This window comes from Felis catus, chromosome C2 (assembly GCF_018350175.1).
Source record: "Felis catus isolate Fca126 chromosome C2, F.catus_Fca126_mat1.0, whole genome shotgun sequence".
Classification (NCBI taxonomy): domain Eukaryota; kingdom Metazoa; phylum Chordata; class Mammalia; order Carnivora; family Felidae; genus Felis; species Felis catus.
Window position 1 is genome coordinate 95286666 of NC_058376.1, and position 122804 is coordinate 95409469.

Genomic DNA, 122804 nt, shown 5'->3' on the forward strand with positions numbered 1-122804 from the left:
GACTAGAATTCTTGGTGGGTCTTCAAAACTCAAACCCACAGTCTTTCCACTCATAAGATGTTGAGAACCCAAAGATAAATTTGACCTACTTGAGCTTTGGAGAAGGAGGGTCTGCCTTTTTTTAAGAAGAGAGATGAAATCAGTCTCTCCCATCCTTTCTTTCCAACAATGCTGAGGGAAGTGGAAGAAATTTAAGAGCAGCAAGGGTTCAGCAAAGGAGGAGGGAAGCTTTCAGAGGGTAGGAAGCAGGTCTGGAGAGCCAGCTTTGTTCAGTGCCAAGTCCAGCAAAGGTGGAGCTGTTGGCGGATGCCTTCTCAACCCACCGACACCGCAGACATCTGCTTAGTCCTGCTTTTCCAGGGGCAGAGAACTGCGCCCTTATCAGGCCCAGTAAGCCTCGGGACAGCCTGAGATACTGGAAGCAGCACCCGGAGGCTCAGCAAGCCAGAGAGAAGTTGAGAGTGGCATATAGCTGAGTGAGTGTGTGTGTGTGTGTGTGTGTGTGTCTGTGTCTGTGTCTCTGTGTGTGTGTGCTGTGTGTGTGTGCTGGGAGGCGGGGGCGTCTGGTGAGAGGCCTCTGCTCAATAATGTAAGGGGTTGGGCCGCCCACGTGACTCCAGAAAGGCGGAGACAGGCGAGCTGGAGGGAGGACTGACAGGCCGCCCGGAGGGAGGTGAGGAGGGGGGCGAACTGAATAATTGAGGAGCTGTTCAGCAGCAGTGGCTGCCTCCTGCCTTCCTTTGCCTCCACCGCTCCGCATCATAGTGGGAGAGACAGAATCTGGCGCTGTAAGTGCAGACGGCTAGCCACCAGTCCCTGCAGCTAGTTCATCGCCTCCAGCTCTCCGGTGAGTGAACGTCCCCCTTCGCCGCAGTCTGTTCCCCTCCGCACCCCCTGCACCCCAACTGGACCCCCGCGAGTAGGATGGTCGCCTCTTGTTGAATGAACCAGGGAGCCGGAGCCACAGGAGGAGGGGAAACAGGAACATGGCGCGGAGGCTGAGGGCGCCCGCCGGGAAGGGGTCCCTTGGAAGAAGGAAGGAGCTGGGTTGGGGTCTTTCCGTATCTGGCCTGGGATGGGGCCTGGACAGGGTCTAGGGTCGGGGGACGCCGGGCTCCGACTCACAGGAGCTGCCAGGCTGGGCTGGGGCAAACGCAGCTCCGGCGCGGCCAGAGTGAGAGGCAGAGGAGGGAGCCGCAAGCAGTGTCCGGGCCGCCTGGGTCTCCACAGATGCCGGGCCTGTCCTTTCCTCCCTGCCTTGTCACACACCCGGCTCCCGCAGCTAGGTTCTCGGCCTCGGACTGAGCCCACGGAAAGGAAGAGAGGCTTTTCCGGCTGTAGCCCGAGGGGAGGGCGGGGACAACGTCTGCCCTTTTACCTGAGAGCAAACTCTTCAAAGGGGCTCCAGCTGAGCCCGATACCCACACAGGGCCGGTGCGCTCCTGTCCCCAGAGAGCGGTGATACGCGACGGGGCAGCGAGAAGGACGTGATGGGAAAAGTGTCCAAGGAAGCTCTCTTGCCAGAGCGCGCAGCCCCGGGGGAGAGGAGTCTCGCCCGCACTTATTCACCCCATCGGAGCTTTCTCTCTTCCCTCATCCCAAACACGTCAGTTTCCTACAAATCAAGAGGGCCAGAGTAAGGCAGCGTGGCCTCGCGGGTACAGCCCCAAACCCCCTCCTCCATCCAGAGTCATCTTCCCCCCCCCCCGCCCCCCCACACACATACACACACAACGTTTATTTTATATCGTGATCGAAAAGTAAGGTAGAAATCGCCAAGTGACCAGAAGCAAAGGGAAGGCAGGGAAAGATGGAAGGAAAACTAGAACAGCAGTGATCTCATCTGCTCCTGGTATTCCTCACCCCACTACCTGTGCGAGGCTTCATTCACTGAGTCCTGAACCGAGAGTCTTGAACTGAATTCAAATTCAGAGGAAAACCTTGGGGTGGGGTGGGGTGGGGGGAGCAGGTGGGATTCTCGTCGAAGTGGCGGGGCCAGTCACTGGCCGGAGTTGACAAGCACCACAGAGTGATAACCCGCCTGTCGCCCGGCGTAAGGGGTCCTGAAGAACATCCCAGGCAGGATAGCACCAGGCAGGAGCCTGGGCCGCAGAGCTGACAGCAGGGAAGGGCGCTGTCCGCGGTGCTGAAAGTTCTGCGAGGCCGGGAGCTAAATACCGCGGGCAACTGGCGGCTCACTGCTCGCCGGCGGTTCCCGCAAGCTGAAACTGCGTTAGAGCCACGTAAAGACGGTCAGGTGGAACAAGCGTCCTGGAGAAAGGGGTTTAGGAGCTCTGCGTTCCCCGATTCTCTGCCTTCCCCTGGTCTCCTCTTGGAAAGAGGTTTTTCCGACTCCTGGGTAGAGGAGCAAGTAGCGGATGTCACTCCAGGATCCAGTTTTGCTAACTTCAGGTGGAAATAAGTCGTGCGGTTCCCCTTTCAATGTCCTGGGCCTGTGCGGTTAATCTTCCTATTGGTAAAGTGTTGGAAAAGCAGTTAGGGTTGTTATTCTGATAAGCACTTCTGTGGCTTTCAGGAACCAGAGAATTGTGAGGCTACCAAAAGAAGAGGTTTCATTAACGAAGAGGCTGGGTTTTCTATTCCTGGCTATGGCTTTTACTCTCTTCAGCACCCTTCTCTCCCCACCACAGATTGTTTACATCCTCTAGATATAGACCTCTAAGCAGCCCTACATGATTGTTTCTTCGACTAATCTTTTACATTATGGGTAAAATGGGGAAAGAATTAAGCCAGTTTCGGGGGGGGAGCAATTAAGAAAATATTTACTGAGCACCTGCTATCTACTAGGTAACATTATCTCATTTAAGCTTCATAATAGCTGCTGACTACAAATATCACAAGGATAAGAAAACTGAAGTTAGAATCCAGAGCTTGGATTCAAATTCAGGTCTGCTTAACTCCAAACCCCAAGCTATTTTCATGCCCTCATTTTGGCATTTGGCTTTTGATAGCTTTATTGGAGAACGTAGCAAAAGAATGTCAAAAAAGGAAGGTCTACTTTCTTTTGCACACACACAACTCTCTCTCCCAACCCTTTCCTCTTTAATCTGTTCACCCACCCACTGTCACTAACTCCCACCATACCAACTGCTTTTGTGCATGCTGATTGAGATATCACTGTTCACACAAGTTGAGATTCAGAATTACAGAAACAAGTTAGAGGACTAAAACAGCAGGCTCTCCCGAAAGAGCAGTGGGGCTTCACAGGATCTGGAGAACCAGAGCCCACATGTGCTTTCATATTTAGAACTATACTCTTGAGCTTTAGGGCTGGAATAGGGCTTAAAGATCCTTGAGCACCATTCAGATCATTGTTTTACAAGAAGAATTTGGGGACCAAAAGATGATGATAAGTCTAAGTCACATGATTGAAAAGTTAGGATTGGAACCCAGTTAACTCAGTTCCAGGGTCAGTGGCCTTTCAAGTACCCTCATCGTGCTTCAGATACGATACTTCTTCCTTCTGTGGTTATACTGCTTCCTTCTGTGGTTATCTTTGATAAGAACATCAGCATCAGTAAACTATATGCAATAATATACCACAAATACCTAAAATCCAAGTGCTCATCTTAAATTTTCTTCCTTTTCTTTTTCACTCTGGTCTCACTATTCCAGTGTAGTCTGACCCAACATACCTGACCCCCCTTCCTCAACAACAGTTCTCCCTATGGGAGCAACTTGCAAATGGAGATGGGGGCATGGCATTTCTCTACACAAAGGCATTGCCTTTGTGTTGTCCATATTTCCTCTTCTGTGGTCTATTTCCAACAAAATAAGCTTTCCAAAATAAATACCCCTAAGCATCTTTCTATGTTCTCACAGGTACTTGGAATAGGCCTTTAAAAGATCTAGGCAGAAACAAATTATCATTATAAATGCTAATATCAGTCAAATGTGAGGCACTTTCCTAGTTCCTTTTTGTAAATAATTTCATTGTATCTTCACAGTTCTGTCAAGTAGATAATTTCATTAGAGGTGATCCTAGAGTTCTAGGCCACTGTAACTAACATGCAGCAGATCTGATGTTCTGTGTATTTCTTCTTGCTTCTCTTTCAGCCCCTAGTAAAATCCCAACTTTATTGCATTGGCAAGGAGGAGAAAATTTTTATCTTGAATTGAATTGTTCTATCCTCTTCCAGTGTGTAAAGTTTAGAAATTCAAATTCACTTCAAATGGTAATGTTCTGTTCTTTTATCTCAATATTTACCACAACATATTCTTCCTTCATTTGTTATCCTTTACTTAAAGATCCTTATATACCTTCTTAATTCTAATATTAACGTTCTGCTTCAAACCCCATCTAGAATGAATTAAGGCACAACTCATAATTAAATATATAACTTCTATTGTACCCTCACAGGGTGATCCTGCAAGGATGCTGTTCCTGAGGTGCTCTGGGCCCTGTGAACCATAATCTTTAACTGTCTAGAACTGCTCTTCAATATGGTGTCACTGGCCACATATAGCTATTTAAATTTTAATTAATTAACATTTAATTAACATTAAAATTTTCAATTTTTAATCACACTAGCCATATTTCAAGTGCTCAATAACCATATGTGGCTAATAACTACCTTATTGAACCGTGCAAATATGGCACATTTCCAGCATTGTAGAAAGTCCTATTGCACGATGCTGTTTTGGAAAGTGCTAAAAACATCCTCACAACAACAACTGAGAACTTGGAATTGGGAAGAACTTGGGATTCTGCTTTAAAACTTCTGCCAAGAAAGGAGGAAAAGCCACTTGTGGCCTAGGACACCCCTAGAAGCCCAGATATGCTCAAGATAATAAGGCTAGCAAAGAGAGTACATGTCCCACTGAAGGAGCTGGTGACCTCTGGCATTTGCTTCACATGAATTCTGTTTTACCATGAAGTAAAATATTCCATGAATGGGTCTTGCTGGTTTCCCATCTTAGAAATAACCTGGAAGTTTTTATTCAAAATTCAAGTTTTATACACATATATATCACATATACATGTAACAACCTGTGTGTGTGTGTGTGTGTGTGTGTGTGTGTGTGTGTGTTTACACGTATATGTATGTATATCTTGTCTTAGTAAGTATAGTATGATAAATATGGAAAGAATATGGGACTTGGAGTTAGTAGTAAATCTGCCACTTACTACTTGGTGACATTTTAAGGCCCTCTAGATTGCCATTACTTCATTTGTAAAATGTTGACAAGAATAGCCTATCTCAACAGGCTATTGTGAGATTCAAAATGTAGATAAATGAAAGTACTTTGCAGGGAGCATGATTGCTATGTAATGGTTGATAATCTCACGTAGATATTATATAGTATATAAACAAATAGGATAGCTTAAACCAACGGCATTTTTGAATGCTTTTAGTCCCATATAAATATATTTTGCTTTTGTTGTCATTTTTCACTGTAAAGGAGAATGCTGAAGAAAAAAATCTTTTTGGTTGTTGAGATTTCTTGTTGGTTAAGTTCTATGAATTGAAATACTGTTTACTGTTTGTGGTTTACTTCCTTTGGCCCTGAACATTTCCTCCAGGATAAAAAAAAAATACCTAGGAAGTCTCATTGGTTCTGAAATAGCTTTTACCTGTTAACTAATAGCTTTAAATCAATTGTCAATAACTATCCTGTCATTACAATAGTGTTTCAGATAACAGAAAAAGTATTATTGATATTCTTGAGCATGGGTGGATAAAAGGGATGATTTAAAATGACTATTTTTACTATTTATTCATTGAAATGAACTACCCATCTCATTAATCAATGAAGACTTCTATTGTATCCATTGATTAACCCAAGAATAAAAGTAAAGGCTATCCATTTGACTGAATTCTTAAAGTTGCATTAGGGATTCTGACCTTAAATAAAGGGTCTTTATCTATTCTCTAAGGTAAAATTTGTTGGGGTCATAAGTAGAAACTTAACTTGCTAACAGGTGGGACTGGGAGGCCAGAAGTACCAGGGCACTAGGCAGCTATTCTCCACCCCCTCCAAACATTAATCCGTACCTTTTATAGAACAAGGGGCATCGTGGTGAGGTCAAAGGGTAGTCACCTAAAATGGCAACACCTGTACACCAGTGGTCTCTACTAGTCATCTAACGTGGAGCCTTCTGTGTGCAACTGTAGGGAAGATCAGAACAAGCCTTCCCACATTCTGGTTAAGGCACACATTAACTTCCAAGGAACCTGGAACACTTAGCCCCAAGTAAGGTCACTTCATGGGCATGAACAAGATAGAGGTCACACATGGAGTCAGTGTTGTCTGCACTTCTACAACTTAGCTAATATTTACTCCCAAACCTGGCATCTATTGCCTGTGCCTGAACTTTAATCTACAGCGTTTATAACTCAAGTAGGAGTGCTTTTTTTATATATGCCTGACTGGGTCAGAAAGTGACACAAATACAGTCATGCCTTCTCTAATAGATCACCATTTTGATACTTAAATATTTTTCTCCTACAACACAAAAGTTAATACAATGCTCAAGTATTATAGAAAATAAGTCTGCAAAGGAAACTATTCCATCAGACGATTCTTAATTGTATTATGTTTGCTATTAATCCTGAAAACCCAATGAAGTAATATATTTTTTTATTGGGAAGGGGTAGGTAAACCTCCTGAAAAATCAAGCTGAGTGTAGCTAAGAGCTCTAGATTCTATCTCTGGTTCTCTGGCAGGTTATTTCCTTTCTTGGAACCCGAGATTACCTTTGTTCAGACTTTGTTAAGGCACGCATGGTAATTTACAATATGCTCTACCAGAGAAAGAGCTGAAACATACTCTCAGCTCCAAATGCTGGTCAAGCATACGATTCTCAGGTCTTTGTTGCATATAAAATTATATTACTAAAGGGAAAATTAGTGAGATTATCAACTCTGGTCTCTGGTAGCTCATGCTAGCTTTAATAACAGATACCCTTGGGGCGCCTGGGTGGCGCAGTCGGTTAAGCGTCCGACTTCAGCCAGGTCACGATCTCGCGGTCCGTGAGTTTGAGCCCCGCATCAGGCTCTGGGCTGATGGCTCAGAGCCTGGAGCCTGTTTCTGATTCTGTGTCTCCCTCTCTCTCTGCCCCTCCCCCGTTCATGCTCTGTCTCTCTCTGTCCCAAAATAAATAAACGTTGAAAAAAAAAAATAACAGATACCCTTTGTTAAGAATCATGGTTATTAATTTCACTGGAATTATTTGTCTCTTGGAAGGGCTTGGATTTTGGAAGGGGGAAAATACATTACCTTGGAGCTGAAAAGAGCTTACTTTTCACTGTCTTTAGCTTGAGGGATATCAATAATTTTATATCACAGGAAAGAAAATTAACAATGTAGCTTTGAAACTCATGCTGGTAGCATGCAATCATTCACTTAAAGTAACTGAGGTAGGGGAACCTCAGTGGCTCAGTCGGTTAAGCGTCGACTTTGGCTCGGGTCATGATCTCGTGGCTCATGAGTTTGAGCCCTGCAGAGCCTGCTGGGATTCTCTCACTCTCCCTGTCTCTCTGCTCTCTTTCTCTCTCTCTCTCTCTCTCTCTCTCTCTCTCTCAAAATAAATAAAATTTAAAAAATAAGGTAACTGAGGTAGCCCTATATTGGTAGCCATGGGTGTTTGGAACCCCTATAGCCTGGCATGTGAGTGCTGAATACATATTTGTTGAATTCAGGCCATTGTTTCAGGTCGGTTCATGCCATGCACTCATCTAGCCAAGAAATAAGTATACCCTGTGGCATTTTCCTTTAGCAAATGAAATAGGAGGCAAGCACCGAACATCAAATCTTACCCTGACCACCACACCTGTAACCATAAGTAGGAGTGGCCTGGACAGACTGCTCCTGAGAATTGGGTCTTGCCGCCTTCCTCCAGGAAGTAAGGGATACATTAGCTCGAGGGTCTTGAATCTCACTGTGATGAGGCAACTCCATGAAGCCAAAGCTTAAAATAGAGTTGTATGTTATTTTTGACTTTAGAGATATTTCTTTATTTCCTTGAGAAAATATTTGACTGGCAAGATTGTTACAGGCAATTACTATTGTTCCTAAATTCAGAAGGAATTAGAACAAAAGCTTAGAAGGAAAGCACATACATTAATTAGAGAGCTGATGACATCACAGTCTGGAAGGTCACAGAATATTTTCCTTTTCCAGGAATAATTGGGCCTTCTTTCAAGAGTTTTGACTGGTCATTACTGACAAAAATGGAAGAAAAATAGATCATTCTATTCTAGCAAGTCAATAAGCAAATACCTAGAATTAACTGATTCTCATTTGCCAAAGGCAAAATATTCCAACCCAATAAACTGTCCTACAAATGAGCAAGCTGATTTCCATGGCCTGTTCATTTATTAGGTTGTTTTTTTCTCTGTTTGTTTTTTAAATAATTAGCAAATTTTAAAAATTACATCCAGGTGTTTGAACATTCTGATGACAAATTGTCTTCATAATTATAAATACTTTGTTGTTCATTAGAGATTATATTTATACAATATATTATTGTGCCAATGTTTTGGAATGATCACATAACCCAACTCTCTCATCTGACAGAGAAATTGAGGCTGAGAACACTCACCCAAATCAATAGCAAAGGCAGAAATAAGATTTGAGCCTCCTCTCTCTCAATCCACTGCTCTTTGTATATTTCAACCTCAGACATCTTTTCATTAGTCATGAAAACCTATTTAGTCAATGAGTTTAGCCACCAAACTTTTGCCAGGGCTACTAGGAGTAGGAAAGTATATGTATTTGGATTTCATATTATTTCCATTTGCACCTCCAAATGAAAGAACTGCAAAATCAAGGATGGTCAACAAGTAGAAATTTCATGGGTGGAACTATGAGCCAGAAGAAAAGCATCAAAACCCCAGAATCCTTGTGAGAACCTGGGCAAGGATTTAACTCCTCTTACCTTCATCATCTTCATCTCTAAAAACAAGAAATTTGAATTAAATAGTTTCAGATCCTATATGCTCTAACATTCTATAGTTTTATGAAATGAGGCCAAGGATTTAAATTATCCATGTTCTGCCTCACTCGGACCACATCATAAAAAACAAATCCGGATTCTTATTTTTACATCACTACTTATTGGAGGCTCCGTTTCATGCTAGTACTTCATTCAGTAACAATATTCGTAATAACAGCACTTATGACGATAGCTAATAATTATTGACTTATTTACATTTACTGTGACCCTGTCATGTTGGTAATGCTAGTATCCCCATTTTGCAGGTGAGAAAACTGGGTCCCAAAGTAATTAAATAACCTGCCCAAATTGATATAGCTTTATGCTCTTAACCACCATGCACACTGCCTCCTTTGTAAAGCACTGGTCTCTCAGGTAACTGATGTGCGTCATTTACAGGCCACTTAACACACAAGCCCCTTTTCTGGGGGATTTTCCATCTTACCTACATTTTCTGACTAGAAGAGCAATCAAGAGAGTAAATAGAACTTCAGGTCTCTGGGTCTGATGAGGCTTGTAGACTGATCTTCATTGTCTTTCTGCAAGATGGCTCTTGTCCTTTTGCATTTGATACCATTGATCAATTATTTCAATGGTTCAGCACTGAAAGTTGGTGCTTTGCAAGCTGCTGCATGCAATGAGAACCATTCTGCTGTGTTTTCCCCAGCATGTGTGGACAGCCTGCATTGCCAGAAATGGATGGATGCTGGCATAGGATTCAGCACCTTCTGAAACTACAGAAGTCACCCTCCCACATCTTCATTGTTCAGTGGCATCTTCTGGCTTCTGTCTCCAAGTTTTTGACTCAGAGTAACCATCTAGACAGCTTTTAAGGCAGAGAGAGAGAGAGAGAGTTTCAAAGCGTCATTTTCTGGTGGTGGGATTCAGTTATTAATCGTTAAATACATATACCACAGTACCCATCTATTCTACTGCGGATTTCAACATGTGCTTAATCTGTTCACGGACATCCTGTACTTAATATGTCATGTCTAATAAATAGAATGCTCTGACAGCAGCCTAGCATGTACATACATTTTTATTGTGTAAATATATGATTATGTAGGGGCGCCTGGGTGGCGCAGTCGGTTAAGCGTCCGACTTCAGCCAGGTCACGATCTCACGGTCCGTGAGTTCGAGCCCCGCGTCAGGCTCTGGGCTGATGGCTCAGAGCCTGGAGCCTGTTTCCGATTCTGTGTCTCCCTCTCTCTCTGCCCCTCCCCCGTTCATGCTCTGTCTCTCTCTGTCCCAAAAATAAATAAACGTTGAAAAAAAATTAAAAAAAAATATATATGATTATGTAAAAACTTATATAATGTAATAAATAAATATTATTTGTATACATGCTTTTATTTTTTAATTTTAAAAGGTTTTACTTAAATTCCAATTGGTTTGCATACAAAGCAATAGTAGTTTCAGGCGTACAATATAGTGATCCAACACTATATAACACCTGTTCCATATAACACCTGGTGCTTATCACAACATGTACACTCCTTAATCCCCACCACCTGTTTAACCCATTACCCCACTGACATCCCCTCCAGTAACCATCAGGTTTTTCTCTATAGGTAAGAGTCTGTTTCTTGGTTTACCTCTCTCTCCTTTTTTCCCCTTTGCTCATTTGTTTTGTTTCTTAAACTCTACATATAAGTAAATCCTTTGTCTTTCTCTGACTTATTTCACTTAGCATAATACTCTCTAGCTCCACCTGTGTCATTGCAAATGGCAAGGTTTCATTCTTTTTCACGGCTGAATAATATTCTTCTTTACCCATTCGTTGGTTGATGGACACTTGGGCTGTTTCCATAGTTTGGCTATTGTAGATAATGCTGCTATGAACATCCCGGTGCATGTAACCCTTTGAATTATTATTTTTGTATTCTTTGAGCAAATACCTAGCAGTGCAATTGCTGGATTGTAGGAGAGTTCTCTTTTTAACTTTTTGTATAAATTCCATACTGTTTTCCGGAGTGGCTGCACCCGTTTGCATTTCCACCAACAGTGCAAGAAGGTTCCCCTTCTTCTGCATCCTCACCGACATCAGTTGTGCTCCTGTGTTGTTGAGTTTAGCCATTCCAACAGCTGTGTGATTATATAATAATAACTTATATAAGATAATAAATATATGTGATATATTTAATATATTATTTTGCACATTTCATATACATCCTTTTATTCTCTAGCTCTAGTGTCTGGCTTGCTAAACTAGTCACCTACCCCACCAATACCAAAGTCAATTATAGGAGGCGTAAGTCTACTTCTGCCTCTGCGGCAGGCAGATGGATGTAAACTCCACTAATCGTGTATGCAACATATCAATATATGCTGTAACATGTTACGAGGGAGCCTCAAGGAGAGACCAGGGAATGATTTACATCTATATAGGAAGTACAATGAAATTATACTTTGAATGATATGCGATATTTTCTCATGTGGATAAATAAGAGGGAAGGCTCTTGTAGAAATGGGAACAGCATAAACAGTGTGAATGTAAATGGCATAGGCTGATGTGGTTAGTTAGAGACCTGGCTGGAAAGGTGGAAGGTCATATTGAAAAAGACTCTGAAGAAACTTGAATACAGCTGGGTGGATGTATTTATTCAGCCTGAAGTTTATCTTTGAAGACAGTTTTTATGAATATTTTAGAAATGCCACTGATTTCAGTGTTGGTTCATGGCCAGAATCATGAAGTCTAATTTCCTGGCTAGAAGGAACCTCAGAAATCATATCGGCCTTCCCCTTTGCCTATATTTTACAGTTGAAGTAATTAAAACCCAGAGACATTAAGTGACTTGCCCAAGGTCAGCAGCAAATTAGTGACAGGACAAAGACTAGAGCCTGGTCCATCCTCTTAGTTCATAGCATTTTGTCCTGCTCTGTGCTGCCTTCGGGGATTTTATTCATCATCTGAGCATAACCCAATGTAACACAAATGGTGATTATTAAGTATTTATGAAGCTCCGAGTTTTCCATTGCTCACTATGAAGGTATAGTTTCTTCATTACAGCCAGATGATAGATCAGATCCTGGGCTGCTTCTATCTACATGAGAGAGCATTCTCTTCAGAAACACAAACACAAACAGCATTCCGAACACATGGGCATGACATTCTTCCCCTGCCTCATTTCAAACCGCCAGAGATTATAGAGGCACAGCCTGAACAGAAGGTATCTTAATCTCTGGTGGTTCTGTAAATAATATGCTGTTCATGCCTGCATAGAAATGATCACAGCCTCTCTATTTTCTAGATGAGGGATCCTTCAGAAAAATGAAGCTGCTAGCACACACAGCACATCAGATAGGATTTCAGACCCCAGAGCACCAGACCTCTTTGTAACAAGTTTGAATATTTCACCCATTTGCACACTCTTAATTTATCCAGACTTGCGGTCTTAAATTTTATGTCACAGTCTAGTTAGTCTGTGCATATTTAGGTTCGATTGGTTATCCCCCACTCTTTTCCTCTGGCCACTCTTCCTTCACCTCAGCCAAAAGCAGCACTGTAACTAGATTCTCTGACTCCCAGTCTCATGCTTGTCCCTCCAAACTGCTTTTCAAGGGTAGAGAATACAGCGTTTCCGCACTCTTCACCACCCCTGCCCGCCGTTCACATCATAACCTTGTAAGAATGGATGGAAATGACTACTTGCACTGCTTGGAAGTTCATTCCAAGCCCTTGATTAGAATACCCACCATGCTATACTGTCCACCTATCATTTTAAGAAGCCGATTATGGAGAAGTTTAACACACTTTCTACTCTGGAGGTTATATACAGTCATTGCCATTGCTCAAGGAGGTATCACCACAGAGAACAGTGTGTTCAAGAAGAAAGAGGACAGGGTCTGCTGCTCCCATCACTTGACAATGGAGCAAAGTTCATCCAACATTCACTATAAGTTATAGGTCATTAGATTCATAATCCCAGAGACCAGACAATTGGGTAATTAGATGGAGTTAAGCAATATTGGTAGCAGCCAAGGAAGTGAAAAAAGACAACTCCCACACCATTCCTTCTTTAGGGGTGAGGTGTTTTGCCTGAATTGATCAGCATGGTACACTTAATTTAGTGTACATAAAGTTTACAATGATAGGGTTTTTGTTTTTAGAAAATCAATGGAATTCACACTTTCTGTTTAAACTCCTTCTGATGAATCATTTTAAGACAAAAAAACAGGTGGTGTTTGAGTAAAGAGTATGTGGAAAATAGAAGCAGGGAAGAGGGCAGAGAAATTCAAGAACTGGCTTCCCACCCAAGTCTTCATAGGCTCATGATTATCTCATAGTCTGACCAGGCTTATTTATTAGGTATAGAAACTCAATTTTATCAGTCTATCAAAAGTCATCTAGCTCTGAAGAATCAAGCCATGCCCCCCAAATCCCAAGAGGCTGATTTGTAAACTAGATGCAGTATAGTCACATGCAATGGGGAGATACTGTAGACTATTGCCCAGGTCATTCCCTTCCTGGTGTTAGGTTAACAAGAAAACCAAAGGAATGATCAAAGATAAGCTGTAAGCACAAGATAAGGATCAATGACGTTAGACAGAGAGTCTCATAGAACGTGCTATGAAGGCTGCAAGAGAGACAGAGAATTCTTTCAGATTCTACCCAAGAGCACCTTTTAGATTTCTGAAACAGTCGTGCCCTTCAATTTGACGCTCACAAGAGGGTCTTGTTTCCACTTTCTCTAATGTTGTAGAAACTTTGGCAAACACTTCCAGTAGAAGATAGAGACATTATCTAGTCTCTATGGAGTCCTCATCTTCCGTTCGGATATTACTTCAGACATGTTATAACTTCTTAATTCATAGCCTATCTCATATTAGTTCCATGCTAGTCTCCTTCAAGGAGTTCTGGTAGATGCCCCAGTTTAAGCACCAATCATGAATAAATTGCCTTAAGTTTTCTCTGGAAGGTTAGGTTAGGTTATTTCTGTAAGGGGCAAATCTCTTGTACTTTGTGTTAGTTCTGTTTATTCTGCTTCAGAGGGTACCATGATCTGACATTGCTCTGAGAGCTCTGGGGTCTGGTTTATCCTTGTCAGTAATCTACGTGTATGGACCCTGACATTTGAAACTGTATCCATTCATCACTCTCAATACAGAAGACATTCATGGGGTGACTATGACTCATCCACAAAACGCTGAAGGCATCAACTCTCAAAAGGTTTTTTAAAAATCAGACAATTACCTCTGAAAGAGGCCAAACAACCATTTTAACTATTTTTATTCTCCCCTTGACCTGACTGGTTACCCTGGTTCCAAGCAGGCACAAACTACACAGACAGTTTGGGATTCATTTTAAATTCTTTCCTAATCACATAGACTTTTGACACACTTTCGATTCCACCATCAGAATACAGAGGAAAAAAAATCTGAATGAGTATAGACTGTTGTGCCAGAAATAAATCCCTAATATAGACAACTAAAATATGCCTCTATAGAACTTAGCTGTCAAAATAGAAACAAAACTACTGTTTCAATACTATCTTAGTATCTTGTCTGTGTTCTTCCTTTCTGCCCCCAAGTTATAGTTGTAAATAAATACTATGGTGCCATCACAGTGCATTAAGAGATTGAGGAGAACTTGTCCATCGAGCATTGTGATGTTATCTCTTTACGTATGTAATTCCAGTATGGCAAATTATAAAACGTTCTTCTTAAAGTCAAGGATAACTAAATAGCTACATCATAATACTTGTGATCAGAATAGCTCACATTTACTCATGAAGTCTTATGAAGGAGATATGATTATCCCAATTCTACATATAATGATTGGCAAATTTAAATGACTTGTCCAAGGTTTTCTAGACAAAGGTTTTACAGGGTTGAGATTCAAATGCTGTGCCACCTGACATCAAAATCTTCCCCACTCATACTACCCGTCCACAATTTAAAACTTCTCTCTGAAAGAGGTCAGTCTTAATGTATCTCATATGAGTGCATGGATAATAAGAATGATTTTTCAGGTTTACCTTCATGGTCTTTCAGAGGATCAGACTCAGGACTCAAAGACTTGGCATAGGACTTAGGGCAACACATCTCTTTCCTAGGCCTCAGTCATTCCATCTAGGAAAGAGAAAACTAGTGGCTCTTCATTTGGTTAGTTATTCACTCATTCCACAAATATGCTAAACACTGAAATGACAATGGGAAAAAACACAGACCGGAAGCTGTTAGTAAAAATAGGAACCACTATTCAGAATATTGTTACTAAAATAAAAACAATATCAACTCCCTATTGTTCATGATATGTACAGGATTGAATCCAAGATTTGCTGTTTTGGAAAAAAAAAAAGATTGATTGTTTTGCTTAAGTTTTCGTAATCAGTGAAATAATTTTAATTCTTCTCATATAATTGTCAAATAAACAAAATTACAGGCCCAACTAACCAATGTAATGCAAGTTATTACTTAAAAGAGCAGAAGTCTAGATCCTCAAGGTTCCTGTGGTTGGTTTCTGGAAGACAGATTTGCTCCAAACTATCAGTGATATACACTTAATAAATTCATATTCTAAAAATTCAAAGTACATTTTCATTCCCTACAGGAACTCATTTCTTTCAGCGAAGGCTGAGATCGTTTGAATACCCCAAAGCAAGAACATAGTACAGGAAGACTAATAAGCTGTAATGGGAGACTGATAGCAGAAGGGATATTTATTAAGCAAAACAGAACAGGAGACTTGAAAGGAAGAAAAGTAATTTGAAAGGCAATTTTCAGTTTAAGACAATTCTAAAGTTTAATATTGTTGATGGGCTAGAGCATATTAAAAAAAAAACGTTGAATGAGAGAGTAAAAAAGAAAATTAAGGCAACAAAAAAAAGAGGGAAAGAAATTACATTTATTCTAAGACACTATTCTTTAAAATTGTATTCTTCCTAAGTACTTTTCCTTTAAAGGTCAGGGGCAGGAGGCATTTGCTGGGCAGTGAGAAGGGAAGATACAATTCATTCCCCTGAGTCAAAACCTTTGCCAGTATCCCAGGCTTGAAAGTAAAAGGTACCTCTCACACATAAACACACAGTTGTCTTTTTCTCAGTTGTCTCTTTCTGCGTTCTTCAATTTGTCACCAATTTTCAGAAGCCACTTGCAAGAGGCATCATCACAAAACCATTATCTAATGACCCCCAACTGTGCCCAGCTGAGAGACCCAATTTATATATAGGAAACTATTTGGACTTTCAAGGTGATTTTCTTCTCTTAAAACATGGGACATCAAGTCTTTCCTAGCATGAGACCAAAACAAAGAAATAAATAAATAAAATAGAGCCCCCCCCCCACCCAAAAAAAAATCAAGGGGAAACCACTGTCGTTAGGAAATGAAGTAAATTTGCCTGCCAGCCTAATCTCATCGCTCAGCTTGTATGCAGGGCCAATTTCTAATCAAAAGGATTACACCAGTTGTAGGATAATATCAGTTGTAAATGGAATATTTATGACCGCATGACATCACTCAGGGTGATCCATTTTAACTTTGCTTTTAATATTAAAGCAAAGGTTTCAGGGTTAGCTTTTTTAGATTTTTTAAAATAAACTATAAGGTGATCCTCACCAAAATTTGTTTATCATTCAGCTTCTTGGGGTTTTTAGAGAAGCATTACAAATTCTGTGGCTACAAGGTGAGTAAAACTCATCTGTCCTGGATCTTGAATGTTGAGCTCGAGAAATTGGGCTTCAAGCCACGATCAGTGGAAGCCCCAAAGGTTTTGGTGCAGAGTTGTGACCCGAAGAGTCATGGAAGTGTCCGACAACAGTGAGTGGGATATATCAGGGAAACACAGAGAAAGGGAGGAAGTAGAAAAGTAAGTCAGGAGAGTAAACTGTGGGAAAAGGTGCAAGAAAAAAAAAAAACATTTCATAGCTACAGAATCAGGGTCCATTGTTGCTATTTCTTGGCTGGTGCTGAAGCCTGGAACGCAAATCTTGTTGGAGGTGAGCACAGCTCTGAGCACTGGGGAGATGGCGCCCCTCTCTCCTTGGCTTCACACCTAACATCGGTGGGATGTTTCAGCTGACAGGAGCCCCTCTCTGCTGATGGTGAAAGAGTTGGTAGGGATGGGCAGAGTTGCAGAGAAGGGGGAAAACAGATGAGCTTTGCACACTTGGAACCAAAACAAAGCCAAGGAAGCACCATGGAGAGGTGGAGCTGAGTGGGTAGTGGTTTCATACCCTCTCCAGCTGTGTGCACCTCAGTTCACACAGGTCCTTTTGCTTCGTGTGGCCTGAGACACCTCATCTACAAGGCAGAAAGGCTGCCACAGATGACTGCCATGGTTCTTACCAGCTGGACCATTTATAACATCAGCAGTGTATTATTAATTTAAAGATGCATTTCATGGATCATACTCAATTCACTTCAATTCCAGGGTGGATCATTGCACAAAATGCCGAAGCTCCTAAGGGCTCGATTTCCTTGCTTTATTTTTCTGCCCTCCATTTCTTGTTTTTTTCCATTACTTTTCTGAAGCAGTATTTTTCCCCTCTTCCACTTTTTTCTTCATTTTCTAGTGACAGCAGGGAAGGGACTGTTTCGGTAAGACAGGAAGCTGAGGTCATCTGCTTATCCACAGGACAAGGAGAACCCAGGGCCTAGGCAGCCAGCTCTTTTCCACACCATTCTGCTGCTAGACCTCAGTCCTTACCAGCAAGCAGAAAAAATCTTACTCAGCCTGTCTTCTGACTTATTTTTTTTTTATCACTGCTTTCTCTGCCAGACTGCAGGCTCCCAGATGTTCTAGGCAACTCTATCTGTCTCATTGCCTGCAGGCCAAGCTAGGTGATTGTTGTCACCCCCTTCTTCTGGGAAAAGTATTACAGAGGGAGGTGATTTGCACAAGTCTTAGCATAGTTGAACTTGATGATAACCATGTGAGGTGCCATGCACGTATACATACCCAGTGCCAGTCTTCTATCCACAACTGCCTCTATTTAAACTTGTCTCCTCAAATCTAGCAGGTCAGCAGAGCCATGGAGATCACACTTCCCAAGGAAAAGCTGGACCTTGAATTAGCCAGTCTTCTTCTAGTCCCCGGAATTACAGTCGCATTTGAGAACCAGCACTTCCTTGCCTTGCTCATCTCAGTGGAGGCTGAGCTGAGGTAGGATCTCTACCTTGTTATCTTGCCTCACCCCCACCACCAGCCCAGAACTTCTGACCCACTGCTTGGGTGACTCACTTCCTGTACTAGCCCGGTTCTCTCCCTTTGGAGACAACTGATGTTGCCCTTGAAATAAAGCAAAGAACACAGAATCTCTTTCTGCTGGTCCTCAGAGCTGAAGGAGGCTTGAGATTTCCTCGTAACAACACGTGAATCAGATCGTTGGGCTGCTCGAATCCTTTAAAAAATGAAACATTTGATTCCCAACAGAGTCAACACTCCTACAAGGTGGGCATTATCAGCCCCATTTTTTAGATGAAGAGACCAAGGCTCACAAAGACTTGTAATAGGCAGGGTGGGGACTCTTAACACAGATCCATCTGACTTCAGAGGCTATAGCCTATTACTTCTGTGAAACAGTAAACTACTAAGACTTATGAAAATAAAGCCAAACCCAGAGAAATAAAGACAAGTGGAACTTAGGTAGTGGAACTACTACCTCTAACTAGCAGCTTGACCCTGGGCACATCTTTCGAGTTTCACTCTCTTTGTTCAGGAAATGAGAGTGCTGGATCCAATGATTTCTTCCAGCTCCTGCACCCGGAAGTGTGCTTTCTAGTTAGTCCCTGTGTCTCTTCCACAGGAGCCAGCAGCTAAAATCTTACCTCAGCACAATAGACTTCTAACAACAGGAAGTGCCACTTCTCTAGAGGCTCTGGAAATGACTCAGGAAATAGACTTCTGACTTCGATTGCCCAGTGGTCAGGGCTGGCTTAGGTAACATTCACAGCTGTTTATTCTGCCAGCGGGAGGTCTCCATGGCGTTCTCTGCCGACATTGGAGGGAGAATCTGGGCTCAATACTTGTTATCCCTGGATTTAAAGAGGTAGTGATTCAAAAGTGCAACAGAGAGAAAAGATAAATATTACACACCCACTCATACTTCTTAAGTGAAAACCCATTACAAGAACGTGTTAAAGGTAGATAGAATTATTTACCAGCAAGGATTTTTCATGTAATAAAAGGAACCATCAGGATTCCTAAATGGTGTATATTTAGTCTTCTAGAGACTGAATTTGGTGGAGAAATAGATATTAAATCCAATGCTGACTGAATGCAGATCATAATCAAAGGGGGGGACATGTTGTTTAATGGGAGAATATGATATGCTGTTTGCAAAAGTTTGCTTTACACACAACCCTTAGGAACCGATGTTTGTTGAACTGATATGAGTGTATCTTTTGTGTGGCAGGATGCCCACTGGTATAAATCGACACAGGGGAGCTGGATGTACATTGGTAAGGCAGGGGAAAGGGAAGTGGAGACTAGGTGTGAGTGAACACCATTTTTGCTTAGAAAAGCATCATGGTGGCAAATATTGTATTGACTTAAAAAAAAAAACTGGAATGATGTTGTCAAAAGGGGTGATGACATTTGATGCAATTATTTGCATGAAACAGCCAAAAAAGAAGCTTTGTCTAAGCCATCCAGAATAACAATAAGACTCCTTTGGTCAGCGTATTAACCATTAAAGAGAGTTTGACAAGTGAAAATAATATTTCTGCAGCACGGCCAGAAACAAGACAATGCCAGAACAAGCAATATTTCCCAGGAGGAATCAGGAAATCTTATTACTGCCTCTGTGGTTTACCATGTCCTGACCCACAAACAACAACACAATATCCACAACACCCAATGGATAGACTTTAAAAGTTTAAACCAGTTTTGCACCTGGCATTTCTCGTTTAATCCTCATCCCAACCCTGTGGGATAAGCAAAGCAGATACACTGTCTTCATTTCATAGACATAAAAACAAAACAAAACAAAACAAAATAAAACTGAGGTCCAGAAAGGTAGAATTATTTGTCTGAAGACACACAATTTTTCTAGAATGGATTCATCTAAAACCCTGGACTTCTGACTCCTTGTCCAGTGACCCCTCCACAATACCCAATGAGATCTGAGGCTTAGGACACCCCCAACTCTATCAGTTTAATTGGAAAACAGCTTTTATATTATATGAAGATACACACACAGTAATTGCCCAGATTGGTGAGTTTGTGGATCAGCGAACAAATATTTGTTACAAGAAGCTTGCAAGCTGACATCTGCAAGGTCTAGACTGTGAAGGGACTGAAGGGCAGAAGATGTATTATCGGAAATAGTATTAGCACAAATTAAGGCTCAGAGAATAAAGAGAAGAGTCAGAAGAAAGAAATGAGAGCATGTTCTCGCAGGTAAGGATGAGAGGAGGAAGAGTTATAATACCCAGGAAAGGGTACTAATGCTTCAGGGCTTGGATTTGAAGGCCCATGCAGGAAAGACAACAGATACAGGCCCACTGGAGGAGGAGAGTTGAAACTGAGACCCCCTACCTGGAGCTAGGACCCTCAAAGGACCCCATTGTCAGTGAAAGAGGGACTAGAGAAATACCCACTGCATCAGTGATCATCAAGGAAGTGTGTCCCTGCCCAATATTTGGAGTAGAGGATAAATGTCTTGCATGAGAAATCAAAACCTTAAGCCTTTCCATGTAAGGGCTGGGGATCCAGGTTCACACTACTCACATGATATAAGAGCCCCAAGCCTGAGAATTTAACAAAAAAATCAGGCCTGGATACCCATGCTCAACTATGCTCAGGATTTCCTCTCATCCATGAAGCACCTGGCAGAAGAAAAACAAAAAAACAACTCTGGGAGGATACCTCCACAACCCAGGCTAGATGAGATACCCGAGAGAAAACAAATCCCATTAAGTTAGCTCATAAAAAAAAATAAATCAAAAAACAGATAAAGAAATACTCTCCCGTGAATCAGAATGAGTAAAAACAAAAAAACTAGAGGTTAGCATTCCAAGAACCTGATATAACAGAAAATCTGAAGGAAACTACGAAATAAATGAGTTTGAAATCATTAAAGAGATAAAAGAAAGCAGGGAGGGAGCCACGAAGAAAAAACAAGATGTCATGAGAAAAAAAAAAACAAACTGATTTGAAAAAGAACCAATTGAATAATTAGAAATAAAAAGTATGGTATTGAAATGTAAAGCTTAAGCAGATTACACATAATTAGAAAGAGACTTGGTGAACTGATAAATTTAAGGCAACTGTACAGGATGCATCAGGGAAAGATTAAAAAGCTAAATATACGGGGCGCCTGGGTGGCGCAGTCGGTTAAGCGTCCGACTTCAGCCAGGTCACGATCTCGCGGTCCGTGAGGTCGAGCCCCGCGTCAGGCTCTGGGCTGATGGCTCGGAGCCTAGAGCTTGTTTTCGATTCTGTGTCTCCCTCTCTCTCTGCCCCTCCCCCGTTCATGCTCTGTCTCTCTCTGTCCCAAAAATAAATAAAAAACGTTGAAAAAAAAATTTTAAAAAAAAAGCTAAATATATAAAAATACCATTAAGAGACAAGAAGAATGAAATGAGAAGTCCAAGCATCTATCAAATAGGCATTTCAGAAAAATAGATCATAGAAAATATAAAGGCAGCAGTGTTTGAAAACAGTGTTTGAGAATTTTCCAGAATTTCATAAAACTATGAATTTTCAGGTGTAAAGATAACCACTAGTTCTTAGCAGAATAAATAAAAATAAATCTGTACCTAGATACATGTAACAAACTTCAAAATCCCAAAGACAAGAGGGAAAAAAACTCTAAATATTCACAGTAAATATAAAAAGACTGCCTAGGAAGGAACAACAGCAGAATCTCAGCACATTTTCCAAAAGCAACAATAGAGGTCAAAAGACAATAGAATAGTATGTTCAAAGTGCTCGGGGAAAATAACTGTCAATTAGTATTCCACACACACTAAGAGAACGGATGAAATAAAGACATTTTCCAACGAATGCTAGGATAATCACTCAAAGACCCTAATGAAAGTATATTTAAAGAATATTCTTGTGGAAGAAGGAGACTGAACCCAAAGGAATAATGGGCAAAGAAAGAAATTAGGAAACTTGTGCATAAACCTGAAGAAGCATCTACCTGTTGCAAATAAATAAATGAATGAGTGAATAATTAAGGATGATTACCAAGGCAGTGAAGACTTAAAAACAAGGTGGGAATAAAATTGTAGGCAACAATAACATTGAAGTAGAGGGGAAATCAGTAAGAGTGAAAAGAGTTAAAGCACTTTTTTATGCAGAAGGTCGACAAAGATATTGACCGGATTCAGATTTTTTTGTCAATATTTAAGGGTAACTTAGAAAAATAATATGTTCTATAACAATAAAATGAGCAGAGGGAAAAACTTATTCAGTCCTATAGAAAAAATAAAGGGAAAGAGGTGAAGGATGAGGAAAAGAAGAGGCACAGTAAATACACAACACAATATAATGGATATAAATCTAAATATTCCAGCAATCCAATAAATGTAAACAGATTAAATTGGTAACTTCAAGATTCTAAGAGTAGGTTTAAGGTTTAAGGTTCTAAGAGTAGATTTTTAATATTTTATTTATGGGATATACTTGGAAAACATGAAGACACAGAAAGTTTAATTTTATATTATAAAGGGATAGAAAAATATAATCAATATTTTTCAAATACTGATTAAAAGAGGCTATCATAGGGCTCCTGGGTGGCTCAGTCGGTTAAGCATCTGACTTTGGCTCAGGTCACGATCTCACAGTTTGTGAGCATTAGCCCCACTTAAGGTAAACATGAGCCCTGCTTTGGGTGAGCCCCACTGCTCTTTCTCTCTCTCTCTCTCCCTGCTTCTCATGAGATTCTCTCTCTCTCTCCCTCTCTCTCTGCCCTCACTCACTTGTGCCTTCTCTCTAAAAAAAACAAAGGTCTATTATAAATAATTACACACAATAATTACAGGATGAAAACATGATTATTATAAATATAAATGGTAATAGCATAATAATAAAAGGAAAAACTTGCCAGGAACATATCATAATTCTGAACCTCTATAGCCATAACAACATAGCCTCAGAATAGGAAGTAAAAATTGCCAAATGGATAAAATTCCCAAATGTGAAAACTAAATTTTAAAACTTTTAGGTCAATATATAAGATAAAATCTTTATGACATCAGAATAAAAAGGCTTTTTTAAATCACAGACACACACATACAAAGAAAACAGTAAGTCATAATTTAAAATATTTAATGACTACATTAAGGCGTCTACGTGGCTCAGTCAGTTAAGCTTCCAACTTCCACTCAACTCATGATCTCATGGTTTGTGGGTTCAAGCCCCACATCAATCAGTGCAGAGCCTTCTTAGGATTCTCTCTCTCTCTGCTCCTCCCCTACTTGTCCATGCTCTCTCTCTCTATCTCAAAATAAATAAAACCTTTAAAAAATAAAAAATATTTAATGACTACAGTAAAATCAAAGAATTCTGTATAAGACTATTTTTTAAACAGAGCTAAGCCACAGACTCATTATAGCAATGCATTATGAGCCACATATAAAATATTAGAATGCAGAGTAAATTTTAAAATAGATAACAAGACTAGCTCCCCTAGCTCATTTCTTCCTTATATATGTTAGAATTTTTAAAATGGGGGCAACTGGCTGGTACTGGTTTTTGCAGGTCAACACTGCAGTTAAATATGCGTGTGTGTGTGTGTGTGTGTGTGTGTGTGTGTGTTTTCTGCTATGCATTGCTCCTGACACATAGTGATGGTGATTATATATGTGACTGAGGCAATTTCAGTGTATAAGCTAAAATAAAATAAGTCAAGCAGATTACCTGAATATAAGTTTTATTGGAAATTAAAAACAATGTCCAACTATGCTCAGGATTGCCTTGAAAAAACTTGATATTTTTGAGAAGAATTATTGTTATTGAGAAGAGCTGCCAAAGCACTTTCAGATCGTGCTATTGTTTTCCATGAACCAAAACGTTGGTGCATTATGTGCAGATTATGAGGGGCTCTGTAGAGAGGCAGTACTTGCTTTGTCCGTCAAGGAAGAGGCTCATCTCCCAATTAAATGATTTCTTTTGGTTTTAGAACAGAGGTGTCATTTTAACCAAAAAAAAAAAATGTTTGAAGGACGCAGGCTATGTTGAATAAAGGAAATCCAATCCCCGTAGCTCCTTTTTTTTTTTTTTTTTTTTTTTGGTAAAATTTCTCACCTCAGTGAGTTGCATTATCCCAACTAAATTCTCTTTTATTTTTTTTTATAAGCTTATTTATTTATTTTGAGAGAGTGTGTGCACGGGGGACGGGCAGAGAGAGATGGAGAAGTGGAGAGAGAGAACCCTAAGCACATTCACCCTATGCAAGGCTCTGGGCTCAAACTCACGAACTATAAGATCATGACCCGAGCCAAAATCAAGAGTCAAATGCTTAACCCACTGAACCACCCACGGTCCCCTAAATTATCTTTTAAAGCAAACTTTTATATTAGCTATCAGAAATGGTAGGAAACAGCCCGGGAGCTCTACATTTCTTATATAATTTTAGCATCTTTTTTTTAAATTTTTTTTTCAATGTTTTTATTTATTTTTGGGACAGAGAGAGACAGAGCATGAACGGGGGAGGGGCAGAGAGAGAGGGAGACACAGAATCGGAAACAGGCTCCAGGCTCCGAGCCATCAGCCCAGAGCCTGACGCGGGGCTCGACCTCACGGACCGCGAGATCCTGACCTGGCTGAAGTCGGACGCTTAACCGACTGCGCCACCCAGGCGCCCCTTAGCATCTTTTATTATAGGTTCCGAAAACCAAGCTTCATCAGAAATAAAAATCCCTTTTTAATTTTTTAGGATTCTGCCAGCAAAATAAGTGCATTAGATGTAAGACTCTTTGATGTCATAATAAAAATAAACTTAAAAGAAAAAAAGAAACCACAAACATAGAGAAGGTATATTCGATGCCTAAAACTAAGAAAAAATTAGTAGAAATCATATGTATTTTAAAATTCCTACACGTAGATAAGAAACAACATAGTAGAAAATGGATAATGATATGAACAAGCAGTTCGCAGAAAAGGAAACTCATACAGTCAAAAACACATGAAAAGACTTACTTAACTAAATGGATAGTTAGAGAAATACAAATTTGACCCATTGAAGCCATTTCAAATCTATCACATAAGCAACAATTTTAAAGTCCAATAACACTAGGTGTTGGTGAGGATGTGCAGAAACAAGAAGTCATACATGTAGCTGGTGGAAATACAATCTCTGCTACCACTTTAGAGAGCAATTTGGCAATATCTAGTCAAGTTAAAGGTCCCCCCACCTTATACTCCAGCAACTCCAACCACATATGTGTAAGGAGACGTACACCGTGAATTTATTCACGGCAGCATTGTTCGTATTAGTGCTAAAAAGAGAAGCAACCAAACTGCCAGCATCAAGAGAATGAATACGCAAACTAGTATATTCAAACAGGTGAGATATTGTACCTAAGTTAAAATAGATTAGCTAGACCAAGGGACAGATAAATCTCAAAAATAAAAATTGGACACTACTTTAAATAAATAGTTGACACTATTTTTAAATATTTTGGACAATTACAAAACAATAATCTGTGTGGGTATAACCTAAGTGATTGTTTAAAGTTTTAAACATCCACAGGAATGATGCATGTGGACTCTAGGATAGTCGGTCCCTCTATGGAAAAAGAGGGAAGAGAGGTAATAGGGGGCCTTAGCTATTAACAGCTACCTTTTATTTCTTTTCAGAAAGAGACATCTAAAGCAAAAATGTTAAATAGGAGTGCCTGTGATAACGCTGTCTACACTTTTATATATGGGTGAAATATTTCAAAACTATAGTAATCTTTTCATTTACTTATTTTCAAAATTTTGTTTCTCAAGGAGAGGCACCATGTCTGGCCACCACATCAGAGCAAGATGGTGTCAGTGAGGTTGAGGGGATCATAGAAAAGCCTTCCTAACAATTCATATGAGAGTGGAGTTTGGGAAGGCACAGTCTCATGGTCATGGTCATGGAGAGAGATGGGGATGGGAAGGCCCTCGGCACCGGAGGCAGGGTCCTCGCACACCTTGACCGGCCCAGTCCTAATTGTGCTTGCTTGTTTGGAGACTTAAGATCCTGTCAGCGTCAGCCACAGATGCTTCCTAATGGGAGGACATTCTTCCTCCCAGTTACTACTAATCCCAATGAATGACTCAGCCAGGCCAAAAGCGTGGCAAAGACTGACGGGTCTTTCTTGCCTCTGAAATGGCAGTGGACCGAAAGGGTGTGGTTCCGTCTGTTGTTAATTACACATTGTGTGAGACGGGAATCCCACTTAATAATAAAACCAACCACAGTGTGGCCTCCGAAATTCAAGAGAGAGCCAAAGAGGGAGAAGAAGAGAGATGTATGGTGTCCTTTTGATCCATTTGTTTGTTTTTTAACTCAGGTATTAGAATTTGTAATTTTTCAAAATCGATGGCATTTACTTAGAACATGGATTAATCAATGTTAATCAATGGTTTAATCCCTTTCTTGAATAATGCAAACTAGTGTGTGTTCAGGGATTAAAAATATATATATATTTGCCAGAGAAAATGAAAGGAACAAAAAATTACTCTGGGAATACTGCATGTCTTACATAAAAATAATTTTAAAACTTGTAATAGTAGGCATGTTAAAGTGACAGATTACAGGTCTTTTTCCTACTTTGTAAATTTTCTATAATGATAGCTAATTATTACTTTAAAAAAAAATTTTTTTTTCAACGTTTATTTATTTTTGGGACAGAGAGAGACAGAGCATGAACGGGGGAGGGGCAGAGAGAGAGGGAGACACAGAATTGGAAACAGGCTCCAGGCTCTGAGCCATCAGCCCAGAGCCCGACGCGGGGCTCGAACTCACAGACCGAGAGATCGTAACCTGGCTGAAGTCGGACGCTCAACCGACTGCGCCACCCAGGCGCCCCTAATTATTACTTTTATAGTAACAAATTTTTTAAGACAAAGGGGTAGCTTTGCATTTCTGAAACCAATTAGTTCTACTGATTAAAAGAAATAGATCTTTTCTGCTATCCAGGAGATAATTTTAAACAATTGGTTAAGGAATGGGTTTTAGTAACAATCCACCTTTCCAAAATCGCATCCTCTATTCTCTGCCTGAACAAATTTAAAATTTGAAACAAACCTTTGAAACTAATAATGTGCCATTTAAATGGGTCCTTTATCAGCATTAATACTGATTGGCAATTGGTAAGAGATATTAATTCGTAATTTTGTGAGGTGCAAGTTTAGAAAGCCCTGTCTCGTGTCATTCGTGAGTTTTGTGAACCGGACTTTCATGCAGTTGAATTCCTGTATAAACCATCCAAGACAGTCACTTGGCCTGGCAGCTACTAACAAGAAAATCAACAGTTCACATCCTTCAGCTCAGCAGGGCCACACACAGGGGAAACTATTTATAACAAGAAGGAATTGCCACCCCTTCTGTTTAAGGTGTAAGGAGAAGCTTAAACCAGCCATTCTTATACCATAACCTTATACTTATAGCCAACGAAAAAACCCAGTCATTGAAATCCAACTTTGTAATTCTCCATTCAGAATGACACTGTAGGAAAAACATCATGTTTAACTCTGTCATTTGACATTTTTCATACGAAGTGGGTGTGTTTCCTATTTGATTTTCAGCCACACAGTCTTATTACTGAGCTACTCACATCTACCATGGTGATCTGAAAATAAAAACTGGCTGTTTGCCCAGATGCCTTCAAGTACAAAACACAGCAAGTTACAAGTAGACTGGGGATTTGGAGCTTGAGAATTGTAAATTTGAAAGGGAATTTAAGTAGTTAATCCCTCCCACTACCCTTTTCTCTAAATTCAGAATACCAAGGCTCGGAGAACTCCTGCCTGAATTAGGTTGTTGTAGTTTCCCGTTGCCACTAATCATAGGACAGAGGGTACTGAAGTGCCCTGGGGGAGCTCCTGTATTCCAGATACATCCTTCTTACCTCCAGTGTGTGGCACAGCCCAATTGCTCCTTGACAGTCAGGACAAATCAGCCCAGCCAAGACACTAACCCCCTTCTTTCCTGTTTGCTTCAGAGGCATGAGTCTTGCCCAAGATTACAAAATTATTCAATGGGAAAGAGAGGATTCAAATTCAACGCTCTTGCCTCCCAGTAGTTGGTAATAAACATTTACTGGTGCTTACAATCAGCTCTACATTTTCTAAGCAAGTCCCGTGGAGCATCTTGTTTAATCCTTACAATAATTCTTTTAGGGAAGATGCTATTCTTACCCCCATCTTACAAAAGGCAGAAATCAAACCGAGATGTGGAGAGTTAAAGTTACAAGGTCACACAGCTGGTCAGTGACAGAGTCGGGATTTGAATGGAGGTAGTTGGAGGCCAGATCTATGCTCTTACACATTAGTTCATAGACTCTCTTTCTGGCCACGTCTGCTAATCCAATGACATTTCCACTACGCAGGCCAGAAGCAACTATGAGAAGCCCGAGGACAGGGGCCTCGTCCCCTTCATCTCCTGCCCCATCACCCAGCATTGCACCTGACACAGAATCAGTGCTTGTTAAGAGTTTGATAAATGGGATTGAACTCCAGGTAACAAACAAAATTAGGCAACTCCAGACACCTGTTCTTAAAATCAATATGAAATTACATAACTCAGTTACAAATGAAGGCTGATTGCAAACTTCCTGCCCTAAAGCCTGGATATTTTAAATAATAAAAAGGTTGGTTTGTGGGTTTGTGGTTTGTTTGGATTTGTTTCTCTAGCACTTTTAAGCACTTCGCAAACCTTGTTTCATATTAATTGTTCTCCCATCCAAGTACTAACCAGGCCCGACCCTGCTTAGCTTCCGAGATCAGACGAGATCGGGCGCGTTCAGGGCGGTATGGCCGTAGACTCATATTAATTGTTCACAACTCTGCAAGACAGGTGCTGCTTTCCCCTTCGATTTACACATGAGAAAACTCACGTTTGGGGGGCTGGTGTAAATTGCCCAAGACCACACGGCTAGTTAAGTGGCAAAGACAGGCTTTTAACACAGGACTGTCTTCTTCCAATGTGCGTACTTTACTCCTATGAATATAAGATCTGTGTAAGTCCAACCATTTTGAGTTTTTTTCCAAAAATCTCTTTATCAGTTTGTGAATATAAAGGTTCACACTGGGCACTCCCACCCCCACTCCAGCTGCTCAGAGTGGTCCTTGGGGCCCAGCTGGAAGGAGGAAGCAACAAGGACAGTGCCAAGCTCCCTCTACAGAGCATGGTTCTGTCCTTTCCTCTGATACACAAACCGTATGGATGTAGGCAATGCCCAGGCTGCAAGCACTTGCATTACTTATAACTGGCCCCAGCCCTCCTTAGCCACGCTTTCTTCCTTTACTGGGCCCAGCTCAGCCGGTCTCTGTTGATAGGGTGCCTGCACCTCCCCACCCTGCTCCCTTGTGGTCTCGGGCAGTTCTACTGCCCATGATTGCGTGGCCTCTGCAAAAGTGGGCTCCACGTTCCAGAAGATAAGCTTACCAGTGAACCCCCATAATACATCCCATTAGAAAGTCCAGGGTGGCCTATACTTAGTAAGGGGAAACACCAATTCATCCCCAAAAAACACTTAACAGAATTGTGCTCCATAATCTACCTGGAGGTCACTGGAAAGAATAGGCAATATGAACTCACAGGAAGCCTGACCCACCTCTCCAAGTGATCAGGACTGAGACACAGGGGAAAAGACAGGATTCCATGAGGGACCAGAAAGGCCTCATGAACACTATGTTTTTAAACGAGACTCTCATTTATCCATTTATTCCTCTGGGCACTTGTTTTTCCTCTCAGTGCCTTAATGGCTTTAATTTTACTTTTGTTACAAAGGTTGGGATGGGAAGGGGAGAGAGCCTGGTAGGCCATATTTCAGCAAGGATAATATAGATCTTCGAATTATTTACCTGAAATATCAATGATTTGGCTTCCTTTGGTGTGTCTGTGTCTGTCTATGGGGGGCAAAATCAATACCCAGTTCCTCTGCATTTCCTGGGGAGTGCCCAAATAGGCCGTGTGTCCAGATTCTTCTATTAAAAACACACACGTACAAAACAGGCTTAGGTGGTGACTCACCATTTACTGTGCTGTTATTGAAAAAGAGGATTAATGCCTTCCCTGAAGAATAACTCTGGTAGATCAAACTTTTGTGTCACCATCCAGAGCACATGATGCCCACGTGATTTATCGAAATGTATATTACAGTAATAGCTGTGATAATTAAAACCCACTATTACCGGGTTCCTGGTGGCTCAGCCAGTTAAGCGTCCAGCTCTTGATTTTGGCTTAGGTCATGTTCTCACAGTTCATAGGATCAAGCCCCACTTTGGGCTCTGTGCTGACAGCACAGAGCCTGCTTAGGATTCTCTCTCTCCCTCTCTCTCTGCCCCTCCCCTGCTTGCTCCCTCTCTCTCTCTCAAAAAAAAATAAGTACTAAAAATAAAACAAAGCAAAAAAACCCACTAATGTATGTAGGAGTCCTACATACATTATCCCATTTAGTTTTCCTATCAACCCTGCAAAACAGGCATGATAAATAGCATTTACAGAAGAAGACCTGTAATCCAAAGAGGCTAAACTACTTTGCCCAAGGTCACAAAGAAGAAATTGAAGCCAGGGCTGATGGAACACAAACACCATATACTTCCCAGCTTGCCATATTGCCTCCCAACAGCTAGACCCAGTCTTTATACAGGCTATAGGCCATCCCGAGCCCCATGGGAAATTAATGAGCCATACAAGAAATGAGCTGTGATCACAACTATTTGTGAATATGATATCTTAGATATATGTTATTAGCTCAAATCTGAAGGTCAGAATTGCTCAAAAATGACAGGCTGTCATTGGTAAAAGGTAACATAATGCAATGCCTTCATTTTAGAAACAAAGGAAACCACTGAAGGAAACTGAGACCCAGGGAGGTGAACTGCCTTTTACTTCAACCAACATTTGTAGTGAAACTTCTCTGGACGGAACTTTGTGCCAGTTTACACAGGATAGACACACATTTAGTAGGACAGATAAAAAAATATGCTAATTATTAAAATAATAGAAGAAATACAAAGAGTCAGCTTTTAGGAATATCTTCCAAACAAACATCAACAATGTAATCAAAGACATATATGCAACCAAATCCACTATAGCGCTATTTATAATGATGATAAAATTTTATAGATATCTAAATGTCTAAAAATACCAATAATAGATGGATGATTAAATCATAGCACAGCTATATAATGGGTCCTTGAACAATGATTCAAATAATATTTTATAAGAATGTTTGAATAATCTGAGCAAATGTCCATGACATAATAAGTGAAAATACAGGAATATGATATCCTATATACAGTTTAAGCATAATTTTGGACCATTTTGCACCAAAATGTAACAGTGGCTAACTCTAGGCAGTGGAATATGGGTGATTATTTGCTTCTTTACACTCTCTGCATTTTCCAAATTGTCTGCAATGAGCATTATGAAAGCATAACTTTCACTATTAGCTAAACAAGCAATATAGATTTCAAAGGGCTTGGCAACCTCTTCAGACATTACTTTCCAACTGGAGCCATCTGAGAGTAATAGAATGTAAGACTGGAAAGGCAGACGAGGGCAAATAACCTACTAAGGGCAGGCAGCTCATTCTTTTTGTGTTAGAGAACTGTTGAAGGTTTCTGAGAAGACAGGTGATAACCAGGGCTGGCCTTTGGGAGCAGTGGCTGTGCTGGGGCAGAGGATGGGGAGGGGCGAACTGAAAACAGAGGCCCATCAGGCTATCATACGTGGTCAGAATAGCGTGGCTCACAAAGGCTGACATGAGTGAGGACTGTGGGAAGAAACGGGGGGGCGGGGGGTGGGCTGTGCCAGAGACAATCCACAGTTCTTCCTAGTAGAACTGAAGGAAGCAAGGAGAAGGAAATGCTGAATATAAGTTAAGGTGCATTTTCAACATGGCGCCTTGGACTTCATACTGAATGAATGAAACAGAGACACAGAGGAGAATATGTTGAATTAAGGAACCCTTGCAAAAATCATCTCTCCTTAGTTAGAAATCCAGGAGCTGCCATCTGACTCATGGTTAATTTTGTTCTGGTCATTCTGAATTGCATTACTGACGTCAAGCCTGTGCAATGCAAGATGTAATCAAATCAATATTCTAATCAATCCTAGCCATGCCCGGCACAGTCCCAGACTGAGAATAGCTGACAAACCCATCAACATTTCTTTGTTTACACTTTCCTTGATTGTACCTTTTTTTCTTTTTTAGCTTTGAAATTTGCAGTTTTCCCCAATGACTGACTGTAAGAATCACACCGCGGAGAAGTTAAAAATGCTAGAGGGAGAAAACAGAATTGCCTACACCAGAATATGCACAGTGCCATCTGTAGGCAATGGCATTCGTGATGATAGATGTTGCTTCTTTTTATTTAGCCATATTATTAAAGATTTTTCCAATTAATGCGTATTAACTGTGGAAAGAAAAAAAAGAATGATTCGAAAATGCCAAATCATGCAAAAAAAAAAAAATTGTTAACAGTGGCTTAGGCATCAGAGCTGGAGCGGGAAGATTGGTGTCCAAGGTTGATTCCAGTGCCAATGTTTGCAAACGGGTCACTTAAACACAGCAGCTGCCACTTCAGACAAACTTATCCTTCCAACTGTTTCTTTGTGGGGACCCCTGCACTATGGCTCCTCTTAGATCCCTAGGGCCTCCTCATCTGTCCATAGCCTCTGTTCATCTTCCATCAGACATTTCCACTGTCCTTGAATATTTTACATGGGGCACTTGGGTTTTAAACTGCCTCTTTAGTGTATAAAACAAAAAGGCTTTGCCCTGTTAGAGAATTTCTAGTATTTAAAAGACTTGCTGTTGTTGCTGCTGATGATGATAAGGAGGAGGGAGAAAAGGAAAATGTTGATGTTTTGAACAAAGTTCTTCCCTACACCATGAGATTACACGTACAGACCCCTACCTATGTTCTCAAATAAAGGCATGTACATTATATAAATAAATGGTCATAAATCTTTATGAGCTTCAAGGCTAATCAATGTCTCAGGAGAACTGGAGTAGTAGGAACTTATGGTAGTACTGAGGATTCATTCTTTCAATCAAACTTCACTGACCCCAACAGTACGTCAGGCAACGCGCTTGGCATTGAGGTGGAGACAGAGATGCCAAGATGAACAAGGTAGGACACTTACAGCCAGTGGCAGAAAGAGAACCCAGCTCTTGCATTTCAGAGTGATAAATGTCAGAATGGAAGTTTCCCAAAGGCACTTTGGGAGCTCAAGGCAGGGAAGCACCAGCTGGAGTAAAGACCCACAGGCTTCCAGAGGAGCTGAGGAAGCTGGTCCCAAAGGATTAATGTGATTTCCAAAGAGCTGTTGGTTTGCTCAATGGAGGGGCAATGTGTAGTGGCCAGGTCAGATCCATAGGCCAGGTGGCATGCAGGATGAGGTTATGAGGGTAATGGAGCTGACAGGCCCTGTTGAAAAGCTTGAACTTCGTCTCACAGGGCATAAGAGTCATTGAAAGTTTTTAAGCAAGGAATAACCTGGGAAGATTGTATTTTAGGCATGTGGGAGATGGGCTGAAGAGGCAGAGGAGGAGATAGGCTGAAGGGTGCAGAAGATAACGTTAGAGAAATGGTTCTCAAAGGTGACGTTACCTTCTGAGGGTTGTTCTAGATATTTACAAGACATTTTAATTGTCAAAAAGGTTGGGGGCGCACTGACATTTTGTGGATAGAGGCTAGTAATGTTAGATGTACTGCAATGGGCAGCATAGTCCCACACGAGGAAGAATTGCTTTGCCTCCCACATGACTTTGAAATATTCCACAAGAAAATCATACGGGTAAAAACCTGTTAATAATTGTCTGAATCCAGGTGCACCTGGATGGCTCAGTCAGTTGAGCATCTGACTCTTGATTTCAGCTCAGCTCATGATCCCAGTGTAGTGGATCAAGCCCCACATCAGGCTCCACACTGAGAGTGTGGAGATTAAGATTCTCTCTGCTTAAGATTCTCTCTCTCTCCCTCTGCCCCTCTCCCCTCCTCGCTCACTCTCCCTCTCTCCCTAAAATAATTTTTTTAATTGTCTGAATCCAGAACATAATTCCATTTTACATGTAAATGTTGTGTGCAAATTTTATATATGCTGTAGACACATAGATCAATGGAATAGAATTGAGAGTTCAGAAATAATAAACCTTTACATTTATGGGCAGTTGGTTTTGTTAAGGGCACCAAGGCAATTTAATGGGATAAAAATAGTCTTTTCAACAAATGGTGCTGGAGCAATTAGATACCCATATGCAAAAGAATGAAATTGGACTCATCTCAGAAGATATACAATAATTAATACAGGATGGATCAAAGACCTAACTGTAGGAGTTAACTGTAAGAGTTAAAACTATAAAACTCCTAGAAGAAAACACAAAACATAAGCATAAATCTTTATGACCTTGGATTAAACAGTAGTTTCTTAGATATGACACCAAAAGCATAAGCAATAAAAGAAAAAATAGGTAAATTAGACTATATCAAAACCAAAAACCTTTTGAAATGCCAATGATATCATCAACAAAACGAAAAGACAGCCCACAGAATAAGAGAAAATATTTGCAAATCCGATACCTCATAGGGGTCTAATATCCAGAATATATAAAGAACTCTTATGATTCAATAGTAAAAAGACAAATAACCCAATTTTTAAAATGGGCAAAGGATTTGAATAGACATTTCTCTAAAGGAGGTAGACATATCGCCAACAATGTGGCGAAGATTCTAAGTAATTCTAAACAATGTGAGAAGATTCTAAGTAATTATTAAGGAAATGAAAATCTAAACCACGGGGCACCTGGGTGGCTCAGTTGGTTAAGCGTCCGACTTCAGCTCAGGTCACGATCTCGCGGTCCGTGAGTTTAAGCCCCACGTCGGGCTCTGGGCTGATGGCTCAGAGCCTGGAGCCTGCTTCCGATTCTGTGTCTCCCTCTCTCTCTGCCCCTCCCCTGTTCATGCTCTGTCTCTCTCTGTCTGAAAAATAAATAAAAACATTAAAAAAAAAAAGAAAAGAAAATCTAAACCACAATGACATATCACTTCACGCTCACTAGGATGGTTATAGTAAAAAAAGAAAAAAAGATGGACATTAACAAGTGTTGATGAAGATGGAGAGAAATTGAAACCTTCAAATAGTGCTGAAGAGAACAGAAAATGTTGTTGCTGCCTTGGAACATTATCTGGAAGTTCCTCAAAATGTTAAACATAGAGTTGCCAAATGACCTGGAAATCCCACTCCTAGTATATACCCAACACTTGAAAACATACGTCCATACAAAAATCTGTGCACAAATGCTCATAGCTGCATTATTCATAATAGCCAAAAAATGTAGATGACCCAAAAGGCATCAACTAATGAATGGATACACAAAATATGGTATATCAATGCCCTGGAATTTTATCCAGCCATAAAAAGAAATGAAGTTCTGATACATGATACAATGTGGATGAGCTTTGCAAACCTTATAAGCGAAAGAAGCCAGACACAAAAAGCCACATATTATAATATTGCATTTGCATGAAATGTTCAAAATAGGTAAATCCATTGAAACAGAAAGTAGATTCGTGTTTTCCAGGAGTTGGAGGAAGGGGAAATAGAGAGCAACTGCTAATGTACATGGGTTTCCTTTGGTGTGGGTGATAAAAATGTTCTGAAATTAGGTCATTGTGATGGTTGTATAATGCTAAAAAATGCTGAATTATTCCCTTTAAAAGGGATGGATTTTATGGTATGTGAATTATACCCCAATTTAAAAAATTCATATGTGCTGAATTTCTCAGAACGGCAACTCACATACAAATCAAGGAAAGATGGGATTCGGTTTCATTTGGAATTTTGCAAGAGCTGTTCACCATTTCACAAAATCACTGCGCGCATAAGTGCTCATCACCAGCATTTGAATCACCAACACTGCACAACTTTATCATGTGTGGCTGTTGAGCTCACAGTGACTCTAATGCATGGATGCAAGTTTGAGTCCTTCATTATATTGTGCTGGGGCATTTACAGTGTGAAGAGCATTTTTATTATGAATTAATTGCCTTTTAGTTCTTCATATTATGAGTGCCCTGTATTGATTTTTCTTATGTAATATCTGTGGGTTGACAATATTATCTATGAATCTCTTGTCAAGATACACAAATGTGTAATGCTCCATCACATTCGTAATGCAATATGGGCTATAATAAATGGTGGCAGTGAGCCTGAAAGAATTGAGAGGTCCATTGACCTATTTTCAGATCCACCCCTCATTAAATATGTTAGTCACAAATATGTACTTGTAGCCCCAGGTTTTCCTCTTTTCGTCTCTGCACATAAAATCGTGACAGGTAAAACCACAGCGAGCCCGTCTTTGGCATTTCCCTAGACAGTAGCATTCACCCATTTGGCCTCTGCCCCCACAATTATAAAGATGTCCTTGTAAAGAGCTTAAATTCCCTTACTGTCTTCACTCTCATTCAGACTCCCCGTGCCTTCGTGGGTTTGAGGGAGAAGCTGACTTTTGCTGATTGGTCTACATGTGTTTTATCCACCTGCTCATGTTTTAAAAAGTATAACGTGGAAGTGACCCGGGTAACCACTGTCTGTTCTCAAAAGATGCGATCCTCGTGTCACTGTTCAAACTAACTGCCTCTCCCTACGGTGTCAGGTGGGGATCACTCTTAGCATTTTTAATTTCTGAAATTATAAAAAGTGTCACACTGGTGACACTTAAACAAATGTCCTCCACATGGGCTGAGTGTAAAGACTGCAAAGGAACAGCCTGGATAGGCAAAGATGGGCTGGCCTGGTGTTCAGAACGCCATTGGCCAGGTCTAACCCAAGCTGTGTCAACACTGAATGAGTCACCCTCTCCCTCCAAACTTTTGTCTTTTCATTTGTGAGATGGAGACATGCCTACACTTCCTGCCTCACAGACTTATGACAATTGAATGTGAAAATATTTACAAAGTCTCTTATAAAGTATGTCTACTCATTTATTCATTCCTGTGTCCTGGGTGCCACATACTTGCCAGCAGACCCTGAGCACCCAAGACAGACATAGCTCTGCCTTCATGGACCTCGGAGACTAAAAGGGACACAGACTCTAATAAATAATGACACAATCCGTGTATTATATGGAGTGCTCCAACAGAGAAGTGCAGAGTACTATAAAAGTTTATAGTGGGGAGGGGCGCCTGGGTGGCTCGGTCGGTTAAGCATCCGACTTAGGCTCAGGTCATTATCTCATGGTCCGTGAGTTTGAGCCCCGCCTCGGGCTCTGTGCTGACAGCTCAGAGCCTGGAGCCTGTTTCAGATTCTGTGTCTCCCTCTCTCTCTGCCCTTCCCCTGTTCATGCTCCGTCTCTCTCTGTCTCATAAATAAACATTAAAAAAAAATTTTTAAGTTTATAGTGGGGAGATGGATAGATCAGAAGTGACATGCAGGGTGAGGCCTGGGGATCAGAAGAATGACCTAACCAGCAGTTAAATGATTTTGTTTAAAACACTGATTCTTGGACCCTACTCCCAGAGATGTGGATTCAGCGGCTCCATGGAAAAGGCCGAGGATCTCTGTTTCTGCTTTTGTTTTGTTTTTTTTAAGTTTCCTACATGATTCTCTTTACAGCCAGGTAGGGGAACAACTGAGCTAGGCAAAGAAGGGGAAGAGCAAAATAGGCAAAGGGAACAGCTATTGCAAAGGCCCAGAGGTAGGACTGAGCCTTGCTGCTAGATGTAGACCAACTACACAGGCACAGACATCTTCTGGAAGCTTCTTAGAAGTGCAGAATCTCAGGCCCCATCTCAGACTCACAGAGGCAGAAGCTGTATTTTAACAAGATGGCCAGGTGATATTTACATACATTAAAGTACCCAGAAGCACTAGGTAAAGGAAGGGCGGAACTCTGGCTTATGCATTGGTATTCTAATGCACCCAGCACATATTAGGCACTCTGTAAATGTGGCTCGAATCAAGTTTTACAGACGCAAATTTTTATTTCATGGGATCTACCCATTTCAGAGACTGTTAAGACTGATGGGAAATGGACACAGGCATGCTATCCTGAGGAGCACGTAAAATGGCACAATCTTTTGAGAGGACAATTTGGCAAAGGCACCAGAACATAAAAGATGCATACCTATTAACTTGGTAACTTCACTCCTAGGAACTTAGAGTAAGGGTTTATATGAAAATGTCTGCAAAATGTATGTCCACTGAGGCATTGTTTATGAGAGCAACATAATGAAAAGAGCTTCAATTTCCATTTTAAAAAGTATCTCAATTGTAAAAGTGTGTGCGTGTGTGTGTGTGTGTGTGTATTGAAAAGAAAAATACATCTAGAAAACTTTCTAGAAAGTAATAGAGTTCTTATCTCTAGTAGGAGGTATGAGCGGTTTTGGATTTCTTTTTTAGACCCCTCCAAATTGTCTGAAATTATTTACAATAGGTATAGATTGTTTTGTTTATAAAGGATGGAAAATATTTTCATGGGCATAAAAGGAAACAAAATCCCCAACTTCAAAAAGTGTAAGCTACTCTATTTGGCTCCTTGAGTCACTACTGGAGATAGCTAGGAGGAGAAGGAGAGGGGAACGGAGGAGGGGAGGGGGGTCCTGACAACCTGAGGCTGCTGGTTACTCTATCTGGTGGTCTCAGCTCAGGCTGCACACTGGGGATCACCTGGGGAGTCTTCCAACATCACCAATGCCAGGTGCTCTCCTCAGACCAACTCAACATAAATCTCTTGGAAGTGAGACTGGACGCTGTTATTTTTAGAAGCTCCCCAAGTGACTCAAATGGTTCTAAATGATTCTAAAGAGCTGGGAAATCTTGGAAGTCTAGCTTCAAAGACCAAGGAAACATGTGCATCATCTACCTGCATGTGTTATTATGCATGATACTCTGGCTCTCGCCAATCATCCTAGTTCAAGTCCAGCCTTTAGGGTGAAAAAAATGATTGGATGAGTGAAAGCTGATCCAAATTACCTTCTGGAGTCAGCTGTCCATCTGTGCGAGGGGCCTCCGTCTGATTGCTTTCTAGCTGGATGCACCAGGGAATGGCACAGTTTGACAATGGGATTTTCTCCAAGAAATGGCTTGCAGGTCTGATTGCGAGTAGAAACAGCTCCTGGTTAAAATCACGGTGCTGGATGTCATATCTTGAAAAATTATAAAATGCCTTCTTATTTCTTGCTCTTCTGTCACACCACCATATGAACTCGCTCCCTCTACGTGAGTCAGTGGAAACGAGAACGCTCATTTACATTAATGCTCTGGATTCTTAAGTACCATCAGGCTGGCTGTACTGGCATAGCGCAATCATCATTTGAGATCCACCGTGTCCGGGGCACGTCACATGGGAATTAGAATCATCGAGGAGACCCAAACACAGATGCCCTTTCCCCCCCACTTTTATTATGTTCTAAAGGAGTCTTCCTCCCTCCCCTGTCTCTTCTCAAGCTGCTTTCCAACGGACTCCTACTTTCCAGGTCATTGGAAATACTGGTGTGCTCTTCTCCATCAGAAAACATTAGATTCTGCCTCCTCCTGTCTGAATCCTCGTCTCCAGATAAAACAGTGATCGCGTCTTGTGATCAGATTGGCAGGCTGCTATCTGACAAGTGACAGCATTTCTTCTCTTCTGAGGCCAAAACGGATTGCCTGAATGCTTTAAGCCTGGACGCACCAGTATTTAAATTTGGTTTTTCTTTGTTGAACAGAGCTCTGTTTTCTCTTTTCTTGCCCGATGGTTAAAGTGAGGTTTCCTACTCAGATAATTCCAAACTCACTAATGGAAGGTAGAAAAAGGCAAATCAGTGAAATGTTAATAGTTGTACAAGACAATACGCTTGGCTCACCATGGGTCAACATAAGGTTGGCTTATTCAAAACTACCCTTAAGAGAAAGTGACAGTCTTCTAAACCATAATGATTGTATTTTTTTCTTTAATGATATTAGCCAACATGAACCTAATTGGAAGAAGCTTGTTTGGGGAATTGGGGGGGGGGTGGAATTTCAAATTAAATAGTAAAGCTTGAGGTAGACAAAACTTTAGTACTTTTAAGCAGAGTCTGTTTGATTATGTAGCATATATTTTGTTACCAATGATGGAAGAATTGAACTAGGGTAAGCTGGAGAGAAGAACAACCGAGAAGAAAGAGACAACAAAAGAACAGTGCGGGATAGGCCTTTAAGAATGTTAAGAAGGAGTGCACCGCTTACTCTTAGGTTCAGCTATTCCGATTTGGCCAGTTAAACTCTCCAGGGCCGTGCCACATCCCCCACACATGTCGCATGGCATTCTGCCACCACGTGCTACTGTTCTACCATTACTGCATTCATAATAGAGGAAGGGAAAAAGAGACTTTGATAAGGGTGGAGGAAGAAAGGTACGCTTTCAGATCCTGTTTGGAAAGAGATGCAGAACTGGAGGGGGAGGTGCATCTCTGACGACCCGAGCCTGGGGCGGGGCCTTAGAGGCTGGCATCCTGGCTTTTCCCCGTTCTAGCTTCGGAGCCTTGGATAAATCCCCTAACCTTTTTGACACTCAGTGTCCTCTTCTGTAAAGGATATCGTCACCTTTCTGGTGATATTTTAGAAGTTATTAAAGTGTAGACCCTACAGCTATGTGTCTAGTATAGTAGCCTCTAGCCACGTGGGGCCATTTAAATTTAGATTAATCCAAATTGAGTAAAATTTACACTTCGTTCCTCCAGCTGCACTAGCCTCATTCCAAGTGCCTGGTAGACACATGTGCCTAGTGGCTGCTGTACCAGACAGCACAGGGACCGTGTTCAGCATCCCAGAGCTCTGCTGGGCGGTGCTGCTCCAGGTGGCCCGCTGCTCCAGAGCTGCACGGCCGGCATTTGAAGCTCAGCTCTGCCACTTAGTAGCGGCATTCATTGCTCTGTACCTCAGGTCCCTGGTCTTTAACTTGGAAGTGGTTAAAAATAGTAGTGAAAGTAGTGTTGTCAAAATAATATGTATGTACAAGTCAATTAAAATCATGCCCGGTACAGGGACGCCTACGTGGCTCCGTGGGTTGGGCATCCAACTTCGGCTCAGGTCATGATCTCATGGTTCATGGGTTCGAGCCCCTCATCAGGCTCTGCTGACAGCTCGGAGCCTGGAGTCTGCCTGGAATTCTGCCCCTCCCCTGCTTGTTCTCTTTCTCTCTCTCTCTCTCTCTCTCTCTCTCTGTCTCAAGAATAAATAAATAAACATTTTTAAAAAATGCCTGGTACATAGTAAACATCATATAAGTGATGCTATTATTTAAGTACAGTCACCCAAGAAAAGGCATGGGAAGTATCTGGCACATAGGAGGGGCTGGCAAATATTTCTTTTTTTTTTTTTTATTTTTATTCATTTTTTAGATGGGGGGTGGGGGGAGGCAGGCATAGAGGATCTGAAGCGGGCTCTGCACTATAACAACAGAAAGCCTGATGTGGGGCTCGAACTTGCAAATTGTGAGTTCGTGACCTGAGCCAAAGTTGGACGCTTAACCAACTGAGCCACGCAGGTGCCCCAATGGGCAAATGTTCCTATCTCTGGTGTACAAACATAGAAGGCAGAGAAGGAAGACACTCTTATTTGAGTACTATGATTTGTTTTTTATATATATAAGACCATTTAACCTCTTTTTAGCTTCAAAATAAGAGACTCTTTTTAGTCTATTTCACCTTTTATCTATTCAATACAGAATGAGACCCAGAATTCAAAATAACAAGAGAGCTGTTTCAAACCTTTTATGTGCCTGAGGGTGGTTCACCCCTTTCTACTTGTAAATTCCTCACTAACTGAATGGATGGGGGTTCTGGTCAGACCCAAACTGCAAACAGGAAGGACTTACATGCTCAGCACTTGCCTATGGCAGGTAGAACCAATTAAGCATTCTAGACACCAGGCTCTGAATGCAGAGGCTCATTTGTTGGGATTTTCCTCTATTGTCAAAGTACGAACCACAACTTGGCACATCTCTTTTCCCACCTCTCTTGATTCTAGAGAGATAGTGCTTCTTACAGATAGAGGACCACGGGCTCATGGACCTCACTGATGCAAAACATAGTGAAATGAGCTATTCTTGGGCTGATTCTAAACAGCAAGCACCTCTCTACCAAAGAAGAAGGAATAAAAGTATCAATCAGATCTGGGCCAGTGCCTTCTGGGGGAAGGAAAGAAGTCAAAGACACCAGGGAAGCAAGTCCACCAGCCTAGTTTGGCAAGAGGACTTTACACTTTCAACCTGAGCTTCAATCTCAGAGAGGGCGACAGCCTCACACAGGTCAGCTCCAAGCATGGGTCAAGGTGCAGAGATGGCCAAATAGTCCAGATGGACCTGAAAGTTTGTAAACCATCTAATACTCTACCTCAAGGAATATTTTAATTCTTGTCAACATTAATCAAGCAAATTCTCCCATTTCTTTTTCATGTTGAATTAAAAGACATTTGCATTGTCTCTTTCCCCTTCAGGACCACTCTTTCAGCAAAGGCATTCCAGGCATCAAGGCACAATGACTTCTTGACATTGACTCACACTGACCAATACATGGTCACATCAGAATCTCATTCTGTAATTCCATGTAATAATAGACACTGTATTAATAACTAAAAATGTACCAGCAGTAAAGGATCGTCTGGAGGATATGTTCTTCCTTTTAAAATCTCATTGCACTGAAGAAGAAAAAAATCACAATAGCTTATTCCTAAAAGAATGATAGGAGGTCACAGTCCAGCTTGCATGTGACACACACACACACACACACACACACACACACCTCATGCCTCTCACTGCTAGAAGATGAAATCCAAATCTCTTAGTGAAGAATTAAGAGTGTTTTTTGAGAAGGAAGACTTAACTGTGTTGCATGCCTCTAACAGGTCAAGTGAAAGAGATGAGGGCTAAAATACGTTCATCGGATTTAGCATCATGGAAGCCACTGATGACCTCAACAAAAGCAGTTTTGGTGGCAAGAAAGATGCATATGGGAGAATGGAGAGGGTCCGTGACTGACAAGATATAAAGAAGTGGAGATTGCTCCTAGGACGATAGTCTAAGTGTGGCAATAGTTAAAGAGGGCATAGTGTTTGGGGGAAGAGGAGAGTTTTTACTTGTTTGTTTTACAAGATGAACCTACTGGAAATAATTAGAATTCTTACAATAGTCCATGAAATTATTAGAATTAGTTGCCTGTGGGTGGTGATCAACATGGAAAGAAAGAAAACCAAACTATGAGAAACCAAAGTCATAGGGCTGTGGTATTTGCTTTAGGGGCAGAGTCTATCTTCCCAGCAGGGAGGTTAGCCTGAGCTTTGTGTAGAAACCGGGAGAATCCCACCTTCAGGCCCCTGGTGACTCAAACCTGCTATATGAAGCTGATTCTGTAACCAAGTCCGAGCTTTCCCTGGGCCTTAAAATTCTATTTCCAATGTGAAAAGAATGGTAATGATACTGACTAATCTAATTCTATGGAGGAAACAGATCCTAAAACAGTTCTTCATAAAAGATGCATAGACACGTAACTACAAAAATCAAAGATATCTCTTCATGGCCAGAGATAAGAGCATGCTCATTATTCTGGGATCTTCCGTGTTCTGTTTTGGTTTTTAATTAAATAGTTCTCCTCTGATTTTAAAGAGATACACGCTCCCCACAACAAAAATGGAGTAGAAATCACTCCTATAGAAATCGTTCTTCCACCACCCTAGTTCCATATTTTTAACATTCTAGCACACTGCCTTCAGAAAGAGAGAAAGAAATTGGATTGCACTCAATACACAGTTCTACATCCTTTCTTTGTAGTAGCTTTGATTTAATATAGCCTGAGTGATTTTTGTGTCATTAAATATTATCTTAAAATAATATTTTAATGTTTGTTTACTATTTATTCTTTGAATAGCTTATAATTGATTTGACTCCATCCATAGTTAGGGGCATTTAGATTGTCTCCAGTTTTTACTACTATAAATAATATTGCAATAGGGGCGCCTGGGTGGCTCAGTCAGTTGGATGTCCGACTTCAGCTCAGGTCATGATCTCACAGTCTGTGAATTCGAGTCCCACGTCAGGCTCTGTGCTGACAGCTCAGAGCCGGGAGCCTGCTTCGGATTCTGTGTCTCCCTCTCTCTCTGCCCCTCCCCTGCTCATGCTCTGTCTCTCTGTCTCAAAAATAAATAAAAACATTACAAAAATTTTAAATAATATTACAATAGATGCCCTTGAAAAAAATTGTACCTGATTATTTCCACATGATCAATTTACTTTCCAAAACATTTAAGACAGATTGCATTCCCATCACCAGTGAATGGAAGTATTGTTTCTTTGACCACCACCCACCACCCCACCACCATCAGCAATGAGTGGTTCTTTTAACCTTTGCCATGTTAATAAGTGAAAATGACCCCTTTGTGGCATTTATTTGAATACTTGTGATAACGGACATGTTGTCTCATATTATTGAACATTGATATTTGCATTAACGGTTGCTCTTTACTGGGCTCTACGAGGAATACATTCAAACTAAAGACCTTGAAGAATGGAAAATTTAACTCAACAGTTTGGAAGTAAGCACTTTTCAGTTGTATAGCTTGTAGGTTGGAAATTCATTTTATTTTTTTAATGTTTATTTATTTAAAGGAAATAAAGAGTGCATGTGCACATGCATGTTCACACACACACACACACACATACGCACACACACACGAGCACACACAAGCAGGAGAGGACCAGAGAGAGAGAATCCCAAGCAAGCTCCGCTGGCAGCATGGAACTGGAGGTGGGGCTCAAACTCAGGAACTATGAGATCATGACCTGAGGCTAAATCAAGAGTCAGCAGCTTAACCGACTGAGCCACCCAGGCACCCCTGGAAATACATTTTAAACTCCCATAATGAAACCTGGCATTTTTCTGTGATTTCGTGCTGTTAACATTGAAAGATGCACTCAGAGCTTTCAGATTTCTTGAGGAAATGACAGATAATAGGAAAGGAATCTGCCTCCAAAGAATTCTCTGGGCTGTGGATCCAGAATGTACCCTGAGGGCCTGCAGACTAACCAACCCTGCATGCAGGTGCCATTCTCAAAAGAGACTCAGAACTTACAAATGAATAGTGCACCCATAGGACAAAGCACGTCTCCATTTTTCAACAACATGCTAAACTCCCAGGCTATTAAAGTCTCGACTATTTTCCTCCTAGATAGAAAACAAAACAAAAAAGCAATGAAGCAAACTGAAAAATATACCTTCCCTTCTATGGTTCATACTCTATGACTTAGGAGGTTTCTCTGACTCTCTGGTTGGAGCCTACAAATTGCCGCATGGAACATCTACATCAAAAAGTACAACTCTAACCTTAACTAGATTTTAATATTTTAATACTGTATAGTTTTCATCCAGTCTTCTCTTGATTTAATGAATATAAAAGAATCAAAAATAGATAGCGATAACTTATTTATAATCAGACATACTTATTTTTAGATAATTTAGGTTCCCAAAGGGATTTGTGAAGGCATTCAACAAAAATAATTTTCTCATTTGTAAAATCTGAGACTTGGACCAGTTGATTTCTAAATTTTGTGTTCTGTGATTTTATGCGCAAAGAGTAATTAACAAAGAAAATCATCTCGTATTCCAATAGATAATCGCAAGATAGCAAGGGTTGTTACAAACTGCTATTGTAAACTATATCTTTTATAAAGAAATGCTTTGTTCCCAACAGTCTTTTAAGCACTGTGGAGGAATTTTATTCTACAAATATTTATTGATTACCTGCTTTGTGCCAGTCCCCGCTGTGGTCCTTAGGTATTCAGCAAAAAAACAAGATGGACAAAATCCTTACCTTCAAGGAGTTTACAGTCTAGAGGGAGAATACACACAATGAAATCATAAACAAATAAATATCCAATAGGGATAAATTACTCAAAAGTAAATAAATAAATAAATAGTAGATAAACGGATAGATGGATGGATAGATAGAAGAACATGAGGGAAAGAGTACAAAGACCAGGCCATTGTTTTTTTTTTTTTTTATTTCCAGATCATTTTTTTAATCTATTTAATTCATACATTACAGCAAAGTATAGAATAAAATAAAAAAATCTTTCTCTTTTAATCCCCCCTTCCTAATTCAGTTTGGTTTCTTTTTTTGGTTTTTGTTGTTGTTATTGTTGTTTTTAATTTAAATCCAAGTTAGTTAACAAATAGTGTAATAATGATTTCAGGAATAGAATTGAGTGATTCATCACTTACATATAACACCCAGTGCTCATCCCAGCAAGGGCCCTTCTTCATGCCCGTCACCCATTTAGCCCATCCAGCAGTTTGTTCTCTATATATAAGTCTCTTATGGTTTGTCTCAAGATATGGCTACTTTCAACTCAAGTAGTTCAGCAGGGCCTCTCCTGCAGAGTGACATTCCAGCTGAGACCAGAATCATGAGAAGGACAGAGCCATGCAAAGACTTGGAGCAAGGGATCCCAGGTAGAGGAAACAAATGCAACCCTTGAAATAACAGGCATATTTTCTGTGTTTCAAAAACAGAAAGCAGGACAGAATGGCTGCACCAAGAAAGAGGCTGGCAGGAGATGTATTCAGGGGTGAAAGAGACACCAGACAGCATAAGGCTCTGTAGACCAGTGTAAGGAGTTTGTATTTCATTTCCTTTCCAAAAAAAAATGGAGGGTTTTAAGGATACTCTAGCCCTCAAGTGTGTAACAATCTGTGCAAGGCAATTGAAAAATACATGCTGACTTGGGGGGTCCGTAGGAAATCAGAGAAGGGGAGGCCCAAGTGGTTAACACACATTTAATGGCAGATGGAGTATGAGGTGAGTTTCAAAAGAACATGAAAAGGTGGATGGCTGCAGGGGAAAGGCCAGAAAAGCAGCAAATAGAAAGGCTAAGAAGTAAAATCACTATGATCAGTGGGGAGACATACTGTTACGATAGATGGTCACTTCATTGGCAGGCTTATCTTTCTGGCCAAATCGGGAGCTCCTGGAGGAACGGGGCCATCTTCTTCCTCCTTCTGTCCCTGCATCTTGCACACATGGTGCCCGACATTTACTACGTGCTCTGAACCCATTAAAGCAGATGGTGTGTATTGAGAGCCGTACTAAGAGAAGAGTGGAGCTGGGTGTGAGGAGTCAGTCTTTGTTAAGAGCTAGAAGTTCACAGAGCATGTAAAGTGACCTACATCAATTAAAATGAAGATTCTGTCCACTTGTCTGTTTATAGCTGTATTGCATGTAAATGGCCATTATCAAAACTTGAAGAGTCCACTTGAAATTACCTGACTTAAAATCCAGACTCTTTAGAGTAGTAGAAATTTCCTTTGGGGGAGAGGAAGGAATCTCAAAGAGACAGGTGAATGGCTTCAGGATAACTGAATCCACAGTACAAAAAAGAGTCCTGGGTATCAGTTAAGACACAGTGAATAGAAAAACAAAACTGTTTCATATATTAGCTCCACACCCAAGGGCACGAAGTCAGTTATCCAATTATTGATTTGTGTTTAGCCTCTCCGGGGAGAGTAGCTGTAGGGATGTACCTACTGAAGGATTTTCCTCAGTAACGCTGGGGATGCCAGCTGGTTAATCATGTGAATAACAGCATTTGGAAGAGTCCTACAAGAGCCATGCTTCTCCAAACAGGCATGACGAAATGCCCACTGAGGCCAAGTCACCAGGAAGAGTTTTGAGATACATTAAACACCTTTGTCCATTCCCTTAGCTCCTAAGAAAGAGCTTTTCTTTTGGGCCATATCTAAGTTCATTGTAGGTTGTTAAGTACATTTACAGAACATATTGAAACCCATCAACCCAGTCAACACAATAATTTAGGGAGGGCACTGGTTCTCATATTTTAGATAATGTCAGCTGAAATAATATGAACAACCACTAGTGCTCACTATGAATTACAATTATATATTTTCCCTACTTATCCCTAGTATTCATTCCTGTTTTTTTCCATTTTATTTTATTATTATTTTTTATTATTTTTTTCAATTTTTTGTTTTTATTTTCTTAATATTTATTTTCAAGTTAGCTAACATATAGCATATACCGTGCATTCTTGGTTTCAGGGGGAGATTCCCATGATTCATCACTTACATACAATGCCCAGTGCTCATCCCAAGAAGTGCCCTCCTTAATGCCCATCGCCCATTTTTCCCTCTCCCCCACAACCAAGAAAAATATATTTTAAAGGAACATTACCACATAGGACATTACCACAAATGCCTTTTTTTCCTTTGGGGATCATCCCAAGCCTGACATGAGAGTGATATCATTCAAAGAAAATCGAGGCAGCTCCGTTCACTTTCTTAAATATGGAGCAGTAGGGAGGGCCCCAGGGTGGAGGAAAGGAGACCCATATTATCCCATTACCTTGAGGTGTGGCCTTGGATAAGTCATTCCAGTGCTCAGGCCCGGGATCCATCTATCTGAAAGTAGCTGAATGAATTACTCTGCTAAGGGTATTCTTTCAGAACAATGGGCAAATGTAGTTTGGGTTAAGTTTTCGTTGTAATTAGGGACCGAACTTTGGAGAGAGGGTATGAAGAAAAGCTGAGCCAAGTATTTCCAGAAAAAGAGAGAGGTGGAAGTTTGCTATAGAGTGTGGGACTATGAAGAGATATGTCCTTAAAGAGTATGAAAAGGCATTCAGGCTGAAGAATAACTCCTCCAAAGATGCCCAAAACCTAATCTCTAAAACCTGTCACTAAGTTCCTTTACATGATAAAGGGGAAACTTGTGGGTGATTAAATTAAGGGTCTTGAGATGGGGATATTAATCCTGGATTAAATCAATGGGCTGATGCTATCACAGGGAGGGAGTCTGGAGGACAGAGAGGAGAGAAGACGCCATGCTGCTGACTTTAAAGATGGATCCTGGGACCCCAGTTCCTGATATTCTGTGTCTTGTAGTAATTTATGGCCACAACAGCTACCGTTGAGTTCAGCACATAGTAGAAACTCATTAAATACTTTTAGCAATGATTAATTTAATGCAATTTCTTAAATCTTTTCTATTGGCATGGGAAAATGAACTAATTTTCTTGTGTAATTTTTCCCTTCTGAAAGAAGTGTTCCCCCAAGAAAATCTGGTTAGTACAGAGTTTTTCATTTCCTCTGGTTTTGCTCATGTTGCCATATGCACAATGAATAACACAAGACACTGCACAGAGACCTGAGACCCTGGACCTACTCTTTCCTAGAAGAAAGAGTAGAAGGGTGACATCAGGCTGTGATATCCTCCCTGACTGGGTTGTTGGAGGAGAAACGTGGTATCTCAGTGCTGAATAATCAGATCTCTGAACAAGCTTCTCCTCAATTCTCCTGCTTAGTAGATGCCAGGCATTCCCTTGAGACTATTTTCACAACAGTTGCTGCCAAATACATACACAGATAATATTCTCAACCCCTGAAGGGTTGACAAATAGGGAAGCAGAATGGGAAATGTTTTTAAACAGAAATATTGTCCCAGACCAGGCAAAGATCAAATATTCTCATAAGGTTAAATATATATATATATATATGTATACATATATATATTTTAACATACATACGTATGTGTGTATATCCACTCATATATGTATTTGTTTATTTCTAGCAAATAAGGTTAGAATGACTTCTCATTGTTTTGTTGTGCTTGGTGTCAGAAGCAGATGAATTTTGGATTCATACTGGTATTCAAAGGAAATGAATATTCATACCTCTACAGCATTAATCGTGCAAGTACAGGAATGAGTATCAGAGTCTCTTTAAGTTTATATATCAGTTGCCCAGACTTCTGCCCATTCCAGAAAAGCAGCCTCAAAATACAAATCATAATACAATTGTTTTGCCTAGTACATAGAAGAGGTTCCGTAAGATAAGTTATGTGATTGTCACAGCTTTTCATATCCTCCTTCATAAGAGAAGTATGCAACCTCATGCATACTTACCTGTCTTCAATGAAAGAAATATACATCCCACCCCTCTAACTTTGAGCTTGGCCATTTGCTTCACCTTAATCCATGGAAACCTGTTGAATTCCAGTCCCAACCAGAAGCAGAAGGGGCATTGCATGTTTCCACCAGTTGCCTGTTCTTGGCCTGTGCCACAAGAGAACAGCACATGTCAGGTAGGGATTGTTCCTTAGCCTGACTCTCAGAATGAGAAGACCTGTGGGGACTCACAGTCCACCCTGGGGAGAAAACTTGAAGCCAATGTGCAGCCTGGAGTAGAGTCATAGCAAGAGATAAACGTCATTGTTGTAACATATTGAAATTTGATATTGTTTGTTACTGCAGCAAAAGCTGATTAATGCACTCAATAACATTTTAGAAACAGAAAAAGAAACAACAAGCTGAATTGGAACAACCTCTTTTGCTTAGCTACTCAATTGTCAGAGATCCAAACTCTCCTTTAAAAGCATTCCAAGCAAAACAAAGCCAGCTGTGCCTGAGTGTCTGCATGTAATGTAAATGGGGTAGCACGTTGTTAAGTAATATGGGAAGTGATCAAAAATACTTAAAGTGGGTTCCATCAATCAAACATTTAGAAAATATATAACTGGGAAAATCAGCAGTCTCAAAGTCAGGAATCCTAGTTTTGAACTCAAGGGTACCTCTGAGTCAATTTGTCAGGCACCAGTATTGCATGATTTAGGACACCCATGTGCATACACACACACACACACACACACACACACACACGCAAAGCTAGACTGATCAAAAACATCTTCCTTACTGCCTTGTCATGGTCCCAAAATGTCAACAATGATAAACTGCAGCCTGCCCAAGAAGTATAAATCAAAATGTGATTGATCTAGAAGCTGTACTATGTGAGACAGTACTGCTCACTGAAGAAATTGAGGATGTTCGGTCTGGGGAAGATAAAACTCCAAGAGTTATGTTAGTTGCCTTCAAAAACATGAAGCCTGTTCCTGTAAGGAGATTAACCCTAATCTGCATAGATACAGGGAGCAAAACTGAGGATAACAGGAGAAAATTACCAGGACACAGATCTCAATTCCATTCACTAGGATGTTCTTTTAGAATGGGGCAGACCCTGGGACTCAGACACGTCTGTATCTTGCCACCCAGAATCAAGTTACAGTGACTGGCAGGCAAGCCCATCCACAGTCAGGGTGCAAACACAGAGCCGTATCCGGCAAGCGTGGGAAGAATAGAAGAGCAACAGAAGCAAGTACCTCAGCAGAAAATCCGCCACCAGAGACTGGCTGAGCGAGCCGCAGTGAGCAACAGGCATAGAGGTCAGAAGTGGAGCATGTTTTCAGGGATACGGTGATGACTGTAAATGAACCCACCATGTCCTAGGCCCCTCACAGCGTATGTACATCTTGGGGAGAAAAGTCAAGGGCGTAAAAGAATGAGTAACACCCAGAGCCCCAAGCAAATCTGCTAAGAAGCCCATTTCGATAATGAAACATAAGAAAGGAGGAAGCCATTCTCTGCAAGCACGAGAAAGAGAAGAACAAATCCCTTGGAGGAAAAATATCAGGGCACGGTGTGCAGCCAGAAGATACCCAAGGAAGTTTCAGCAGAGAAAAGCCCCTGGGTGAGGACTGGGCAGCAGGCCAAGGGTCTTCTGAGAACTGCCTAGGGAGGTGGAGGCAGTGAGAGGGGATGTCAGCAGTAGGGGACACTCAGACCTGGTCAGGGAGCAGGGTGATGCGAGCCAGTGCTCCCATGGCACCCACAGTGTGCCAGGCACTGTGCTAAAAGCTTCACACATATTAACTCCTTTGCCCCTCACCACAACCCTGTGAGCTAGGTACCGTTATGATCCCATTTTATAGATGGCAAAACTGAAGCACAGAAAGGCTTCATTCAAGGTCACTTAGCTAGTAAGGGCAGAGCCAGAATTTGAACCCAGAGAACTCTACTACTGAATTATGTTCTATTTTATTTTATTTTATTTTATTTTATTTTATTTTATTTTTAAGAGAGAGAGCATGTGAGCAGAGGAGAGGAGCAGAGAGAGAGAGAGAGAGAGAGAGTGAAAGAATCTTAAGCAGCCTCCATGCTCAGCTCAAAGCCCCATGCAGGGCTCAATCCCATAACCCTGAGATCATGACCTAAGCCAAAATCAAAAGTCAGATGCTCAACTTACTGAGCCACCCGGGTGCCCCCTGAATTATGTTCTTAACCAGGCACCAGAGGCTCATCCCAGAGGAGGAGAAACAGCAGACTGGCGAGGAGGAGGGGTAGTGCAGGACCCCACGATATGGGACAGGGGAGGGCCTCAGAAGGCCCCTCGAGATCCTGAAGTCACCAGGTAGGATTCATCAAACCAGGCACCTTTTACTCTAACCGAAACCTCATTTTGCCAGGGGACATTGATTAGAAGAATTCTGTAGCAGTCATAACTGTCCAACTCTATGAAGGGGCCGCTTCGATCAGCCCATGTTTCCCACTGCTCCAGATGTTCGGGCAAAGGCTGGACAACTGTTTCTAGGGGACGCGAGGGAGGGATTGTTGTAATCCCTCGGTGTTTTCGCAAAGTCAAGCTAGAATGATTTTTGGCCGTTTGCTGTTTTGTTAGTCTTCATTTCCTTCCTCTCCTCACCTCCGAAGGCAAGCTCCAACCTAATTCGATAATCCTACCTCTTCAGTGAACTTCTGAGCCACGATTGTTTTCACCCTGACACAAGCCTGCTTTTACCATCATTATTCTTGGAGTCCACTGAACCCTCAACCACCCTGGCAAACACCACAATGAGGACTCTCTCCTCCCAGAGGCCCTGTAAGCCTTTCTTAGTTATAGCTGTGAAGTATTTTGAGAAACTTGAATTAAAGTGCTAGAGAAAGCACAACACACATTTATTGCTCATCTTGGAAAGACAACAGCAATGAGCTTCCAAAACTATCTTTGATTAACATAATCTAAGGGTAATGAATATGGATATTGTCAATAGTCACTTCGAAGCATGTTTTCTCGTACATTTTGTTCTCTCCAGTAAATTTCCAACCAAGAAAGAAAATGCCCCCAAGTTCCTGTTTGCATCAACAAAGCAAACACTCAGAGGAATTACGCAGAGGGAATAGAGCCAGGAAGGAATGCTCACCACCCTCAACCTTTGTTCCAGTTGGTTCTCTATGTTTTCACCACACTTCTAATTATCTATCAAATAAAAGCCCTCGCCTCCCTAACAAGCCTGGCTATTTCTCTGTGTCCTTGTGACAGCTTCTGAGGAAGGCTGATCAGAACTAGTGTCCCAGAGGGTGTCTCTAGACCGCACAGCATCCGTAGTCACTGCTTGCAGAAGGCAGATGCCAAAAAGCCCAGCTTCCTGCCCAAAAAGAGAAATAGAAAGTACCTGTCAGACTTGTGGCCCCATGTGGGAAATGACAATGTATTTCATGGTCCTCCAGAGAGACAGAACCAAGAGGGCATATACAGATACATACGAGGGGATTTATGATGGGAATTGGGTCCCATGTTACGGAGGCCAAGAAGCCCCAGAACCTGCTATCTTCAAGCTGGAGACCCAGGACGGCCGGTGGTATGATTCAGTCTGAGTCTGAAGGCCTGAGAATCAAGGTGGAGGGGCCAGTGGTAGAGAGCCCTGTCTGCGTCCAGAAACTCAAGAACCAGGAGCACCAATGTCCAAGAACAGAAGATGGAGGTCAGTTCCAGCAAAGACTGTGAATTTGCCCTTCCTCGGCCTCTCTGTTCTATTCCGGCCCTCAACGGATCAGAAGATGCCCACCCACACCAGGGGAGAGGATCTTCTTCACTCAGTCTACAGATTCAGATGCTAATCTCTTCCAGGAACACCCTCACGGACCCAGCCAGAAATCATGTTTCACCAGCTATCTGGGCATCCCTTTGCCCAGTCAAGCTGACACAAACTTAATCATCACAGGAACTATCTGGTTTTCCACACCTAAAGCTTTAGTCTTCCCTGGTGCCATAGGGCAGTGGACCCGACTGTGCCTTGCTAGGACGACCTGGGGAGCCTTAAAGAATCCTTACACCTAGGCCACACCTCAGACCGATTAAACTGGAATTTCTGGGGTGGAAGCCAGGCAGCAGTGTTTCTGGGAGAACCCTGGACAATTCCAGCACGCAGCCAAGATGGAGAACCACTGCAAAGGCATCAGGAGATCAGAAAACCCTTTTACCCTCCCTCAAAAAGCCGACATTAAGGCCACCTGCATTTACCACTGGCCTTCCCTGCCATGGGGCCACTCTCCTCATTTCTAACACAAGTGACCTAGGAGGCTCTCCCTGGCCTTCCTGACAGTTTGTCCCCACACCTCCGTGTCCCCTGTCCTCGTGCACAGGTCCTGACACAGGCTGCTGTGGAACTGCACTGGTGATGGTTCTCTGTTTGCTTGTCTGTCTCCTCAGCAGCAGGGCCACACCTCTCGCACCTTTCTACTCCATCCTGGAGCTAACTTATCATCAGGATGTGATTGTTCAGTTAGCTGCACAGCAGCTATAATGAGCTTTTAAAAACATAAGTATAGGGGTTCCTGGGTGGCTCAGTCGGTTAAGCGTCCCACTTCAGCTCAGGTCACGATCTGGCAGTTCATGAGTTCGAGCCCCACGTGGGGCTCTGTGCTGACAGCTCAGAGCCTGGAGCTTGCTTTGGAGTCTGTGTCCCCCTCTCTCTCTGCCCCCTCCCCTGCTCACACGCTGTCTCTCTCTCGAAAATAAATAAACCATTAAAAAAATAAAAACATAAATATCATCATATCACTCACCTGAATAAAACCCTCTGGTGGCTTCTCACTGTGCTCGCCGCAAACCCCAGCCCTCTTTTGGCTTGCAAGCCCTGTGAAGGCTGATCCTGCCCACCTCAGGCAGGAGGATGGGGAGTAAGGACGTGAACTCTGCAAGCAAGCACCGCAGGACCAAGTGCAGTGCCATGGGCTCCTCCACCCTGGAGAAGTTACTGGACCTCTCCCGACCTCCTCTCCAAAGGCGGATTTGTTGTGAGGATTAAATTAGCTGGCACACGGTCTAACAGGGCACTGGAATCCTCCCCACCCAGTCCCAGACTTAGTCCCAGGAATGAGCCACAACTGCTCTCCCCCTGGGAGCGCTGACACCTGGCCCGACTGGTTCCCCATCGTCACTCAGGAACCAGGAACCAATGTCATGGCTACACAGACCCTCTGTCACCCCTTTGGCAGCCCGTTTCATATCCTTCATGACCCGTGTTAGTTTGCTGAGCTGCTATATAACAAAGCACCACAAATGAGGTGTCTATTGTTTATTTATTTTTGAGAGAGAGAGAGACAGACAGACGGAACATGAGCAGGGGAGGGGCAGAAAGAGAGAGAGAGAAAGAGAGAAACGGAATCTGACACAGGCTCCAGGCTTCACACTGTCACCACAGAGCCCAACACGGGGCTCGAACTCACAAATCACAAGATCATGACCTGAGCCACAGTGGGATGCTTAACCAACTGAGCCACCCAGGCACCCCCAAACTAGGTGTCTTAAATAGAGAAACATATTGACTCCCAGTTCTGGAGGCTGGAAGTCTGCGATAAAGGTGCAGCAAGGTTGGTTCCTTCCTTGAGGAAGATGCACATTCCGTGGCTTTCTCCCGGCTTCTTGTGGTTTGCCAGCAAATCCTTGGTGTTCCTTCGCTTTTTTTAGATGCATCGCTCTGACCTCTGCTTTCATCTTCACTCTTCATTCTCTCTGTGTCCAAATTTCCTCTTCCTACAAGGACACCAGTCATAGTAGATTAAGTGCCCACCCTATTCCAGATGACCTCATCTTAACTGACCACATCTATAACAACTATTTCCAAGTAAGGGCACAGTCTGAGACACTGGGGGTTAAGACTTCAACATACAAATTTGGGGGAACACAATTCAGCACACAGCATATCTATTCCTCTTCCCTCCCTGGAATGACCTGGTTTTATTTGTCATCCTGTATGTTGTATTATATTCTTTCTTCACTGAACATTATTGTTTATGTTGTCCAATTTTTCTGCAAGAGAATAATAAGAAAAATAATAAAAGGCTTTTCAGATAAGAAGCAAAAACAAACCTTATTCCTTGCATTGTGATTTGGGTGTTCACCTTCTCCCATGCTAGACTTAAAGGTCCATGGGAGCAGGAACCATGTCTTTGCATCCCCAAGCCTAAGACCATGCACGGCACATAACAGATGCTTGGTCCATGCTGAGTTGAAATTAAATAGATATGTACGTTAAGTTCCCACAAGAGCTCAAGTGAAGCAATTGTCCTTGCAGTCTTGCTGGGATATATGTGACATGTTTTCTCACGAATCTGGAAATCTTTAAAAAAAAAAAAAACCGCTGACACTTCAGGCTCTGAAATGACTCTGCCATATACAATGGCACTCTCCAACTATAGTGATATTTAAGATATGGTCAAGAATTAAAACACAGCATGAAGCAACATTGTCAAATCTAGCTGGAAATTAAACCATTAGATCTATCATCTTCCAACCCCTGTGAACCAAACTGCCACATTTCCCCCGATTCTTCTAATTAAGGTTGTGTTTGCAAAGCCTTTAGAAGCAGACGAGTGTTACATTAAGTGCTAAGCAGTATTAATTAATCATATTGGTAGATTACATGGGCTGATACTTCTTGTAAATGTAAATGTCCTAGGCTTGTCAGCACAGTTCTTGGAAGCAATGTTCAGATGTACTCTAGAAGTTCTTTATAGAATTGTAAAAAGCTCCTGGCTTCGTAGTTTCTTATCATCTTGATATTCTCCACTTTGTCAAAACTTTGGAAACGGTCTAATATAGTAGTTCCCGGTTCTATCAGGCCCAGCGCCTCTTTTCTGTATTGAAGATTTATTATACCTCTCTTTAATATCCTGAAGCAAAATGCATGAAAAACTTGCCTATATGTAACATATTTCAGTATGTAAACACTCCAGCAAGCACACATGGGGCTGTCAGATGCTCTCACTATATTAAGAATCCCTGTCCGTGTGCCAATTCCAAATGGTAGGTGTGCATGTGAGATGCAGTACCATGGGTGGTGCTGGAAGGTGGCCTTGAGTTTCAGAAGCAGTGAAGAACTCCTTTTTGGTTCCAAACTAAAGAATTTACGATCATCCTTCAATTTACTCTATAGTTGCATTCCTGGAAAAGTCAACGTACTTGTATTTTAAAACCATCCCTGAAAACCCCCATATGTTTATATATATAAAAGAGAATTAAGTTTGGGGCACCTGGATGCCTCAGTCAGTTGAGCGTCTGACTTCAGCTCAGGTCACCATCGCCCGCTTCTTGAGTTCTGGCCCCACATCGCGCTCACGCTGAGGTCAGTGCAGAGTCTGCTTCAATCATCGGTCCCCTGCTCTCTGCCCCTCCCCCGCTTGCACTCTCAAAAAATAAATAAAACATTTTTTAAAACTAGGTTTTAGGTTTAGATCATCATAACCAGAATTTTCACCTACAGGAATGTCTGTGAGATCACTGAAAATTGGATGACACCATCCCACCCAGTTAGCATCTCTGGGGCTCACCCACCAAATGCAAGGAACACCTCCCGCTTTCTCAATCTCTGAGAGCAAAAAAATTGCTCAAAACCTTCTCATTTCGTTTGAGAACAAAGTTCCAAAAGGACTCCATGGATGGGACTGTCTCTCTTAAGAGTCAAAAATCTAATTTTACATCTTTAGATTTTAAAAAAAGAGGATATTGTGTCCCCAAAGAATATGCCCCAAATCACAGACCACGCCTTGGCAGAGTCAGGTAGGAAGCACTTAAGAATTTGGACAAGCGGGCATTTTCCATGTGGCAGGTATTATCTTATGCTCTGTTTAGATGCTAATCTAATCTTCACATCAACACTAAGCAGGAGGCTCTATTATCCCCATGATACAGGTGAAACTGAAGCACAGAGAAATGAGATAACTTATCCAAGGTCCTACAACAATAAGTAGCAGAGCCCTGACTCAGACCATCTTCTTCAGAATGACTTGGGGACACAGTGCAAATAACAGATTGTTATTTAGGACTGGAGGAGACACAAAGGGGGAAATGCACCCCTTCTGCATTATGAGAACACAAGATAAACCAGTTCGACCAGTTCAGTATACTGACCTCCAAATGAAAATTTGTTCCTGCTTGGTCTCATCTTCTTCCTTCTTGTGTTTTTCCTGCAGACATTCATGCCCAGGAGAAGATTGCTTTGGGTCCCTCTGGACCTTTCCTAAAAAGAAGATCCCCATTCACTAGATGAGTTCCAGAAGCATCCACTAAGGCTTCCATCGCTCGCTTCCTTCAGTTGACCTTCACCGTAACCCCTCTCACACAGGATGAGTGGCTTCCTTGCCTCCCTGGACCCCCGGCGGGTGCAGTGGGGGGCGGCCTGGTATGCCATGCACTCCAGGATCCTGCGCACCAAACCAGTGGAGTCCATGCTGGAGGGAACTGGGGCCACCACAACCCATGGCACCAAGCTAGCCAAGGTGCTCACCACCATGGACCTCATCTCACTTGGCGTTGGCAGCTGCGTGGGCACAGGGATGTACGTGGTGTCTGGTCTGGTGGCCAAGGAAATGGCAGGACCTGGGGTCATCGTGTCCTTCATCATTGCAGCTGTTGCGTCCATATTATCAGGTAAGTGCCTCAGTACAGTGAAAGGCCTATGGAAAGTGCACTTGCCAGTCTGTTACCGCTCATCCCGCTCTTCTAGAATATTGAATGGTGAGATGTAAGAAGTGTCACCAAAGAGGTCATCGGGCTCCTTTTTTGCCTTGACTGCCAGGGAGTTCAAGGCTCAATTACATAGCTTCCTTTTTCTTTGGTTTTTCTATACAACTAATTATTCTGGTGCCCAGCTTCCTCCCAATTTCTCTTTCCCTGTCATGTCCTAATGGCTCCGTTTTTATTATAACTCTCCCTTTCAATGGAGGATAGGTCAATCCCTTGGTGGAGATGTGGATATAGCTAGGATTATAAATAATACATAAAGGATAGGCAGAGTAGCAAAATGACAAGTCACTAAATCTGATGTGATTGGGACTTGATGAGCCAAAAACTGGCATTGTGACACCCAAGCAGGAGGAAAGCAAGCTAGGAAATGTAAAGCCATCGTGAGAATCACAACGCACCATCTGCCACAAGCACTTCAACAGATTGTATTCTACAGAGGTGGTTCAACGAGCATTATCTCTTTCCTTGAGAAAGAATCATAGAACTCATTTTTTTTTTAAATAAGGTGCCACGACTTACGCATTGATAATTTGTGAAATGGCTCTTCTATTTTCCTTTCCCTCTTCGCTCCTTGTCTCTTGAGCTATGGTCCACAGTATCTTCCCAGGAATGGGTAAACAGGTAACTTGAAACAGAAGGAAACAACACTTCCTGCTTCCTGATCATAATATTGTGCAAGCCCGAGGCTTTGCTGGGGTTTTGGTGGTGAATCAGGTGGGTCAACTCACATCCTGGCAGGGAATGCATGGTCTCTTCCAAAGCTTCAGAAGGGGTATATCAGGATTTCTGTGTACAAATGCACACCATCATAAGAAAAGTTCTACATTCATATTGTATATCCAGACTGAACAGCCCCCATCCACGGGGTGTGCATGGACCAGGAACACACAACCAGAAAGTGCGCTAGTTTATATTTGACATCTTTGTAACTTAATGGCAGAAATGTTTCCAGACTGATTTTATTTATCTCCCATCATGGCTTACTTTCCTGTTGGTGTTACAACTATCCCTTTTCCTGAAGTTATTCTCTAATATGCATGAGTAGCCTAATAATTTCCTTCAGAAAAGAGAACTTTTTTTCTTGGAGATGAAAATAAATCATTCCCACGGATGAATTTTGTGGATACCTCAAATGCTATTAACCTCATTGTGTTCATTTTCAAACTTATTTGGCAAAGAAATTATTTGGAGGAAGGTGCCAGATTCCTATTCACCATAAATCTAGAGACCTAGAAGTGTTTGCATACAGACCAAAATAGTGATAGTGGGATAAAAGGCAGACATATAAACAGGGCTCCCATCGAAGGCACAGGGCAGGTGACTGAGTCCCGCCTAGTTAATGCATACTGCCCTTTCTCCTCTTGATCCGTCCTTTTATGACCGCATCCCCAAACCACAATGATTCCTGCAAGCAAATCACCCACATCTTATCCTTCACAGTGCTACATTACATTTAGAAACCAGCACAAGGTTCAGTTGCATTCTGGGAAACTGCCTCCCTGCCAAGGTGCCCATGATGCTATATAACCCAGACTTTTCTGCTGCTCCTGTGGAGGAGACCCGGCCAGCACTGTGCTGGAGCTAGCTTGCCCCGGCTGCCAAGATCCTTAATTGTGCACACCTCTCCCCACCTTTGCATCTCCTCAAGGTTATGTTGTTAACTTGGAATTGGCTACAGCAGTAGTATTTACACCACAAAAATTGGCAAAGGCTCCAGGTAGAGTTTGTTTGTTTTGGTTGGTTGTTTCACCACCGGCCCGGTCCACTGAAAGCCCTGGAACTGCCCAGTAACTGGTACCTTCACCACTGCACCAGGCACCAAAAGAAAACTCTGTCTCTCCCCCAAGGAGAGACCCCCCCCCCCAACATGTGGCTGCATCCACAACACTTCTCTATACTCTGTGACTGAGGCCAGCCAGAATTCTCCTACAGGCCCCAGCTAGAGCCCAGGCCCAAATAACTTGTGTCAAAATTAGCATTTTTATAACAGAAGTCTTCAACCAGGCGTCTCATTCTGTGATCCTTTGTCACTAAACTAAAGGAAGTCCCCCCCCTGCTGCCTTCTTTCCACTCCTGTGTCGTCATCCTGGTGTCGCATCTCCCTTGACCAAACTTGCCACCACTTTCTGCCTCACGATAATCAAGCTCCCCTCCACCTTCAGACTTTTTAACACCTGCTCCTTCCTCCTTCTGACCTTAACCAAAACCTGGCTCAACTCTGAGGACACCATTGCAAACACTGAGAAAGTGCGTGAGAAGGATAGACATGTAGCCAAAGAGCGGGATATTTGAAGCTGAGATTTTGGAAGTGGTACAGCGATCAGTGTTAGACCTGGCTCCGCCGCTAACTGGCCGTGAGACCTTGAGCAAGTTCCATCACTTCTCTGAGCCTCAGTTTCTCCGCTTTGAAAACGGCCATCATGCCACCGCCTTCGCAGAGTTCCTGTGAAGATTCGTGACGCCAGTGAGCACCAGCCACAGGGCCTGGTACACGGCCCTCGACACCTCCTTCTTATCATCGTGTGCCAAGCCCTGTGTTCAGAGTTTGCCACACGTTAACACATTTAAGAGGCAGCATACCCCTTCAAGGTGGGTTTTATTACTTTCACATACGAGAAAGCTGAAATTTCAATAACAGAACCTAGGTTCAAATTTGTTATACCGGCAAAATAGTTTTCAGCACGGACTATGAATTTAAATCACCTGGGGAGCTTATTTTTTCAAATCGTGGTTTGGCAGAGAAAGGTTATAATTACATGCAGTAAAATCTACCCTTTTAGATATACAACTCTGTGAGTCTGACCAACGCATATCATTGTGTAACCTCCATATAATCAAGATACAGAAGCATCCCATCACCCCCAAATAATTCCTTCATGTTACCTCTTTGCAACGCTCCTCACGTCCACCCCTAACCCCTGGCAACCACTAATCTGTTTTCTGTCCCTATGCTTTTGCCTTTTCCAAGATGTCATATAAACGGAAACACTCAGTATGTAACATTTTGAGTTTGTTTTCTGTCCCTTAGTATGATACATTGAAGGCTTATTCATATTGTTATGTATCAGTGGGTCGTTCCATTTTATTTTTGAGTAGTATCCCATTGTATGGACATACTACAGTTTATTTATCCATTTACTAGTTGAACGTGGAATTTGGTGGTTTCCGGTCTGGGGCCGTTATAAACAAAGCCATTATAAACATTTGTGTACAGGTTTTCGTGTGAACACAGGTTGTCAGTTCTCTTGAGTAAATACCTAGGGATGGAAGTGCTGGATTGTGTCTTAGGTGTAGGTTTAACTTCAAAATAAACCGCTAAACTCTTTTCCAAAGTGATTGTATTCTTTTTCATTCCCACCAGCCATGCCTTTGATTTCCAGTTGCTCCGTTCCTGGCCAGCCCTCAGAATTGTCAGGTGTTGCTTTGTGTTGCTGCTTCGTTTGTTTGCCATTTTAAAAGGTGAAGGAGGGTATTTCAATGTGGTTTTCATTTGCACTTCCCTAACTGCTAATATTTCGAACATGTTTGTGTGTGCTTGTTTGCCGTCTATCTTCTCTGGTGAAGTGTTCAAATCACTTGCCCATTCTTTAATTGGGTTCTTCATTTTCTTAGTACTAACTTTTAAATTTTTCTAATATATTCTAGATACAAGTCCTTTATCAGATATGTGATTTTGTGAATATTTTCTCCCAGTTTATGGCTCATCTTTTAGTTTTCTTTTAATTTGTTGATTTCTTTTTAAAAATGCCCAGGTTCCACCCCCAGGGATTCTCATTCAGTTGGACTGGGGCAGAACCTGGGGAATCGTATTTTTTTTTTTATAAGCCTCAGAGGATTTGAATGTGGAGCCAGAGTTAAGAATTACTCTGTCATAGGGACCAAAACTTAACTTTTGCTGCAGCTATGACCTACGAAAATAGAATATAGATGTTAAGATATAAGCTGGGGCGCCTGGGTGGCTTCAGCTTAGGACATGAACTCGCGGTTCATGAGTTCGAGCCCTGTGTCGGGCTCTGTGCTGACAGCTCAGAGCCTGGAGCCTGCTTCGGATTCTGTGTCTCCCTCTCCTCTGTTCCTTCCTCTCTCTCTCTCACACACACATGCTCATGCTTTCAAAAATAAATAAACATTAAGAAAATTTTAAAAAACAGATACAAGTTATTTGGCCAGCAGATAGCAGATTCTTAAGTGATTTTCATGGCCCTATGGCATCATCACCCATGCCATGCAAACCAGCCTATAACCTGAAACAAATCTGACTAAGGGAGAAAGCCACTTCCTCTACAATTTGACAAGACCCAAAGTTACAATAACCTCCCCAGGTGCTCCTGCCAGTCATGCCCCAACACCGTAACCACCCACAGCCCTATCACAGGTGGATGGAAAGTTATCAGAGGAAGCAGCTTGTGCTGTAACCTTTACCCTTTGTCCATAGAGTATTATCTACCCTTTAATAGTTCAGCAGGCCCCATGCCCAGACCAGACCTAAAACACCCTTTGAATACACCAGATCGAATCAACCAGATAGGAGAAATCGTGTTCCTTTATGATTCCCACCTATAACGTTATTGAGACACTGAGGGACAGAAGCAGGATGGCTTACAGAGGTTCTCTAATTCAGTTGACTTAGGAGGAAACACAAAGCAAAGCCACCATGCCAGTGACACTGGGCCATTCAAAGTTCTAAGAGCCTCCTATGAACTTGAGTGAGGATGCCTGCTTTGGCTTTTTTTCCTAAGTTTATTTCCAGTTCTCTCTTAATATTATTAAAATTGAACCTTAAATAGAATGCAGGTCTGAATGACTCCTAAGCTCATGTGGATCCTACAATAACCCTTAAGGCCCGTAGCTCAAATGGTTTTGGTAGGGATTAAGTGACAGTGTGCATACATCACATCAGTCCCCAGTCTGATGCATGAAACCAGTAATTTCTATCATCTACTCCTAAGAAATAGTTGACAAAAATCTAATAAGACGTGGTTCAGTACAGATGTATTGTATACCCACCATCTACCAGTTCTGGGGCAGTACCAAAAACAAATAAGAGATTGTTTCTACTCTAAAGGACCCATTGTTTATTGATGCAGATGAACACCTAATCTGATAGGTAACTATGGCAATGATAGTAGTAATAATAGAAATAAAGCAGAAGGGGCACCTGGATGGCTCGGTCAGTTAAGCACCCGGCTTCAGATCAGGTCATGATCTCACGGTTCATGAGTTTGAGCCCCTCATCAGGCTCTGTGCAGACAGCTCAGAGCCTGGAGCCTGCTTCGGATTCTGTCTCCCTCTCTCTTTGCTCCTCCTCTGCTCATGGTCCCCTGTCTCTCTCTCTCAAAAATAAATAAACATAAAAAAGTATTTTAAAAAAAGAAAAGAAATAATAGCAGCAGCAGTAGCTACTATTTATTGAGCACTTACTATATACCAAAAGAGTTCTAAGTGCTTAACACATTATTTTACTTAACCTTCACATCAACTCTACGTGATAAGTGGTGTCATTATCCTCATACTACAGATGGAGAAAACAGAGCCTTGTGAAAAGTTTGGTAACTTGCTTAAGGCACCTGATTAAGAGGTGACAGAGCAAGGAATAGAGTGAAAGCACCCTGACTCCAGGGCCAAATCTTAATCACCTTGCTGCTAATCGGCTACGGCGGTAGCGGATTAGGGTCAGATTCCATCACATACAAAACAAAACTAAAAATGAGAGACAATTTCACTTCTTTCCTGTGTAGAAAGAATCCGGAGGGAGGCTGGTATTGTGGCTCTGCAGTCATGGGGACTCAGGCCCCTTCATCTTTGGTTCTAACGATGAGGATGCTTGCCTTCCATCCTCAAGATGACTTCAAGCCCCAAGATGGCTGCTGGAGCTCCAGTTGGTACATTTGAGCTCCAGAAGTCAGGAAGGAGAACAGACAGTTGAGGCAGGTCATTTCCCATATTTCTGTCCCCCTCCTTTTTTAAGTTTTTTTAATGTTGGTTTATTTTTGAGAGAGAGTGTGTGTGTGTAAGCAGGGGAGGGGCTAAGAGAGAGGGGGACACAGAATCCGAAGCGGGATCCAGGCTGCGAGCTGTCAGCACAGAGCCCAATGCAGGGCTCAAACCCTCTAACCGTGGGATCATGACCTGAGCTGAAGCCGGACGCTTAACCAACTGAGCCACCCAGGTGCCCCTCAGTCCCCTTTTAAGAAACTTCTTCAGAAATCCTTCTCTATAACTTACAATTGGCTGAAACTTGGACACTTGGCCACAACAAGGAAGGCTGGGAAGTATAGTCTTCAGACAGGGTATATTGCCAACCCCAGTATCACAGGGGCTGTGTCGATGGGGAAGAACAGGAAAACTGGCTGTCACTGCCACATCTATAGTGGATGCATAACCTCGAAGCCCTCCATCTTGCTGAGGTCAAGTTGTTCTGAAATATTTAAATAAAATTGGTTCTAATTCCCAGTAACGTACAACCGGAAACTCTAGAGTACCCCTCAATAAACCTAGGGAGTTGCAAGGCTTACTTTTTCCTAGTTCTGCCGACTCTGAATCTCTGCTCCCATGGAGTCTTCGCCTCCATTCTGCATTTCATTAGCTTCTGCCCATTTTCTTTACCTCATCATGCAACCAGATGAACTCCAATCCCTCCTCTCCCCAAATATCCGCAAGACAAAATTGAATATGCAGTGGGCTTTATAGAAAGTTTGGGCCAGACACCTTTTGGGATGAGCACTGGGTGTTTTATGGAAACCAATTTGACAATAAATTTCATATATTGAAAAAAAAAAGAAAGAAAGAAAGTTTGGGCCAGAGACGGGAGCTATAATACAGTCCATCCCAGCAGACCACAAACTTCTAATTGAACGTAGGACTCCAATTCTCCCTGCCTTTAAACAAGTCCACAGACTCTCTCTTTTCCTTGGGTCCAGCCTCCAGCACCATTAATGGGCAGCCTTTCTCCTTCAATCTCACCTTCTTTTCCCTTGCTGTTCCCTGTCAAGCCCTAAAACCCTTGTCCATATCTTATCCAGAGCAGTATACTATCTCTCTATCTCTCTACAAGTTCATCCCCACCATACTCCAAAGACTATTGTCCCCTAACCAAAATGGCCCATCAAGATAATTCATTAAACAAAGTGGGTTCTTAAGGGAGAGACTTGGGGGCCAAGCAAGAAGGTTGGAGATCACTTGTTCGGCAGAGAAGTTGAGCAACGTGACCAGATCTGTAATGTATTAATATGGTGGAGAGAGAGCAAGGGTGAAGAAACTGGCCATGCAGTTGTACAAAACAGGCAAGAGACCATGAGTGGAGATCAGAAGGAAGCTTCAGACGGAGAGGATGCGGGCATGGGTGGACAAGGGAGGACGGGGGGAGAGGGATAAATGCTCTCTGTGGCTGAGAAAAGACGTAACACATGAGAGTGTTTTTGAAATAATGTCATTAGAATAACGGATTTACAGCACAGTTCTGGTGACAGAAAGTGAAAGTAGAAACAGAAAACCCAAGGAAAGGGGACCTCCACAGAATGCCACCAGGGGCAGTGAATGAACACGTGTGTGCAGAACACTTTAGGCGGGGCTCCCGCACAGCCCCACGGACACAGTGGGGCGAAGAGTGACTTTATCTCCTCCCTCAGCTGGAGGAGCCAGATGGTCAGAAGTTAAAGTCACTTCCTGAGAGGCAGGCAGATATTTAGTGGCAGGGCCAGAACTCCAACCTCAGCCTACAGGACTCCAGAACTCACAGTCTTCCATTTCAGCAAGTGCCTCTGAGATCTTTGAAGCCAACCATCTGAAAGGCAATACTGGGGGCGTCTGAGTGGCTCAGTCGGTCTGACTTCAGTCTGACTTTGACTCAGGTCATGATCTCACAGTTTGTGAGTTCGAGCCCCATGGGCTCTGTGCTGGCAGCTCAGAGCCTGGAGCCTGCTTCAGATTCTGTGTCTCCCTCTCTCTGCCCCTCCCCCACTCATTCTCCTCTCTCTCTCTCTCTCTCAAAAACAAATAAACATTGAAAAAAAAATTTAAGGCAATACAGGCCAACATGCTGAGTAGCCTTTTCTTGGCATTCTTAGTTTATGGTTTAGCGCTAGCATTTATCATTTGTATTTCCTGCCATCCTCATTCACTCTTTGGCATCTTCTAATCCATCATCACATGAGAGTGTGGGAACAGAATCCTTGGGAAGGCGGTAAGGGGCACAGAGTTCTGTCAAGCAGATGCCTTCCCCACAGGCAAAGCTCCCCACTCTCTGGGCTGGGCCTTCACCAGTCTTCAGCAGAATATCCTCACTCCAATATTCATCTCAGGCTGGATTTTCATGACCAAGGAAGATTTCTAAAGATTCAGAGTCTATATAGATAGTCTGCTCAGTTCCCTTGTCTTGTTTTTCAGAACAAACCGTTTTCCCGTCGTCAAACTGAAGCCAAACTAGAGAGGTGGACACAGGAGGGTGGGTCCTTTTGCACTGCTGGTCGTTCTCAGTGATCTAGGATCACTCATTCATTTCACAAGCTTGCATCTATGCATTTGCCCAAACATACCTGAGCACTGCTCTCAGCCACCCTGGTGAGGGGAGAGGTAGAAACACTGAAAGGGTAGAAAGGAAAGGCAAAGATGAACAGATACGTGCCAGTCTTCAAGCTTCTGGAAAACTAGCTCTCCAAAATATTGTCCAAACACACAGCTCTATGTCGAACTCTTAATAATGATAGCAGCTTCCCCGATGTTTGTGAAGTCTCTAAGCCATAGCTTAGGAAGCACGTGATAAATGTTAGTAATTATTATTACTATTGTTTTTATTGCTATTAATCAAATACTGTGCCCCAGGCACTGTGCATATATTACCTCATTTAATGCTCTCAACCTTCCTACTGGGAGGAAGAGACACTATTAGTGTCCCCATTTTATGGCTAATCATAACAGCTAAAGCACTGAGGACTTCATGTGCCTGGCTTTAGCTGCACACAGCTGCAAAATCCTCCCAATGAATCCTACAAAATAAGTGATATTGTATACTTATTCTGCAGATGATAAAACTGAGGCCCAGAGAGGTATGGTGACTTATCCAGGCCCATAAGGCAGTCAGTGGCGAAGGCTGAATCTAAATTTGATTCTGCCTGGCTCCAAAGGCTATTACCCCTAACCTGCTTCATGCAGACACATCCCCCAAATTTAAAAACTCACCAAAGAGAATCAAATGAATCAAGGACACTCTCACCCTTACTGAGGTTTCAAAAGAGCCTGCAGCTCACTCTGTTCTATTGATCAGTTGAGCACTTTTCTAGATCATAACTTCTGTAACCCAGGTCATGAAAATGCTTTCTAAGCTCAGCACCTTTCTGTCACCTGTCAGCAGTGAGAAGGGTGTTGTGAAGTTCATGTAACTCTTCTATACAGAGCTGGATTGACAGTCCTGTAGGAAGGATGTCAGTTACCAGTTCAGAGAAGGTGAGCGCATTTTAATACAAATTTACAAGGCTCTCAAATTGCTGATTCTGAAATGAGCTTCCTCCAGCAAACCGAGGAGGACCGGGCTTGTTTTACATCTTGTACAGCACCTGGTAGAGTAGACAGTGCAGAGCAAGGGCAGCTAGCATGGCCATGGGAGGGACTGGTCACCTGCTCTGGGCTCAGCACAGCCGCTGTGCTGCAGAACACAGGAAAGAAACCAGGAGACAAAGGGCTCAACATCCATGCGAAGAAACAAGACAAGCCCGCATGAAATAGTCATGAGCACTGCAAGAGACCACAGGGCCCAGGACAGAAGTCGGTACATCCGAGTCCTAGTTCCAGCTCTGTTTCTCAGCAGCTCGGGACGCTGACCTCTTGACTTCAGTTTCTTCCTCTGCAAAAGGAACAGTTCAGATTAGATTGCCTGTGTGAGGACAACAAAAGAACCCAGGGAGGGGAAAGATCTGTAAAGAAAGACACAATGTCTCAACTTTCCACAGGCACTTTCCAACCCCATGTAGCAGCCAGGCGCCAGATGCACTTAGTCCCTGGAATGGATCTCCCTCACTTCAAGCCCTGCTCTGCTACTTACAATCTGTGTGACTTTGGAAACATACTTAACCTAGACCTTCCCAAACAGGTTGCCCGAAGTTACAGGTGGGCCACTGTATTGAGCCCTCAGCCCTCGGCACAGCTAGCAGGTGGCAGAGACCCCAGGCTATCACCTCTACCTGTGAGCGGCCTCGCCCTGTGCCTGCTGACCTCCCTCTCTTGTCTGCATCATAGCCCATTTAGATCTTAGATTCATCATCTGTAAATGGAAATAATAATAGTTTCTACTTGGGAAGATTGTGTATGTAAAGTGCTTAGTAGAGCCGGTGCACGTAGTAAATGCTCAGTAAATTTGCCCGGATTATTACTACTGCCAACACTATTAGCCAGATCTCCAACCTAACAAGGCTAGGTTGGTTCTTAGTGCAAATGAGCACCCATCTTTCAGATTCTGAAGCCCCTTGGTGCACACCTAGTAAAAGACCCAACGGTCCTGCCTCCTATTCACCCTTTCTCCAGATGGACCTTCCACAAAGAGCATTCTTTTGCATCTGAAGGTATATTCCCAAGAGCAATCCTCATCTCTACCAGGATAACCCCCTTCCAAAAGATTGTGCTTCAAAACGTACAGGCAGGCTGTGCCTTAGAAAACAAGTACATGGATACATTTAACTACAAATTGTGGTAAGTGCCCTTGAGGAAATTAAACAGGGTCCCGTGAAAAAGTACTCTTTCTGAACAAGGGGTATTGAAGCACTGGAATGGGTGCTAGAAGTGAGTAAGGCAGGACTGCATGAGACAGCGGGAAGAGACCTCGCCCGGGACAAAGCAGACTTCGTGCACAGCGGCTTGGAAGTTCTGCAGGTGCCAGGCACTGGCTCTGTGCACTTGGTGTCCCTCCTCACATTGCTAGGTCCCCTAAATCCCTAGTCCCTGGCCCTGCTCCGCCCTCCCTGCATATTAGCCCTGTCTGGGAAAACGGAGATGGCACCCTTCTTCTTAAATGAAGGGTGTCTCATGTCTCTGGGAAGATCCTCTACGGAGAATAGATCCAGGCCCATGAGAGATTCAGCGTGTCTCATGCTCCCGGGCATCTGCTGAGAATGCAGCCCATCCCCGGGGGAACCCGGTCCCACCTGCCCATGAGCTGGGCCGAGGAGCCACACAAGGGCTCGTGTGTGTTCTCTTAGGACTCAGCTTTGACCCCCTCCCACTAAGTCCTCAGGGCAGGGAGGGATGGCCTGGTCCCCTCACAGAGCTTCTTAGGTCTGTCATCCTTGTTGGTGCCACTTTCATCTGCTTTAGAAATGGGGACACTGCCTACTCCTGGGGAGTGGTGAGCCGGAAAATACCTGGGTGCACGAGAATTGCTGGCTGTCCCTTGACCCCTGTTCTCTCCTTTCTGCACAAAGTCTTTCTAGCCCGGTTATCAGAGTCATCTGAACGGGGCCAGAGGCCTCATGAAGAAAGGTTGAGCAAGAAAGCAGGAAATTTCTCTCCACTCTCACAACGTCAGCTGGACTTGCGGGAAAGAACATGTGTTTCCAGATTAAAGGTTTAAAACCTAAGAAGGAACTTTTCCAGGTTCTCATTTAGAAGTGAATTAGAGGAGAAAAAAAAGAACCAAAGCATCCATCAAGAAGTGAATTGGGCACACGTAGGGCTTGGTCTAGACTCCAGATGATTTCTGGTATCCCTGCCAACGCTGACTCTCTAAAACCATGAGCCAACTGTTCTTGCTTCCAACCTCTTCTCTCCCATCCCCAAGGAAGAGGTTCCTGCAGAAACACTCAGGAGGCTACTGCTAAGAAAGTCTGTGCGATTCCCTTTCCTCCTCGGTAATAATTGCCATTGCTCCCACTGCCGGAGTGCCCACCACACTCCAGAACGTGTGCTCCTTTGCAGACCCAGGCAACCTCACAGCAGGGATCACCATCGCCACTGTCCAGATGGGGAAACTAACGCCCAGTGAACCGGGTGCCTTACTCAAGGCCACAGTTAGTAATAACTTCAGTTGCCGTTTATTAAACACTTACTGTGTGCCAGGCACTGGGCAAAGTGATGTGTGTGCATTATCTCATTTAGCTGTCAAAACCACTCTCTAGACCTCTCTCCAGATGCTGTGTGGCTCCTGTGACACTCACTGCTTCTCCTAAAGCCAGAGACGGGCTGCTGTTGTTGGCCTCGTCATTTGCCTACAGCTTACCTGGGCATCAGATGACAAACTGTGTACAATGGGTCTGGCACAGGTAGATGCCAACAACCAGGTGCCTTTCTCTTTTGTAACTTCTTTTTCCCTCCGAGGCTGCCTTTGACATTACCCTGAGGTCACCTACATAGAAATGTTAGCAGCAGAGAAAAGAGCTGTCCCCGTCCACCTGCCACCTCAGCAATGAAGAGGGACCAATCTGGGTCAGAATATGGGATCAAGGAACAGCTAAGCCTGTGGGTCACTTCGTTGAAAGCAACCACGGGTGTTATTATTATTACCGTCTCCATCATCATTTGATAAAGCAATAAAACTAGTATGCACTAATGATGATAATTAACAATAGCATGGCCACACAATATAATACTCTAATCCATCATGCTATGGAAATCGTACCTCCGACAAACCTTTAAAGTCTTTTCACAGAAGGAGATCTAGAGAAGAGAGTACACAGATAGTCTGGTCACATTTAATCAGCAAATTATGAAACTTCCTCGACATCTCTCAGGGGTCACTTCTCTGACTATGAGAACAGCTTCTTTCCTCTCTGTGTAGGTGTTGATAGATTGGTGCTCTGGTTTAGGCAACCTGCGAGCCCTCTTTTCCCCAACCCAACTTTAATTGGAGCCCTGTCAGGTTCAGTAACGAATAGTGTCACACACACCCTGATCAAAGATGCTACCCCTCCTCTGAACACGGGCTCCTACTGTCCCCCTAAGGCCCTGCTTTGGCAGAAAAATGATGTCTCTTCTTAGACGCAAAGAAATGGGCGTTCCCAGACAAATTGCTTTTCTTCCAGACGCATTTGTTAGAACTGCCCGGACTTCCCTGACAGGTGATGGAGTGACCAGGGTTCCTCAGGTAGATGAGACAGGAGCAGGGAGGTGAGAGGAAGAGACAGCCTGATGGGTTTCTCCTGGGAAAAGAAATGCACAATTTTCTTGGCTAATCAAGAGCATTGGAAAGAGGACACGGGGGCAGGGATCACAGGGTCCCACAAACCAGGGGACTGAAGAGATAGATGTTTCTGAGAATCCAGCAGCCTGCTTCTCAAGGGCAACAGCAATGATGGTGATACTTCATTACTTGCCATCTGGAATCCGGTGTCACAAAGGAAACAAATGTTTCCGAGAGAATCCACACTCTATTTCTCTCTGAGGTCCTGTGATTTCTCCCGATAGCCCACTCCCAATCCACATTTATGCAGTGCTATCACCCACAGCGATATAGTCGTGTCTTAGCCCGGCTGTGAATCTGTAAACAGAACAAAGATGTCTTCAGAAAACTAAGAAAAGGACAAAGAAATGAGTTAACAACCATCTCAGCAAAAATGTTGTATTTGGTGAGGACTTGTTCAGGCCTAACTGGTGTGGTGCACAGGTTCCATCCAATGGCTGATTCCACCCTGTGTCTGGGAGACAGAGCAGATGACTGGCACTCCGGAGGAACCGACTTCATGAATGAGAATCACTGAGAGACGCATGTTCAAAATAACTGCACCGGCTTGATGTCTGTGACCAAGAGAGTCTGATTGACCTTGTGAGCAACACTCCCGATGTTACTGATCCCAGAGGCCTGAATGAAGCGGCGGCTTGGCAAACTGTTTTCTTGGAGACTCCGCCCCCTCCTTCTCATATCTCCGGATACCTCTTGCCCTAGAGACAGTCCTTCTGGCTGTCCAAAGACCTTACTTTAGAACTCAGTTTTGCAGCTCTTTAAAGCAGCTCATGAATTTTCCCCCATCCCCCCGCCACGACTAATATCTCCTTTCTCGTTTTATTATAATGTGTTGGGGTTTTTTTGTCTGTCTTCTCCGCGAGACTATAAGACCCACAACAAAGGGACTGTATTCTTCCCACTCACCTTTAAATCTCTAAAATCTAACATAGAGGCATAGAGATAGAACCTTATAAATGTTGTGGATGAATGGATGAGTTGGAAAGCTCCTAGAACTGCGTATCAGTATATGCACGGCTCTATCACTAATTGAAGGTGCAACGTCAGGTCTGGGGCTCAGTTGCATCAACCATCAAGGGAAAAGCCCTGATGAGCAGGTGACACGCACCCCCCCCCCCCCACTGCGCTCAGTGCGGCCCCGTGAGTCCACAGAGGAGGGTTGGCATTTTGGGAGGTATGGGATGAGGGGGATCCTGAGCAGACCAGCCTCAGGCTCCCCACCCCCTCCTCAAACAAAGCCACCTTGCTTTTACTTATTTATGTATGAGACTCTTAAAGAACACTTGTGTGCGAAGAGGTTTTTACAACCAAGACAAAGCTTTAAAACGAGACAAGTAGATGATTGAACAGTTTTTTCTTTCAGCTAGATACCCCCAGTCTATTAAGAAGATCCCACTCCTTCAATCACTTGATCCTCAGTTCACCTCTACAAGACTCATCCTCCTCAATCCACAAAGCAGCCCACGCATGCCATCCAGCTACCCCCTTCCATCTGCCTGAGATCACCCTTTTCCATTTCATTCTGCCTGGAAAAGCCCAAGTCGCCCTTCAATATGAGCTCAGAAGCCTCCCCTTCGTCACTACCTCCCCAGAAACCGAGGACCGTGTTCTCTAAGAGCCGCTCACCCCACTGGGTTCCCAGAGCACCTCGTAAATACTGATAGTACTGAAACTGGCTGCATGGAATCATCTGTTTATTAAACTCTTTCCTGGTTGGAATCCAGATGCTTCAAGATCAGGAGATTTATGCCTCTGGTATTCACTTCAGTGCCTGACATAGTAGGCACTTAACTGTGTGCATCACTTAAAGGAAAGACATTAGGAAGTCAGAAGTTATTGTGGGAAATCAGTAAGTTAGTTGATAGGTAAGTTAGGGAATCAGTCTGTAAGTTAAACTGCATGTTAACGGAAATCCTCTCTGTATCTGAGTAGAGTAATTGGCATTCAAGTGTGAAAAACCTCTAGATTTAATCTTTCCAGGTGAAAGTATTTTAAAAAGTACTTATGTAGACAATGGTTTGTTTTGTTTTGTTTTGTTTTGTTTTGTTTTTTTAGCGGAATGTGGAGGGAATATGGTTCTTGATTGGAGAAATCCTTCTCGAACTTTCACCTACACCCAGCTGGATCTTTCTCTTCTACACCTCTTAGAATGGAGGAGAATCTTCGCCTCCTGGTTCTCGAGTGACAGGAAGCACATGTAGAGGTTATCTTGATGATTGGCAGTAGCATATCAGGCAGTTTGGAAAGTTCGACATCCCATCTAGGCTCTCTGGGAGAATTTAATGTAAGGCCGGCTGATTATATCTATATGCGATAGAACCACAGATTCTCTGAGTTGGAAAGAAATCCACTTCGAAAAGGACCAAATTTCTCTAAACTCCAAACCATGCATCGTTTATAGGGTACACGAGAGATCAATAGAGAATATTTCAAATAAAGAATCCCCTTGGTATCTTATCCCAACCTTCTTTTCGATGTGTAAGTCCTAAGTTTGACTGCTATTCAGGCTGGCTGGTTGTCAATTTAACAAAAAAATAGTTCTGGGCGTAGAAATAAAACAAAACACTAGGGATATGACAAAATGAAAAGAAGGGCATGTTTACAATATACTTAAAGAGCTGATAAGTTGAAAAGGATACCTGAGTTTCAGGCTATGAAAAATCACTCTATTCCCTCTTGTCCTGCTCAAATGAACCCCTATATTTCTCAAGGACCTGGACTTGCCAACTCTGAACAACCCCATTGGGAAACTTTCACCCAGTGGTCTGCACCATCTGTACCCCGACGTTGTACTTCATGATTTTCTCCAGCCACACAGCTATACCTTTGAAATCAATATATCTCTCCCTCTCCAATCACTTGATGGTTAGCCAAGGAATGCAGAATCACTTTGACAATAGCATAAAGCAAATATGACTAGGAAGATAACCCTAGGGCAAGAGATTTTTTAATGCATTACTAAATTGAGTACAGATTATTTATAAACGTTTCTCTCATAGTGATTCTCCCCCCTAGTACAAATCAACTTTAGGTAATGAATACTTTGAAATTCTTCCTTTGCTATCAAATAGTTCTAGAAATAAACTAGAGATAATGTTTACCTTCCTACACACTTATTTTTTTCTAGTGATTAAAATTATATATTTTTTTTAAGTTTTTATTTAAATTCCAGTTAACAGGGGCGCCTGGGTGGCTCAGTCCATTGAGCGTCCGACTTCAGCTCAGGTCAGGATCTCGAGGTTCATGGGTTGAAGCCCCACATTGGACTCTGTGCTGACAGCTTGGAGCCTGGAGCCTGTTTCGGATTCTGTGTCTCCCTCTTTCTCTGCCCCTCCCCTGCTTACACTCTGTCTCTCTCTCTCTATCTCTCTCTCAAAAATAAATAAACATTACAAAAATATTATTAAATTCCAGTTAACATACAGTATAATATTAGCTTCAGTTATATAATTAGTGATTCAACACTCCATACAACATCTGGTGCTTATCACAACAAGTGCCAATTCCTTAATCCCAATCACCTATTTAACCCATGCCCCCCCCCCCAACCTCCCTTCTAGTAACCATCAGTTTGTTCTCTGAAGGTAAGAGTCTGTTTCTTGGTTTGACTTCCCCTCTCTCTCTCTCCTTTTCCCCCACTTAGTTCCTTTTTTTTGTTTCTTAAATTCCACATATTAGTGAAATCATATGGTATTTGTCTTTCTCTGACTTATTTTGCTTACCATTAATACTCTCTAGCTCCATCCTTGTTGTTACGAATTGCAAGATTTCATTCTTTTTTATGGCTCAGTAATATTCCATTGTGTGTGTGTGTGTGTGTGTGTATGTATATATATATATATATATATATATATATATATATATATATATACCATACCTTCTTTATCCATAAGTCAATGGGCCTTTGGGCTGTTTCCATAATTTGGCTATTGTAGATAGTGCTGCTATAAATATTGGGGTGTCTGTATCCCTTTGAATTCGAGTTTTTGTATTCTTTGGGTAAACATCTAGTAACGCAATAGCTGGATCATAAGGTAGTTCTATTTTTAACTTTTTGAGGAATGCTTACTATTTTCCAGAGCCACACACTTAATTTAAATATATATATATATCTCCCCTGAGTGTGGAAGGTAAACAAAAGAAAAGTCACTTCTAGTAAAAATAATATTTCAGTGTGTAGAAGCTAGAGCATAAGAACAATAGGAAACGTAACGAAGTCATCAGATGTCTGCTGTCACTTGTAGAACAACTGTGAACACAAGTCACATAGGTGTGCTGTTGGATATTCAGAGACCATGACTTATGCTGCTGTTGATGATGTGGTTTTCCAAAATAATGACCAACTCTTAATTCCAAACAAAACAAATTGCAACTGTCCCTCAATTTACCCAGCTGTTGCAGCCCTGGAAAATTCGATGCATATAAAATCATGAAAAAAAAAAAACTTTGTGTTAATATGTAAAATGGAGATATGGGCACCTGGGTAGCTCAGTCAGTTAAGCATCCCACTCTTGATTTCGGCTCAGGTCATGATTTCACAGTTCATGAGATCAAGCCCCGCATCAGGCCCTGTGATGACAGCACAGAGCCTGCTTAGGATTCTCTGTGTCCCTCTCTCTCTGCTCCTCTCCCCAGCTCCTGTGCTCGCTCACTCTCTCTCTCTCTCTCTCTCTCTCTCTCAAAATAAATAAATAAACTTTAAAATGTATTAAAATCGGGGCGCCTGGGTGGCACAGTTGGTTGATCGTCCGATTTCGGCTCGGGTCATGATCTAGCAGTTTGTGAGTTCAAGCCCTGTGTCAGGCTCTGTGCTGACAGCTCAGAGCCTGGAGCCGGCTTCCGATTCTGTGTTTCCTTCTCTCTCTGCCCCTCCCCCATTTGTGCTCTGTCTCTTTCTGCCTATCAAAAAAATAAATGTAAAAAAAGTGTTTTTTTAATGTATTAAAATGGAGATAGATTCAGGCTCAGAAATTATAAAAAGGTTTTTATAATTTATAAACTTGTTTTCATAAACAGGTCCTTTGGGACCCTCAGAAGTTATGTAAGACACAGGAAAATGCTTCATTCTGTGGGACAGTCCCACACTGCAGAATGTCTAATGGCTCCCTACCCATTGAATGCCTCAAGTGTCCACAATCATGAAAACCTTGGACACCCCCACAGATTTCCAAAATTCCCCCTAGATGGCAGTACTACTTTTGCTGAAAACTACTGGTTTCCAGTATTTTCTCCTGAGCTGCCCCCATTGACTCAAATGTTTGAAAGTTGATTCTGGCTGTGAAACCAAAGAATGGTAACACTAGAAGGGACCCTAAAGTTTATCTATCTGGCCCCTTCACTTTACCCATGTTAGGTAAGTAACTTGCTCTTCGACACTCAATTATTATATAATCTAAGATAAAAACCGAGGTTTCCCTTTCTTTGGTTCTTGTTTCTTATTAAATTAGAAAGATACTTTTGAATATGTTTCTCTTACACACCATAATTTGAAAAAAGTGGAGTGATTGACAACATTTTCCAGATTGGGTTTTTTCTTTTTCAGGACATTTGGGGTTGAGATCACTTACTCCTCACCACTGAGGTTCAGTGCCAGGCTGGATAGTCTCTAATGCCCACTAAAAGCCTGGATTCTTGCATACAAATAAATCAGAAAGATGCAAAAATAAAATCCTTTACAATGCATCCAAAAGAATGGTCTCTAGGAGCAGAAATTGTCTTACCTAGTTAGTGTCTCATTTAGTTTTCCTGCTGTTCTTCCCAAACTCCACCTATCAGAATACAAGCTGGACCTTGGGAAATAAACAACTGATGTCATATGCTCCTACACTGTGCACAGCTAAGGGCCTCTTCCTCTGCCTCAGGACAGCAATGCATTGGCTCCTTTACAAGACCTAAGTAAGACGTGGCTATTTGCTAATTACCCTTGGCGAGTTGAGTTCTGATGGTGAATTGGGAATTTTTACATCTAATTTGGCAGATCAAATATTAAGGAGAGAACCACTGATTGCCCAAACTTCAAAATATTGCCTCTCCAAATTAAATTTACAATCAAATCAATGTCAGTTTCAAAAGCGTTGGTTGAGATTTTTCTATTTATAAGCCGTGTGCATTATCAGGGGTAAAAAGGGTGAAAAGATGAAGTTCACAGGATGTAAGAATTCTTGGGTAAAGCTATGGATCCTATACCCAAGAGCAGAATTAGGATTGCCTCCTAATCCTTTCCTCACACTGCACTAAAGGGCAACCTAATGTGTATCCACAAACCCAACTGTCTTCAGGAGAGAGTGCTTATTCACTCCATACACTCCTCAGTCCTTCCTTCAGGGACCACTTCCTCTTAGTTTTAGACTCACTCTAACAATGTAAACATCAGGTGTTGGAAGTGGCAATTTAGAAAAGGAGGTGGTCAGCCTGTTCAAGGTAATCCCTGTGACAGCAACAAAAAGAAACAACTTACAGTCTGACCTCCAGGAGGGAGATGAAAAACTGTTTTACAAAGGTGGGGGGCGGGGGAGCGGGGCCAACACAGGAACTCAAAACAAACAGTGGCCTAGGTCATTCAGTGCAGGGACGAATGACCTTGCTAGGCCTGAGAATGTCTCCATATGTAGAACAGTATAGTAATTGATGTAAAAGAAAAGTGAACCCTGCTCAATGCGTTTTGCAGCAAAATCCATAAAATTCAGTGTAACAGGTAGAATCCTAGAGTGTCACAGTTGGGAGGCCCTTAAGAGAGCATCCCTAATTCCTTTAGTTTACAAAGAAGGAAACTGAATATAAAGGGATGAACAGGTTCAAGGCAAAGTTGAGACAAGAGCACAGCCCCCCTGCTCCAGCACTCCTTTCACATGGACACCCGGAGAGCCGGCACCACTAAGGGTTAGGGAAAGACAAAGTGCATCACCTTTAACCACTCATTGTGCCGTGGCTTCTGACATCTCTGTTTGTGCCTCCTTGCACTGATATCACTCCCTTCAAAGGAGAAGAAATTTGCTCTCTTTATTCACAAAAGAGTGAACTGTTATTCCCTGATTTATGATGAGAGAACCTCAGGGTTGGCCCTTAACAAAATTGGGACTGAAGGTAAAGTTTACTTTGAAATCCCTCCTACAACCCATTCCTGGTGTGTTTCCTCCAGGCTGTCCTAGGTTTGTCCTCCAACTTGGCATCCTACCTACTGGCCTCACATCCAGAGTCCCTAGCAAGATGCAGGAAACTCTCCCAGCTCCCAGAAGCTTGATGTTTTCCCAGTCTCTTTCTAATTTAATCTATAATTCCATCAAAGATAGGCAATAGGGGCATCTGGGTGGCTCAGTAGATTAAGCGTCCACTCTTGATTTTAGCTCAGGTCATGATCTTAGGGTTGTGAGATCAAGCCCCTCATCAGCTCCACCTAGTGTGGAGCCTGCTTAAGATTCTCTCAATCTGTTTCTCTTTTGTATCAATCCTGCCTCCCGTATATAGTACAGAATCTTCACAGATCACTTGAACTATCATTGTCAAATGAGGAGGACCTCTGTAATATGTAAAAATGAAAGAGAAGAATGTTATACATAATGTAAACTTAGTGTCATCAAGTCATGAACTAGACCGTGCTCATTCTGACACCTAAGGACACCTAAAGAACATGACAGAGACACATACAACAAATAGGAATTTTTCTAAACAAAGAGCAGTTTCCAATAGTCCATTAAAATTAGTTCTGATTCTCTTTCCAAACATTCAGGTTAAAAGTTTTTCAGAACTGACGTTGAAAGACATTAGAATTGGCCTTGAATTTATTCATATACATAAAATTTTGCGTATTTGTTCTAAGATCCCAGAGATTCCCAGTATTTTGTACCCAAGATGGTTGACCACCAAGAGGTTATCTCATCTCCTAAAGTCCCCCACCCATATATGCTTTTCCCACGCAGGTGTCTGCTATGCAGAGTTCGGAGTCCGTGTTCCCAAGACAACGGGGTCGGCCTACACCTACAGCTACGTCACTGTCGGGGAATTCGTGGCATTTTTCATTGGCTGGAACCTGATCCTGGAGTACCTGATTGGCACTGCAGCCGGCGCCAGTGCTCTGAGCAGCATGTTCGACTCGTTGGCAAACCACACCATCAGCCGCTGGATGGTGGACACTGTGGGAACCCTCAATGGCCTAGGTGAGACTGCCATATCCTCTTGCCCCAACGTGCAAAATTACCCCACCAAACAAATGGGTTCCTCCTTCAGGATTCAATTTGACAAAATGTATCAGGACCCTTAAATATGTCTCTTTCTTCTTTGTTTTTTTTTTTTTTTTTTGCAAAGTAATTCTTCTGTGAATCTATGCTAAGGAAATCATTCTAATTTCCATAAAAGCTTTATATGAAAAGATATTCATCACAGCCTTATTTATATTAAAGATTAGAAACCGCCTAAATACTCTACAGTGGAGCAAACAATTAAGTAAATTGTGGAAGCATATTATGTAGCAATTGAAAGGATGATTAGGAGGACTGTTGTAATAATATGGAATATGTTTTTGATGCAATGTCATGTGACAAAGGATACAAATTGTATACGCGTTATGTTAATAACTATATAAAAACAAGATCAATGCAGGAAAAACAACCGTAAGGAACTTCTCTAGTGGTTTCGGCAGATTTTTTTTAATTTTTATAAATAAGCATGTATTAACTTTTAAATGAGAAAATATACTTTTAAAGGGGAAAAATGGATTCCAGTCTAGCAGAGGTCAAGGAAGGGGTAATACAACTGGGTGAACACTGAACTGTCAGAAGCTCACATAACAAATACCACTCACTCCATCCATCGCTTGCCTTGCTTCCCATCCTAATGTCTGACTTTAACCTCTCATATTCGTGGGAAGCCACACAATAGTTGGGGAAACTTGGGGGTCTTGTCCCAGAACTTCCAAGTATAGATTCTTGGCTGTGTGCTAGTCATGTGACTTTGGTGTGCCTATCTCAGAAGAATTGAAAAAAATGCTGAGCAAGCAGATACCATAAGAAGATAAAAAGTATGAAGACCACATCTCCACAATGTACTGATTTCATGGAATTTTTAAGCTCAAAAGGGCCTCCAAAATCAGGTAGTCCAAACTCTTCACTTTACAAATGAGATCCAGGGAACTGAGGCATCTGCCCAAGGCCACACAACCGGTCATGGGCAAAAGTACAGCTGAAATTCAGGACCCTGACAGCTGAGGCAGTGCCTTCTCCATTCTGTAGAGAGCAGGAGTCCACTGGCCAACAGACAAGGCCAATCAGGTGGGGGTATGTTCACTGCTTATCTTCTCTGCAAACACATACACATAAATGCAAAGAATACTCTTCTTCCAATAGCGTTCAAAGATACACATTTTAAAACTTTCTAAAAATGAAAAGATTACTAGGATGGAAAATTTATGGACTCTATACCGAACAACTGTGAAGATAAACCAGTTTTCAAACGACATGTTAAACCCATGTTTTAGACCATCGATATGTCAGTACGGTTCTGACTTCAAATGTTCTGTGCCATGGTTCCCTAGGCCGTGTTGTCATTGTCATATCATGTATCCCAATTTTTGGTCCAGGATATCAGGTCGTCTTACTTGTATTTCAAAATCTTCCCATTTGCAAATAGACACTTGTGGACCACAGCGTAGGCACATGCATTCATACATACACCCACTTACACGCAAGCCTCTCCTCCCTCCATGACAAACTGATTACCCTTGTCAGAGCTGAGTGCAAATGCTCTGAAGCGGTGCTGGGGGTTTGCATGGCCCTTTCTCCCCTCTGAACAACATTAACTCATATCTTTCCCCTCTAGGGAAAGGTGAAAAATCATACCCTGACCTTCTGGCTCTAGTGATCGCTGTGATTGTCACCATCATTGTTGCGCTGGGGGTGAAGAATTCCGTGGGCTTCAACAACGTCCTCAACGTGCTGAATCTGGCAGTATGGGCATTCATCATGATTGCAGGCCTCTTCTTCATCAATGGGAAATACTGGGCTGAGGGCCAGTTTTTGCCCCACGGCTGGTCAGGGGTGAGTTCACTTCTAAAGTCTAGTATGGCTATTGCACATTCTGCCTTCCATCTTGTGGCTAGTCTGAGACATATTTTTAAGAAAATGCCGCTCTGTCCTGTAATCTTCATGGCGTCCGTTTCATTACTTTTTATCCGAATTTAATTGGAATGCTCTGAAAAAGTGGTTCCTATATAATTTTTTAATTTGTTTCACGTTTATTGAGATCCTATTTTATACAAACAACAAGAAAAAATGTTATGTTTTGGCCACGTGAAATATGCCTAATCTTATGCTAAGTGCTCTGCATGTAATATTTAGGTGTCCTGAGAACCTTGCAAGGAAGATATTTACATTCTGGTCTTATGGATGAAAAACTCGCACTTGGAGAGGTCAGTGTGTGCTCACTATTAAGCATACAATGTAACTGGCAGAGTCAAGACCCAAAGGCAGGATGGTCTGACTCCAAAGCCTGTACAGCTTGGTCCTCTAGAATCTCTGTAGAGTATTTTCCGAGAGACAGACAGCCCTAAACAGACAAGGCAGTAAAGGAGCCGGGAGAGTGGGTGGGTAGGTAAGGGATGAGTGTTGCCTGGGTACAGAACTAGAGAAAGAACGGTTTTTTAATTTAATCCCAATGTTTGGCCCAATATGGAGAGCCCCACTGAAGTCTAAGTGCAGCTGGGCCGGCCCAGTGAGGGCCGCTCATAAATCCCATTCCAGTGGTGTGGCTCACGGCACAAAAGTCCACCTGGAGTGGTCTGGGAGTTGACCAGAGAGCAGGCTGGACCAAAAGGACATTTTCCGATCTCATCCCCATGATCTGGGTGGTGAGGTTTATGCTAAAGAAAAAAATGGGAAGGTCAGAGTCGCAAGCCAACTACTTGGCTGATAAATAGTTCTAAATTGTGTCTGGATCCTCTTTCTAGTATGACTAAAAATGCCTACTTTATGAATTCATTGGTAAAATTCACCCACCTATCCCTTTTTCTTTTTTTTTTTTAATAATAGAACATAAATCAGAGAATTTTGAGCTGGGAGAGGTCTTAGAAATCACCCGGTCTTATCCCCTCACCTAGCAGGTGAAGAAATGGAGGCCGAGAAAGGCATGCCCGCCTAGCAGACTGCCATGCGACTGGCAGGAGCATGTCCAGGACTCTCCCAGATTTGCTTGTGTAGCTTTTGCTTAGACTGGTTTTCCTCCAAGATGTCCAGGGACCAGAAATCTCTCTTGGAGAATACTCAAAATAACTCCTGTTTATTCTGAACCGTGCCACACTGTTCAATGCCAAGAAATAAGCAAAGGAGGAATCTGAGCCAAGATTTCTAGTCTTCTGCTTGTCTGTAAGAATTCCACAGTACCGCAAAGTTCATCTCTCCTCCTTGAAGTGAATAAATCCCGAAACTGGTTAAAACCAGAAAAGACAAAGAAACACTGTTGACCTTATTCTGGATCCCTGAGTCTATATTCTCTTGCGATACAAATCGTTCCTTTCCTATCAAATAAGAGAAACAATATATTACAAGAGTGGCAAAGAAAAAAAAGTGTTTTTCCGGAACACGACTGCATTTCCACTGTAGCGCACAAATTCCCACCATTTTTTTTCACAATCTAAGACATTTGGGGGTCATGGACTTACTGGTAGGACTTTGACCAACAGCTAACTTCTGTGCTCTCAGGTTTTCTCATCCACCAAATGGGAAAACTAATTGTAACAAATGTTTGCCAAAAAGAAGAACATCTTGGATAGTTTTTTTCGGTACACATTGTGTGGTTAGCAATAGTGATAATTACAGGAGGAAGAAGCTAGAGTTTATTGACTACCAGTTAGGTACCCAGCATTGTGTTCTATGGATGTTATTTCACTCTTATAACAAAACTTTAAAGAAGGTGCTGTTGTCCCCAACTTAACAGGTGGAGAATCCAAGGCTCAAAGAGGCTGGGGAGCTTACCTGAGGTCACTTAGCTAGTCAGTGCCAGGACTGAAATTCCTACTTGGGTCTATGTGACTACGACATGCTTTCTACTTCATGGACTATCTTGTGCATGATCACCCCCTTCCATCTGAGCCTTCTTTAAAAAAATGCAATAAGGTAATTCATCCAACATGTTACATTTTCATTTCCTTTAAGCTTTTACAAAGTCATAAAGTCTTCAAGCTAGGAGGAGCATTAAGACGTGGTCTAGCTACTCTTCTTACCTACAGTTGGGCGTGTAAACCAAGCTAGGCCAAAGTGCATTGTTTACCAAGACGACAGAGCAAAACAATTTGAAAACCTTTCTTTATTACTCAGTTCATGTCTACTTTCCAAAATCCTCCTAAGAGTTCACCGAAATGGCATACATTGTAGTCTAGGCCCCACGTAAAGACTAGAAACAATCTCTTCTGTGCCCGTGCCAAAAAAGATGAATGAATCTTTTACCCTTCCCCCTGTGCTTTGTGCTGGGGTATTTATTCTCTTTGGGAGTCTCCTCTTCCCACTCAAGGGCTCCATATCCCTCCTCAGGATAGTCAGGAGTCTACCTCATCAAGGAAGAAACTAAGTCAAACCAGCCTTAGGGGGTCCCCATTTATACATATCCCATGTTCTCACTAGCTTTTGTGGCCCAGAAAAGAAGATCTGAAGTCAGGCATTAAAAAAAGGAAAGGAAGGATTCTGTTCCTAACACGAACCATTTTCTTTGTGATGCACTCTTTCATGTACACTTTTCATTTCATCTTCACAGCAGCCTTACAAAATAAGGACAATGGTCTCTACTCGTACATCAAAATACCTTAAATTGAGAAAAGTTAAGGCTACAGATCTAGATGGTAATGGATCTGAAGTTCAATCCCAGTTCTGCTTCAGTCAAAGCCCTATTTACTCCACTATCCCCCAACCTGGTTTGGTCACACGGGACCGATTGCCTCTCTTTGCACCTTTGGCCTCGCAATCTCGCTGCAACCCAACCTTACGATCTTGAGTAGGCTTGTCACTGGCCACCAAAAAGGTCTAGCTGGAATTTTGTATTTTTCGCTGCAAATCCATTATCCCTGCAGGGAATTCAAATATGTGCTCTAGTGGCTGTGACTAAAAGCATCAGCTGAGCACAAAGGACAGCCCAGTTTGAGGATGTTGCTGACTCATCCTCTTTTCTATCTGCCCGGCCTTGGATTTCTGCATAGTACATTTCCTCCCTAGCAAACTGGCCTGGACCTGTTCTTTCTCAACTTTGTTTTCTGGTCACTTTTCTAGTCCATGAAGGCCACTTTGGGGTTTTTTTGTTTTGTTTTGTTTTTTTCTTTTTCTTTTTCCTTCTTTCTTTTTTTTTTCTTTTTCTTTCTTTTTTTTTTTTTTTATGTAAACTCTTCACCCCAACGTGGGGCTTGAACTCATGACCTCAAGATCAAGAGTTTTGTGCTCTACTGACTGAGCCAGCCAGATGGCCCCTAGCAAGGCCACTTTGAATATGGATCCTAATTTTTAAGGTCTGAAACCCTCTCATGAACATGACATCCACCAAGTGAATAAACACACTCCCTACTCCGTTACTTGACAATTGTCAACAAAAGTGAGTTGACTACTCGACAGCTGCAGACTTCTCCTTAGGGAAAACCCAACCCTTATCCCTGACAAAGGGTCTAGTACAGAGCTCCAATCCACTTTACTCTTCAATCACTTCTGGTAGGATGGGCTGGGGGAGATCATTGTGTTATGTAGGAGATGGTTTATAAGGATACCGGTACCTGACTTGACACACAATTCTCGAGTACGTTGAAAGGGTTAATAATAAACAATCTGTCCTCTGGCCGTAGACCCTTCACAAGCCTACTCTTTCCCTGCCCCAACCACATCCTTCCAAAGAAAATAGCTTAAGGAATGGTTTACTCACTTACAGGTTCTGGGTCAGATGCTGCTTTGGTCTTGAAGAGCCAAAGAACAACAAACATTTTTCTCTAGATCAAGTAACTGCTGGCCCTCAGCTGAACCCCTGCTTCCATCTGCAATTCTTTAGCCCCTGGACACTGTTGGATGTGTATTGCCTGTATGTTATTTGTTCTTGATGTTATCTTATGGTTTCTCTTGAACCAAATGAGACACTCCACCGCACAAACAGCTCCAAGGAAAATGGTCCTTAGCAAGTATGCGTGGGGAATGCTGAACGCCTCCAAACAAAGGAAACGTTGGTTTTCGTGTTCTCCACAGTTTAATTCATTTGTTGGAACCTATTAACGCATTCCACTGTCACCGTGGACAGGCTGCTAATAGATATCCGGAGCTTGAGGGTGGTAGAAAATGCTATTAAAGTTGGAGTTTTGTCTCGTTACCGTGGGAGTGAATTATATAAAGGTGCCCAATTATCTCCTAGACATCTGGCAGACTGGCCAAGGCAGAATATGGAGAGCTGCCTCATTCCTATGCCTCTTGAATATCAGCAAGACACAGAGGGCCAGCTTTTAGGGACCCCACACACTGAACAGCATGCCGCTAACGGCATTGCTTTCGACAACCAAGTAAGCAGCAGCCTTCCAGCAACTGAGGCACGTGCTGCTTCCCCACAAAGGCTCTGTCGAGGGATGAGCTGATCTGGATCGCCTGGCTGAGCAGCTACACCAGCTTTTCCACGGAAAACTTTCCACTTACGTCGTCAAATTAAAAAGTCAATGCTATTTTTTATTCATGCGAAATACTTTTTTAAAGCTAGGTGAAAGCACCGACGAACCCAGAAACATGCACATACGCACACTTCACCCACCAATTTCATTCATAGATGTTCACTCCTAAGAACATATGCATTCTTTCAGGCTTGGAAGGGAATCCTAATCACAAATACCAATGGCCAGATCTGAGGGCTGGAGAGAGCGAATAATTTTAGTGGTTATTTGGGTAGAGACAGACCCATACCCAGTTTCATTTCCTGGCTCTTTTGTATTCATCAGTCGGGAATCATTTGCTTGCAAGGAAGAAAAATTCATTCAAACTAACTTAAGTAAAACTGACTTAGGCAAAAAGGTGATCTTATTTGCTAATTTTATTATCTTCTCCTTGATAATGTGTTTATTTAATCTATAGCTTGTTAGGTCAGGATCTGTTTGATCTTGACAGGTATGCTGGGTTTTTTCTATTTCTCCTCCCTCCCCAGATCCATTATCCATCTTTCATACTCTGTTCTGTGCTCCAGAAGGCCCCTTGCTGGTTGCTCCCTGATGGACTTAGCCAATGGGCCTTCACTGAAATCATTTCATTTAAACCATCTGAGTTAAATTCTGTTTCCTGCCTAATGCAGTAGAACCTCCAAATGTCCTACCTTTGATCTATCCAGTCTTCCTTCAACTATAATGGCTTTCTAGTTTTACATAGCAAATTCAGGCTAACAGACATTCTCTTTGCAGACTAATTCTCTCCATTCCCAACTTGACCATAGTCAATATTCTGGTATCTCATCATTTTCAGCAGTTGCCATCTATTTTTTTCAATTATTTGGAGAGCAGCAGAATTTGTGTTTCATAAATAATATAGGCACTTATCAATCTCATTCAGTTTATTACCACAGTCAATATTGTATTTTAGGTCTTGCAGTATCCTCTAGACTCCAAGCCCCAGGGGGTTAAGCTCACAGTATTTTTGTTCATGACTATATCCACATCCCCAAGCACAGTGCCTGGCACAAGGGAGCAGTTAATAAAATATATGCCCTTTAAAAAAAAAAAAAAGGAAGAGGAAGAATTTGTTTATGCCTTTGAGTTTCATCTGTTCTAGAAATTTCATAATAGTAATTAAAAAATACTGCTGGTAAGAGCTAATATTTACTAAGTACCTGCTGTAGTCTATGACTGCAGTTCATTGTATAATCTCATTTAATCCTTGCAACAACCCTATGAACTAAATACCACTTTCATCTCCATTTAAGAAAATGAGGTTCCAAGAGGTTAGGAATTTATTCTAGGTCACCAAGCCAGTATGTGACAGAACCACGCTAAGTCTGACAATCTGTAAAATCTGTTCTCCTAACTAAATCCAATCCCCACCCCCAACCCCCAACCTGTGGATGGCTGTGCATGGCGTTGGGATTCCCTCTGGAGCCTACAGTATATTTCTCCTCCAACTGCTTCATGATCAGCACTTCAAAATTGGAAGGTGTCCTCCAAGTCTTCCACTGAGTCTTCTTTTCTTCACATTTGACATCCCTGGGTCCCCAGTGATTCCTCACAAGGCGTGGCTTACAGACCTCTCATCTTTTTCTAGGGTAGATTGGCCCCCAAGTTCTTATTTTAAGATCCTTCCAACCCCCTTTCCTCAACAGTGAGCTCTTGCAATATCTGTGAACTTTCCATCCAGAACTGACCACAGCAAATAGGCATAGGGACTATGCATGGCTCATCCTAACTGGGAGGGATACATCATCAACTGACTGTCCTGACAGATCTGTATGATTTGCAGGAGCTGTGTGTGTGTGTGCACGCACACGTACGTATGTATGTACGTGTAAAGGAAGAAAGATGTTAAAGGAAGAGAAAGCAGAACCTGTTTTCTGGTAGCTATCTTAAAGCAAGGCTTTCCTTGATTGGGGAGGTTTAGGGAGCCTGCAATCGCAGTCTCTGTTCATCCTTAAAGACCAAAAACATTTGCTAGATAAGCGAAAACAAGCACACTTCCAGACCGGTAAACCTCCAGGTACAATGAAGTGAGATCTGTTTTCTCTCCTTGCCTGGAGGCCAAAACACTTTCCATTCCCTGAAATGAAGGAGTTTACTGGAGTAAATTTTGAGATATCTCCTCTCCCAGAAAGCAGTCCTCTGATGACAATTCCTTGAAAAGTTCTTTCTACCTGAGTTATTAGGATAGACCAGCAGCTCTTATGGGGTGCTTGGGTGGCTCAGTCAGTTAAGCATCCGACTTCGGCTCAGGTCACGATCTCTTGGTTTGTGGGTTCGAGCCCCGCATCGGGCTCTGTGCTGACACCTCAGAGGCTGAAGCCTGCTTTGGATTCTGTGTCTCCCTTTCTCTGCCCCTCCCCTGCTCATGCTGTCTCTCTTTCTCTCTCTCTCTCTCAAAAAGAAATAAATGTTAAAAAAAAAAAAAGGAATTTGGAATAGACCAGCAGCTCTTAGATTATTTTGTGCCATGGACTCTTTGGCAGTTTGATGAAGCCTATGGACCCCTTCTGAGAATTGTGTTTATAAATGAATAACCTAATTACATAGGAATTCAAAAGAAAGCAAATATATTAAAACATAGTTATAAAAATATTTTTAATTGTGATATAATAACAATGTGCTTCTATATTAGTGTTTTAAATATTAATATCTGTGTCTAATAAGTATCATAATTTGGAAGTAGCAATAAGCACAAGAAATATTTCAAGATCTCTGCAACTATCTACTAGTATAGAAAAAATACCTGATTGCTTTGGTGACAAAATCACAGGTACTATTAGTTTGTCACTTACATTCATAATTAAAGAAATGCTTATGTTTAGTCAGAGGTTACTAACAATAAAGATGTAATCTTTTCTTAGCAAAGTTCATAGACTCCCACCCTGAGTTGAACGGACCCCAGGATAAGAATGCCCACTTAGGGACTTAAAACTTTAGAATCCTGGTGGGAAAGACCACAGAAAGGGCCAAGTCCTTTTACAGGTGAGCAAACTTGCTTCTGAGGTTTGAGAAGATATTCAGTTTGTCATGTACCTGGTCGATTCCAGTACTGAGTATTTTATCTGTTACTTACTGAGAAGCCAGCGGGAGAGGTAAGAGTGAAACTTTGGGCACAGGTATCTGCTTGACACATGTTTTGAATTTCATCATTTGTAAGCTATATGTGGATTAGAGGGGGAGAAATGATCCTTCAATGAAGCTCACCCCTGGGCCCCTGGCTAGAGCTTGCATGTTGCCAAGGCCCCTGGCCCATACACACAAGTCTAGAAAAAGCTCTCTCACCCTCCCCTGAAAGGACATTCCCCAAGCATTCAGAGAGGCACACTTTTTGCTTTCAGCCGATAATGAGAATGCCAAGGTGGGGAAACTTCATCTAAAGTTCAGTCAATTCTTTGGAAGAAAGTAACACACTCCTTAAGAGAAGATTCGCACTGACATCTTGACTTACAGTCCCACCCACCCTTGCAGCCGTGCAGGCTCAGTCCAACAGGCATCCAGCAGATGTCACTGGTTACCACCTCCCCAGCCCGACACTGCCTCTCACTGCATATCTTCTCCAGCCTTATAACCCAGCTAGGACACTCGAGCCCCAGAGGGACAGAAAAATCAGACTGTCTCTACCTGTCTCCCCACGGAAGACAGTAGGATATCTGAAAATCTTTTCTATCATTTCAGATCTAGGTGTTACCACAGAGATGATCTATGAAGGGCACCAGTGGTAATGTCAGTAGGACTATTCTTGGTGCAGAAGCGTTTGAGTCCTGTACCCTAAATGCTGAAAGCACGCCTCACGTCTCTGTGAAAGTCACAAGTAGCTCCTCACATTTCCAAACATCCCCTAAGGGAAGTCATAGGACCCCTGGTTGTGGTTGAGAACCATTGGAAGAAAATAAGGCACGGAGAGGTTAGTTAATGAGTTCCGCAAGACATAGGGATAGCCAGTTTATTGATTTACTTATAACCCCACTTATTTCCCGAAATGATTTGAATACGTTGAACAACCCAGTGTTTATGTGGCCACAAGTCTTCTTATCTCCATTCTTCCCATGAGGGAATTGCCCAGGATCACACAGCTAGAAAGCACAGGAGATCAGAACTCAAGTGCTGAGTGCGAGATCACCATGTTACTCCCTCTGCTGCTCAGTGACGCGGCCGAGCCCTGGGCAGTTGTTGGTACCACATGTTGGGCCCTGGTGCTGCCCTGACACTCTGAGTCTGAAAAATGCTATTGTCCCACCAGGTGCTGCAAGGAGCAGCCACGTGTTTCTACGCTTTCATTGGCTTTGACATCATTGCCACCACTGGAGAGGAAGCCAAGAATCCCAACACGTCCATCCCTTATGCCATCACCGCCTCTTTGGTCATCTGCCTGACAGCATACGTATCTGTAAGTACTACATCCTTTTGGGACCATCTTGATGGCCTTTTCCTATTTGACCTTAAAAAGTAGCTCTGGGACTGGGTCACCCTCTGTCAGGAAATGATCCCTTCCTTGTGTCGTCTCGGCGTTTGTATGCATGCATCCATGCACCCTATGTCCCCACCCACCAATGACAAGAAGAAAATCAGCACTCCGAACTGGAGACGGGGGCAGTCTTGACCTCTGAGTTTCCATCCCTGCTCCTCCGCACACACAGGCTCTGGGTGTCCACTACTGCCCAGGGGACGGTGTACAGGGAGTGGGCTGCTGTCCAAGGAGCTCAGATCATAGGCTGGCAGTAACGGGTGGGTGTGCAAGCAGAGGCATTGTGGACCTCTGTGCACCCTCCTCAATGCTCTTCTGTCTTCTGGGATCTTCCCGGCAGCGGGAGGCGAGGCTCCTCCAGAGTGGGGAGAGACTACACCACCCTCCCAGAGACACTCTTCCCCTTAAATCTCAGGGGAAATGCCATTTCTTTCTGCTGTTGCTCCCTCTTTTTATACCGGCCCAAGCTCATTTTTCAAGTTTTCCTGCCAAGGGGAATCCTTAGAAGGAAGCCTGCAGCTTCTTGTCATCTCAGGATCAGACGCTCCCCAAACTTGTGATGTGTCATTTCCCAGTTCCCATCCCAGAATTTCTATCACAGAAATAGCTCACTCGCAGCCAACGTCCTCCTCGGCCCCTGGCAATGGAGAGAACCAGCCAGCAAGTCAATAGGTGTGTGGTCACAAAAATGCCCTGGGCCCTGGGGGTCCCACTCACTTCACTTACCACCAGTAGGAAAGATCCACGGCTGTTACGTGCACCCCTGCTGCAAAACATAGGAAAAGCACCTCCTCCCCAAAACACAAACAAAACAGAAACAGCTTTAGCAACTACTTAAGGAAGCCAGACCAGCGGCTGGCTCGATCATTAGGGCCAGCTGCAAAATAAGATTGTCCTGGGCACCAAAGGAAAACACAAGAGCAGCCATGGATGTGGTTTATAGGAATTCACTTGTCCCTGGCAATTGTTTTATGGGTCAATTATCACCTCGCCTTGAGCACACACAGGCAAGTGGCTTCATCTTAACCGTACTCTGATGATCCCTGCAGACAGTGTTCAGGCCATGAGGATGGCGTGGGGCAGAGTATCTCAGGGCAGAGATGCTCTGCTTTGCATTTCCCCTCTTATTCCTCCCTCATATACCTCCCCCTCCTCCAGGGGTCAACCCCTGCTGCACACATAAAGTTGGTCACCACAATTCCTTTCTTAGAATAGCGCCTTATAGACTACAGACTACTTCTATGCATCTGCCCACTTTTTGCCCATCCGGATCTAACATGAGCAGCCGACTCAACGCAAACTGCTGTAGGAATCAATCCCACTGTCTCCCAGCCCACCCCGTGTTGCAAGTGGTGAAGCTGCTGGGAAACATCCTCTTCTAGAACACACGGCCCTTAACCAGGCCTCAGGGGCTGTTTGGTCTTGCACCGGTCAGCAGGCTGCCATTCCACCGTCAGGAGAAGAGCCAAATTGCTGGGCTGTGGTGGTCCATCCTGCTGTCCTCCCTAGCAGCCCATGGCTTCACTGGAGGATGTTGGCTCCTGAGGAATATGCAAAGAAGTGGTCTGGAAATGCACCACCCTCTCCCGTTCAGGCTCAGACCTCCCTTCTTGATGCCTTCTTGAAGCATTGGCCCCTGCAGGCCAGGGGGAGCCTGGACCTATAACTGGTGGTTTCATTGCCTGGGGCCATGGAGGGAGGGTTGTTATGGCCGATTTATGACATATGAAGGAAGATGGGTCCTAGGAGCCAAGTGATTCCTGGTTAAGCAAAGCCATAGTACAACCCCAGAGTAGGACCAGGTTCCTTCCTGATGCCTTCATTTGTGGGCTGCCTGGCTCCTGGCACTGAGCTACAGAGAGGAATATAGTCCTCATATGAGTCCCCCCTGTTAACTGGCTACGGACCTCTGATCACTTATCTTTGGAGTTTTTATCTCTGATTTTCAGAGTGAACGGGAGAATCCATTTAAGGCCATATAGGATCCTGAAAGTACAAAGGAAATGAGAGTCCTGCCCATGTGGGCAGGGTGCTCACGGCCACTGCCAGGTCCTGGCTCCAGCACCTTTGGCTCCAGTTCCTTCCATGTGATGGTATCTGCCCTCCACTGAACTGTCAGTGTAGTTCTGCTGTTGTGGGGCTTAGATGCCTACATACTTATTCCTCAGATATGAAAGCCTGAGAGAGATATTGAGGACCATCTTGTCAAGTCCACTAAATTCTAATGTGAGGAGAAAATACTGAGACCAAGAGGTCCAGATGCAAAATGACTGGTCTAAATTAAGGGCACATGCCAAGAAGTGACAAATCCAAAGTCCAGGCCTCTTCGCTCTCCTATGGGACATCCATCCATGCTGTCAGTCCTCTCCACCTCCAGCCATGTTTTCTCTTGTTTCAACAGGTGAGCATAATCTTAACTCTGATGGTGCCATTCTATGCCATCGACACGGAATCCCCACTCATGGAGATGTTTGTGGCTCATGGGTTCTATGCTGCAAAATTCGTAGTAGCCATTGGGTCAGTTGCAGGACTGACAGTCAGTTTGCTGGGCTCTCTCTTCCCAATGCCAAGGGTCATTTATGCCATGGCTGGTGATGGGCTCCTTTTCAGGTAAGGACTATGCTTTATGAAATTAATTCTGCTCTGCCATGCCTGTCCAGGGAGAATGTCACCCACTGTCAGCCTGACTATAATTTTGATGTGCGTGTATGTCACATAGACGATGGAATTTGTCATATATCCTAATAAAGAGTTTGAGCGAAAAGAACGTAAGCCCCATGACAGCCCCTCAGTTTGACTCTGGGTCTCCCAATCTAGCACAAACTGGTATACTCCCCCTAACTGCCCCTCCCCTCTTGTTTGACACTGTGTGTTGCTTTGTGAAGATTGTGGGTGTCAAACTGCTGCACTGAGTGACTTCCAGAAAGAAGGACCCATCCCAGGGACATCTTAGGCCTGCCCTCACATTGAGGTGAGGTACTGACCATCTCTCCACAGCCCCTCTGAAGGTGAAAACATTAAAAGCTACCATCACAGGGAGTATAAGACCATCTGAACAGAACCTAATAACAGTAGCAACAATAACTACCATTCATTGAACATTTGTGTACCCTGGGTGCTTTGTATACAGATCCCATGTAGTTGTCACAATAACCCTGTTTTGCAGACAAATATAGTAGATGAGTATACTTATAAAGGTGAAAACACTTACCCCAATCCTCCAGCTGCTGAGGGGAGGCCGGGATTTGAATCCATGACTGTGTGACTCCAAAGACAGGTTTTTCAAGCACTCCAATATATTGGCTTCCAGCCCCCTACATTGGCCATGAAGTGGTCAATCTGCCCCAAGGAAATGTGGCCCATCTCTCGGTTCCCAGTGCCCACTGTATGAGGGGCTTGCAGGGAAGGCATTCTTCAAGCATGGAGGTCAAGGAGCGCTCAGGGGTACGGGGGGGGGGGGGGGGGGATCCAGCTCAGGGACTTCCTCTCTGCCGCCAGCTGTCATCTTCTGCTCCATTTCCCCTGCATACCCCCTGAAGTCATCACCAGGTCAGAGCTGCCATGTTTGGGGAGCTGGATAGATCAAGAAGAGGCTGAGTGTGGCGGAGATGTTACAACTTCACACACCCAAAAGGTTTTTCTGCTGTCAAAGAGGAAAGATGCTGGAGCTCCAAAGGCAGCTGATAGTCATATGTGAAAGACGAAAATAAAAGAGAAATGGAAGAGGTGGGAGGAGGGCAGATTAGGAGGAGAGTGAGGAGAGCAGGAACCTGCTTAAGGCCCACAGGAACTGCTAAAGAGGCACCTGTCATTCACTCACTTTTGTTGGTCTTCTCCAGTTGGTAAGTGGCTGGATTTGGGCTGCATTTATGAGCACATGTTCTGAGTTATTACACTATTTTGCCAACGGCAATGCTTCTCAAGCTTTGGTATAAATCAGAATCCTCTGGAGGTTTTTTAAAGCAAAGTTTGCTAGGCCCCATGCCCAGAGGTTCTGATGTAGGAGGTCTCTGGTGATACCTGAATATGTGCATTTCCAATAAGCTCCAAGGTGATACTGATGCTGCTGGTCCACGGACTGACCATATTTTAGGTAACACAGGTTTAGGGGACCCCAAGGAGGTGTACGAATGTTCCACATATCACTCCTTCCCAGCAAAGCTTGCACTTCGATTCAGATTTCTAACATGCCTTCCTAAATTCAGTCGTCCCTTCACATCGCATAATGAAGTAGGGACTTTAATAAAGAAGTTTGCCTCAAAACCAAGGCATGAAAGTAAATTATTTTTAAATTGTATTCCAGAAACCAAATCCTGCAGTAGGAATAACTGTATTCAAAGCAGTGACTCCAGAAGTACATTGGAGGAGCAGGACCAGGTGGACTTAAGCCGTATTAGAGTCAGTCACCATCTGTAGCTCACTGTTAACCCTCTGCTTGCCCGTCCCTCTAGGTTCCTGGCTCATGTGAGCACCTACACAGAGACACCAGTGGTGGCCTGCATTGTGTCGGGGTTCCTAGCAGCTCTCCTCTCGTTATTAGTCAGCCTGAAAGACCTAATAGAGATGATGTCCATTGGCACACTCCTTGCCTACACCTTGGTCTCTGTCTGCGTCTTGCTCCTTCGATACCAACCAGAGAGTGACATTGATGGTTTTGTCAAGTTCTTGTCCCAGGAGCACACAAAGAAGAAGGAGGGCATCCTGGCGGACTGTGAGAAGGAAGTTTGTTCTCCTGTGAGTGAAGGGGAAGAGTTTTCCGGCCCAGCCACCAACACATGCGGGGCCAAGAACCTACCATCCCTGGGAGACAACGAGATGCTCATAGGCAAGTCGGACAAGTCCACCTACAATGTGAACCATCCCAACTACGGCACTGTGGACATGACCACAGGCATCGAAGCCGACGAATCTGAAAACATTTATCTCATCAAGTTAAAGAAGCTGATCGGGCCCCGCTACTACACCATGAGGATCCGGCTGGGCCTTCCAGGCAAAATGGACCGGCCCACAGCAGCTACAGGGCACACGGTGACCATCTGCGTGCTCCTGCTCTTCATCCTCATGTTCATCTTCTGCTCCTTCCTCATCTTTGGTTCCGACCACATCTCAGAGCGGAGCTGGTGGGCCATCCTGTTGGTCGTTCTGATGGTGCTGCTGATCGGCGCCCTGGTGTTCGTGATCCTGCAGCAACCAGAGAACCCCAAAAAGCTACCCTACATGGCTCCCTGCCTCCCCTTCGTGCCTGCCTTTGCCATGCTGGTGAACATTTATCTCATGCTAAAGCTCTCCACCATCACATGGATCCGGTTTGCAGTCTGGTGCTTTGTGGGTAAGCAATTTCCTTTGACGCCTGGAGAATTCCCTCTCAAGGCCTTAAACAGGCTTATCCCAAAATTACCTCCTAGCTGGACTAGGCATCTCCGTTGCAAGAGAAGTCTGGCTTGTTCTATGCACCCTTGCTCTCTGCATTAGAGTCAATAAAGCCAGTTGTGCCCTTTCTGCCCATTATGGTCTTGGCCGTTGGTTCTGAAGAATGATGCTAATCAATCCATCACTTCATTGAATACTATTACTGGACATTCTTTTTATGGACAATTAATTCCATAAAAAGTCATTAATTAAAAATATAAATAAATTTTATAGAAATATAAACAGTCATTCAGTAAAATGAATCCACATAATAAAGGGACATAAATAACACAGTAAAAATTAGAGTGAAAAAGGTTGACTGGAATTCTATTTTAGAAACTAAAAATTATGAAACTGAAAGTTACGGAAGAATTACTTTTCTTATATTTGACAAAATTAAAGTAAAATACCAATCATGCCCTAATATTTTAAACGAGCAAAGTATGAATTAAGTGTGGATTTTGGCATAATTTTTCCGACTAGATTATACCATTTACCATCCCTCACTTCATATTGACTTTTATAAGATATTCAAGAGTTTTTTGTTTTCTCTCAAGATTCTTTCATCATCCTTCAATATTCTAGTCATTCTCTTGGAAAGCACACATCACGCCGTCAATCTTAACTGATTTTCTCTTTGTTGACAACTGATACAGTTCTGCCAGGACTTCAACTGTCCACAACTTTGGGCGTAAATCAGAGGTTCCCTCTCGAAATTCACTTTTATTGCCTTCATAAAGCCCTGCCCCTGTCCCAAGATTTTTCATTTTCCTTTGTGATTGATTTATATTACATTCACATCACACGTTTTTTATATCCAACAAGTACTGATGTTCATGAAATGGTTGGAGATCAGTGCTCATGGTAACTTGAGAGGGATGTTTAAGTGAAAACTGATTTTAAAGTTCCTTAGTCACTGCCTTTATTTCCCTATACAAATTGATAGCCCTGAGGTCCCATCCACTCCTTGATATAGGAATACGGGTGTTTAGCACTATGTCCTCTGTGCCTGGCACACAGCATGTGCTTAATAAATACTTCTCTATGACTACTCTTCCGATGAGAAAAAAAGAATAGCTGGAAAGGAACTTGAGGAGGTGGAATTTGAACCGTTAGCCTAAGGATGCTTGGGTGTCTCGGTTGGTTGAGAGTCCAACTCTTGATTTCGACTCAGGTCATGATCCCCAGGCCATAGGATCAAGCCCCACGTTGGGCTCTACACTGAGCATGGAGCCTGCTTTAAATTCTCTCTTTTTCCCTCTGCCCCTCTCCCCTCCTCGTGCTCTCTCTTTCTCTCTCTCTCTCAAATTATAAATAAATAAATAAACAAACAAACAAAAACAAACAAACAGAAACTGTAAGCCTATAAGATAAGATCTGCATAGAAGGAAGTGGAGCAAAAACAGTACCCAAAGGAAAGGGTCCAGACCTTCCGGTAGATTCCTCACCTCTCAAGGCCATCCTGTGTCTTCTTAGAAGCATCCCGTCCCAATTTTCACAACTCTAGGTTTCATCCTTTGTTAGACTTTAGGGGGAGTTCTTGAGAGAACCCCACTAACCCCTCAAAGTTTAAACCACTTACATGATTTATTCACAATCTCTCTTCTCCATTTAAACATTTTTCCACTGAAACCTGTAGCCAACCAGTGGAAAGATTCTACTGTGGGTAGAAGTGACTGAGGAGGGTAGAAATATTCCAGTCACGTATTTGTCAAATGACTGAAGGCATAGACACGAAGACACGTGCATTTATTCATTCATTCCTAGAGTATTAAAGCTGGAAGGGACCTTCAATATCTAGCACAATGTTCCCCATGGTTTTGGTGACCATTCTATCAGTAATATTTGGGCTGATTTTAGGGAGCATATGAATGGACTTTTTTTGAATTTTTAAAAGTATTATATAGGTATTATACATTTGCACACGTACAAGAAAAAATATACCTACTCACATGAATCTGGTGATTATTTTTAAATTTAAGAAGTGAGTCCAATTAAAGAAAAAGCATTACTACTGGTACAGGTGCCATGATTCGTAGCAATAATTAACACTTAATGTAGCCCTTATCACATACCAACTATTACTCAAGGACTTTCCTCACATTAACTTATGTATTCCTCACAGCAATCTTCATTTTACAGATGAGGAAGTGGAAGCACTTGACCGAGGTCACAGAGCTAGAATTTAGGGGAGCCAAAATTAGAAGTCAGGTAGTATAGGTCCAGGGATCATGACCATGGCCATGATACAAAATATGTGGCATATAAATAACCAAAGTTTGAGGGGTGCTTGGGTGGCTCAGTCAGTCAAGTGTCCCACTTCAGCTCAGGTCATGATCTCACAATACGTGGGTTCGAGCCCCACCTAGGACTCTGTGCTGACAGCTTGGAGCCTGGAGCCTGCTTCGGAGTCTGTGTCTCCCTCTCTCTTTGCCCCTCCCTTGCTCATGCTCTGTCTCTCTCTCTCTAAAAAAATAAATAAGCATTACAAACCAACAACAACAACAAAGTTTGAGAAACACTGAAATCATCTACCCTTCCCCACCGCTCCCTCTCTCAATGTCACAGATGACTAATCTGAACCTCCAAAAGGTTAAACAACATACTCAAGGTCAACAGGAATAACTGGAGATTATTCACAGAGCTATTATTAAAAACTCAGTATCTCCACGCCCAGATCTGCAGCCCGTACCTCCCTGCCAGGGTGCCTCTGAGCATCTTCCCTATTGGATCAGGATGTTTGATACGTAGTTTGTGCGGATTAACACCTAACATCAGGGCTGGCTCCATGGGTGCATAGGACCCCACATTTGACCTAATGCTCTGCTGCTGCTTTCTTGAATTCTTAACAACCTTTTTTTCTTAACAACTTTTTAACAAGGGGCTCTATGGTTTCATTTCACACTGGGGCCCGTAAATTACGTCACCATTTCTGCACTAAATCTATGGTTTCTGGAGCACCAGAGGCACTCTGCAAACATGGTAAGGTGGCAGGGACCCTTGCCTTTGGAGTCAAACAGCCCAGGTTCAAATCACACCTCTGCCACCTCTGTGTCTTGTGACCTTGGGAAGTTCACTTAGCTCCTTTGGGTCTCAGTTTACCCATCTGTGAAAATGCAGATTAATTCTACTCGTCTTCATCTGGTTGCTGTTTGGGGCTTAAATAAGAAAATATTGCAGAAAGTAATAAGAATCATTTCTTCCCTGCCTTTCTCTTTAAAATCTAAAATGATTCATTGTCGCCCAGACTAGCTATCACATGCCAAAGTACAGCATGAACCTGTTCTGACTCAGGCTGCCCTCCCAGTTATCAGGCAGAAGAAAACTCCCAGAGAGCCTTTTGTAATCTTGCTGATAGCATAAACTTCAAACTCGCTCCAGAAATTGATACTCCATGACATGGGAGGGTGCCACTACGCAGCCTGGAGTTGGCCAGTCGGAGGACACAGGAGCTCACAGCTCGCATCCAGCTGCTGGCTCCTAACTGCTTTAGCATCGTGGTCTTTGAGAAATGGTCCCTGAATAATTTCTGCCTAGAACAAACATTCTCAGTCCTGACTACACATCAGAATCACCCGAGCTGCTCCTGAAATATTCTGTACCCAGGATCTCAGAGATTTTCTGATTTAATTGGTCTGGTGCAGCCAAGTACTGGGTTTTTGTTTTTTTTGTTTTTTTTTTTTTTTTTAAGATCCCCAGGGAATTTTAATGTGCGGGCAGGTTTAAAATGATCTAGAACAGTGGTTCTCCAAGTGTGGTCCCAGACCAGGAGCATCACACACGGAACAAGTTAAAAGTGAGATTTTAAACCCCATCCCAGACCTGCCAAGTCAAAATCTCTGAGAGCAATTTAGGTTTTAACAAACTCTACACGTTGTTCTGATGCATGCTCAAATGTGACAAGGACTGGTCTATAGAGAAGAAGAAGATATTAGCAAGCAAGGCAAATAATTTAATTACAAAAACTCCCTGTTTTTCAAAAACAAATTTTTGCACATATAAAATATATCCATCAAACAACCCCAAATTGGCTTATACAGTTTTCAGTGATCTCATAGAATAATTATCCCATCTCTAAACTTCTGAGTCTCCAAGATGTCAGATTTTTATTTTGTTATTCATAGTATAACTTTCCTGGGGAGAACAGTAGAGATATTTTTAAACGGAGCTTCTTATGAAACATTAGCTACTTTTTAAAAACGAGATTTACATGGTTAGGCTGAGTCATAACTCGATCATCTTCTCGGGCATATCTTTTTAACCAGCCTTCTCTAGATGAATCTTAATCACCGCATTTTTCTAACAATGTTTTGCTAAGCTCTGAACCTTCGGATGAGCACGACTCACTGAATAAAATAAGGCCCAGGTCCCAGCAAGATTACTCAGCACTTGTTTCTTTCCCTTCAGACAAGAGAAGGAACACGCACAGCAGATGTTTGATAATCCCCAGCAAAATGAGCACAGATCAGACTTCCTGTTCCTTTTCTCTCAGCTGATGCTGTTTTGTAAAAGAACACCTCGAAGTGTTGGGCAGAGTCTCAGGGAGCCCGAAACTAGCAGTCACCAGTGATGACACTATACGGCAGTACTTTCCAGGTCTACTGTTCCCTGTGGGACCTGAGTATAAAATAATCATCGGGTGAACCAGCTCGTGGGCCCCCTCGCCGTGAGGGCTGCCAAGTCCTCACCTGGGATTTTTTCAGCCCCTCAGAGAAAAACCAAATTCTCATCTATAGATTTAGAGAACAGACACTAATCTGGCAATGAGCTTCGTAAATCCTGTACCAAAACATGGTTTCCAAAGGGAAAACACAGCTGTGGTCTTTACCTGCACTATCATTTGAAAACCCTGTTGGACATTGACTCAAAGCAGCCATTTTCGTGTAGGGAAGAGGAGGAGAAGAGGGGGGCCTTGAATTGGGAGCAGAGAGGACACCAAGATAAATCAATTCCTGAGGATATGTCCCATAAATAAGCTTGAAATTCTCCTTGTAGGCAGAGGAGAAAACAATTGGCAACTTCGACAAATAAATCATGCTCAAAAGGGCAAGATAAAACTCACGAAGGCCAGGGCGCGGATGGCAAGAGGAGCAGCGCAATTCCAAGAAGGGGGGGGGGTCCCGCTACAGTCCAGGCTGCCTGCTGGCAGAGGGGCTATGCCGGGCAGGGCTATGCATGGAGAAAAGGGCCGGGTGATACCATGGCTCTGCACCCAGCAGCAGCCACAATATCGGCTGTCCTTTGAGACAAAAGAAGGAAGGGAGAGATGGCCATGGCAGAGACGAAGGGCCCCGGAGCAGGTGTGAACAGGGCCCCCGGAACACACTTAGAGCCATGAAAGAGTGGCCACTGGGCATCTTTCCCTCAGCATTATATTTGTAAGACTCACCCGTGTCGTTGCTTGTGGTTTTAGTTCGTTCATTCTCCTTACCCGGCTGGCATTCCACTGTGGTAAATAATATGCCACAGTGCACTTATCCATTCTAGTGCCTGTGGACATTTAACTTGCTTCTAGTCTGGGGCTATTACAGATAGAGCTGCTGTGAACATTCTTGTACGTGTTTTTGGTGGACACATGAGCATATCTCCCTTGGGTTTCTGCTGAGTTAGAAGTGGCATTACTGGCTTGCATTACTGGATTTTTTAAAATATTCTAGGGGCGCCTGGGTGGCGCAGTCGGTTAAGCGTCTGACTTCAGCCAGGTCACGATCTCGCGGTCCGTGAGTTCGAGCCCCGCGTCAGGCTCTGGGCTGATGGCTCGGAGCCTGGAGCCTGTTTCCGATTCTGTGTCTCCCTCTCTCTCTGCCCCTCCCCTGTTCATGCTCTGTCTCTCTCTGTCCCAAAAATAAATAAACGTTCAAAAAAAAAATTAAAAATAAAATAAAATAAAATAAAATAAAATAAAATAAAATATTCTTTAATAAGATTGCATTCTGTTTCATGGCCATTATACCCCTCAAATAAAATAAGTCCCCAGTTCCATTTTGCAGGTGGGAAACTGAGGCATAAAGTAATGTGACTTTGTATTTGATCAGTAGCAGGGCCAGGAAGAGAATTTCTACCCCCCCCCCCCCACCACAACCCCCTATTCAATCCAAGCCTGCTCTTCCTGGCCACACCATCTTAAACAAACCTTACTGTTATTATAATCAATGGGCTTGCGGTGGTTTTTTTTTTTTTTTTTTTTTGAGAGAGAGAGAGAGAGAGAGAGCTGGAGAGGGGCAGAGGGAGAGGGAGAGACAGAATCTTAAGCAGACTCCATGCCCAGCACAGTGCCTGATGCGGGGCTCGATCTCACGATTGTGAGATCACGACCTAAGCCAAAATCAGGAGTCAGATGCTTAACCAGCTGAGCCACCCAGGCGCCCCTCTGGTGGTGTTTTAAAAACTAACCAGCAAAGCAGGAGTTGGTAGGGATGGCAGTGGGTGGGGAGGACACCTTCTCATTACCATTTAGTTTTCATTTCTGCCTTGGCAAATGTCTGTTTTGGGAAGTCGATCTCAGAGTAGTAAAAATAAAAAAGCCTCTGGGCATAACAAAGTGCCTCAGTTATCTGCCGCGGGCAGGGCTTCCTGCTGGAAAGTGCACCCCAGGAAGAGGTAGCTCCACCCAGCCTGAGGTCAGGTGGCCCACCTCATCTGGCCCTGAGCCCTGTTGCTGCCTACAGAGGACAGGAAGCCCCCAGGGGACTCTAGAGATCCAACATCTGCTCCTCAGCCAGACTTTGGGTTAGAAATCTGCAGCTGCTGTCTATCTCCAGGTCACCCAGTCTCTTTTCAGACTTGAGGTTTTGTGCTAGGTTTTCCCCACATGATCCAGAGACACCCCCCTCCTCCTACCCCTCTCACTTGTAGGTTTGGCGTCATTTGCTTGGTTTGCACAAATGGAGCAACACAAGTAGAGTAAGTTGTTGTTTGTCCCAGCATCTGCAGGCAGGCTTGGCACTTCTAAACCTTCCCTGGAGGTGCCCGGGTGGGATGGGCACAGCCATCAGTTTAGACTCAACAGATGAAAGTTCCAGTGCCTTTTCAATCACTGACTTATTAACCAGTTCTTAACCTCTCTGGGATGATAGACGAGGAAGTACTTTTCTACAAAGGGCTTTATGATCACAAAGTGTTCTACTACATAAAAAAAGCCCACTAAATTGCTGAAGGAGTGATTCCTCATCTTGTCTAGCGTGAACCTCTCCTGGGCACATTCTCCACCAGGGAATTTCTGTCTGAAAGAAAAGCCAAAGCCTCCTTTCGAATGAATATTTCCCTTCGCTGCGAACAGCCTTTTGCGGGACTCATGGCCATTACCTTTGACCAGGGCTGGCATTCAGCCCATGTGCCCGGTACAGCCATGTCTGTTTTTTAAAATACTGAAACGCTTCTGTGCCTGCTGCTAACTTGTTGCTGCCCTGAGCTTCTCCTCTCCCTAAAAAAATAACTCCAGCCCCCCAGGGGGGCTTCCAAGACCCTACGGCAACAGAAGAGCTAACCCCCCTCTGATTTTTAACATCACCCCTGCCTTTCATTTATCACAGATATAAGACGTGTAACTACAAAGCAATGGATCTGAGTTTTTAAGACACAGCAGGATTAAATATGCAAATGTCAATTAGCCGTCTCATTCTTAAGGGTTCATTCCAAATGACTTCTGGCTTAGGCCAAAAGCAAGTCCTCTCTCAAAAGATAAACTTTGCCATCTGTAACGGTTTGCAAAAGAATATGATGCCAGCCCCAGTGACGACTTGAATAACAGTGCCCCAAAACTCTATCAAGCAGTGATAGCATCATTGGAGTAAGTCTATAGCCTCATACGGTAAAGAGTATTTCCCCCACATGCACAGTAATTCAGGGAAATTTTAATACTTCTGCATATCAGATAATCTTAGGGAATTATTATTAGTTTTTAGATGTGATAATGATAGTAAGTTAAGTATTTTTAAGAAGTCTATTTTAGGGGCACCTGGGTGGTTCAGTCAGTTGATTTCGGCTCTTGATTTCGGCTCAGGTCGTGATCTCGTGATCTCAATCTTGTGGGACCTAACCCTGCATTGGGCTCCATGCTGAGTGTGGAGCCTGCTTGGGATTCTGCCTCTCCCTCTCCTCTGCTTGCCCTCTCTCTTTCAAAACAAATAAATGAACATTTAAAAAAGAATGCTGTTTTAAATACACGTACTTATTTATTTACAGGTGAAGCATAGGATGGAAGGGATTTGTTTCAAAATAACCTGAGAAGGGAGCGGTGGGTGGATGTCAGGAGCAAACTAGTGATGAGTATATGGGGTTCTTTATACTATTCTCTCCACTTTGATATATGTTTGAAATTCTTCAAACTAAAAAGTTAAGCAAGCTTGATTGCAATCAGTCTATAGCCCTGGCAGGTGAGAGAAATAACAGAAGCACCCTGGATCAGGACACGGAGAGACCCTGAAGGATTCACAGTCCAACCACTAACCATGTTCCTGTGGAAAATCTCTTATTTTGTCCCGTGCCCAATTTTCCTGTCTGTGCGACGCACGTAATCGCAACCTTCCCACTCCCGGCCACACACACACACACACACACACACACACACTCACACACACACTCCTGAACAGGCGAGGAGGGATCTGAACAGGATAACATATGTATAACATTTTGAGCTTCTTGGGGGAAAGGCGCAACCTAACGAATGTATCATTAGGACCTCAGCACCCGGAGGTGTTGTGCGAAGTTCAGTTTAGATGATTCAGAATTCCCAGAATCCCCACAGACTTTTCAGAAACTACCTCATGCTTAGTTTTGTAAGCCAGCTGAAGAAAGGAGCAGAAACAAAACACCCTGCTTCTACACAGGAGGCTTTTAGCAGCTCTGTTTACTCCTCCGACACAAAGCCTTTGTTTATGTGTGACAGATGGTAGTACATGCTTCTCTCCTCTCTCTCTCTCTCTACCTCCCTTCTACCCTCCCTTCCTCACTTCATTTGTTCCTGTTTCTTTGTCCCCCTACATTTTTCCTTTTATTCAATCCTCAGTGCTTCACATCACTTTTCTTTTCTTATTATTTTTTTAGAGAGAGAGAGAGAGCTCGCACAAGCGGGGAAGGGGCAGAGAGAGAGAGAGGGGGGAGAGAGAGAATCCCAAGCAGACTCCATGCTCAGTGCAAATCCTGACACAGGGCTCAATCCTATGACCTTGGGATCATGACCTGAGTCTAAATAAAGAGTCAGGCGCTCAACCTACTGAGCCACCCAGGCGCCCCTCACAACACTTTTCTTGAATTTACTCAAGAGCCAGCAAGAAGGATGAAGGCAGACAGAACACCAGACCTTTGCCCAGGTTGACCATTTATTCCATCAGGCTGCATGCACAAGTCACTTCTTGGTTCAGAGCACTCATATTTGAAATATATTTTAGAAGACAAAATAATGCACCTTTGAAATTGTAGAGCAAACATTAAAAGGCCCATATTTACATGGCAGATTTCCATAGGTTGCTTTCTCAAAGTAATCATAGTCAATGCATTCACGCACACACACACACACACACACACACACACACACGTTCCTTCAGACTCAGCCATTCCCAAACAACAAATGTAGACATAACCTCTTTTTTTTAATTTTTTAATTTTTATTTATTTTTGAGAGAGAGAGAGAGAGAGAGCAGGGGAAAAACAGAGAGAGAGGGAGACACAGAATCCGAAGCAGGCTCCAGGCTCTGAGCTGTCAGCGCAGAGCCTGACGCGGGGCTCGAACTCACGAACCGTGAGATCGTGACCTGAGCTGAAGTCGGACGCCCAACTGACTGAGCCACCCAGGTGCCCCTTTTTGTTATTTTAGACATAACCTCTCACTGAATATGTACTGTGATATGCATAGTCTATACACCAGCCTGAGGAGGAGAGATGGGAAGGACTGAGTATGCAGGAGCCTTCTCTCTATCCATATAGAATGCTGGTTCTGCCCTCAGCCTGTTTCTTTTTCTGTAAAGTGAAGGTATTGCATTCATTCACAGCCTCTTTCCCGGCTCTATATATCTAGGATTCTATGAGGCTCTTAGAGAATTTCCATAAATTCTGGTGGGGGCATGGGAAGGTCTGTCGGAATACATGTCAAACCAGTGCTTGAACGATGAGCCACGTAATGGCACAGCAGAGAACTTAGGGGCAAAGGGAAAAGGGAGGGGCAATGGTATTACGTTCAGTAGGGAAATAATTTGCTTATAAATAGGGTCTGAGAAGGGGATCAGAGATGGCAAAAATTGATATAATAGATATCAAGCAGGAATAGGAGGCAAGATTTGACACTTGCCTTGATGTCTAAGACAAAAAATAACAAAAAAGCAAAATTGGGCCAAAAAAAAATTTAAAAAAAGGTGTGTGCCTGTTGATCCCACCTAGTCTCCTGAAATTTACTCTCAGATCTCAAACATGCTTCCAAAACAGGCATTCTTCAAGCTGCAGCATACTGGCCATTTTAGAGGAGGTCTGGATGCCTTATGCTACACAAGGATGATAACTACTCCCGTGTCCACCCTCCGCCCCCAGACAAGAAAGAGTAAAGATCCGTGCTCAGAAAAATGAAGTTGCTATTTGAGAATAGCTACATCTGCAAATGATTAACTCCAGGATTTATTACCAATTAGGACTATAAATCTCTGCTTACGTTGGCTCCTGGAAAGTTGATTTCACCGGGGGGGTGGGGGAAGGGGTGAGGAGAAAGTCATTTGAGACAGGGAGGGAGAAATCCAAGCTTAAAAAGACACACTTCAAATTCAAAAGGGAGAAGGATTTCTCAAGTACCAAAGAGGAAAGCACACTTGACCTTAAGGTCCTATGCAAACAGCTCTACAGATGGCTGCTGTGTTAGCAAAGTCAAAGGTGCTAATGCCACTCAGAAGAGGGTGTCTGGGGTCTGGAAGGGGGTTGCATAACAGAGTGCCATCCACTGGCCAAGCCATAATGTGTCCAGAGTCGGCAATGGAGTATGTGCCTCAGGAGGTTTATACTCCTGAGCTAAGGGATTCCCAGCCTTGGCTGACCATTGGACTCACCTGTGAAGCCTTAAAACATACCTATGCTTCGATCATATTACAGGCCAATTAAATCGGAATCTCCAGGGGTGGTGTTTGGGTATAAGGGCGGTTCAAAAACTCCCCAGGTGACCCTCCAGGTGAAGCCAGGGTTGAAAGCCACCGCCTATCTCATTCCATCCTCACGGCAACCCCAAGTTATAAGTGTCTATCTTATGGTTTTCTAAAAGGGAAAACTGAGGCACAAAAAGGCTAAGTAAATGGTCCAGGGTTACACAGCTAATAGTGATGGGAGGCAGGGTTTGAACCCATGGCTCACAGTCTTAATCATCATGCCCTATGACCTCCCAGGGATATGGTTCTCACCCATTCCAGGCCCTGAGCCTTTATGAGCTTTTCAAGGTGGAAAACGGGGGTTCTCAAACTATTTTGTTATTTCAAAAATATTATAATAGAAATGAAACATTAGCCCTTATTAATGCTACATATCAATTAGGAAGACACGTTTCTTTCCTTGGCTTGGAATGACATCAAAGTAAGGAGGTTGCACTGGAAAATTCATGCTCATCAGGAGTTCTCATTCTTTCATTCAACAAATATTAAGCGCCAGTTTTCTGCAGAGTCTATAAAACAGAACCACCCTGTGCAGGTAATCACACAATAGATCTTCTCAGGGCCATAACAGTGGCATGCTCCAGACACTCTGAGAGCCCACAGAAGAAAGTAAACAGCTCTGAGTGGCAGTAATATAATAATACTCCTTTGGTGAGTGAAAAATGTCAAGGTAAACCATAGGGCAATATATGCGCATTGCTCAGTGGTAAGATAAAAGAGGGAGTCCCCTGGTGGAGGCGTGGGATAATAAAATACTGTAAGAAGGCTGGGGACGCACTGTGGGTGATCCCCAAATATTTAAGCCAGGGTGGAAAATTCAAAGTCCTGGTTGGCACCTCCATGAGTGTAGTGGGCTGGATGTCAACAGGATGTGGGGACAGAGGCGACTAAAGAGCCCACATTCTGTCCGAAGAGGCAGCTGTTCTCACCTCCAGCTAAAACTATCATATAGAAATGTGGGGACAGGGTTGTCAGACCTTCGGAGTTTTTTAGGGAAAGCTGTGAATAAGGGTTGCTTAATGCAAGATATCCCACTTTGAGTCTTTTCCAGACACTGTGCAGACCAAAGAAAACACATCCACCCCCAGCCCTGCTTTCACCATTTGAGTGATCTCCCCGCTAGTCCCATGGATCCCCAAGCAACTGCTTATTCACCTGTGCCTTTCCCTCCCGGCAGGTATGCTCATTTATTTTGGGTATGGCATCTGGAACAGCACCCTGGAAATCAGTGCTCGAGAAGAAGCCTTGCACCAAAGCACGTACCAGCGCTACGACGTGGATGACCCTTTCTCGGTGGAGGAGGGTTTCTCCTACGCCACCGAAGGCGAAAGCCAGGAGAACTGGGGCGGGCCCGCCGAGGACAAAGGCTTCTATTACCAACAGATGTCAGATGCTAAGGCAAACACCCGGACAAGTAGCAAAGCAAAGAGCAAAAGCAAACACAAACAGAACTCAGAGGCCCTGATTGCAAATGATGAGTTAGATTACTCTCCAGAGTAGGAGTAAACACACAAGAAACGTGTAGACACGATGGTGATTTCTTTTCAGTAACTTAACCTGTGGGCTAGAGGGTGAAACATTTTTTGGCTCTCATTTCAAAACTCCAGCCTTCCCCCAGAGTCAGTCCCCAGTCATAGCCCTTCATTTGCTACTTTTGCTCTTCAGGATAGTTCTGTTGAAGGGTCTAACCTGGGTTTCGTCACCGATTCCCTTGTAAAAAAAACAAACAAACAAACAAACAAAAAACTAAACAGGAGGCTACAAGAAATTCTATCTTAGGTGCAACCATCAGAGCTGATGGCAGCAAATGTTTCCCAGGCCTTTGCTTTGCTGGTTGAATCCTTCTGCTTCTTACTGAGACCCCAGAAGCAAGGGGCTAACTTCTTGGGCCACACCGAGGCTGCAGCTCCTCCTGGAGATGTGCCAAAGCAGGCGGGTGGGGGCACAGGGCGGCTTTTCAGGCACCGGGATCACAAGGGCAAAGATCCTCTCAGCGCTGGTGGGCTGAGGACTGCTCCCCAGGGGGTGGGCAGGTGGGTGCTAGCACTTCCTCAGCCAGCAACACTTTGTCCTCAGATCTCACAAAAACGAATTCATGGGAGAAGACGCGTGCTTCTTTTTATTCCCCAAGGTTCTCAGTCTCCACACCAGAACTTCAGGAACCAGCAAAGGTTAGGGACGCTGAGACCATTTCCCCAGAGGTTTCAGATTTACCATAAAGCAGTCGCACAGACCCCACAACATGGTGAGAAGCACCATCAAAGGCCTACTTACGTGCCCAGGAAAAAAATTAAACAAGCATCTCTTGCAGCGAAGGCCAGAAGGGCATTGGCAGAAATTAACTCTCTGTCATACCTTTTCTTTTACCAGCCCCTAAGCTCCTGCTGATATAATGAAAGAGGGCAAAGTTGGAGCATGATTTCATGGCACTAATATGCCTTGAAGAAGTAGGCCGTTTGTTTTATAATCGGATAAAAATCTTTACAAGGAGAAGTGACCCAGCCACGGAGATCACATTGCAAATTCTATTTCAGATTTCCAAAATTATAAATTGTGCAGTTTGTTGAGATTTGCAACCACTTGATTGGCGGGGGCTCCTCTGAAAACAAAGATGTGAAAGCACAGCTACTTAGGTAATCACATTCCAAGAGATCACATTTCACTTCTGAACCTTATTCTTCTGGAGTAGCTCCCTTTTAGACATGTATTTTGTCTGTTATTTCCCAGAGCAGGATTCACTGAAGCCCAGAGAAACACCTACCCAGCAAGGTCTAAATTGGGCCGTGAGAGGGGCTCCTAAAAGAATTTTCTCAGAAATAACCTAGGTGAGAGAACGTGCCGCAGGAAGAAAGCTCATGGCCTCTACTCTCTCCTCTTGGGTTCCAGGGATTCCCACGGCTGCACTGAGATGTGCATGCGAAAACACGAAGGCACAGTTTCAGTCGAGCTAAAATCTTCGTGGGAGTTTCCTGAAAGGGGGACAAAATAGCAAATTTCGTGCCCTCTCTCTCCCGGATCTAGCATTATGCCAAAAGTTTTCCAGAATACATCGACTAATGTGAAGTGTCTTCTTTCTTAACTGTTGAGGTTCCTGCCATCTTGGCATGCTTTAGGATTCTGAAGAAGAGGCAAATTCCATTTTTTCACTCAGTGAACACTGATTGAGAAAGTACCAAGGGCTAAGCGATGAGAAGGGAAAGAAGTGTAACATTGTGCCCTTGGGGTTCCCAGTTCAGGGAAAGCACAGCTCTGACGCCTGCCAAACGCAGACAAAACCACCAAGCCTGAGTCCTCGTGGATGGCGCACTGGGCTTAAAATTGAAGGTCAACTGAAACTAGTTTTTTAACACGCTTTTAAGTCAATTGCATATCACACTCATAGCCAATGTATGCCAATAAATCCAAGCAACTCCTATTTTCTAGATCTTCTTTTTCTGTATCAATTGTTCAGATTTCTGGTTCCCTGAGGTCATTCTGTCATTTTAACGTGATGCATGGCAAGGCCGTGTCTTCTCTCCCCTACACTTGACCATAAAGATACAGTAGCTGGTCTGTGAAATATAGTCGTGGGAATGAACCGTAAGCTAATTGTCAGGAATGTTTTGTGAGTACAAAGTTCTGAACTAGTTTTGAGATTCAACAAATCTGCCTAAATCAAATAATAACGTGCTAAGCCTGAGATATCCAGATAGATGCGATGGGGCTGTATTCATTAAAAATTTCCCAAAAGAAATATGAGTGCAAAATAACAAAATCTTAACATGGGTGAAAGAGCTTCCTTTTACTATGAGGGTTGAGTGTTAAGGTTACAATAGTCTGGTGGCAGATGCACGAAATTTCTGTAGCATGAGGAGAGAGAATGCACGCTTCGGTAAACACCACTGGCATATAGATTTTGTGAAGATCCTATGAGCTGCTCTTTTTTCTGGAGCCATTTCTCCCAAATGGTATCTCCTTCTTGTCTTAATCCTGGCCTCTTCATTTCTCTAAAGTTAGTCATCTCCCTAGCAATCTTGGTTTTTAAAAAAAAATAAGTCAAAAAACTTAGTATGATAGAGAAAGATTTCTTATGGTAAGTTGACATGTTTTGTTCATGTTTCCCAGCCTCTGTGCAATGGTCCCAGATTTCAGAATGCAGTTTCAAATACCGTCAATTACTAGAATGATTCTATTAGTGTTTCCTAACAATTTCCGCAAGACCACTCTCTGGGATCATGTTAAAAGTGAGATCACCTTATAATTACTGAAGAAACTTAGCCCTCTTGAATGGAGTTCAAGGAAGACCTACATTTTATTGAATTCTTCTCTGCTGCGAAAGCTCTTCCAGGGAAGTTTCGTTGTGTGAATTAGTAGTTTGGAACCAATTACTTGATTTTTTTTTTGTAATTGTATTCTATTTATCGGTACTCTGCTTCATTTCAAAAGGATTTTGAGGTGGCCATTAAAATACATATAATACCAAAAAAAAAGTGAGGAGTTTGGATAAAGTAAAAATAGAGATAGAAAGGATAAGACAAATCTAGAAGTGTGTTTAGTGCACAAACGCAAAATCTTTATGTGCATTGCTAGATTTGCCAGTGAGGGGCAACTTGAAAAATAATGGAATTGTTAGTAACGACAAGAAGAAATACTTCTGCGTGATAACAACAAATCTTTCCCCATGAGGGTAGAGAATAGCATAGACTATTGAAACCCACATATAAGCTTCAGACTTAGATTTTGTCAGAAACACGTGCCTGGCATATAGTGAATGCTCAATAAATATCTGATGATGAGATGGGTGGATGAATAGATGGATGAAAGGAAAATGAAATGTCATGTATTCAACAATTTTTTGTGGAGTCCTTATTCTGTGCTATGGCATAAGAAATGAGGGAAATCAGGATATATAAGATATATAAATAAAAACTATAGTGAAGGTTACAGGTGCGATGAGGGAATTACAATGTGAAATTGGAGTTCAAGTATGGAAAAGACCTCCTTCCATTGGAGAAAAAAAATGATAGAGAATGAAGCCCTTGTGTTGAGCCTTGTGGAACGGGCAGAATTCTGCCAGGTAGAAATGGGGGAGAGGCTTGCCAAGTGGAGAAACAGCATGCATAAGGTGGAGACTGGCTGGTAATCTGTACTGTGACTAATAATCTGTACTGTGCCTCCTTCAAGGGGAGGCAAGAAACTAGTTTGACAGGAGCTTATGCTGTCTGCACGATTTATATATGGAACAGTAAGCAATAATGCCGAGAAGGTGGTCAGGGCTTACTCACTGATAGACTGCAACAGCGAACTAAGCTGGCTGGCTCTCCCTGGGTGGGGAGGCACTGGGGAAATGAGGAAGGTATGAGTCAGGTTGGACTTTAAGAAGCTGGGGCAGTGGCCTTATCCGCCTGTGGAAGGAGCTAACAGATCACATACACATTTCAAATTGACTTAATACATTAAAGGGGAAAATATATCCAAATTAAAGCAATGTATGGTTGATTCTTCTTTTGAATCCTGATTTCATCGTTAACCTAGGAAAAGTATAGTCATTTAACGTGTAGACAGACAATACGAAGTTATTCACAGCCACTTTATAATTTTCAACAATAAGTTTAAACGACCAAACCTAACAACTTTTTATATCTAACTAATCTAAACGGTAAAACCTCAGCTCCAGATTTTACTCAGCTTGAGTGCAAGGCCACGTTGAACTGGAGAAAGGAATTGGGTGATAGAATTCGGCTAAGGGACACCTGGGTGGCTCAGTCGCTTAAGCCTCCGACTCCTGGTCTCAGCTCAGGTCATGATCTCACTGTTTGTAGGTTTGAGACCTGCATCCGGCTCTGTGCTGGCAACAGAGCCTTCTTGGGATTCTCTCTCTCTCTCTGCCCCTCTCCCACTAGCACTCTGTCTCTCTCAAAAATAAATAAGTAAACATTAAAAAAAAGAATTAGGTTAAGAATCCAATTCTACTTCTTAGTAACAAACTTAACAGTTAATCAGATGCCTACATAATGGTCATGATGAGCCTGTGAGATTAAGGGGGGGGGGGGGAGCGGAAGTTGTTGAATTTAACGATCCATCTGTCTAGATATAAAGCCAGCGATTATTGGGAAACAAAACATGAACTCCTTCAAAGAAATGTCTTTCCCCTATTCTCCCGAAAAGAATTGATCAACTTGACCTCCTTCACATCACACTTGTTGGAAGTCTACAAGGGGCTACCTTTTCTCTGTATTATAAACAGAGGCTACAGGAGTTTGAGACTCAGCCTAAAAGACCGAAGGAAGTAGGTTTCCCCTCACCCCAGCTTTCACCAGGGGCTGAGATGTCAGTGGAAGCCCATGGCGGGTCAGCCACAGGTTGACCTAATTTTGTATCTCAGAGTGGAAAAGTCAGAAGTCAGGAACCATGTCTGAAGGCAGGGAAGGGACCAGCTCACTGAATCCAGGTGGAGTTAATGGCCCCTCTTGGATGTAAGCTTCCAGGTTAGTGACCAATCCAGAGATGGCCTTAATTTCTTATGCTGGTGGGAGAGGGGGCACGAATGAGACACACACTCCAAAGTTTGCCACTAGGGCTTCATGGCAGTACTCCATTTTTACGCCATTTGAAACAAGACTAGTCAAGGAAGGTGTTTCCAACCAAAATGTCCATAGAGCCTCCATTACTTCCATATGCTTGCACCTCCCTGACACTGAGGACCCGTTTATCTGCAAGGGCCCTTTGAAGTCCCTAAGAGAGAGAGTTACCAGCTGGTAACCACTGAGGCCTGGCCGTGAAAAGAGCCAATATTTGTAATTAAACAGCAGGCAAACGCAGAAACGGCATCCCAAACCACAGGCTCCATGGCGAGCAGGAACCCGGATGTTGTTTCATCAAAGAGCTGACTTTGTATTTCTCAGTTAGAATGGTGATGGGTGGCAAAAAGCCCCTTTCATGTACACAACCGTTAGCCCTGTGTCTATTTTTTTTTTTTTATCTAAGACTTTCGAGGAGAAGCTATTGTAATTTCCTTTCCTCCTCAGGAGCTACTGCTTTCTAAAATGCTTTCCTTTTCTGGCTTGGCTTGAGTGACACATGCATCATTCTGAAATACCTAGGCCATTGTCTTTTCTCAAAATTATTGCTCTAAAATAGTGTTCTTTTTTTTTCTTTTAGGGCTTAAAGCCCAAAAGGGATTGGTGAGAGTTTTGAAGCCCACCAAAAGTGAATATATATTCTGCAGTGTCAACTAAAAGAGTGCTAGAGGGGCACCTGGGTGGTTCAGTCTGTTGAGCATCCAACTCTTGATTTGGGCTCAGGTCGTGATCTCACAGGTTCATGGGATCAAGCCCCGGGTCAGGTTCTGCACTGCGAGTGCAGAGATTCTCTCTCTCATCCCAGTGCTTGGGATTCTCTCCCTCTCTCTCTGCCCCTCCCCTGCTCATGCTTGCGCACTCTCATTCTCTCTCTTTCTCTCACTCTCTCAAAAATAAATAAACATTTAAAAACAAATAATAAAATAAAATAGTGTTCGAAATCGTTCAACAGTGTTCTACGTGCATGGCATTACCAAATTCATACAGGACTTCCGCAAAGTCAGCTTTGGGCTTGAAGTCTTCTGAAAACAGGTAGCTTTTATCTTTTACCCCAGGAGACCATTCGGTACATTTTGGTACAATAAGGAGAGAAAATGGCTCTGTATTAGAATTCAGAAACAAGAGCAGCCTGGATTTTTTTCATTAGAGACTCACCCTGTGCTTTTTTTTTTTTTTTCCTATTACACTTTCCTAACATTGACATTAGCGACGTTGGCTAAAGAGAACTGTGGGTCACGTAAATTTCCCAGGCAGTGCGGACTTTGAAGGATTGTGCTCATTCCAATATCCAGAGGAGGAGAGAGCTCCTTGCACATCTCCGACTGATTGGTGTTGGCAATTGCCAGTTCACTGGTCTCACTCATGCTCCCGAAGGCGAGAATCTACGGCAGACATCATACGTTCCCACTTTCCAAAGCAAAGACATGCCATGTTAGTGCTATGATGGCGCATAAATACCTCAACTGTCTGGGCTGATAGAGGGGCTGCGGGTTTTTAAGAGAGCAGCTATTTCTTCTTTCTTCATCCCATGTAGTTATACCATCTAAGGACAGAACTCACTTGACATTCTAGCTTTTCTCACTGTGGAAAAGAAACATTACTGTTCAATTCATGTCCAAAGTTATAAATACAGCTTGTAAATCTTACTAACTTGTTTCATTTTCGTTTGGTCCTTGAGAAGTACAACTTGCTTTTTGCCGATGGTAATTTCTAGTGTCTTTCTCTGCTATTTTTTTTGGGGGGGGGGAGTATGAAATTGCTGTATTTGCTAAAGTTTGTTCGTTTTGTGGTTTTTAATTCCCGTTGGTGCACTGTACAATGGGGTGTTGTAGTGTATCATGAAGAAAGAAATAATTTGCAGATATGTTTATGGGGTGTGTTTTATTTTCAAATGACTGTGGTGTTGATAATATATTGGTTTATCAAGATACTAAGGGAAAATTCTAAATTTACCAAAATGTGTATATTTTAATAAATGCATAAAGCTTTATTGTGTGCCTTTAAATTTAAAAATGGGTGATAAAGTCAGAAACAAAAATGTCTTACTATAAAATATACATAGTAATGTAAAGCTTTTACACAGAAGACTACCAAAAGAAAAAAAGGGAAAAGAAAAAGGAACTTCCCCCTATTTTGTTCACCTTAATCAGTACCTGAAGTCTGATACTTCCTTTCCCTTCTACAATGGAGACGAATAAGTGAATCTTGCCTTAAATGTTTCAGTTGTCCTTTGTAGAAAAGCCAGATAAATGAGCTCATTTTTTTTTTTTTGGAACTAATTGCATTACTGTGGAAAAATTCATTTTCAGAATAAAAATATTTTAAAAATTACAGCTAATCGACTATGAAAATTGAAATTTGAAGAAAGTCAGTGTCATCCTACCTTTCAAATTCACTTTATTTCCATGAAGAGAACTACAAGTTCTTCTTCAGTGGACTCTCGGGAGGACAGGAAGTGACCCAATCTGCCTCTGGTCATTTTCTTCTAACTTGGTACCAGGCTCCGTCTGGGACCCCCCACTACACTGCTTCCAGAATTACCCCATCCCCAGTACCACAAGCCATAACCACACACCTGCCCCCCATCCTCAGCACCAAGGAGCATTCCGACTCGTTGCCCCCATTCATTTTAGGGACAAACTGGAGGACCATTACCTGCCTACAGACAGCATTTCTGGTGGTTTAATTTATTTTTACTGCTTGACAGTACAGTGGTGACGTCTGGAGAAAAGGTAAAGTGGTGTGGTAGGGTCACATGATGCCACACCGCACGAGATGCAAAGAACCTGCCATGTCTCTATTTTCTGCAATGCGTTGATCTCCCTTGCCAGGGTCTACCTGCCTGGGTAGCAGGGAGAGGAAAACAAATTTTAAATGTATTCATTTGCAGAATCACGGCTGTCTTCTAGTTTAGTCTCTTTTTCGATGATTGAGTCTCTTTGGGATGCAGGCTCAGTCTTTTGGATTTCCTCCCCTCCCCCTTGCTTCTCTCCAAAATGACATCTGGGAACAGAACCTATAGGATCTCACAGAAGTTGGCGGGGGGGGGGGGGGGGGGGGGTCGGGGGAGGCTAGGCGAGCAGATGAGAACTAAGGTGTTCTGGACCCTCTGCTGCTGCAGAATGGCTACCTGGACTGCTCCCTGCACAGGTGACCATGGAAAAAGAACTGGCCCGTCTAGCCATATGGATTTCATGATGACATTCACTTCCAAAGTCCACACTGAATCCCAGTTGTGAAGTTCCTGCACACAGATGCTCCTTGGTATGATTCCAGGCCTCTGCTGGTCCACCAAGCCCTCAGCACTTCCACTTAAGAACCCACTGCATCCCCTCCGAGACCTGGGGCAGGACCACCACCACGGGCCAAAGTCTCCAGTCACTTCTGTCACTAATGACACACTATTATTTCTGGGCTCTGTTCATTGATGCTTATAGCCCATGATTGCAGCTTCTAGCCTGTGGTGTGCTGCAGCCTGATCCTGAGAACAATTGTTAACTTTTCATAACTTTTGTGAGTCAGTTGCTAAAGACAACTATTATTAAAACTCGGGGCGCCTGGGTGGCTCAGTCGGTTGAGCGTCCGACTTTGGCTCAGGTCATGATCTCCCGTTCGTGGGTTCGAGCCCCGCATCTGGCTCTGTGCTGACAGCTCAGAGCCTGCAGCCTGCTTCGGATTCTGTGTCTCCCTCTCTTTCTGCCCCTTCCCTGGTTGTGCTCTGTCTGTCTCTTTCTCTCTCAAAAATAAATGTTAATCAAAAAAAAATTTTTAAACTTAACTTCTATAACCTTACAATCAATTGTATTGAAAGCAAAGGTAATAAATACTCAAAACTAATTACTACATTTAACTGTTATCTACTACATTTAACTCTTCTTGAGGTTATTTACAACCGTTATATCTGTCTGGGGAACACTCTACAATCATGTGCTGTCAACATCTTTTCCCAACTTCGTGCTCAGTGAGTTCACACTGGTAGCTTGAAATCGGCCATGGTGGGAGTATTCACACCGTGCAAATTGACACAAGCTACAAAATCAGGGTCTGTTTGTTTGTTTCCAGAGAGCTGTCTGTTAGACATTGATAAGCACACCACCGCTTATATCCCTGCCGGCTAAGTATACCACTAATCCGTCCAGTGTTTTCAGACGTTATCACTCCTAACACAACCCTGCCCACAGAGAGGGGAAAAGCCTGGACAAGTATTTTTCCCATTCCATCCTACCTCTGTTTCTCTTCTTCTCCCCACCATCCAGCAGGACCAGCAGGGGTTGGCTTTCCACTCTTCTATCAGTCTGAAAAAGGATTTTTCCTACACATCACCTCCCTCCTGAGGTCTATACGCCTTGGAATTCTGTCTTACTGGTGAAAGAGTTGCCTGTTTGTTTATTTGTAAATAGTAGCCAAGGAGACTCACAGGACAACCTGGAACTGGGGATCACCAGGATCAAAAGAATTGGATACATATTCCAAAATACAGCCTCATTACATGGGTCTTAATGTTGAAAGGTTATTTAATACCAAGCGTTAGTGAAGATGTGAAGAAGTTGGAACCCTTCAACTTGCCCTGGTGGGAAGGTGAAATGATGCAGCCACTGTGGAAAACAGTGTGGCTATTCCTCAAAAAAAAAAAAAAATAGATTACCATACGATCCAAAAACTCCACTTCCGGATATATATCCAAAAGCATTGAAAGCAGGGTCTCAAAGGTACTTGTTCACAGCAACATTACTCACAGTGGCTAAAACAGGAAAGCAACCCAAGTGTCCATCGATGACTGAATAGATATGTATATATACATATATGTGTATATATGTATATGTATATATAAACAATGGAATATTATTCAACCTTAAAAAGGAAGGAAATCGTGGGCACCTGGATGGCTCAGTTGGTTAAGCATCCAAATCTTGATTTTGGCTCAGGTCATGATCTCATGGTCCTTGAGATCGAGCCCTGTGTCGGGCTCCATGCTGGGTGTGGAGCCTGCTTAAGATTCTCTCTTTCCCTCTCGTTCTGCCCCCCCTCCTGTTCACTTGCTCCCTCTCTCTCAAAAAAAAGAAAGGAAAAAGGAAAGAAAAAGGAAGGAAATCCTGACATACGCTTCATCATGGATGAACTTTGAGGACATTATGCTGAGTAAGCCAATGACAAAAAGATAAATACCATCTGACTCTACTTATATGGGGTACCTAGAGTAATCCAAATCATAGAAGCAGTAAGAAGGGCTGAGGGGAGGGGAGAACGGAGACTTATTGTTTAATGGGTGCAGAGTTTCAGTTTTGCAAGATGAAAGAGTTCACGAGAGGATGCAGTGATGGCTGTGCAACAATATGAATGTGGTTAATAGCACTGAACTGTATGCTTACAAATGGTTAAGATGATACGTGTCAGGTCATGTACATTTTCCACAATTTTTAAAAGTGAAAAAGATTCAAAGGTTGTTCAGAGTATCAAAGCTGCTTTATAGGCATTTTCTCCTTAGGCCATAACTGAAAACCTTTGTTTTATTCAAATGCCAGTTAGTTAACACACAGTGTAGTCTTGGTTTCAGGAGTGGAACTCAGTGATTCATCTCTTACATTACACCCAGTGCCCATTCCTAAAAGCACCCTCCTTAATACCCATGACCCATTTAACCCACCCCCCCCACCCACCTCCCCTCCAGCAGCCCTCAGTTTGTTCTCTGTATTTAAGAGTCTCTTACGGTTTGCCTCCTTCTCTGTTTTTATCTCATTTTTCCTTCCCTTCTCCTATATCAAAACCATTTTAAAACTTAAATGCCCCATTCGAAATTTAAGGGACCCCCCATATCCCAAACACTAAACATTTTATTTCCAACTACTAAGAGTTCAGTGCCTGGCAGTGAGAGTCCTTTCTGTGTCAAGGTCCCCTCCTCTCTTTTGCCCACATGCACCTCTTCCCCCACCTGAGGATAGGTTTTTTTTCCATTCTCACACTGGCCTGAATCAAATCAAGAAAAACTCTAAGCTATGAGGCTCAGAGAGAAAACCACACACACACACACATCCCATTTCTATGACCTAGAAAATTTGAATTCTCCAAGCTTTTATTACATATACGGGTAATCCTGATGCTTACCCATCAGAACCATTTAGAGTGTTTTCGGGAAGGGATGAGCCAGCCCTCTATAAGTCAATTAACTGGCTGAGATAGGTGCAGTGGCAGGCTTTCCTTCAGAGGAGGGAAATACAAATGATTTGTGACTCTAATTAACTTCAAACACAGCAACAGGAATACAATTTGGCACAGAATCCGAAGAGGAAATAGTCCATCTAAATTCAATTCTGGTGGCTGGAAGACTGTAATTGAATTTCCTTCCTAACAGAGACACTCCTCACAGGGCAGGGTGGGGAGGAGAAAGGGGGTTTCCTAGCAATGGGGTTTCCCTGTTCTATGAAGCTCCGTGTCCAAAGCAACCCCTTTAATGTACTGGAAACTATTCAAGGTGTGGATACAATGTCCTCCACTTTCTCACCCAGCCTTGTCAGTCTGGTAAAAGAAGGTGGAGGAGACTGGGCTGATCAACCCACTGGAAAGGGCATGGGAAGGAGGTAGGCTGTGAGCCTTGAAGACCAGCAGAAAGAGGACACCTCTGCCCTATCTGCTCCCTGAGGCCCAAATGCCTCCATTGGAAACAAAGTCTGGCATTCCTCAATAAGAAAGACATCTTTAAATGCCTTCACAGTTAACTCCCCTTGGAAGAAGGAACACAGTGTCTTAATTCAATCATGTTGAGATATGAATGACTGATATTAGTTCCTTCTCAGAAAGTTGATTTTCCCTGGTCATGGGAACAGAGTATGAGGGCCCTGGGTGCCTGACAGGGGTTTGGGAGCCTCCCAGAGGTGAAAATGGCACAGAAGGAAGAGGCCAGGGTCCCAAAGACACACTTAGCCCCATTCACTTCACAATCTTGCTGAGAGCTAAATCTAAAATACGGCAAGGGTTTAGATACCATAAATCTGCCTTGAACTGAGGCCCCAAGATCACTCTCAGGGGAGAGCTGGCAGGTGAGGTGCAAAGAGGTTTGGACTGCTAGAAAGAGACGGTATTCCAGTCCTGGCTCTCCATAGCTGGTTCTGTAAACCTTGTTTCCTCATCTATAAACAATAAGTTGACCTGTGATTTCTCACTTTCCAGATCGCTGCCATGAGGGCAGTGAACACAACTCTCTTGCTTCCTACTGCACCTTGGCACCTAGTGCAGAGCCTGGGATGCAGGAAGCTTTCAAAGAATATTTGTTAAACGGATGAATGACTGGAAGTTGAGTTTTCCTTCACCATCCAGGGGCCCTCCCTACACTTTTGCCAAAGCGGAGAACAATTTCAATCACACTATTAAATATTGGGCAGTTCACCTCTCTGACAGATTTCAGATCCTTTAACTCAACTCTTTAGAAATTGATCCTAAGAAAATAAATAATCAGAGATATGGTCAAAGGTTTATGCCAAAGACCATATCTATAATTACAGGGGGAAAATAGCAAAACATGGAAGTCAACCTAATGTCCCAAACAGGAGGTTGTTTAAGTAAATTACAATATAACTGTAGAACTCAGTCATGTACAGCCAACCAAAACTGTCTTCAAGGGGCACCTGGGTGCCCACGTTTTTCACCATGGAAAATGTGTACCGATACAACTTTGCGTTGCCTTGGGGATATGGCATGTCACACGGAAAATGATCAATAATTTTGTCTGAAATTCGATCAAACAGAGTTTCATCCACACCTGCCAAAAATACATTTTCAAAATGTACATGTTGTTCATGATTTATAAAGGAAATATATCCTTCTCTAAGGTCATTCCTCTATTTAAAATCTCCACTGGCTCCCATTTGCCAATAGAATCAGCCCTCCATAGCATATATCCCACCAGTATCTCCAGTCTCATGCCTAGCCCTCCCCCAAGCGTCCTATATTCTGACCCCATCAGACTCCTGAATGTGTTCTAAGCCCATTCTCTTGCCCTCTTCTTGAATGTCCTTCACCCCTCATCCACTCAACAAACTCCCATTCATCCTTCAAGTTCCTCTCAAATGCCTCCCTTTTCTGAATTTCTGGAATTTAACCTCTGCCCTACTGACTCCTCTCCCAACTACATGTTCGTATAGCATTCTTTTTTCCTTAATGTATCTAACATTTTCCATGTTGAATACAGTTATTTGTTTATATGTCTCTTCCCTGCACTAGATCAGGTGCATCCAAAAAAAACATAACAAAGAAAATATTAGAACTACTTTTCCAAAATTTAAAATCTAAAAAATGAGAACAAAACTAAGCCTTATGTTCAATACATTATTATATAAAATCAACATATTACAATATGCTTATTATAATACATTAATATATATTATAATATACTTATAATCTGTATTAACATACCACAATAACATATTCAATGGATGAAGTATAAGACTTAATTTTATTTGTGTTATATTGTATTAAGTAGCTTACTATGGATTACTCAGAGCCACATATTCATCAGATCATCACTGCGAGGATCTAATGGTCACATGGGTCCCTAAGAGCTTCTGAGGACTGAGAAGAGGTAGATAGCACCACCCTCACCACCCTCACCATTTCATTCAAGTTATGATATTTTGTATATTACAAATACCCATTTAAGTGGATTTATGGATTGCATTGTCTGTTTTTATTAAACTGACCCCACACAAAGAGCTGTCATTTACAA

At 42.8% G+C, this 122804-nt stretch overlaps 1 protein-coding gene across 3 annotated transcripts; it reads left to right on the forward strand.

The window, feature by feature from the left end:
• The first annotated feature begins 480 nt into the window (after positions 1-480).
• Positions 481-112022, forward strand: SLC7A14 (solute carrier family 7 member 14). Of its 3 annotated transcripts, none has more exons than XM_045037281.1 (9): positions 481-847; positions 17918-18063; positions 58173-58629; positions 79804-80040; positions 81698-81915; positions 90775-90921; positions 93401-93609; positions 95451-96328; positions 108706-112022. In XM_045037281.1, the coding sequence occupies exons 3-9, from the start codon at positions 58326-58328 to the stop codon at positions 109026-109028; spliced, it is 2316 nt and encodes a 771-aa protein (XP_044893216.1). In that variant the 5' UTR covers positions 481-847; positions 17918-18063; positions 58173-58325; the 3' UTR covers positions 109029-112022. The 3 variants fall into 3 exon arrangements, with proteins under 3 accessions (XP_044893216.1, XP_044893217.1, XP_006936331.1); XM_045037282.1 differs by having other exon boundaries at positions 17921-18063; XM_006936269.5 differs by lacking the exon at positions 17918-18063.
• The last annotated feature ends 10782 nt before the right edge of the window (positions 112023-122804 follow it).

Bases quoted from the DNA above. Each gene is read 5' to 3' on its own strand.
- SLC7A14 (XM_045037281.1), top strand. From the start codon at position 58,326: ATGAGTGGCTTCCTTGCCTCCCTGGACCCCCGGCGGGTGCAGTGGGGG. The intron at 58,630-79,803 runs GTAAGTGCCTCA...TTTCCCACGCAG, and splicing joins TGTTGCGTCCATATTATCAG to GTGTCTGCTATGCAGAGTTC. The intron at 80,041-81,697 runs GTGAGACTGCCA...TTTCCCCTCTAG, and splicing joins GGGAACCCTCAATGGCCTAG to GGAAAGGTGAAAAATCATAC.